Source organism: Dermacentor variabilis, chromosome 1 (assembly GCF_050947875.1).
Source record: "Dermacentor variabilis isolate Ectoservices chromosome 1, ASM5094787v1, whole genome shotgun sequence".
NCBI lineage: Eukaryota > Metazoa > Arthropoda > Arachnida > Ixodida > Ixodidae > Dermacentor > Dermacentor variabilis.
This window is the reverse complement of record NC_134568.1, coordinates 157,880,435-158,024,613: the sequence shown is the minus strand read 5'-3', so window position 1 is coordinate 158,024,613 and position 144,179 is coordinate 157,880,435.

Below are 144,179 nucleotides of genomic sequence, written 5' to 3'. Positions count from 1 at the left end.
CACCAACACGTTGAATATCTGTTCTCAGAGCATTGAATGCGTGCGTTGCGCATGAGGGGCGCAATGCGATGTACAAGAAAAACTTTTTTTTTCCTTTCCTCCGCGATTCCCTGCGTAGCTGCAGTGTTCTTTTTTCGTAATCATATATTCTGTCGGCGCGTGGTCCTGCTCATTTGTTATGAATGTTTGGCCCTGAATAATCCCCGAAAGCGTTTTATTTCTTTCCGTTTACTTCCAGTAGGTATAACGCACATATACCATTTTGGGTGGAACGTGCTTTCATAGTTTGAATTTTGATATTCGCTTATCTTAGCTGTCAAATGCGAAGTCGTACGTAGTGTAAAATGGGGACTATGAATGACCTATTTCGTGTGGGGCTTCAGGATGCACATTGCTAAACAATGAGAAAAACGATGGAGGTGGAAGTTTCTTCTTTCTGTTGATGAACCAGAGCTGGTGGCTGGGGAAGAATGTAACGTCTCGGCGTAATATTTAAATAATGAGCCCTTGGATCAATACAGAGGATTTCTAGTGGCTTCACAATGTGAATTATTGCATATAGAAATTTTATAGGGTGTATGCAACGGTTTTCGGGGCACTGATGTCTCCTTCACGAGGATAATGCTTCACATAAAATCGAATGCGTGAGCTAAGTGTGTGTGAAGGGGCCGGTGAACAACGGGCAGCGAGGTCTGCTAAAGCAGGGTTTTAAATCCCGTTACACCCGCTTATATATATACGGACGTATAAATTTAAAAAAAAAACGTTAAAGGACACATTAGAGTGCGCAAAAAGTAAATAGTCTCGTCTCGTCTCTCGTCTTTCCGAACATCTCGTCTTTCCGTCTGTCTTTTCACTTATATACATCACTCGCGTTGCAGCCATCGCCATCGTCTTTCCTGCGCTACCAGAGCGATAAGTTTGCTGAAGGCTCGCCGGCCTCTGAACAACCCCCTTCTCTCTCTTACAAAGCTCCGGAATCCTTGGAATAACAGCAATGATCAAAGTACAGCTTTTGTGGCCTTTAAGAGAAGCGCCGATACGAATGTTTCAAGTTGTAAAAACTCTATCACACAAGTTTTTCAAGTAAAATAAGAAAAAAGTGGTGGAGGGAGTGCACTTTGCACTTATGAACACTGGAAAATATGGGATATATAATTTGATGCTAATAATCATCCCGAAACACCAAATCTGGAGTCGTCAACATTACTGAGACGTGATGACACAGCAAACTGGTGACGTCTTGAGGTAATAAGGGCAGGTACAAGGACGTTGCTCATCAAAAATAAACGAGAGTCCTGCGCGCGTTTATTGCGGCTATGCTCGCGTGTGGCAACCGCAGAAAACGCATGGAAAGGAAAGATCCGGTGTATCGTGATGTCAATACACGCCTGCTTCCTTCTTGAGAGCCGAAAACGAAAATTATTGGTGGAAGCAAATTTTATAATGAATTATGGGGGTTCTCTAACGCTTGCCAGTATTTGTTGCCAAGGTTCAGAAGATTTGGAACTTCATTTAAAGCAAAACATTGACAAGTAGAATATGTCCCGTGTGTACTTTCTTAAAAGTTCTCTTTTCGCAACAATACATCACAGTTGCAGACGTCGTCGATTTAAAAGTAAGCCTTATGTCGGGGGCTCCTACTTAATTAAACACATGGGAACGGAGAAATCGGTTTTCTCTGCCACCACCACACAGAATTCATCGAGGTTTGGGGCATTTAAAATAAAAGAAAGCTTGAATATAGTGACTGTAGTAAGCAATTTTTTTTTAATTAGGCTGTCAATTTCTTTTTCATAAATATTGCCGAAAGTCGCAAAGTTTGAATAAACAAGACTATCAAGTTTAGAGCTCTGGAATTGAGTAACAAAATCGTATATCACGATTCTGTAACATGCACCTAACAATACATTTAAAGCAGAAAAAATTGATGCTTTATATACCCCTCTGAATTAGTAAACCACCAATTTGGAAATGAGACCTTTACAAAACCCTAGTAAACAATGTAACCAGTTCACAGAAGAGTATAGGCTCGGGCTGGTTGGTAAAACTTAGTTACACTGGAAGCATAGCGCGCAAAGGACGATCCACAGATCGCCTTGAGCTTGTCCTGTCTAGTCTTTGTGGATCGTCCTTTGCGCGCTATGCTTCCAGTGTAATTAACCAGTTCACGTAAGCTGTGAACTTAGATATCAAATTTCTCCGCTTTATATGTTCTAATATATACAATTGACAGAACTGCGATATGTGTTTTTGTGCAATGTGACAGACTTGTAAACTTCAAGCTTATATGTTTTTAAACTTAGCAATTTGCGGCAATTAAAAGAAGTTCAAGCTTCAAATCAAAATTATTGCTCTACAGTGATTGTTTTTTTTCTCCCAAGAGCAACGAATTTCATTCATATTGGTCTAACTCTTGTCTCGTAAAAGCGTGTCTGCGTTTCACGCGTTTTCTGTTACAGAAATTGGAGTTGGCCCCAAGCCAAAGTTTCCTGCTGTTAAGCACTTTCGTTTACGAACCACTTGCGAACTTGCCGTTCATTTTATGTGACGTTTGCTTCGTTAAACAATTTACATAGGAGTGAAGTTGCGATTTGGCGGCGTAGTACAAGTGCACGGTCCGTGTTAACCTGGCATTAGGCCCAATGCGCAGCATTCAGCCAGAGTTCTTGCAGGGACGTATGTCGGGATTCACGTTTCACAGTGCTGGTGATTCAAAGCTATAAAAGTTAAGAACTGGTTCTTCTAAATCACAGCTTCGCAGATCTCGAGTGCTGGGGGAGCAAAACAAACCATTAGCACACTGACTGAAGTCGGCTATCATTCCACGCGCCTGCGCAGTTTCGTCAAATGCGCTAGTAATTCCTCGTGGCGTGCACAGTACACAACGCAGAATGCAATGCGTCAGTCTGTGTTGCGTTGAGTTCTGTTTGCTCATCTGCAGTGAGACATGCCTTTAGCTACAGTCGCTTACATCGTTTTAATGGTTATAAATGCGTCCTACGCTCTGTTGGCTTCGCTGCTTCCAGCGAGCATTATAACCAGCCCCGGGGTTCTAAACTTTCATTGACATCAGTATAGTCTGGAGATCTCGAAACCCAAATTTGAGTCTGGCTTGTTGACAGTGATTAATTAGTAGTTCTTTTTTCGGTACCATGCTTGGCAATGTCGCTTTGAGCATCCCTCTGCCCATTCGGCGTTACTTGTGCGGGAACTTTGGTACCGAATGACAAAAGCAGTTCATGCTGCGAAAAAAAAGAAGGAATTCGTTAGTTTATGGATACGCTCGTCTATACTTACGTTGCTAGCAAATCGGAAGAGAGGCGATGACCACTCCGGCACGCGTTTTTTTTATAAACTTTATTGTAAATAAAGTTTATTCGTCCACCACCTCAAATTCCACAACTCCTTTTGCTTTCGTTTTTTCCCAAACGTTGCTACCAGTTTTTGGAGCACGAGGACGTATTTTTTTGACATTCCTTGCATCGCGTACAGCACGCGTCTCATGCCGACATTCGGTCGCGTTACAACAAATATTCAGAGAAACAGCTTCTTTAGACCATGCAGAGAAGCTGGCACTCCGATTGTCGCTTTTTACCTGTAATGGAGATATATGTTTTCACTTCAATACAGTGTGCATTTTGTATAAACCAAAGAACACAGACAATTAAGAACCCGTCTATGCTCATATATGCTTCCGTGTTCAGCCAGCAAGTGATGCAGTTATTGAGAAAAATTCATTGCTAGAATAATTGTTACATCAAGGAGGTATATCATTATTTTCTACTTGCGGGACAGAACGTCTCAAGGTGCCTATTTCAACTCTAGTCCTTAGAGTCCTGGAAGAGAGCGACATATATTTCTAATAAAAAAAAAATGCGGTCAGCACAAGTGACACTGGCGTATTTAAGAACAATAAAAATGAATAAAAATAAGGAAAATAACATAACACAAGGGGAAGCTCGAGAATTATAACCAATGAACGCCAACGGCACTCCCTTTCGTTCCGAATTGTATGTCACATGCCGTGAAGTTAATGAAAATGGCTTGCGCATTGCAAGATACATGTGCTGGTGTAGATTCTGTTTAAGGTAAAACTGTTAACTATGGTTATACTGGGTGTCCCACGTAACTTGAACCAAATATTAAATATATGCAAATGCCACTTAGCTGCACAAATTCAAGGTATTGTTTGCCGTCGCTTGGAGATACTCAGGTTATCTTTTTCATTCCGCCTAATTAGATAATTAGTCTTCATTATTATAACTTCTCAAATATAATTACATGAAAAGTGTGAATGAGAAAATTGCAGAGCAACATGAAAAACTATCGATACAGCTTTCTGTTGCTCAATACATGCTACATAAAAGTGTTTTTGCAGGCGTGAAAGAAGCCAGTAAATGCACGCGAAATTCCTCAAGCGGCTAGTCGTGCAGCAATTTTGCGTGTATACGTGGGCTTCTTTCAGGCTCGGAAAATCACTTTTATATAGCACGTATTAAGCAACAGAAAGCTGTATCGGGAGTTTTTCATGTTGCCCTGCAATTTTCTCATTGACACTTTTCTTCTAATTATAATGTTTGAGAAGTTCGTTGATTAATTAAGACCAATTATGTAATTAGGACTCATGCAGAAAATAATCAGAGTATCTGCAAGTGACGGCAAACAACATTACTTTGGTTCTGTACAGCTACGTGGCCTTTGCACATTTCCTATATTTGAGTCAAGTTACGTGAGACACCCTGTACACCTGTGAACTGGTGTAGCAGCATTATTAAGCACGGCCATGGACAAAGCAGAGACAAGCACAGCTTTGAAACAGTGAAAGGAAATTAGACGAGGCACCTGAACATACGCGCGCTTACAAAGAGCTCGGAGCGAAAAATAATGACAAGATGAAAGAAACGTACACTGGAGACCATATTTTGTATCGCATCAGTGACATCAAAAGCAGTGCGCTGGGCAAGGTTTTCAAAACAAGGTTTTCGAAACGTTCGCCATAGATTTCGCACTCTGAGTTGAGCATTCTCTCACCGCATTAGGACTCGCCCCTCGGTTCGCTTGGCCACCAGCGAAGCACTATCTCCGCAGGGAAGCTTGGTCCCATTTGGCGTCTTCCGCCTCGACATATCCTTCGCATTTGCAGTCACTTTTGCGACCTCTTCGGTGGAACAACGGGAAACATAAGAACGATTAGTGAAATCGCTCTGTGCTGCAGATCGACCCAGGATGTACTTCGCCAAACCCACTGGCACTTTCGAGAATCACAAATTTTCGTCATCTCACTGACTGTCAAAATAAAGCCGAGATGCAGCATGCAACACTGGTACCTTTTGCCTGAGCCTTCAGAGTACCTCGAAATCTTTTTTTCTCTCTATATCGAATTCTAATAAACGAGCCAACGCAACTCCTACGCGTTGCGGCCCACACCGATGCAGAAGAAGCGAGAAAGTGTGACGTTTCGATACCTTCGTTCCACGACTTCGCCTGGTTACACATATTCTCGACCCTATCCCGTAGTCGCCTTGAGACTTGCGGGAACATGGCGTTCCGACCGCGCGCGCCGTCCCACCAGCAGCCAGCTGTAGGACATGGATTATATCATGCACGAGAATAAGCTTGGCACCACCCGTGGCCGTTCCTGGGATGCCCGCGGGAAAGCGTATCTGCGGGATGGCGCGGATGAACGGGGGCGATGATTTCGCCGTTTAGCAGTGGGGCCTCCGCGAGGCGCTTTCCTCTCGTGCGCAGCTGGCCGATTTCCCAACGACGGCTGAGGGCCACAATTGCCGGCCCCGTCGAAATGGAACCCGCTTGCAACAGCAGCATCTTGAAATTACCAATAACTCAGACGCAAGACGCTGCCCTTGCCAATACAGTAAAACATATATACCAAACATGAATGAACGAGATCCTGTTATTGAGCCCTCGCAGAGAACGGAAGAAAAAAAATGATGGACGACGAAAGAAGCGCAACAACAACAAATACGGAGGCCACGAGCGATGTTCGTGATCCCATCCAATATATAGGTGAAAATACGTGCGTCGAAATCCTGTACGCATCCACGTATAGGCCTGACCGCTTTTCGCGCTCATCTGGAAGGGACACTTTCCGGTGGGAAAATTATTTTTATCCCAGCCACGTAATGTCCTAGGCAACGCACTTGCGTTAGCCATGGGCATTAAAATTGTCATGCAATATAAATGCGCGAAAGTCGTCGAAAGTCTCCCGAAGAGTCTGAAAGCTTCCGAAAGCGAGTCGCAGAAAACTTTCACAACCTATCGAAAGGGCGAAGCAATTTCGGCAAGGACACGACGAAGTTGTGCATCACGCTTTACGACTGCAGTAAACATACTCTATGAAGAGAGTGAATAAAAAGAACAGTAAAGGAAGGTGCGGTTAATTTGTTTTCTTGCTTCTTGATTCGTTTGACACTTCTCTTGGTTGGTTGATATCTTTCGTGACCTGCACGCGAACGCATTTAAAAGAAATTCCCGGTTCCAAAACAATATCGCAACACTACGCAGACCGCTGTAAGCCTTTCATAATGCACTCCTTTGAGCGATGAAATTGGTATATTTGGCGGCGTACCACAGATGAGTGTTTTATATCACTCCTTATTCGGCATCGCCATGATAAGTCTCCCAAGATTACTGTACTATCGAACGCCAGTGAAAATGCATATATATGCTGATGATATCTGCATATATAGGCTACTGGCCACCAGCATCATCGCCTCACACGAATACCTCAGGGAGCAGTAAATGGCATTCAGGGCCATTTGGCAACACTTCGTTTACTGCTATCTGAAGAAAACTCGTCATTCATACCATTTCCTGGAATTAAAAGAAAATCCACATGCTTGAAGCTAAATGCGAAATAGCACAAAACGTGTCATAATCAAAGAACAGAATGAGAGTGCGAAATGCTGGCGTAATGATTAGCGCTATGGACATGGAGAGAGAGAGAGACAACATAGATTAAAGGCAGAAAGATTAACCACAGTAAGTGTGGCGTTGGCTGCGCTGCACTATAGACAAGAGAGTAGAAAAGACAAGGAGAAATAAAAAAAAATTGAAAGTACGAAAATAATTTGTTCGTACAAAAACGTGCGTTTTTCTTACTGGAGGGACATAAACAACTTGCCTAGTCGCAATACTGGCATGATTGTGCTATTATTTAGAGAAGGGATGTAATAATTACCCTCATGTATGCACTATGCAGTTATGCAATTGGTTTCTCGCGTTAAGGATCCCACTTTGCTACAGCGTAATCCGATTGAAGATAATATTGTTTCGTAAAGCGACAACATAAATGAATGGAGAGGGTTAAGAAAATTTGGAGCGCTCGATACGATTCTTTGCTATTTAAGATCTCAGTTTGCAGAGGTTAAGTATAGCCGACATTGAACTACGTGATGACTCTATTTACTTTATTGTGGCTTTAACCAAGGGATGAAGTAGGTGGGCCACAATAAATAAACTTCTGTTTAGGACCAGAATTAGCTAACATTTAGCTGCAGTGTTTTGCGCTGCGTCGCAAGAGGCTCGGAGCTACCGAGGTTCCATGCATTGTCATCAAGATCGCTTTTATGTTTGTCTAAGGACGGCTGCTGGATAAAAAAAAAATATATTCTTTCTTATTTATCCAGCGGCAAAGAAAGATTTCCTCTTTTTTTGTCTCGCGGCAAAGAAATATATTTTTTTATGCAGTGGCAAAAAAATATTTTCTTTTTTTTTATCCAGCGGCCGTGGTCTGGGGCGAGCTCTTCGTGCCGCGCGGTCTCGAGAAGAGGAGGCACTTCGTTGCCGAAACCTAGCGTGTCGTCTGCTGCACGGTAAATTCTCAGCTGCTACCAGCTGCTATAGCTTATATACTACGAAAGCCTCGCTACCTTACAAAACCGAAGACCCGGATGGACTCCGCTAAGCATATAACTACGTGAAGAATTTTCTTACAGGTCGCACGGCCACCATTACCATCGGAGGGTTGCAGTCGCCAATTATTCACTTCGGCAGCAAAGGCACGCCGCAAGGATCGGTTCTATCCCCTTTTCTGTTCAACGTGGCCTTGCTCGGACTACCGCCTGCATTAGCTAGCATCCCCAACCTCAAGCATAGCCTCTACGCAGACGATATCACCATGTGGGTCACCGGGGGCAGCGACGGGGACATCCAAAACACGCTGCAGCAAGCCATCAACGAGGTCGTTGCATACGTAGAACCGCGCGGCCTGGCGTGCTCCCCACAGAAATCGGAGCTCCTTCTGTACAAGCCTACTTGGGGAGGTCGACGCCCAGACCCTCACCCGCCCGAGATAGAACTCCACGTGCACCAGCAACGCATACCTACTGTACCTAGCATTCGTATCCTTGGCTTACGCATCCAACATAACGGAAGAAACACGGAGATACTCAAGCAATTAGATAATCATGTACACCAAACCACTCGCCTCATTGCACGCATCGGAAATCGACATCACGGGATGAAAGAAAGCAACCTTATACGCCTGGTAACCGCCTACGCCCTGAGCAGGATCACCTATGTCGCCCCGTACCTTAGCCTCAATGCAACTGACAAGCTCAAACTCAACACCATGATCAAGAGGGCCTATAAACAAGCCCTACATCTTCCCATCACCACTTCTAACGAGAAACTGGACGCCCTCGGCATCCATAACACCATAGACGAGCTTATTGAAGCGCAGCGTATTAGCCAATACGAACGACTCGCCAATTCCACCACGGGCAGGCACATTCTAGGCACCCTAGGCATAACCTACACCACCCAATTTGGACCAAAAGTACCCATCCCTCCAAACATTCGTGCTCAACTAGTTATCCCACCCATACCTCGCAATATGCACCCTGAACACAATCCGGAGCGACTTGCAGAACGAGCTAAACGACTACAAAAGCGCTACGACCAAGCCGCTGACGTAACCTACGTCGACGCAGCAGAATACTCCAACCAAAATGCCATGGCGGTCGTCGCAGTAGCGGGTTCGCAGTACCGCCTCGCCGCGGCCGCATCAATATTCACCACGCAACCCGAAGTAGGAGAAGAAACGGCCATCGCTTTGGCTTACGCGGCTACCAATGCACACTGCATCATAAGCGATTCAAAAACGGCCATTCGTAACTACACAAGAGGACTGATAGCACCCCAAGCACAGAAGATTCTCTCTGGCACTCCTCCCTCAAGGCAACGCCGCGTGCAGATCATCTGGGCCCCTGGTCACTCGGGTCTGGCTGGAAACGAAGCCGCCCACGATGCCGCCCGAGCTCTCGCACACCGGGCGCATCATCCTTCTCCTGCGTCTTCCGATCCCGACCAGCCCTCTGTTCTGCATCGCGGTCACGCGCGGGACCGAATGGTCACGTTGAGAGAAATTCTCCTTCACTACCGCAGGGAGCGGTTACGCTACCCCCCAGCACACAAAACACTGAATAAGTCTCAATCTACCACTTGGCGACTCCTTCAGACACGAACCTTTCCGAACCCCGTGCTTTACAACCGCATGTACCCCGATGCATACTCTCCACTCTGCAAAGCGTGCGAGGCCCGCGCTGACCTCGATCATATTATCTGGCAATGCCCCAAAGCCTCACCCACCAACACCTCCCACACTAACACACGCATAACTACGGCCGAGCAGTGGGAGACATTGCTGCTCAGCTTGGACCCAGAGGAGCAGCTCTGGGCCGTCCGGATGGCCGAAGACGCCGCCAGAAAGCAAGGACTGGCCGCCGTCTGAGGAAGGGGGGATTGGGGGTTAGTCTCCCGACCCCCGCCACCCCTGAACCCCATCAAGGACATAACAAAGTTTTATCTCTCTCTCTCGCTAATGCAAAACGAAAGCGAATGGTTCTAGAGATTGAGTATTAGCATGTTAATATTTAAAGCATTTGCATTAGGACTGTGAAAGTGGGGAAATGTGTATGCGTAAGAAATGCGGGGAGCTGGACACGTGGTAGAGGTAGAGAGAGGATGGGAGAGCTTAGAAGAGCATGTGCGGGTGCGTATGTATGTATGTATGTATGTATGTATGTATGTATGTATGTATGTATGTATGTATGTATGTATGTATGTATCAGGGGTGTTGCCAGGGGGTGGAAGCTTATGGGGCTTCAACCCCACCCGAATTTTTTTTTTGTGCTGTCATGTACCGCCGACCAAAACAATCCCCGGAGCCGGAAATTCTTCTCCATTTTGTCTAGAATGTCTTTTTTACGTTCAAAAAGACATTTCAGCGCCAACATTGCAAACTCGGGCCGGATTTCACGCCCCCCCCCCCCCCGAGGAGCTACATCGGAGTACAAAGTTTCAAGGGCGTTTTGATAGCGAGCGGGCTCGTCGCGGCATCTCGCGGAGGCCGCGGAATCTACGGAGCGCATGGATTTCAATTCCGAAACTTTATGGGTATATAGTTCTCATAAAATTTTGGTGCGAAAGATGTGTTGACATTTCCAAAGTCGGGCTTTAGATCTTTAATTCCGCAAGTTTGTGTGTTTGATGTTGTTATAAACATGTGACACTAAAGGCGTATTAACTTTTCTAAAGTCGTACGTCGGACCATGCGACGAGGCAAGCCAAATCAATACACTATCAGTCAAGTTGACAACGCACGCAGCGAGGTCCGATGTGAGACGCCTTGTGGTGATGAATTTGTGCCGTCTTGTGACAGAAAAGAATATCAACATTTTTTTCACCTCTGCCAGAGCATCCATGTCAAGCAATTAAAGGCCGCAAAGGTAACTACATTCTTTATTTTTATAGTGTGACTTTTATTCGCGAGGACACTTTTGCGAGCCTCTTCAATTTTCTTGTTCTCGCTACCAGCGGTCTGCCAGAGCCAGCCAAAGCGCATGCGTTTTCCTGGTGTTGCCCCAACCATCGCGCGGCGCACTTCGGTGCGCGTTCGTTTTTGCGCATGGATTTTCGCCAGGCAGGGTGTTGGACGCTTTCTAGCTAGCATACGAGAAAAAGAAACAATGGTCGCAGCCATCACTGCGGGGACTCGACGGATTGCAACGCGTTCGCCTGTGCGGGCAACCACTCCGGAAAGCCTTGCCTCGCCGGTGTAGGATACCGAGCAGTATGCATATGGTTCTTTGTGGACCAAGCGTCTCACGTTTTCTTCGATATTCCTTCGGTAGGTGCCCAAAGTAGGCTTTCGATTGGGGTCAGCATGCTTTCTTTCGCGTTTTTTTTTTCATTTCGGTGCCCCGGCCATAGAAAAAAATAAAAGAAAATAAATGATATTTTTGCAACACAGCGAATTGTCGCATGGTGAGAGTTCGATTTTGTTACTTCTTCTTTGAATTTTGATATTCTTCTTCTTTTGCGGAAAGCAATGGGCCACGCGACGCTTCATTTGCCGAGGGCTCCAATTATATTATTGCGATAGCAATTGTATGGACACTCCAGTCGTATTCCTGCCATTGCCGTCTCCCTCCAAGTCCACGTCCAAGGGTGATAACTGTGTGACCGTACACCGCATGCTGCATGTGCGAGTGAAATCGTAGGAGGGTGATGGTGGCATGGGTGAGCCGACGACGGTGGCTCAGTGTTGTGGGCGCAAGGGAGAAAAGCGAGGAGAAAGCGCGCCTCCTTCCATCACCCGTGATACATCAGGGGGAGTGGAGGGAGAGGGGGGTTTATTTCCCTTGTTTGACGCATTATATAGAGTGACTTCTTCTTAGATATGCAGATTTATTGGAGACTTATACGTATGTTTAACTATCTTGTTGCGAGCTTTTGTGTATACGTGCAGTGAACTTTGTTACCAATGACACTTTTTTATGCCCTTTATCAAGCTATATCTTCCACTTGCATATTCCATTGTACCTTCGCATTTCTAATGTACATGGGCAAGTCAAATCAATGTGAACCAACCCATCCTGCGCAATAATGGTTTGGTACATTATCTGGGAGGCATACTCGTAGCACACAGGCATCTCTCATTTACAAAAGTGACATGTAGGTGTGAGGATAAGTGTTCTCTAATGCTCTCATACACTGGGTTTAACTAGATTGCATGACATAACGAACGCTCTAAAAGTTGGACAGCATGGTGTCGTAAGGTTTTTTTACAGCTGAAGGTATTTCCCAAAGAGAAATTAGTTGCCGTATGGCTGCCGTGTGCGTTGAACATTGCATTTCATTGGCCGCTGTGAAGCGTTGGAGGAAAGGGCTCAAAGAAGGACGTGAAAGTTGCAAAGACGATCCAAGACCATGCGAAAGCCACCGTGCAATCACCCCCAACACAATTGCAAAGGTTTATGAGCTGATTAGAGAAGAACGGAAGATAAGCATCGATGAACTGGCAGAGCGTGTGAACAACAGTCACGCTTCAGTCCACACCATAATTCATGAACATGTCGGTTATCGGCTCTTGTGTGCGCAATGGATGCCCAAGAATTTGAACCACCGCCCGAAGACGGAGAAGTTCGGCGCTGCCTTGACTCATCTGATCCGTTATCACAATGAGGGGGACGACTTCTTGTCTGGAATTGTCACCGGGGACGAATCATGACGCCCGTATGACGAACCTAAAACCGGACGGCAATGCTTAGAGTGGAAACGTTTGAATTCATCGCCCCCAAAGCAAACGAAGGCCGTCATTTCCGCCAGAAAGGCGTTGACTTCCTTTTCCCATCGTCATGGCTAATTACTGATAGAAGTTGCTAAACCTGGAGAGACAATCAATCGTTTCCAATATTGTGAAGCGCCGGATCGGCTGCGTGTCGTAATCAAGAACAAACGGCGTGGAAAATTGACGAATCGGGTCACCTTGCTCCACGACAATGCCCGTCCCCACGTTCTTGATGTGGTTAGCATAAAACTGAAAAAGTTCAAATAGGAAACGCTGCATCATCCGTCAAACAGCCCAGACCAGTCGCCTTGCCATGCACTTCCACATTTTGGTTCAAGCGAAAAAACAGCTCAAGGGAACCAGATTTGTGTAGGACGATGACGTGAAATAGTTAGTTACAGACTTTTTGAAGCAGCAACCCAACGAGTTTTATGAGACGGGAATCACGCGACTCGTTAGTCAGTGGGACATATGCCTAAGTGCTCGTGGAGAGTACTTTTAAATAAAGTACCCTATTTGTCATATATTCGCATTGGCTCACAGTCATTTGACTCACCCTCGTATATTTTGCACAACTCCTGCTTTTTATATGCGCTGTTTGTTGCGACTATAATTTCGGTGCAATGACTCACAATACACGGCCGATGACAGCTGCTCCTGCGCGATACATTGGAACAAAGGACAGCGTCATTTAGATTTTGCTCTCGCCGTTGCACACGCACAAAAATGTAAACAAAGTTCTTGAATGGCAAAGTTTCATTAAAATATTTGTCCTCAACTTGCTCACTTCACGGCCTTTAGATTTCCAGTATCAGCGGCATGCACTGCTTTGCTGGTTTGGAACTGATATAGTTTTAAAGTTCTTGTGATAGTTTCTTCACTTATTAAATAGTCAAAAACATGGACCCATTGATATCAGTTATTTCGAGCACAATTTTGGGAAATATCAGTATATTATTTTATGAAAAATACATATTTTACTTCTTTTGACAGTACATAACGTTCAAAAATTCATTTGCAGCATCTTTGGTAATGCCAATGCAGTTATTATTCATGTATTTGATCCCTCGGCAAATTCTGTAAGGAGGAGGCCGAGCTGCAACGCGAGCCGGCCCGGAACAAAATTTCTGGCTACGCCACTGGCGCTGGTGACACTCAGATGATGAATTTTTGTGTCACATGAAAGCGAGAAACTCTTTGATGTATCGTAACTGCATTCGGCCTCCTCAGCGATCATCCAGCGATCATCGGTGGCGCAAAAGGCGCCGGCCAGCATGCTGTCTCAATATCGCATTCGAATGGCTGAGCCCTGCATGTTTGAATATCTTGGATGCTCTTCTGTGTCATGTTTGAGCACACTAGCCCTCAACGCTACTTCTTTTTCAACCAGTATCATTCACTGAAAGTGTGCGAGCTGTGTGGGGCTTAGGAATATTCCATGGTACAGCTGCCCACCTCTTAGTACCAGAGCACATGCCAACTTTTTCATATTTTCTCAGTTTCCATTTTCCGAGTCTTCTTATGTGCCGGTGTCCAGCGCCCACTGGTGGCGCAAGAAAGTACCGGCCGCCATGTTGTCCGAGTATGACGTCCGAGTATTCAATCGCTGAGCACTCTGCGTTATACTACATGGCTTGAATGCCTAAATAGGAGCACGTTTTGTCGCTGAATGATTGCGGGGTAGTGACAGTCAAGGCGTAGAAACACTAACAGAAAGTCGGAATGACAGAATTAAGCTTTTATTATTCACAGAAATTGAGCCCAGAAAGCTAAGCAACGCCTAAGTGACAGTGATAGCGGCGAGCACAATCGGTGGTTGAGAAATGTGATTAGGCGAATTTGTCTCGCTGCTGAATCGGCACCCAACATTTACGAAGGTTCTGATCCAGCGCGTCTTACACGAGTGCGATAGCATGATATCAATGGTAATTGTGTCAAGTAGACACAATACAGCGGTGCACGCTTATGAAAAAAATGTGCAGAGAAAAGCAGCAGCTGCGACAGCATAACGTGCAGAATCTGAGTCGCCTCTTATTCTTGTACAGGTTAGTCCTGAAACTGCAGTACTTTTACATTGATATATTATTACTGTTCTGCTGTCGCTGCTGCTGCTGTTCTGGCCTGTCATCCTACTTTGTACTTCGTTTGTGTGCTCCGTTGCCTAATTGATTGTGTTTGGGTCCGCTTTTGCCTGATAGTGCAGAGAATGGGTGGGAAAGACGACGCCAAGGAGACAAAGAATCTGTCTAGACAGCTTGAAGCCTTCAAGCATGACATGCGAATGGAGTATAGAGAACTGAAAGACAGTGTAAAATATTGGGCCGATACATGCGATGAAGTGAGCGAATTCAAAAAGGAATTCATAGCGTTGAGGGATGACATTAAGCAGCTACCCAAAGAAAATAGCACACTAATGGATGAAAACAAAAACTGACACAAGAAATCGAAGACCTTGAACAGTATCAAAGATTGAATAATCTATAAATCAGGGGATTCCAAAAACAGATAAAGCCATTGGCGCCATGAAAATGGTTGAAATAGTAGGCGCAGCCCTTGCAGAAATCATCCAGGAAAGTGACATTGACACATGTCACTGGGTCCCGACACCGAAACAGGATGTGAACAACATTAGAGACTTTTAGCCTGTCCGCTATTCCGGTAAACGGGAGCGGCTTAGGCGGATTACCGGATTTGCGGGGGCGCAAACGTGAGCGGCCAGAGCGATGCAGCCTCCTGGTGGCGTAGAGTTCAACCAGACAAACACAGGGATAAAATTGCAGTAACTCACTATATCCTGCTTCGCTGCTAGTGCAAATTTTTGGCAGTGGCGTAATTGTGAACACGATTACGCCACTGTCGAAAATTTACACCAGCAGCTAAGCAGAATATAATAATTAGCGTTGTGTTTGTGTGGTTGAGCTTTGCGCCACCAGCTGGCGCCACAAATCTGGCCGCTCACGTTTACGCCCCCGCTAAACCGGCAAGCCGCCCGCGCTTGCCGGAATACCGGACACGCTAAAAGTCTCTATTGTTGTTCGCTTCGTCCAACGAAGGAAGCACAATGAATTGCTCGCCAAAGCCAGAAAGAAGTGGCTGACATGTAAAGAAGTCGACCTAGTTTCTAAAAACGTTGTGTATGTAAATGAACACCTGACACACAAAAAACAAGAAACTGCTCGCAGCCATGCGCAAGTAGAAATCCGAGGTAAACTGGCAGTTCGTTTGGATATCAAAAGGACGGGTGTTGGCATGGAAAACTAAGTCTCCGAGGGTCATCCACATAGCTTCCGAAAATGACCTAGAAAAAATGACGTAGAGAGCGAATAGGCTATCAGAAACGCATACACTACCTCAAAAATTCTTTTAAGATGGGATTTTCTCCCGCCGTGGGTGCTCAGTGGCTATGGTGTTGGGCTGCAGAGCACGAGATCGCGGGATCGAATCCCGCCCCCGGGGGGCTGCATTTCGATGGGGGCGAAAGGCGAAAACACCAGTGGGGGTACTTAGATTTAGGTGCACGTTAAAGAACCCCAGGTGGTCGAAGTTTCCGGAGTCCCCCACTACGGCCTGCGTCATAATCAGAAAGCGATTTTGGCACGTTAAACCCCATAATTTAATTTTAAGATGGGTTTTGAATTAGTCGATGGCACTTATTATGATATCCTTCGTCTCAACAGAGAAACCACAGGTTTAAAAAGTTTTTCAACTATGCATATTGCCGCAATATAAATGCGAGGACTATAAAGAACAAAGTAGACGAAATTCACAATATTATGTCAACGATAGAAAATAAATTTGATGTTATCTGTTTCACCGAAACATGATTGTCACAAAGCGACCACATACCTGTTTTGATGAATATCGCTCGCAGCACATAACTAGAACCAATCAAAGGGGAGGTGGTGTATCTATGTACACAAAAGAGAGATTACAGTTTACCGTAGTGGAAAAATTATCTGTAGTTACTGAACACGTAGACTGCCTTACTGTATATATAGGAAAGGCCATGGCATGCGTAATATATAGACCACCTACTGGTGAGACACACATTTTTTTAAATTTTTAGACACGTTGCTATCGCATGCCTGTTCTAGGAAAATGAACCTGTTATAATCATGGGGGATATAAAGTACATATAAAGTATATGAGCTCATATGACACATGGGCAAGGCATCTAAAATCAATTCTAACTTGCCACGCCTGCACAAACAACATTAAGTTGCCAACCAGAGTTACAGAGAATAGCGCCACATCGATTGACATCTGTGTCACAAACTTAAACTATTGTATTGCACCGCCAGGGTATAGCATGTTAAGATGGGACAGAGGTGCAAGAGGTTGGGGCGTCTCCATTATTGTTAAGTATTGTTGTCGGGCCGTAATGGTAGAAAGCAATATGTCAGAGTCATTGTGGTGTAAACTAATTTTTGGGAACATTGCATACCTGGTTGGAGTAGTTTACAGGCCACCAGCGACTCCACCTCAATTTTTAGATGGCCTCAATGAATTTCTCTGTACTCACGTAAACAGAAGCACTCGACTAATATTGGCTTGCGGCTTTAACTTAAGACACATTGGTTGCGAGGCTCTGTCAAGTAACCATACCGAGACAATGAGTGCAAATAAATTTTTAGAAATTGCCTTTTTTATGAATTAAGGCAAATTGTTAACGAATACGCAATGGTGACACCCGCATCCGGATCAATATTGGATTTGTTGTTTCTGTCCAGTAATGTCGGAGCTTATGGCTTGATCATTTCTGGATGGTATATCCTACCATAGGATGGTTTCAGTAAACATACTGCCCTCGTCGTGCAATCATTCTGCTGACTTAGGGCGTAAAGAACGAGTGTCGGTTAAAGATTACGAAGGAGCAGGTGATAATTCGGTTTTGGACTATTATTAGAATCATTTGACGAATTTGAAATTGCCTCCTAGTCAGAGTCAGTCGAGGAATTGTGGCAGCGATCGAAATGCATAATTACAACTTGCGTCGACGGATTTGTCCCAAGTGGTTACAAAACCAGGAAGCAGAAAAATCAGTGGGTAACTCGTGACGTTGCTCACATGAAACGTAAAATAATATGGCTACGCAAACAGCCAAAGAAGTTAAACGAACTGTCACCGGTGCGGAGCAGCCTAAAGCAGCATTATCAGAATCAAAAAGAACTTCAATGACACTCTCGGCAACTTCCTTAAAAGTGCGCCACAAAAATTTTGACGTTTTTTGAGAACACAGAAAGCAAAAATCCTGCAGATAACAATAGAATGCGAGCTTGTGACAGACACGCAATAAATAGCAGTTGGTTTCAATCAGTTCTTTGAGTCGGTGTTTCACAGAGATCCGGACAATCACGTCACAGATGACGTAAACTATTCCTGCGCTTTTCCTTTGGAGCTTCATTCGTTTCTCCAGGAGGGCGTGTTTCATCAACTGGTAAACTTAGATTCAAAGAAGGCCAGTGGCCTCGACGGGATACCGGCGGTATTTCTGAAGTGATATACCGAGTGGATGTCCTTTTATTCAGAAATTATTTTTGAATACTCTTTACGTATTCATTCCCTTCCACAAGATTGGCGCTGTGCTGCTGTTATTCCGGTGTTCAAAAGTGTAAATCGCCTGCTCCCAAACAACTATCTCCCTGTATCCCTGATATCTGTGTGCTGCAAACTCATGGAGCACAGAATAGCAAAACACATTATTCATTTTCTGGAAACAAATAAGTTACTTTATCCAAATCAGCATGGTTTTAGACAGGGCCTCTGAGCCGCTACCCAACTAATCGAAACGGTTCACGATTTTTCAGTGGATTTAGACGAATACCAACAGGCTGGTGTGATTTGCGTTGATTTTAGGAAGGCGTTTGATAAAGTGTCGCATAATCAACTGCTTTTGAAACTCCGCCAAGTAGGTATCAATAATGATATATTTAAATGGATTTAAATGGATATTTTTAACAGGCCGGAGGGAAGATCTACGCATTAGTAATTATGTGTCAGGTTTTTTGGAGGTATTGTCTGGGGTACCACAGGGGTCAGTGCTAGGCCCATTATTGTTTTTGCTTTATATTAATGATGTAGTTACAGTTGTTCAGCCGCCAGTGGTGTTGAAGCTTTTTGCAGGTGACTGCTTACTTTATGCACCAGTTACCTGTAAAGACGATCAGGTAAAACTTAACCAGTGTCTCGAAGGTCTTCATACTTGGTGTCAGAAATGGGACATGGAAATAAATTTTGCCAAAACCACCTTCACGCCCATTACCCGAAAGAAAAAGGTTGTTTCCTTCCAGTATCATATTGGAAATGTTATCTTGACAAATGTGTGTAGTTTCAGATATCTTGGTGTATTGATTGCTGATGACCTAAACTGGCGCAGCCAGATTGAAAATGTGTGCTCTGCATCGTACAAAAAGCTGTGTTTTCTTCAAGTAAAGCTACGAAACGCAACCAAAGACGTCAAGCTAATGGCATACAAAACTTTTATTCAACCTGATCTGGAATACGCTGCCGTAGTTCAGAATCCCCATCAAAAAGGTCTAAGAGCTAAACTAGAAAGAATTCAAAGATTTGCGGTACGATTTATATGTTCTAGGTACAAAAAAAAAAAAAACAGACTCGGTTACCGAAATGCTAAGTTCATGTAATTTGGAATTATTATGAATTAGGCGACAGAGGAACAGGGTCAAATTATTACTTCAGATTCGCCAGGGTCATGTAAAGATTGATAAAAACAGCTACATAGGTGCACGTAGTAGACTTAGCAATAGAATAAATCATGGTGCAACCATCCGTCCTTATGCTACCCGCACAAATGTCTTTCGTTATTCGTTTTTTCCTGATCTCATCGAATAATGGGATGGACTATCTGCACATATTGGTGAATGCAATTATGTAAAAGCGTTTTAAACTTTTCTTGATAGTTTTGTTCCCTGAAATTAATTCAGTGTTTTCTTGATGTTCTGCATTCCTCTGAATCATTCTATGCCACTTTTTCGATGTTGTTGATATTTTTCGATGATGTTTTGTTGAAGTTTTATGATGCGTCAAAGTTCCTTCTATATCCGTTTTGTATTTTTGATGTATTCCCTCTCTGTACTGAACCTCACATGAGGGTTAACAGTATGTTTAAATAAACAAATGAATAAACAAAGAAGATGAAGTACTTGCCGGCGTTCTTACAAGTTATGTAAGTGACCATTTACCCCTATTTTCTTTTACCAATTGCACTAACAACCGCGCTACCCGGGCACCTTCTTATCGTCGAATAATAAACGATTTTTCGTTACAACACTTTCGGGAATTAATTGTAGGTATAAACTGGCAGATGGTCTACAATGAAAGTGATGTTGAAGCAGCTTTTAACATTTTTCTTTCAGGCATACAAACCTCTTATGAATCGGCTTTCCTGCTACTATATGTACATAGCAGAAATAAGAAAGTACGAAAACCTTGCAGAAACCGTCATTTGTATAATGACATAAAACAGAAAAATGTCATGTACCACCAATTCATAAAAACACGTGATCAATAACAGTTGGCGACATTCAAAAAGTTGGGAAATCACCTACAAAGCAAACTGAAGAAAGCTCAACAAGACTACTATCTACAACTGTTTTCTCGCATACGTAACCAACCGAAACTGATATGGAACGCAGTAAATAATATAACAAGTAGAAGGTCGAGTATTGCGTCGCAAATACCATTACTGAACAACATTCAAGCCACGAGCATGAACGAACATTTTGTTCAGGCTGGTTCATGTATCTCGAGAGGAGGCGAAAGAAGTGTGGTCCATGCAATCGATATCCCACCGGTGACCAGCTTCATTTTTCTGCAACCCAGAGATAGCGTTGGGATGCAAAATCTGATAGACAAAATGAAGAGCACAGCCTCGGAAGGACCTGGCGGAATTCAACCGGAGCCGATCAAATATGTCTCAAGGGAAACAAGTGTCGTTCTAGCTTATATTGTTAATTTGTCAATTGCTTCAGGAATTTTTCCAGATGCGCTTAAAACAGCTCGCATAACACCAATCCATAAAGGTGGTGGGAAAGATCAAGTCTCAAATTATAGACCAATATCTGTCTGAAATATATTTTCAAAGCTTTTGGAAAGCGTCGTGGTCGACAGGCTGTGGTCTGTCTTGACTAAACACAATGTAATTTCGAAGTACTCCAACGGGGGTGTTCGCCTAGCAGCACTAGTTCTAGGTATGCAGCGGTAGGCTGGAACAAGTCGGTGCTGTAGCGAAACGGGCAAGCAAGCGCTTCTCGTCGTCTTCCTCTTTTCACCAGCACCATGCCCACTACCCAGTGCCTTCGGTACAATCCCTCCCCACCGAAAGAGTAGCCATCCTGGCGACTTAAGGACAGGAGGGCACAGGGGGGTCATGGCGCTGCTTTAGCTGGGAGACGTGGACAATTTCCTGTCCGTGACGACGCTGGTCGGATGACGCTTCCATTGGCTCGATGAGGTAGTGTACCGCGGATGCCTGTTTCAGTACCCGATAAAGACCGTTGTACTTGGAGAGCAGCTTGCAGTAAAGGCCGGGAGGAGTAGAGGGCACCCACAACCAGACGAGTGAGCTAGGAGCAAAGCACGTAGCCGTATTGCATGAATCGTGGTGATGCTTTTGGCGCCACGGATCTTGAGATGTGAACGAACGAGCGAGCTGGGAACATTCTTCGGCGTATGCAGCCGCTCTGGAAACAGTCGTGGACTCTGAATCATCTGGCCGGTAAGGTAGAATTGTCTCCATAGTGCATGAACGTTCGTGTCCGTAAAGGTGAAAAAAAGGGGGGAATCCAGTGGTGCTTTGCGTGGCAGTATTATGAGCGTAGGTGACGAAAGGGGGCAGAATACGATCCCAATTTGAGTGGTCAGATGAACCATACATGGCCAACATGTCGCCAAGGGTGCGATTAAAACGCTCTGTCATCCCATTACTTTGAGTATGATATACCGTGGTAGTGCGGTGAATGATGCGACACTCTCTTAGCAATGCTGAAATGACGTCGGAGAGGAAAACACGACCGCGGTCGCCCAGTAATTCTCGATGTGCTCCATGGCGTAAAATCAAGTTTTGAAGGATAAAACTGGCGACGTCTTTTACTGTGGCAGAAGCTAGGGCTGAAGTTTCAGCTGAGGTGCCCGCGTGAGGTGCCCGATAGCAACAATAACCCAGCGGTTGCCGCTTGGAGTGCTGGGCAGCGGACCGTACAGGCCAATGCCGACGCGGTCGAACGCTCGCGCGGGACATGGTAAAGATTGCAAGGGGCCGGCGGTATGTTGAGGTGGCGTTATGCGTCGTTGGCTTATGTGGAATGACCAGACATATTGGCGAACGAAACAGTACATACCGCGCCAGTAGTACCGAAACTGGAGGCGAGAGTATGTCTTTAATGCACCAGCGTGCGCCCTGTGGGTCGTCGTGGAACGTGGCGCTGATGTCGGAGCGGAGTTGTCGGGGAATATCAAGCAACCACTTGCGGCCACTGGAGTTGTCCGGCGGGACGGCCGAAGACCTCTGCCAAAGTTGTCGTGAAAGCCGACCAAGTGGTAAGATCGAATTCATGATTGCCGAACCATAAGTTTGCCACATCGGTCAGGTAAAAGATCACATTAGTGAGCTTCGCGTGGTCGCCCAGTTATTATAGGCGCTTACACGGTCATATTCGGCGAGCCAGACCTCCACGTCGTGGTCGTCTGTGCCGCTAAAATATAACAGGATCGCGCTGCCGGATGACGCCAGAGCAGACGATGGCCGGGGGCACGGGAGCAGCAGCCTGGGACAATCCTGGTCATCCATTTCAATAGCTGGAGGTAGCGTCCGACTGCGGAGATCCAGGACGTCGAAGAGAAACCCAGCGCCTCCACCAAATCTAACGGGGGTGCTCGCCTAGCAGCCCTAGTTCTAGGTTTGCATCGGTAAGCTGAAACATGTCAGTGCTATAGCGAAAAGGTTTGGTTTGGTTTGGTTTGGTGCCTGTAGATATAGCACAACCCACTACGGGGGATTGGCCATGAATCGGGCGCCAGTGGGTTGAAAAAGAATAAATACCTAAATAGGATTTTTTTATTGAAAATGAGATATTAAATGAATTCTAATCGTTAATAATAATGTTCATGCTATAGTTTCTTAAAATTAGAAGTTAATATCTTTGGTTTCTTGTTGTGGAAAATAAAACAGTAAAATTGGCATGGAAGTCTCCTTGTTTTTATTACAAAATTATATATGGTATCATATACGTTCCTCTTACAGTGTCCTAGTGCCGACGCCCCCAGAGACAGAATGATAGGTAGCGTAATGGCTAATCCAAGTCGGTGGAAGGGACCTTCTAGAAGTCGCTTTATATGCACGTTGAACCTACGACACTCTATAAAGAAATGATCCATAGTTTCGGGTTCACTGCAGTAAGAACATTTAGGAAAAGGTGCCAAACCAGACCTATAGGAATAGAAATTAAAGCCCGGACTCTGAAACACTCCTTTCTTTACTAAGGATGTCTCACACGCTGTAAGGCGACCTGGCGTAAATTCTGGAACGTACCTTACTAAGGGGCACTAAGTTAGGGCCTCATTAGTGCTTCCCCGCGCTTAGGGAGCCGGAATGCTACCTTTATGCTTCCTAACCGTGCTCCTCTAACTGAACGCATGCTTCTCCACACGACTTTGTACGCGGTATGCTCGGATAGAATAGGTGCCGTGTGCAGCCAAGGGCGCGGTAGCCAGCCGCCGTGTATTGACGTCCAATTTGGTTCCGCGGATCGCGTTTTGTGCCGTATCTTTTTACTTTGGTTTTGTGAAAAGCGAGCGGCGAGAATGACGGCCTCGCAATATTTATCCGATGACGATAGCTTCGAAAGCTATGCGCGGTTTCTTCGACAAGCCAATGAACTTCTTTACGGGACTGTGTACAAGCCTCCGCCTTTGACTACAGCCCGGCGTCTGATTGATAGGCAGAATCCACTGGAATAATACGACGAAGTGGACTTTCTAGCCCGGTAACGTTTTTTCCAAGCGAGCTGTTACAGCCATACTGGCAGAGCTGCAACTGCATTGTAACACTGACAACAGAGGAATGTCGCTTCCTGCTCTGTTGAAGGTCCTCATCACACTGCGTTTTTACGGAATGGGTGCTGTGCACACTGTTGTAGGCGACCTTGTGTGTGTATCCGAACCCTTTGTGTGCCGATGTATTTGGGAGGTGACACAGCTGATATGCCTACGTCTGTATCCCAAGTACGTTCGGCTGTCAAACGCCAGTGAAGCGAGGCTAAGAACGACAGAAAGCTGAGCTAGTTGGTAAGGATTTATTATGCAAATAAAAGTGAGGCGTGCAGGCAGGACACAAGAGTAGAGAAGTGGACAATACGAACGCCGACTATCAACTGAAGGGAGCACTGAGGCGAAAAAAAGAAGACACAAAACTAATCTGCGCATGCTCAGGAATGGTAACACCACGTGTCAATTGGGTACACGTGCCCGTCTACGTGAGAGATAACTGTTAAGGCACTTAATCTCTTCCTTATGTAAAGTAATCGAAGGCTGACTCACGCACGCACTTCCACCATTATAGATATGCCATGCCTCTACCATAAGACGCGTATCTTCATTCTTATGCCTGTACAATATCGAGCATTCATCTAACTTTGGCGTGCAGTTACAATCTATGCGCTGCCGTGCAGAATAAAGAGGAGCGGGTAAAAGGCAAAAAACGAACAGATATTTGTCCAGTAAAGCACAATAAGAACAACAGTTTTACTGACTGTCGTATGGGTGTGGTTTATAAAATTCCCCTTAGGTGTGGCCAGTTCTACGTAGGGCAAACGGGACGGTGTATTAATCAAAGGCTAATGGAACATAAAAGGTCGTTAACCGGTGGATCGCCTTCAAATCTTTCGCTACATTGCCGAGATTGTAACTGCACGCCAGAGTTAGATGAATGCGCGATATTGTACAGGCATAAGAATGAAGATACGCGTCTTATGGTAGAGGCATGGCATATCTATAATGGTGGAAGTGCGTGCGTGAGTCAGCCTTCGATTACTTTACATAAGGAAGAGATTAAGTGCCTTAACAGTTATCTCTCACGTAGACCGGCACATGTACCCGATTGACACGTGGTGTTACCATTCCTGAGCATGCGCAGATTAGTTTTGTGTCTTCTTTCTTTTTTTCGCCTCAGTGCTCCCTTCAGTTGATAGTCGGCGTTCGTGTTGTCCACTTCTCTACTCTTGCGTCCTGTCTGCACCCCTCACTTTTATTTGCATAATGAAGCGAGGCTAGTCATGACCAGGTTCTATTCAATCGGAGGATTCCTTGGGGTTACTGGGTGCATCGAATATACTCATATACCCATTAAAAGTCCCGGTGGAGACGACGCAGAAGTCTTCCGAAACAGGAAAGGGGTATTATCGGCAAATACACACACACGATACAAAACGTACGCAAAAAAAAAAGAAAGCGACGCCTGACAAACCGAACTCAGATGCTGCCATATCTGCTAGACTGAGTTTTCTTTCCTGCCATATGCATCATTTTTGAACTATTTTTACATTATTAACCAAAGAAATCGAATTTATGCCCCGGTATAGAATAGAAATGCAATTTTAACAGTCCCGGCACTTTACCTTGGCAATTCATTACAAAAATTTTACAATTTTTTGTAAGTAATCTCGAAACCAGAAGCCTCTAACATTACGCTTCCTTTGGTGAGGCGCTCCTTCCGCAGGGAAGGCGAAAGGGAGCTTATAAAATTCGCGCTGGCCTTCCGAGGGCGCCTAACGTTTAGGTAGCATGCAGGCCTCTTTGCGCAAGGTAGGGAAACGGTCTAAGGTTAGGAGCAGTTCAGAATCCGGCCCTAAGCCTTGGTGTTCGGCAACGCATACACCTAAATGAAACTTCAAATTTTCTTGTTGCGCACTATCCGCTGTGCCAAGGAAATCTAAGATGCTGAAAATCGGCGTTATCTAATACACATGATTTGGCATGTTCTTCTTGAATGAAATTTTTTTTAAATCTTGCAGAAGTGACGTATGCCGAAGGTTTTAGGATCCTCAGTACCGGGCCTTTAAGAGATGCCGCTGCTAGTGCGTTTGCTGACTCGTTTAAAGTGAGCCCCACGTGCCCTGGAATCTATAGCAGTTGGATGAGGCGTAGATGTTGGGGAATGAATGAAATTCTCGGAGCATGATACTTGAATGGCCACAGATAAAGCGGAGCAAACAAACAAGGAGTCGGTTAAGATTACGGCTGAAGAAATAGATGTGGGAAGTTTCCGTACAGCTAGGTTGATCGCCAATAACTCTGCTTGAAATATTGGCGTAAAGTCGGGTAGTCGAAGAAAGACCAATTTAATGATGTCAAAAAAATGCTCCACTCCAGCCTTCTCTTCACTGACATAAGCATCTGTGGCTATTACTGCATTTATTTGGAGGTTTTCAAGGTGGTCATCTAATAAATCTTTTAGGTATTGAATAGGTAAGAGCTTAGCGTTATTGGGAAATATATCGCCAAATTCAGCACTTACTGTCGAAGTAGGTAAATTTTGAAAAGCCACATCACGGATTGATATTTGTAATGGCTCTAATAGCTTCTGCGCAAAAACTACCTGGGGAAAATGCAGTCTGGACCAATGATTCTCAAAGAATGCAGTTGGTTCTCGAATAAAAATATAGTAGGAGCGTCTCTGGGGAGAAGCATAGATGTTTAGAAATGTTTGGACTGTCAGTGTACGAAATCGAGTTTGAAGAGAAGGCAGGTGAGTTTCATGATATAGAATATTATTGGCTATACATTTTGGAAGGCCGAGACACAGACGTAGTGATTCGCGTTCTAAAAGAACCAGGGGACGTAACTTATACGTAGGACCTCCTCAATATAACACGCATCCAAACTCTAGAATGGGGCGGACATACATACAATAAATCATCAGCAAGGTCTCCCTACGCATTCCAAGACGACTGCTGCAGACTCTTCGTAATAAACCAACAGCGCGTGCTCCTTTAGATCCGATGTATTCTATGTGTGTCTGCCAATTAAGCTTTTCGGTGAAACGGGCAAGCAGGCACTTCTCGTCGTCTTCTTTTCACCAGCACCGTGCCCGCTACCCAGTACCTTCAATGCAGTAGCAATAAAGTTTCCAAAAGAATAAGTCAGTCAAAATAATAAGAATAAAACAGAAGGTTACACTTGGCCTTTCTTTAGATTTGCGGAAGGCTTTCGACTCGATTGATCATAAAATATTATTACATAAACTAGAAATCCACGGAATACGCGGCGTCGCTAATGACTTAATAAGTTATTTAACGAATCGAAATCAATTTGTTCAGATAAATTCTATTACCTCTAACATTTTTCCTACAAAACAGGGTGTACCTCAGGGCTCAAAACGGGGCCCACTATTGTTCTTAATTTATGTAAATGATATTGTACGAATACCTGAATCACCTGACTTAGTAATGCAGCCGGTGATACCAATGTGTTTTTTACTTCCGATGACACTTCTGAACTTTCTGTCAGCGTTAATGCGTATCTAAATCGCTTATCAGTTTGGTTGAGTGAAAATAGTCTCGAACTAAATACCGCAAAAACAACATACATTTTATTCAGGGCTCTTAGGAAGAACATACCCAATGACATTAGTTACAATGGTACGCCAATTAACCATGTCCCAGAACAAATATTCTTATGTGTCGTTGGTTTCGTGAATATTTGGTCTTATGGTTTGATGAATATTTATATTGAAGTTCGCATATAGGATGCTATGCAATGACCTTTCCAAATCTGTCGGTATCATTAACAGGATCCAGCTGATTCCGCTTTGGCTCAAACAACAGTTATAGGATGCTCACCTTTACTCTAAACTCTGCTACGGGGTCCTCGTTTGGGGAACAATTTCAAAACAAACTACAACAAGTTAATTCTTTTACAGAAACAAATTCTTCGTATATACTGCAATTACCATGGCTGTTTTGTAAACCTTGAAACAGCTCCATTATTTCAACACTACACCCTTCTTCGAGCAGACAGAATATATTATAAGAAACTTCTGATCACCATACATAAACGAAAATTATTCCCGAAAATAGACAACGATGAAAGATCTCCTTATTCACTACGCCGGAATACTGGACACTTACCGAAAACAAGAACAAATTATGGTAAACAAACATTCATATATCAGTTGATACAAATATTAAACAAGGTAGGAGAACTGTTAAATTTTAGCGCTTCAGAGAGCTCCTATAAAGAGAGCTTAGTGTATTATTACTTGCCGATGACATTTGTTTTTACTAATTATTGATATTTTCATTTTATTGCATCTGTATGTACGCTTGTATGACCTAACAAAGAGTGCGTACAGATAGCATTTGTGCTAATGTTTATGCAGCTTCCTCATTCCAATGAACAAATATTGTAATAATTTTTCTTACTGAAATTCTGCTCTCTTGTGCGAAATGTATGTACGTTTTATATGTACTGATTTGTACTGATTATAACCGCTGTTGTAACTGTGGCGTCGGGAACCTCCGTCACGCCTTCTAGCCTTTAGTCCCAGTCTCCTCTCGCTTGGACGAGAAATAAAGTCCATATTATATGATATGTAAAAAAAATAGTAACGGGTGTGAAAATCACTGTGTAATGCGTGTATTATTTTGCCAGCGCGAAAAGTTTCCCGAAGGGGAAATCAGCCGTGTGGCATCTGCAATTCGAGTTGCTCAAGCGTTTGACCTCAAACGTTCGCGTGAAAACGCGCATGAATATGTGCGCCGAGACGGGTATGCTTCACGTCACAATCTTCAATGCCGGAGCATGAAAAGATGCCCAAGGACATTGCAGGAAACGAGAATGGATGCAGGAATGCGAGTAAAACGAAACGCGCTCTCACATAAAAAGAGAGCCCAAGAGAAAGCGTGCTAACAGGGCTTGCTGCTGGGCCAATTGTTTCATGGTATTAGCTGGAAGCCCTGAAAAAACGTGAGTGGAGATAAGGAAGCAGGCAGGACACGTGCTATTATCCATGTTCTTTCGCACTTGCCATTTTCCGAAGCGAACAGGCATCAACTCACTCACCAGTTACACTGAAGTGTTCATGGATATCAACTTCGAACTCGAGGTTGAGCCCACCGGCAAGGTTGCTCGTTGACTGAGGATGGTATGCTTTAGCACGTCATTGGAAAATTTGCAGGGTGGTGCATTGTACTGCGTGGCGTGGCTTTCTGTCCAGGCTGCGCGAAAACCCAGTCGCAAGTAACAGTGCTAAACAGACAAGGACATAGGAAAGAAGAGCACGACCCTGGCGGTCCTTGTCTGTTTAGCGCTGTTACATTTCGAAGCATGAATTACCACCAACTCGGCGACGTTTCCCTTCTAGTCCAATCGTAAGCGGTGCTCCTTTCGGTTCGTGTCTGAGATCAGCGCAGGCAGGAGCGTACTGTACTAGATTTTCTGAACAAGTATACATGAATAGGACAAGCATCTTCAAGTCCACGAAGCTCCGTGTGTGGTGGACTGCTACTTTAGGCCTACAACGTTCCTCTAGTTTCAAGCGAGGAGAGGCTAGGGCATTACTTCACGGCTGCCTGACCCACTGCTCGCCGCTCTCAATGTCAGTGTGCCTCATAACAGAGGTCTAAGGAAGTACCATGTGCGCGCTCCTGCCATCTATCGTTCGCAAGCCGCTTTTTCTTCAGCGTCTGCCCAGCACAGCAGAAAAGAGCGGCACAGCCCAGAGGACCAGGTGGAGCTCAGGCTCCGCCCCCCCCCCCGCTTCAGTCTTTGTAAATAGACTCTTCCCCTCTCTCCTCCTTCCCGTATAACCATCTAGAAAATATGGCATAGGTAGAGTTAATTATTTGGTCTAAACACCGCAATAAATCTACCTTCAAGAATGCACCAAAGTCGAAAAAGCGTGAAAAATTCCTGAAAGGTTGCAAGCAGAGAGAAATGATGATGCTGCAACAGAAAAGTAATCGTTGAAGAAAATACTCGGAAGTTGCACATAGAGGCACATGACAATCGGGCTGTTTGTGCCCTGTTTTACGCATAAATATCCGACTTGTCCTCATCCTTAGCCATACATCTCGGAGTTTCGAGATGTTTTGACACGTTGACGTCTCTAGTTCGGGTGTCACGGCGTCCTCAGTGAATCCCACCGGTAGCTTTTTCACACGAAGGTAACTTATTCATAATGGTCTAAAAATTTTATGGCGCACATAAAGTTTAAGCACGCAAGAGCCTGTACAAAAGTAAGTTCACCTCCGCACTGCGATGTCGTTTCTCACAGTTGGAATCACGTTCAAGGCTACATTATCAAACAAGAAAAGCTGAAGATACACATATACAGTAATTAACAAAAAGATGTGATATTTTGTATTTGAGTCCTGTGAGGTAAACTGCTCAGAATGCTCATGCTGTGCTATGCCAGACCACTAGCGTAGGACAACAGTATCTAGAGAACCCACTGCCAGCGTACTTTCTTCACCCGCCTATAGCCCACCCACCGTGTAAATAGTTTGCGTATACGAAAAAGGTATCGCAAAGAAACGGTGATATCAACCAGGAGGGGACATACTGTGCGCTGGTGTGAAAAATTTTAATGATACGTGAGGAGCTTAGCCGAGCAAAAGTATTGGGATGCAGGCTATATGTTAAACATTTAACAAGGGTTCAAATCGCGAGAAAAGGAAACAGAAAATCGCACACGCGCTTACTAGCACAAAAAGTTTGAAAGGCGCTGCAATGAGCGCCATGAAACGAACAAGGTGGAAAGTGGAGCTTTATGGTGCCGTCAATAACCAAAATGTTATCCTTTGCTGTGGTGCAGCAAAAAGGATAGAGATGGACAATAATTTGTTTATTCACGGCGCCATACAGATCCCCTTTCAACCTTGCTCGTTTCATGGCGCTCACTGCTGCGCCTTTCAAAGTTTTTGTGAGGGTAGGCGCGGGTGCGTTTCATTTTTTTTTGTTCTCTCGTCCTTCGATCTGCTGTTATATAGCGTTTTCCTTTCAGAATTTTATAGATGCCTATTAGAGCAGTGAGCTGGGCGTTCTAAGAGAGGAGTTGCTAGGCGATGTGTACTTACCTTGCCGCTAATACCGCGAGCTTCAGAAGATTAATTAATGAATATTATTAATGAAATTTTCTATGGTGCCTTGGGAGCAGATGTTGAATTTAGGAAAATTTGGAAATTTGGGACACTTGCAAATTTGATGGCAGTAACATTGTAATCACTCTTAAAAATAGGTTGAATATTGCCCCTAATTCACGATATTCGTCATTGGATTCCAGAGACCAATCGAGGCAATATAGAAACTGGGCCGCTATTTTGTAGCGATGCCTTATGCCATAGAGTTTCATATTGGTATATCTAGAGGCAAATCTGGCGCTGCAATCGTTCAACAATCATGGGAATGATGGGAAGTACAGGCATCGGATTGACATTCTATTGACTGGCGAACTAGTCTACAAGTATTTTTTTGGCAGTTTTGATTTCGCTCCAAGCGCAATTGCTATAACCTGCAGTGGGACAGTGCAACGCAATGCTCTCTGCCTTTGTTATGTTGCTCGGAGTGGCGATAGCGCGCTGGGCCAGCGACTAGGACGATGCTTGTGTCGCGGTGTGGCGTCGAAGCCCTGACGAGAAAGCAACGGCATCGTAAACGTTGAAAGAACATGTTTTGAGCGCTTGGACCTTGGTTTGTTAAGTGTGTTAGGTTGGCACTGTAGCGTTATGTGCTTTATGAAACTTCAGAATAGGACAAAGAAGGCACTACTGATATAAGACATATACAGTTGCACTTCTAGTGTCTTGACAATCAAATTTTATTGATAGCTTCATTATGCATTGCTCATGAAAATGCGTATTTTAGGAATTTGAGAACACAAACTTACTTGTGGTAGGAAAGGTTGCTGTTTCCTGGCTGTAGTCTAGTGTCGCAAAATGGGTAAGTGCAAAGCCACGATATAACGCTTCGGAAGCGGTACGTCAATATAAAATATGATGACGAAATACTCGTAGGAGGTCACTAGCGTCCTAGCTAGCACTGCATCAGATGTGCTTAAAAGTACTTGAAGACGTTCAGCAATCGTGACAGTCGACGCAGCCTTTCGAAAGAGTAAGAGAGTTCGCAAGTGCCTGTCGTCTGCGAGAAAAGTATCGCGTTTGCAGCGAGCAGGCGTCGTAGCAGACGACACTTGTAGCATTCCGCTCATGGGTGCAACGCTTTGTCACACTACAACATTTTTATTTCCAAAAACACTTGATGAATATTTTTATATAAGTACATGCATGGTTGTTTTGCAGTTGCAAAAACGAATAAATAATTATTCTTTGGCGTTAAATCGGGAACAGAATTGCACAAGTATGCATACCCTGGTGTGTCCTGGTGACAAACCATAGTAAAACATGCTTCCATCTCAAAGTCATACAAAGTTTATGTAGCGTGTTGTACATTATGTAACATACTGCAGAAATAAAATTAGATTTTGCGCGATAATATTTGAGTATAGCTTTGTTTACTGTGCCACAAGCAAACGCCACTAGCCTAAAGACCGAAGTCAATCCGAAGCCTGTACTTCCCATCATTCCCATGTAGGTTGAGGCAACGCTCATGAGAACCCCCGTAGACACTAGCGCCACATTTCCCTCTAGGGTATTTATTTAGAAACTCTATGCCTGATGCCTTATTCTATGCTATTCTTATCATCCACCACACACGGCCGCCTGATTGCGTTGATAATGTGGGCAGACCGTCGCTCTGACCAGTGGTCAAGCGCGAAAAGCGTGAAAAAGCATAGAATCGCAAAAGGCATCGCTAGAAAATACCGGCTTGAGCGCTTCCCGCGGCACGTCGGATGGCACCGCGCCCCGTAAAGAAGTGTGGGGGTAAGTTTGAATGATAGCATGCCGCTGCCTATCCCGACTCGACGCGCAGCCGCATATACTTGCTAGGCAACGCGTGCCGCCCCAGTAGCTACCGCGACTGGAAACTCGGTTTCCAGCTTCCTCGCGCTCGTCGTCACGGGACGTTTCAACATGATAGGATGACGGCGCCGCCTTTTTTGAGCTCCCAGCACACTGGGTTCCGATTGTGCCAGGATTGACCGTTTAAATTTGATGATGAATATTTCAATTTTGATGAAACTTTCAATGTTTAAAAAAATTGGGTGCACTAAAATGAGGCTTTCCAAATTGGCCATTTAGACGAAACTGCTTTTAAGACCCTAATAAAAAGTTATTGAATTTTTTAAATTCGTGTTCTTAAGCTTACGTATGTCCTCGCGCCTAGGCATGGCTTTGCAAGAACGCCATATCCCAGGTAGCACACAAAGTCTTGAAAACGTGAAAATTCAACGTCTGAAACGGATTTTTGACCAAAACCGACGCATCAAAGACGTTCCAAACAAGATAGCTTAAAAACGAGGGGTGAATACGTTTTGATAACGTTGGAAGCCAGACAGCTTAAAAACGAGGGGTGAATACGTTTTGCAAACGACTCAAAACGCCACCGCCACGCCACGGCGCGTCAGCCTCTTTAGCGGCTTCTACAATATTCAACAACCCATCAACGCGATCCAACCTTGCGCAAGGTGGCGATACCGTCGTCAAATCATGTGACCAAGGTGGCCACGTGATTCGTGATGCCGGGCAGCCGGGCGAGCCGGGGCATAGTCGCGTCGTCATGGCGTCGTCACGTCACCGCACTCGCATTGCGCTGTGGTGTGTTTGCGGCTGTTCTGAACGTGCTGCCGCTGCCCTTTGCTATGTAAGTGTTGCAGTGTTTTGCTGTCAAGAAAACGATATTCTGTGATCACTTTGGGTTGTGCGATATGTCTGTGTGGTTTTAATTTGGAAATCAGTAGTGTTTTCAATTGTTATGTGATCAAGGCGGCCACGTTATTCGTGAAGCCGGGCATAGTTACGTTATCGCACTCGCATGGCACTATGGTCTGTTTGCGACTGTTCTGAATGTGCTGCCGCTGCCCTTTGTCATGTAAGTGTTGCAGTGCTTTGCTGTCAAGAAAACGACATTCTGTGATTAGTTTGGGTTGTGCGATCTGTTTGAGCCGGGCATAATAACGTTATCGCACTCGCATTGCGCTGTGGTATGATAGCGGCTGTTCTGAATGTGCTGCCGCTGCCCTTTGTCATGTAAGTGTTGCAGGGTTCTGCCGTCAAGAAAACGACGTTCTGTGATTAGTTTGGGTTGTGCGATCTGTTTGTGTAGTTTAATTTGGAAATCAGTAGTGTTTTCAATTGGAGGGCGCGGAGTGGAGGGCACTAATCAGCTCTTCAAGTTCATTGTCATGTTATGTGAGGCGCCTTTTCACTGACGCTGTAATTAAGGCGTTAAGGGCAGTATAAGGACGAAAGTTAGAGGGACGAAATCGTGCCTGTGTGTCCCTAGCGTCGGGGTCGGCCGCTATGCGTGATCCTAACAAGAAAGCATTTTGCAGAATGCGAAGAAAGGCGGCAAAATTTCTGTCTGTGCGCACCTTGCCGATCTCCGCAATAGAGCCATCATCGTGGTATTTTAGTCTCCCGTTTAGCAAGAGTGTTGCAGACAAGGGAACTGGTTCAAACAGGCTTTTTTTTAATGATTCACTACTAGTGCGGTATCCCAAAAGGTGAGGTCAAGTGCTCACCCTATTTTCTTCCCTCGCGCTACAGCGCACTGACAGAATTTTGCGTGCACCATACCGTGCTTTTATCATTTGCGCTTCAGGTTCTCGATTGTGTTTTCGCCCCCTTTACCCACGTGATGGGTATTTCATGGTATTACCGTGTACCACATGTGTCCATATATTGTGTCCAATATATGAAACGGCCAAATTCGATTTTATTTGACGCCTCAAATGGTAGTAATGTATTGAGTCCCTTGTAGCTTTGTGCTTGTTATCAATTTTACTATTTGGCGAATGGATACAGCATGTACAGTCGCCAAAATCTTAAACTGGTGTGCGGGAGCGGCGACTTTTCCGGGCGTTTTCCGGGCGTCAGCGCCGTATGACGCGGCGAGGCTGGAAACAGCCTAGTAGACGATGGGCCCAGCTGAGCGCGCTTTGTCCGCATGCGCTTAGCCTGAGACTGTTTCCAGCCTCGCCCCGTCAAACGGCGCTGACGCACGGAAAAGTCGCCGCTCCCGCACACCAGTTAAAGATTTGGGCGACTGTACGCTGCATAACTCGCTTGTGCATACTGCATACGTGAGTCGAGTATGCCCTTGGTATAAAATAACTTGTATGCTTTAGGTAGTACGATTGTTTGCAGTTTGGGACATGTGTCGGAATGTACGCTGTGCGCCCTTCGCGCTTTACGGCGGCCTGCCGAGTTCGTGCGGGTGCCATGTGTGCGCATGTAGTTCGCGAAGCGCTCTCGCAGTTTTTTTTAATATATATATACATGTGTTCTTTTCGCGCGCTTCGTACAACAGGGCATGTCGCAGTTCTTTGTCCTTGTGCAACACATTTTCCTAGCGTACGTCTGTGCATTATTTGGTACCGGTTTCACACGGGGCTCTTTTAGCCGCTATCCAGTCCGTTACAAATCGAATTTCTCGGTCGTGATGGCTCCTCTGCGCAAGCTACGAGAGTGAGCCAGTCGCATCGATAATTTCGATCCGGATCGGGCTTGATCGCGATCGAGAGTGGTCGTGTGACACCGGTTTTACACATGGCTCCCACATAGGGAACACTTTAAGTTCAATGCTACTGAGTGAAGAGCAAGTGCATATATATGCCAGTGGTGGTATGTGGGCAAGTCTTTCTGGTGAAGCCAATACTTGTGCATTCAAAACATTTCACTTACCAGCGTAGTGCATCAATGTGTCTACTTCGACAAAATAGAGCACCAGTGCAGATATCTGAACATACCTGTCCAGGGCAGCAAGTGTGTCTAGATTGAAACCACTACCAGCATGTGCGGCAGTTCTATTTCCAGCAGCGGGACTGCACAATAATCAGTAGGGTGCTCTCAAGCTGTTTATCTATGAAGCTCTGCCTGGACTGTGTGCCAAATATTTTTGGACGTGAAAGTTGGGGTGAATTGGTAAACATCAGTGGAACTGTGCCTGGACTTTGTGGCAAATGTTTTTGGATGTGAAAGTGTGAGTGAACTGGCAAAGAATTTGCTCTGGGCTACATGTGTTAAACGTTTTTCTCATTCAGAGTGCTTTTTTTTACTTTAGGAGACTGGAGATGTGCGCAAAGTGTGACATGTCAGTGTGCTAATTAATGTATTTGCTGGTTTGCAAATTATTCGTTGCAACTTTATTTTTGCCAGAGAGGTACAACTTTGCCTCTTGTAAAGGGCTTTTTAGATAAAACACTTACTATTTATTATGACGATTGCTTCCTTTGTTACACAAATGCAGCTTCCAGTGCATTCCAGTTTATTTCCATGTTTATGTAAGTTTCTAATATGAGGCTTGCATATTCATTTCTCACGTTCTGGAGTGGCAAGATGCAGCATTACTGTCTGATCGTTCGCTGTACTACAGTAGTGTTCACTTGTTACACTGAATCCCCCGTTTAAGTATTCTGTACTAATTTCACTTTATTGCTTTTTTGTTGTATGGTTATTTTTTCTCGCCATTACCTTCTTTGATATATCCTAAAGGCAATATTTCCAATTTTGCATTGTTCCCATTTTTTTTATTTCTGTCACAGGATTGTTTTATGATGGTATGCGGTGGTATTTCTTTTTGTGCAGTTTTCAAGCTTCTAGATGATTGGGAACATTGCTTGGAGGCAGTTACCATCCAATTCATTCTCTTGCATTTTTCAGTCTACTTCTTCCATTCGCTCCGATGTCACTTCTGCATAACTCTAGTCCATCTAATAGCACGCGCACTTTACTATGATAAATTAGACACTTTAGTACACTCCAGGTTTTTCTGTTCATTTTTGTATGTGTACTTGGAATTTTGTTTATGTGCTAGTGAATGTTCACTTTCGAGTTCATTACGAATCCTTTCTGCGACTTTTGTCATTGTTGATGTACTTTTATTTCTATTTGCATTTCTCACACAGTATGTTCGAACCTTGCATAAGCATTACATTTTAATAAAGTGTTCTTGCTTTGTCACAATGTTCTCATTTCATGCACTCTTGGCATGAAGGGCTTGGTCTGGCCACCTGCCAAGACGTGGTCATTTGTTCTTTGCAGGATGTCATTCCCATTGTGGTTGTAAGCATCGTAGCTTACTAAAGGCGGTATTAAGGATTTATTATTCCTAACAGGCTCATTTTCGTGCGACTTGGTAGACGATGCGCCGGCCATGCGGGGAACAGTGCTTGGCACTGCGCCATGGCTCTTACAGTCAACACCGACGCTTCTACTCATCTGGGGCGCGATTGGAGATCATTGTTCGAAACGCCCGATCAGTTTCACCTCACGCGATTGGCCTAGGCCGTGCCAGCGGGTGCGGCTGACGACGTCTGCGCGGCATAGGCCAGTCGCGTGAGGCGAAACTAAACGCGTGTTTTGAACAACGATGTCTCATCGCGCCCCTCACCCGCGAAAATTAGCTTCAGATGATCGTAAACCTTTCAAGACCGCTTCTAGACCAGCTTTTTGATAACGTCCTAAAAACGTTTAGAAATTGGTTACGAATAGTTTTCGCAAAGGGATTACTTGTGTCTTTCCCAATCCTATTTCTAGACCAGGTTTTCGAATACGTCTTGCAGACCTGTTCTAGATCGTCTCAAGAAAGTAATTAAGCCGGACATTAGCAGAGATATCCGACGTTTTCCCGCCGAAGTTCTCTCATTCGTGTCTTCTTTAACCCGTTTTTATCGTCTTGGATAAACGCTACGAAAACGTTACGTATCTCTTTTGTGCTACCTGGGATTAGCTGCGTTTATAGCTCTTTGATAAAAGATATTTGGGGTCTAAAAAAACGACACCGTGTATATTAAACCTGTAGTAGCATGCCAAACATTTTGTTCGGCTAACCTTCTCACCTATCATTACAATTACTCTCACTAGCGCGCACGTATTGTCACTGCTGGTTGATATTACGGTTTTCTTGCGAAACATTCTTGGAATATGCAAATTATGTACACGGTGGATGGGCTATGCGGGGGGAATAAAGTACGATGGCAGTGCCTGCTCAAGCTACTGTTGCTTTACGCTAGCGGTCTGGCATAACGCAGCATCGACATTTTGAGCAGTTTACTTCACAGGACTCAAATGCAAAATATGATACATTTTTGTTCGCTACTACATGATTGGTGATATTGGTATTGCAGAATGAGCGTGCGTACAGCGCTGTTCTGGGGTGCTATGCAGGCTGCGCTGAGTTTGGCGAAACTCTGGAGCTCTGGCGACGCCTCAAGGTGAAAGAACTAGCGGTAGCAAGACAGAGTTTGTCGCTCAGGACGCTTCCAGTTTCATTCGTTTATCTAATTCACTCTGGGTGGCTATCATCCCTTGGTCGTTGCCTTAAGGGTGGCCGATAAACTGTGGCTCACGTGATCATACCGTCGTACATCGTCGGTGCCTTCTTTCACTTGTTTGACGTTCCACTGAGTGCATTACATGCACAAGCAAGCTACAAAATAAATGCATTGAGTAGAATATTATTAATCACTTTAATGTGGTTGGTAAGCTTTTCGCAGTTTAGACGATGTACACTTAATGTGTGGTAGACTAATTTGTACTTTATTACGTTTCGCGTTATACTACTATGACAAGCTGCCCTCCTCTTTCCTCTGGATTGGATTGGCGCGGCTCGCGACGTGCTTGCGCTCGCATTCCCGCGCACAGATAGGTGTGGGCCTGGTTTCGCACTGGGCTTTCAACAGATCGATCGTTTCTCGAGCTATATAGAAGCTGCGAGACGAAGCGAGCGTCGGCTAGCGCAGAAGTGGTTTGCCGCGCGCTTACCGTGTAAGCACGCAGGAGTGCTCGAAAACACTCATACAAGGAAAGGGTAAGAAAACTACGCTTTATTTTTTTTTGCTTTGTGATGCACCTTCATACTGTATAGCGCCGAGCGATGACTTCTAACAATTATAGGAAAGTCTTCATACTGGGTAGCCGCGAGCGATCCATGGCTTCTAGCAAACGCATGGGTTTTGCAGCGTATGTGGTCGTTGACTTTCACCACATCCACGCCAGGTGGGACACCCGCAGCGATGCAGTTACTCTGTACCCGCCACTGACAAAGTGGTGCTTCACTTTTTGACAATAGCTTTCTATTTTTTTTGCGTGTGAGCGCCTGTGATTGGGTCCACAGAGTTCACGCTGTGGTTGACTGTCTCCCAATGCAGGATGAGGCTCATCCCGTTATCATCCACTAAATTTGGGATACAGTTGTATGCGGCCCATTCGTCACTGTGAGTAATGGTCCCCGTTTGAACGCTGGCTGCAGTAATGTGGCCTAGTGTCGCCGTGCCTTGTTGGTCGACACTGAAAAGTCGCAGCTCCCCTGTGGTCGCGCAGACCATGCTGAAGACCCATGGTCCACGGTCTGCCACACTGCCCTAATTTTAGCGGCTCGGCGGAATGTTGTCGCCCGTCATCAGACGGCCTCGATTGTACTTTCGCTTGCCGCGAAGAAGGCACTCGTCAATTTGCACTATCTTCCCGGGGCCACCGAGTGGAAGTCGCGCCAGCAGCTCGTCCCGCACGACCTCACGGGCGTAGTTCCTCCAGTCGGCGATGGCGTGCTCCGACAAAGAAAACAAGTCGCCAGTCATCCCCTTCAACAGCCACAGGTCTACGCTTTTGATCACGCAGTACGTGAGCCAAATCACTTGCCGCCTGGAGAGGTGGACGTTCGGACAGCCGAGGCGGCCCCATTTTGGCGAAGTAACTTCCTTCGCCTCTCTGGCCGTGCAGTGCAGCGGTACCGTGTAACTGCGGCAACTGCTTTCGGCACCTACTGCACCGGAAGGCCGTCCGACGTCCATTCTGAGTCTTCCTATGTAATGTGATCACTTCGCCTTCGCAGGTTGGTTGGTTCGGGTTGAACTCCAGGCCCTTGCAGGTGCCCCAGTACTCTGATGACGCCGCCGGACCTGGCTTGGCGCTGGGGCGCGGTAGACCCACAGCGTTGGAAGCCGGAGCGAGCCGAAGCGATCGCACAAACTGGTAAGACTGGCACGAGTTCACCTGTCAATCAAATCCATAGCTCAGGCCCGGCGCGAGACATGTAACTTCAGTGCACGCACCCAGCACGGTTGGGCTACGCCCAACTTATTGTTCGGCAACAGCGGCGCGGTGCTGAGAGGCATATTTTGACCGCTGAAATAAAACACGTACAAAGCACTGTCATCGGTGATGTACTGAGCAGCACTACATCAAAAAACAAAACGTCGACTGTCACTGGCTTATGCATATATCTTCTCGGGCTGTGATGGCCCCACAACACGGTTTCACCGCCTGCATTGTGGCGACGTAGCGCACAGCAAATAATTATCGACACCTCACTGTAGCTGCTTGCAAGGGGTCGATGTGCGTGGTGGACGACGGTGCTGAGGAGTGCGTAGTGTTATCTAACGACAACGTGTCGCGCAGCTGTCGATTGAGATAGCTGCTCTGTCATCGGTGATGTATCGGAGCCGCAGTGTCGCAAATACGGTTGGCGTCGAGAATCGCTCGCTTTTCTAAACCCAGTGCGACGTCATTCCTTCATCGCAAGCACTGCGCACTAAACAGTTACAACATCTTCCTGCGTTCGAAGTGTCACTTCATAACTGCGCACAAGAGGGTTTGTACCTTCCAAAATGCGATTGCTGTGGTGTCGTTACGATAGCCATCTGCGATCGCTGTTAGCTCCGGCAAAGGCAATTGGCAAGGACCTTGAACTGCACAACACACTAAAATACTGCGTACATGCGCACAGAGGCACCTTCACTGGGCAAGCAATGACAAACGATGAAATGTTTGAAGCACCCTCTTCTTCGCAATGCATCGCGGAGGCTTTCCGCACACAGATAAACTTGTACATTTTCACTGTGCTTCGTCACTACGGACCACAGAATATCGTACCACCATTTGCATGGAACAGCCGTTGCGCCCGTCTCTGCAGTGTGGCTAGAGTTCGTTTTTAGTAGGTATTATGGCGGCCTTAATACCCTCAGTGGAGCATCTGCGGTGAACAGCCATGCCGCGGTGCTGCGTGGTCATTCCCCTAATCAACAGGAAATTGTCAGGTTATTGTGATCACTGACGTTATTGAGGATAGCACTGCAGGGCCTCTGGCGACGGCTCACCGTATGAACTCCCTTGTGCGTGCGATCCCCTAGAATGCGATCCCCGCTTGTAAACTTTCGCCTCACTGTCGTCACTCGCGGCAAAAAGTACAAAATTTAACATTTCTCTCGATATCCGTTTGTCATCAGAAATTTATAGCGGTCAAAACGAAAAACAGACACATTAAGAAAGAAAATGTTTTGAAAGCATTTGTTGTATTTTAACGTATTTGATTGAGGGCAAGTGTAGGTAAGAGAATGCACCGCATGGTGTCCTGTTCACATTCGTCGGAGGATAGGACGATAATGCCCGAAAGAGAAGACACCGCCTTGACGCGCCCTAGCAAAGCGCGGCAAGCAGCTCACGGCAACTGGGCAGGTGGACAGCGTGACAGTCAGGGTATTGATAAATTGCGACAATACGTTGATAACAATACGCGCCGCTCGCACGTTTCGTTGCGCAGCATTTTGTGCTTGAAACGCGGAAGCAGTCTGTCGCGCAGGGTGCCCGCAGGGTGCGCGCATGTTATCATACACAGCTTTTTGTCTTGCATTTTTTTTTACTGCTGTTTTTGCGCGTCGCATGCTATCTCTGTTCGCTGACTGCCTTCGAGCAAACTTGGGTAAAACTCGTGCGAACGTGAAAGTCGCTGCATCTTGCATAGCACCTCTGGTCACTTGCTTCTGCTTCTGCTGCTTGTCTATTACAAAGCGACTTCTTCTAGCGAATAAGAGTAAAAGAAATAATTCTGCTACTCCAGAATAATATGTAATGCGAAAATGAAAAGGCAATGTTCTGTAAGTTTCACGCCAAAGTGTTTGACAGACAACAACAGCATCGCGAGGCTTACAGAAATCTTCATCGCCAACAACTTTATACGTTTTTAAACAGATAAACAGCGCCGCATAATGCAATTCTTCATGCAAGAGGTCAGAACACTGACCTCGCCCTTCGAGTACCTACCCATTTCGCCTTTTATTTTCTATATATTAATAGGTATATTACGATTAGGAAAATGTTCTGAGTATATCTCAACCAGGGAACTCCAGATCGGTTTGCTGAGCCCATTTATTTTCAGTTGCGTCATGGCGGGACTACCACGGAGGCTAACACAGGGGCAACAGTACTCTTAGTCTGGTGATATCTGTACAAGTTAGCAGAAACATTCGTTTTATCTTCCACCAAAAACCTGTCGCGAGACTCTCATGCTGAACATATCTGCAGTAACCTACCGCGGGACATTGGATTACTGTGCAAAGATTGTTCTGTAATGCCAAAAGGTCTTAAGCTTAGAATTTACGATGGTCTGTTCTTTTTAGTAATCAGCTATCATTACTTAGATTGTGGAACCATCACTTTCTACAATAATAAAGAAAATCAATCTGTTACTGAAGAAAGCGATTCCACTATCGCCAGCGTTGAGTATGTTGTGCATACTAAACCTATTATTTAACGACGGAAGCTCCTGCCCATATTAGACTTGCACTGGCTCTTTCTGATAAAGGGCTATGAGGTTAGCGTGAAAAGCAATGACATGTAGAGCATTCAGCGATTGATACGCGATACTCGGGCTGGATTTTGAGGCTCCGGAAAGCGCTGCAGGATGGCTGGAGGACCAATGGAGTCACAATGTGTTGCAAAGGCTGTTGCCTTCATCGTATAGCGAAATTAATCAGCTTGGTTTCCCCAGAGCTCAGCTGTGGGGGAAAAAGAGCCGGACCCTATAAATCAGAAAATAACAATGTAAACAATGTAACAATAAAATGTAAAACAGCCCGTCCTAGTTTCGTCATTTAATTTCCGTGTTTTAAAGAAATTTTCTGTATTTATTATACTAATATTTGTGTACCTGTGTGTCGCTACGTTTCTTTCTTACGGCTTTGGGCTGCCCTTGCCATGTGTGTGCTGGTTCGTTGCTGCTTTGTCACAAAAGCTGTCAAGGCTCTTCGCGGCCTTTTCATCCATGACCTCACCATCACTGTACGTTTTTTCTAAAAAGTGATGCTGGAAATAAATTTGTGTTGTAGTGTGCTTGGGTCTTTCGACTATGTGTTGTTGTACTTTAGCCCGTATGCAGGAAAGCCTGAACATTGCAGGCGGCTTCAGATAGGTCTATCTGATACTAAAATACATAGCTCTGTACTACCTCCACCCCACGACATTTGCATGTCTTTCCGCTGCGCTTTGAGGGATCAACCAGAGCATTTTAAAAAGCCTTGTAGCGTCCCCTTGTTGGGCTTACTAGGTGGCTACCATCGCCGCCGAATTTTCCAACGCTATATGCCAAGCGACTTTTCCCCATTACCTGATCGCTCCCTGAAGAGGGGCCGCACCTATGAAAGATTCACATTTTTCACGCAACCAAAACAGTCTTTTCCCAAGTACCACGTTGTACACAGTCAGCACAATACAAAAGAGTCAGAATGGTATCACCATTTGTTGTAACGAAATGTCCTGCGGAAGCAATTGGCCAGGCTATACAGTAACGTAGATGGGAAGTGGCGATCTTCATCTCGAACTTCACGACAAAGTACAATGTGACAAACTCTCGAAACTTGTAGCATTTGGGGAAATTCCCGTCTCAGTGGGCCACACAGGTCCATGAACGCAGTGCGCGGGGTCGTCTCGGAAGATGACCTTTTCGAACTGAGTGAAAGCGAACTACTAGAAGGACGGCAAGACCAGAACGTAGTGAAAATGCAAAGGATAACATTAAGGCGAGACGACAGGCAAATACCTACCAAACGCATAATCATTACTTCCGGAACCAGCAACCAACCTGAAACAATAGAAACCGGCTACTGCAAGCTTCGTGTCACACCATACATCCCAAATCCGCGTCGATGCTTCAAGTGTCAGCGTTTTGGGCATGGGTCGCAAACCGGTAGAGGTCGTGATACTTGTGGTAAGTGTAGTTGAACAGAACACGCTTCAAGCATCTGTGCTTCAACAAACCACAGTGCCAACGGTGAACGGGATTACCCCGCCTACTCGCGATCCTGCCCCTCGTGGAAAAAGTAGAAACAGATCATAGAACTGAAAGTAAAACTCAACCTATCTTTTCCAGAGGCACGGAAGCGTTTCTCACTCCACAATCAGCCAAGTCCTTCCTACACCGATGTGGCGCGCTGGGAGGTAGCGCCACATTTTTCGGCGGCCGCCGAAGTCACACGGAGTGTGATGGCGGCTACGCCACCAGTCCCCATGGTAGGAGCAGCCAGTGCTGTTCCGTGCCCAGTCAAGAAGGACCAGCAGACCTCCGGGCCTGCCGGTCCCAGTGCCACTTCCAGTGCAGATAGGCCCGACAAACCCCAGAGTGTGCTCGCGGAGCGGGCATCATCCACCACCTCTGAAGAGGCGATGGATGCAACCAACACTCCTCCGATGTCCCAGACGCCGAAGGAATGGCGTAGCTCAGTCCCGTATCCCGTACCACGGGGCCTGGAAAGGCCTCGTGAGCTAACTCGAATTACCTTTCTCGACACACAGTACAAAACACTTCCAATATGGCTACACAAATTATACATTGGAATGCCAGAGGTCTACTCCACAATCTGGATGACCATAAATGAACTCCTACACAAATTTAATCCAAGAGTGTTGTGTGTGCAAGAGACACACTTCAATTCTACACACGCAAACTTTCTGCGACAATACGCCATCTACTGCAAAGAGCGCAACGACGCTCTCACCTCATCGGGCGGGGTCGCCATAATAGTTGATAAGGGTATCGCCTGCCAGCATTTAGAGCTGCAAACGCCCCTTGGGCCAGTTGCAGGGAAAGCAGTGCTTTGTAGTAAGCTGCTGACAATTACTTTATACATCCCACCCAACTGTCAACTCTCCAAAACTGAATTTGAAAAGTTTATTTCAGAACTTCTAGAGCCCTAAATTGCCTTTGGAGACCTAAATGCTCATCATACCTTGTGGGGCGAATCTAGATGTGATGCGAGATGGCGTCTGATTGAAAATTTACTCTTAAGTACAGGCACGTGTTTGCTAAATAAGAAAGAACCTACTTTTTACAGTGTCGCGAACAAAACATTTTCATCTATTCATTTAACCATTGCATTAAGTACAGTCTTGCCGTACTTGGAGTGGAAAGTGCACAAAAATCCATACGGGAGTGACCATTTTCCGATTGTTTTAAAAGTAAGAAAAGGGGACGAATGCTCACTACACGTGCCCCATTGACAAGTTCACTCGGCAAACTGGCAGCGATACCGAGAGCTGACATATTTGACCTGGGATGTCATTTGTACGCTTAATATTGACGATGCAGTGTCATATTTAACGGCATTAATTGTCGACGTAGCGTCATTATGTATCCCGCAAACAAATGCATCGCCTATTAAACGACGTGTTCTCTGGTGGAACGGTGAATGTAAGGAAGCGCGAAAAAAAAATAAGGCTTGGAATCACCTCCGCGACTCTCCGACTATAGAAAACCTTATCAGCCTTAAGAAAATAAAATCAGAAGGAAAGAACGCGCCGCCGTGCCAAAAGGAACAGCTGGCAAAAATACATCTCCGGCATTAATTCTTACACAGACGAAAGAAAAGCCTGGAACAGGGTAAACAAAATAAAAGGCCCTGAAACTCATCCTCTACCATTAGGAAATGCGTCATCAGATACTCTTGAGGACCAGGCTGATTGTCTAGGAGCACATTTCGAGCACGTTTCTAGTACATGCCATTACGCAGATACATTCCTAAATTACCAGCGACAAGCAGAGCAGCTGACTGTGGGTCGTAAAGGCACATCCAATGAAGTATACATGGTGGTGGTGGTGGTGAATTGTAGCAACAGGAGGGTTTAGCCTGGCGAACAAGGCCGGCAATTGCTCCGCCCGAGCGTCTCGCACAATACCGCTGAAGGGTTTCACCATATGTCCATCAAACCAGTCTCTCTTAAGAATTCGATGAGGATACGTGAAGTTTCTTTGCGGGCTATAACTGATCCCTCGGGAAACATAATGTGTTGCAGGCGCGCATGCGGAAGGTCCTTGTTTTGCAGATTTTTCGGGAGAGTGTCTCTTTCATCTTGGAATTGCTGGCAGGACCACAAAAAGTGCTCAATGTCTCCTGTCTCGTTGCATGCCGTACAGTTCGGAGAATTGATTCGCCCCGTTTTAAATAACCAGGCCGGTGTATTAGCAGATCCTGTCCTTATTCGATATAGAAGTGTGGCTTCCTCTCGGTGCAATCTCTTGGTTACGCAGGGCATATGCGGTGGAACCCAAAGCGACGCAAAGTGATTTCGAATGTCAGATTTTTGCACTTGATTACTCTTTGGAGCCTTGATTTTGGGAGGATGATAGAGCGCTGCGTATGCAAGCGCATCAGCTTTTTCGTTTCCTGAGATACCAATGTTTGAAGGAATCCATTGAAACTTTACTGTGAAGCCTTTGTTGTTGAGTTCTTTTACGATGGCTAGTGATTTGCTTGGGAACTTGAGGGATGGCAAACCACGGTATATTTGTTGTAATGCGACCTTTGAGTCCGTAAGGACAACCACATTCTGCGGAGGCAAAGTCTTTCATTTCCGCAGAGCAGAAGCTATTGCTACGCCTTCCACAACTGTAGACGAGGCTATACAGTCCAGACGGCCAGACCACGTATATCTTAGAGAGGGAATATAGAATTCAGCTGCGCAGCGGTCTTCGTCTGCCTTGACAGAGCCATCTGTGTATACTTGTAGGTGATTCGGGTAAATCGTGTTCAGGTGTTCCAGGACTAATGACTTGGCTTCTGCAGATGGAATGCAGCTCTTTGATTGCAATCGTGGTACACTTAAGTTGCATGTGATGTCCTCGAATGTCCAGGGTGGTTCTATCTCTTCCCTCTGTCTCGAGCAGCGCAATCGTAATACGCGAAGCGTGTTCAATGCTGCATAAAAATGTGAGCGCGGCCTGTTACCTATACGTCGTAAGAGGGCTCTACCGGGCGTAGACTCACTCAATCGTAGGAGCTGGATCATCAGAGCCTGGGAAGCCTGAAGTCGTAGAGGGCGTGACTCAGCTTCGTAGAGCACTTTCTTGTTTGACGCTGTCTGAGGGACTCCAAGGCAAAGTCGGATACCTTTTCTGTAGATGGCTTCTAAGCGCTCGTATTGGCTGTCTGAGGGTGACATCAGAGGTAGCTGATACAGGATTCGACTGGTAACCAACGCTGTATGTAGCCGTAGCATCGACGTCGGGTGGTTGCCCTAGCGTATGCCAGCGACTCGCTTGAGCACATGTAGTCTGGGGGACGATGACGCCACAACGTGGTCAACACCGCGGCGCCAGAGTAGCCTGTGGTCTAAGGTAACGCCCAGAAATCGGACGTTGGAGACTTGTCGAGTCTGGTATTCGTCCAAATTCAGCGTCAAGCGTGTAGATTTTCTTTTCACTCCAGGAAATAGTACGAATGACGATTTCTCTGCTGATAGTGATAATCCAATCGTTGCCGAGTGGCCCTGAATGGCTTTTACTGCTCCCTGGGCTATTCGTGCGAGGCGGCGATGCTGGTAGCCGGAGACCCATATGCAGATATCATCGGCATATATAGATATCTTCACTGGTGTTCGATGGTTTAGTACTCTTGGGAGGCTACTCATGGCAATGTTAAATAGTAAGGGAGATAAAACACTCCCCTGTGGCACACCACGAAATATACGTATTTCATCACTCAAAGTGTCGCCAAGACGAACTCTGATGCGACGCTCATTGAGGAACGTATGTATGAAGTGCAAGAGATGACCCGTGAGGCCTATAACTTGCAACTGGCTGATGATGGCTCTTTGAGACACGTAGTTGTAAGCCTTAGAAACATCCATGAAAACAGCAAGTGTCGACAGGCCATCCGCACTGTAGTGTTCTATGTGGCTTAGCAGGTCCAGCACATTGTCTTGAGCGCTTAGACGCGGCCGAAACCCAGTCATGCACGATGGTAGTTTTCGACCCTGCTCGAGATACCAAGTGAGTCTTGTACACGCCATCTTCTCCATTAGCTTCGCTGCACACGAGGTCAGTGATACCGGTCTGTATGAGTCCAGAGCTGCAGGATTCTTTCCAGGCTTCAGAACCGGTACCACCCATGCTACCTTCGATAAATGTGGGATAGCCCCACTGGCCCAGACTTGGTTAAAAAATGCCAGCAAATCACGCCGTCTCTCAACAGGTAGGTTAGTCAGCATCTGATTACTGATAAGGTCAGGTCCCACCGCACAGCGACGTCGGAGGCTGCTCATAGCTAGTTCCAGCTCTCTGAGTGTGAAAGGAGCATCCATTAGAGACGACGATAGCGGCGGGGGCGGGTTGGTTTTGCCGGCTGACCTTCCGGAAGAGTATATTTCAGCGAAGGCATTCGCAAGAAAAGCGAGTGTCTTGCCTAACTTCAATGCTAGGGCTTCAAATGGCTTGTTTGGTCGAAAGTTTCCAGCAAGGTTATTAACGACCCACCATATCCGTGGAACTGGCGTGAAGACCGATAGGCTTGCACAAAATGATGCCCATTGATCTCTTCTTAGTTTCCTTGTATAACGTCGAATTACTGCGTTAATCCTGTTATATATAGTCTTCATTGGTGGGTCGCCCTTCGTCCTCATAAGCCTCCGTTCCGCTCTTCTACGGGCAGCGCATAGATTTTTGAGTTTTAGATCCGGAGCGGGGAAGTGGTCGGGTAGCTTCACCTCAGCGGTAGCCAATCTCTTGCTAGGTAGCATGTCCGCGAACAGGTCTCCAGATGATTCGCCTAGGCCGTCCCTGTACGTATCCCAATGCGTCACAGGACAGGATCTTCGGCCGTTGGTTCTATATCCAGCAATGTTAACGAAGACAGGAAAATGATCACTACCCATTCTATCTTTACTAGTCGTTGACGATGCGAGGATGTCCGTTGAATGTAACGTCAAGTCAATGACACTGTAAGAGGCCGGTGGTCTAAAAAACGTTGGCTGTTTGTCATTTGCCACGCAGAGTCCCTCGTTGTTTAAAGCACTAACAATTTGCTTTCCACGTGCATCAGTCGCCTTGTCGCCCCAGAGAGTATGGTGCGCGTTGAAGTCGCCACATATAATCCTAGGAGCTGGGCAGCGGCTGCAGAGGTCTCTTATAATTTCTCCCATCGAGACCTTCAGGCGAGAGCTCACACGGAGGCCACGCTGAGGCTTCGGTTTCCCAGCCGCACTCGTACAGCTGTGACTTCCAAAGCACTGCGGCAAAGGTCTTGAACTGGTAGAACGTAATGTGGTATTTCACGTCTCACATATAGCATGGCGCTTCCGTTCGGAAATGTCGGAATACTTTGGTTTCCATGTGCGACATAACCAGCAATTGATCTGTAACTTGGAAGACCAGCCTCTGACAGGGCCAATATTGGCACAGGCATGCTGCGTAAGAAAAGCGACAGTTCAGGTAAATGGCACGCAAGACCCGCACAGTTCCATTGCATAATAAGTGGCACCTGTGGACGAGATGGTGAACATTGTGTCCTGACCGCATCCATATTGCTAGGTGCTTTAAAAAGAGGCAGAGCTGAGAATCACTGACTCGAGAGCCCGGACTACTTCGAGCATTTCCTTCATCGAGCTCGCCGGCATCTTCTCTATGTGTGATCGCAAGGCCTTGAAGAGAGCATGTAGCACCTGCTTACAGTCCTCCTGTGGTGTGTTTTCATCGCAACGTGATTGGGGTCGCTGCAGTACAGACGCATAACTTCGCTGTTCCGGTTGTTCAGCAGTCTTCTCGTCTACGGGGCCTCTGTTCATTGATTTGACTGTTTTAGCCGGTCCGCTGCGGGATGGCACCACTGTGTCCTGGATTCCTGGAGAAGGCTTCAGGCTTGGAAAATCAGTTTCACTCTTTGAGCTCCATTCCATTTCGTCTGACTCTCTGTGATTTTCTGTCTTTTTCTTCGTCGTATTTTTCTCATCGTTTCATGTTGGCCCCAAGATAAACGTTTTCTTACGCTTTATTGCCGCTGCCCGCGTAGGACACTTGCTATAACTAGCTGGATGACCACCACTACAGTTTGCACATAGAAAGTTCCCTCTGCACGCGCATGTTTTGAAATCGTGCGGTCCTCCACATCTCTTACACCGCTGCTCACCACGGCAGTATTTGGCCACATGTCCATAGCGCACTTGAAGCACCGAGGTGGTGTCTCAACGTAGTCAACAGTCTCGTGTCTTGTGAATCACAAGTTGATCTTCTCTGGACGGTCTGTATTTGGAGCGAACGTAAGAACCACGGAGCTGGTTCGCCTGGACTCCCAATCGGCTTCGGAAATTTGGACGCGTCGCGTGACTCTCCTTGCATGGTAAACTCCTTGTGGCTTTAGGTATAGCAACAGTTCCTCGTCAGTGTACCACTTCGGTACTCCTCTAATAATGCACGTGTTTTGCAGGTACGAATTGGGCACTCGTGCTGAGATTGCAGTCCCTGAGATTGACTTGCAGCTGAGAAGGGAATTCACATGCTCTTCTGTTTGTACATCTAGAAGCAGGGCTCCTTGAGCAGTAAATCGGCTCCTAACTGGCGATGCGCCAAGAATTTTTTAAATTTCCGTAGACAGAACAATGGGATTTACTTTCGTCAGGTCGGCTCCTTCTGTGGCAGGCGTAACAATCACTGGGATTCCGACGGTCCTCTTCTTGCGGTGACGCACAAGCCTGAAGCCTTCATCGTCCAGATCTGTGATGTCAGCTATGTCACAATCGTCAATAAGCGTAGACTCGTCGTCTGTTTCTGTAGCCTTGTATCGCTTACAGTCACGGTTGCTCTCAGTCAGTCGGTGGCCTCTGGCCCGGTGTCAGGTCAGGCGTAGTCATGACGGAGCTCTCGCCGCTACCAGATCGGGCTCTTCTGCAGGCTCCTATCGAAGCGACGGGAGGCGAAGGCCCCCCCCGCCCTCCGGTAGGGAAGGTACCTTGGCGAGTCGTCCGACGTCTTCGACAAATCTATCTGACAAAACGTCGAAAAATTTCAAAAACACTAGGGAGCGAGACAGCAGTGCGACTGTGTCGAACCAAACTTCTTCTTCTTCCTCCCCAATGAAGTATACAATCGTCCATTTCGAAGGGCTGAGTTCCAGGCCTCGCTGAACTGTTGCAACAACTCCGCTCCAGGCAGTGACAGAATAATGTATGAGATGATCAGACACCTACATCACGAAACCCCCCAAAACACTACTGTCACTGTTCAACTCCATGTTCTCTGCCGGATAAATTCCGTTTGCCTGGAAAGAAGCGATCGTAATCCCTATTATCAAAGAGGGCAAGGACCCTTCCTCACCCAACAAGTATCCCGAGTACATGTCCATTCTTATAAAAGAAGTATGTCACTGCAATGAAAGCTGTCCTTTTAAGGCCACTAATTGGTCATGTTCCGAATATCGCCGCAAGTGACAATGGATGATCGCCACGAGCCCTAATTGCGAAGCGTAGCTGCACTACTTTTCAATGACTAAGTTAGGGCGATGTTAGAGTTGCGGGTTTGAAGGCTACCATACTTCAAGGCCATGCGATTTTTTTATATTGATCTCTCGAGCAAGATCGTGCCCTAAGGTCGTCGCCGCCAGTCTTACGGTCCTTAAACGTTACTTCAGAAGAAAAAAAAGGAAAAATAGAAGGCAACATATCGTGCACCTTGCTGGAGGCATGCCGTGGCGAGTAAATGTGGTAATGCCGGTGTGCTGTGCCACTGGCAGAGGGCTTGATACCAGGGCTGACACTAGGTTATAAACGTCGTAAGACCAAGCGTCAAGCAAACTGAGAATGGGGCAAGCGTCGCTCTCCTTCAGAGCATGTCACTAAACGTCTTTAATGGTAATATTGACGTGTCAGGCGCGTTTTAGCTGGACGCTGAAGCTTGTTAGAAAAGGCAGTGGCTTATATCGAGGAGTGACCGTATAGGCCATATTATAGTATAAGACAGGTGTGCCCAGGTTAAAATGTGTGGTCACATAATTAGACAAAGGGTATGCCTGAGTCGGTAAAATAAAATGACATATAGCTTAGGTAATTATGTACCATAGATAGGCTTTACGAAGCAAAATAGAGGAGACACAATGGCACCGACGAACCCTTTAGATTCTTTCTTTCTGCACCCATTCACCCTTCCACCAATGCCGAGTAGCAGGTCAGAACATTGATTCAGGCCGACCTTCCAGCTTTTCTCTCATAATAACTGCCCCCCTCTCTCTCTTTTCGAAGGAGAATGAAATGATGTTTACAAGCCGGATGTTGACTAAAAAGAAAGAACGAAAGGTAATATAACAAGGACAAAGAAAACGCGTCTGCCGGTTTCTGCATAGGTATTAGCCGTCAGTTCTTCCATTGCAATAAAACCTGAAAGTCTAAAGAACTCTTTAAATAAACTCACTTTTAATAACAGCCCATACCTCATGAATTCGTTTTTGTACCCGTATACTGTGCATCTGCTGGACTGAGAGTTGTAGGCTGCATCCAGGATCTGCAAATGAACGGTTAATTAATGTTCAATGCGTGCCCATGTGCTATGATTATACGGAGGGGTTATTGCGGCACCGCATATCAACACCCGCCGACAATATGAAGTGGAACACCGTAAAACTCTCGGAGCAATAATTATTCGTGCCGTGTAGATTTGAACCTGAAAATTTTGCTTTGTGGAATAAGTTCTTTTTTTCGGCATAGACCGGTCAGCCACAATTACTCCTTATATGCAATCAGGATGCTATGTTTAATAGCGATCACAGGGGTACACACGCTTGAGAAGTTATGACATGATTTAACTAGACACATAAGAAATCAAAACTTGTTGAACACCTTATACAACGTACACACTTAACCGACCAGCTCCTTGGTTGCTCTTCTTTCATAGTCTCCATCAGAGTCTTCAAGAAGATTATTTTACCGAAATATTTGTAATAAAGCATGGAGAATTAAAAATTATTTTAGGTTGGTTTATCATGGATTAGCTCATACGTTGATATCGATTAGCATGACGATGATATCTATTGGCATACCCTTCAAAAAGGGGCGGCTCCAAATAGTAACCTAGCCTGCTTGAGCTAATCAGGTATTATATACATGCATAGCCATCTAGCATGTACCCTATATGTCCTGGACCTTTGTTCTCTTCAAGAAATCCTACATCTCTTTATTGCACAGGCAGCTTTGCTGGATCTATCAATCTTTTCTTTGTATTTTTCCCCCTACCAATACTCCAAACGCGTTTTGCTTATCTCGGCTACTGACCAGTTAAGAGGAAGCTTTAGCTCGGGCCCAACTCCGACGCGGCCTATTCAAATGCATGTAAGACGCAAAAGCGTTTTTATGAGAAAACCCCTGGACCGATTTTACTGAAATTTATTGCATTTGAAAGAGAAATTTAAATTCAAGTAACTGTTGTAAGCGTAATTTCGATTTAGGGCTTGAATATTCTTTAAAATTTTTTTCAAATATTTGACCGTTTGGAAAAAATAGAAGTATACAAATTCATAGCTCTGCATCAAGAACAGATATCGCGGTTCTGTAAACGGCATCCGTTATATCATTCAAAGCGGACAAATTCTATGTGTCATGTGTCATCTTTCGTGAATTTGTTACGTTGGTTACAGGGGTTCTGCAATAGTTGTATTTCCCTATTAGTAAATTTTTTCATATTCAAGTGTACCATATCCATTTTGTCCGCTTTAAATGTACTATTACATACAATTCACAGAATTGTATTATCATTTTTCGTTGTTGAGTTACAGAGTTGTAAACTTCATAGTATCGCTTTTTGAAAATTTTCGATTTTTGCCAATTTTTAGTAAAAAATTGACGACCTAACTCGTATATTCGAGACCAACAGTCACTAGATTTTAAGTTTTTCTTTTAAATGCAACAAACCTCGTCAAATTTGGTTGCTGAGAAAAACGAATTCTCCTTTTACATGTATTTAGATAGGAACACCCGAGCCAAAGCTTCCTCTTAACGCTTCCGTCTTCTGATCCTCAGCGATTCTGAAAGGTCCACGTTTCCTGCGGGTGTTCTTATGGAACGTCTTGGAATTCTATTACGATATGCTCAGTAATCTTCGTATTTTTGCTGCAGCAGTCAGGGGCCGGGTATCAGGGCGATGGGCCGAGCAGATGGTGTGAAGACCCATGTTTGCGAATTCCTGGCGGACAACTGCCTGGATCAGGGAAACCGTGACTGCAGGTGCGTTGGAGGAGCTGGAGAAGAAGGCAGCCGGATAGGCGGCCTCGATCTCACGCCGGACGATCCTGGTAACATCGCCAGTGTTGTTGGGACGAGGAGCGTCGGCACAGGAAGATGTCGCTGGGGTGTTGGGCAGACGGCCAAACTTCATGTCGATACGTCGGCTTTTAGCGAGTTCCAGGCGGCGGCACTATCTTATAACGGCATCCACCGTCGCCACGTTGTTGAAAACGAGCAAGTTGAAGGCGTCATCGGCAATGCCTTTGAGGATGTCGGAAACCTTATCGGACTCAGTCATATGTGCATCAACTTTGCGGCACAGAGCCAAGACGTCCTGAGTGAACGTGACGTAGGGCTCCGTTGACGTCTGCACACGGCTGGATAACGCCTTCTGCGCGGCAAGTTGGTGACCGTATGGGTTGCCGAACAAATCTCGGAGCTTTTGCTTTTTGATTTGTTCGGAGCATTTGCTCCGAACAAATCTCGGAGCTGTTTCCGAAGAAGATAAAACTAGTTATGATACAGCTTGGAACCCAATCACTTTCTGGTGATTGCTCTAAAGGTCTACCACTTCTAAGATCACAAAGCTAGTTGTATAGGCAAGACAAAAACGATGTGACAGTCGTGGCAGACATCCTTTTTTCTTGTCTGTGCTTTCATTTTCATCGGAACTCAAAATACTCCAGTGCGAACCACAGCGTGTTTGCTTCTCACAAGGATGAAGTGAACTTCACTATAAGATACTTATGCTATTTTGTGCAGCAAGTTTTCTAGAATGTACTAGCATTCCATTATAATCTAACCACAACGTGCCTAAGGTGCGAATAACCTTAGTTGAGAATATTCCAAAGAACGGCCCTGTTCTGTTTATTCCACACAGCATGTCAGGTATGGCCAGGAGAATTAACTATAAATTCCTAAACTACCATAAAGACTTCTGGCTTCGTAAAGAAGTTTGAATGCAAAATCTTGTTGGTTTTATTTATTTATAGTGTACCCAGCGGGGAGGGGAGGAGGCGGGAAGTAATACTAGCGACTGTGTCGTTCTGCTGGTGAGCACGAGGTCGCGACTTCGACACTCGCCTGCGGCAGCCTCGCCTACTTGGGTATATGTGCACATCAATCAAATCCAGGTGGTTGAAATCAATCTGGCGTCTCCCACTATTACGTCCTGTTGCGTTTCGCCTGCGACACGTGGTTTTGCCGGCGCGACTGCGGCGGGGCGGCAGACATTTTGGCCCGATCGTCGTCGCCGCAACACTCATCGCCAGGTGTTTCCAGGCGCGACTGCGGCGATGCGACCGCCTAGGGATCATCCTCGCATTCCAGTCATTGTGCCCGAAACAGGCGATGCCAAAGCAGGGATCTCATTCCAGTCATTGTGCCCGAAACAGGCGATGCCAAAGCAGGGATCTCATTCCAGTCATTGTGCCCGAAACAGGCGATGCCAAAGCAGGGACCATCCTCTCATTACAGTCATTGTGCCCGACCGGCAGCGCTACAACAGGGTGCTACGAGATCGTGCTCGACAGGGTGCTACGAGATCGTGCTCGTCATGGTGCTACGGCATCGCTACGACAGTGTGCGTCACCATTAGCCCATTGTACATTCACGTGCTCGTCTTTTGAGGGGTTCCTTCTTGCCCTCAACTGCGAGAGTATAAAAACAGCTGCCCCCGGACGCAAAAGGGAGGGCTCCGATTTCTTCTGTTGAGTGAAGTGCTCTCCCGTCTCTCTACTTCGGTCAAACCTGACCGCCAACTCTTTGCGATGTTAAAATAAACAAGTTGTTTCGTTGTTACCAGTCGACTCATGCTTTGCCGGGACCTTCGGATGCTTCCAGTTGTACCCCAGGCCGCCAGGCCAACGCTACCCTTGGGGCTTGCGACCCAGGTACAACCACGGGCGTCAGCGCCGAGTTCCCAACAGATCGTACCAGCAGTCGGATCCAACCATCTGGTTGGCAGCGGTGAGATCGCCTCCGACTTCAAACAACTGTCTGCCAGCGGTGAGATCGCGACAACGGAGGCCAGCAGCGAAGAGATGCAGTTGACGGTATGCTGAGCAGCTCAACGACGATCCGGGAGCAGTGCAACGAGCCCTGTGTGACGACTGGTTGCCTGCAGCGGAACGACTGCGCGGAATTCCTGCCTGCGAGGTTTGGTGAGTGCGGGACTTTCTTCTTCTGAGCTTTGCCAGGCTTTTGTTAGTGTCAGAAACAGAGCTGGTAATTGTGGTTGTCGTTGCTGCCGGGTTAGTTTGCGGCAAGACAATAGTAAGCAGTAGAGAAAGCAGCATTCAGAGCAGCCATGGATTTGAAGTCGTTGCGCAAACCGAAATTGTTGGAGCTTGCAAGAGAGTTGGGTCTGGATGTCTCAGACAAACTAAGAAAACCTGAACTGCTAAAGGCTATTCTTGAGTTAGAGGCTGAGGATGACGAGCTGTCGGAATGCCTTGAGACTATTGAGGAGAGGTCAAAAAGACAGGAGCGCGAACTTAAAGAACAGAAAGAAAAAGAAGAGCGTGAACTTAAAGAACAGAAAGAAAAAGAAGAGCGCGAACACGCTTTGGAAATGAAGCGTCTCGAGGTAGAGATGGAACGCGCTCGTAATGGAAGTCAGGCACACGGTGCAGGAGAACGAGTATTGTTCAAAATGACTGACCTGATGCGGCCGTTTAAGCTTGGAGAGGACATTGGTTTGTTCCTGGTTAACTTTGAGCGAACGTGCGAGAAGCAGGGGTTCTCTCGGGAAACGTGGCCACAGCGCTTGCTCACTTTGTTACCCGGCGAGGCGGCCGACGTAGTCGCTCGCTTGGATAGAGAGGAGGCAGAGGATTTCGACACAGTGAAATCGAGTCTGCTAAAAAAGTACCGGCTGTCTGCGGAGGCGTTCCGTCGGAAGTTTCGGGAAAATGAGAAAGGCAAAAGTGAGTCATATACAGAGTTTGCGTATAGGCTTATGTCGAACATGCAGGAGTGGCTCAAAGAAGAGAAAGCGTTTGGTGACCACGATAAAGTTCTGCAGTGTTTCGGGCTAGAACAGTTTTATAGTCGGTTACCGGAGAACGTGCGATACTGGGTCTTGGATAGGCCAGACGTTTGTACGGTGGCTAAAGCCGCTGAGCTAGCCGAGGAGTTTGTGACGCGTCGGGCTCGCGGAGCTAAGGACGGTCAAAAGGGTGAATTTGGCTCGAAGTTTGAGAGGCCGAAGTTCACACCCATGAGATTAAAGGGGGACACGCGTAGTGCGGATGCGAGTGAAAGCAGTCCGACCAAACGTAAAGAGACGGCGGCAGCCAAACGCAGAAAGCGGTTCGAGATGAGGCGAGCGGGCGTTTGTTATACGTGCCAGAAGCCGGGTCACTTTTCGGCGCAGTGTCCGGAAACAACACCAAAAGTTGTGTTTTTTTCAATAGGCAGCACTGACGAGAACATGAAGCTTCTCGAGCCTTACATGCGAGACCTCCTCGTGAACGGGAAAGAGTGCCGAGTGCTTCGCGATTCCGCAGCTACGATGGATGTAGTTCACCCGTCTTATGTAGAACCCCATATGTTCACGGGCGAGTGCGCATGGATCAAGCAAGCCGTGGAAGCTCATAGCGTGTGTCTGCCAGTAGCAAAGGTGCTTATTGAAGGACCTTTCGGAGCGCTTGAGACAGAGGCGGCAGTGTCATCTATGCTGCCACCCCAGTACCCGTACCTATTTTCAAACAGGTCCGATCACCTCCTGCGCGAGAAGGGGCTTTTGTTTGGTGAAGCTAGTGTTCAGGCCTTAACCAGATCGAAGGTTCGGGAGCTCGCTGCAAAGGCGGTAGTTGCGGGGCCGACGTTATCAAACAACGAAAAAGGGTCAGAGGCGCAGCAAGCTGATATTCAGAGCACGCCCGAACTGAATAAAATTGAGTCTGTAGCGTTGAAGGCGCCAGATACTGGAGAGGAAAATCCCGATTCGGGAAAGTTAGAAGAGCTATCTACTGATTTGCTCATCGCGCCTACGTCAGACGGACTTGATAGGTTGCTAAAAGTCAGCCGGTCGGCTTTGATAGCCGAGCAAAAAAAGGATGGCAGCCTGGAAAACGTGCGCTGCAATGTCAAAGAAGGTATCGCCAGGAAAACTGCGCGTTTTGTGGAAAGAGGTGGAGTCCTGTACCGGAAGTATCTAGACCGAAGAGGAGTGGAGTTCGATCAGCTGATCGTGCCTCAATGCTATCGTCAGGATCTGTTGCGCTTGTCGCATGGGGGTTCGTGGTCCGGACACCTAGGAGTTAAGAAAACTAAGGACCGTCTCTTGCAAGAGTACTATTGGCCAGGGTGTTTTCGGGACGCAGACCATTTCGTGAGGACATGTGACACTTGTCAGCGGGTGGGCAAACCAGGGGACAAATCGAGGGCGCCGTTGAAATTGGTACCTATCATTACGGAGCCTTTTAGACGGCTCGTTATTGATACTGTGGGACCTCTGCCGGTAACAGCCACGGGGTACAGACACATTTTGACTGTGATCTGCCCAGCGACAAAGTTCCCTGAAGCAGTGCCGCTTAAAGAACTCAGCTCAGTTGAGATAGTTAATGCACTACTGTCCATATTTGCGCGAGTTGGTTTTCCTGCGGAAATCCAATCAGATCAGGGCACAGTGTTTACTAGCGCTTTGACGACAACTTTTCTCGAAAGGTGTGGGGTAAAGCTGTTACACAGCCCAGTGTACCACCCACAGTCGAATTCCGTTGAGAAGCTCCACTCCGTCATGAAGCGCGTGTTGAGAGCGTTGTGTTTTGAACATCGAACTGACTGGGAGCTGTGTCTGCCTGGGGTGATGTTTGCTTTAAGGACCGCGCCGCATGCGGCTACGGGGTTTTCGCCAGCTGAACTGGTGTACGGTCGCTCGCTTCGATCTCCGCTTCGCATGCTTCGAGAATCGTGGGAAGGTAGGGGCGACGACCCAGTCGTGGTGGAGTACGTGCTTAAGCTCCTCGAACGCTTAAGAAGGGCACAGGAGTTGTCAGGTGAAGCAATGACAAAGGCCCAGCAGAGGGCCAAGGTTTATTATGATCGGACAGCCAGGGCCCGTCGTTTTGAGGTTGGCGATGAGGTCATGATATTGCGCACATCGCTAAACAACAAACTAGACGTGCAGTGGGAGGGCCCAGCACGAATTGTTCAGAAACTGTCGGACGTTAACTACGTGGTAAGTCTGCCAGGAAAGCGGAAAGCACAGCAAGTTTACCACTGTAATCTGCTCAAACCTTATAGACAAAGGGAAGCAGTGGTGTGCATGATGATAAACGTTCCTGAAGAGCTTCCGGTCGAGCTTCCAGGACTAGGCTCAGTGACGAACAGGGAAGACACCGGTCAAGTCATTAGTGACCTTATCAGTAAAGCACCGCTGTCGCCCGAGCAGAAAACCGAACTACACCAGCTATTACAAGAGTTTCAAGGTCTGTTCTCTGAGAGGCCTGGTAGGACTTCTGTACTTACTCATGATATAGAACTTACCTCCCCAGAGCCAGTACGATCCAAGGCGTATCGGGTGTCACCCCGCCAGAGCGATATTATGGAGGCTGAGGTAAAGAAAATGCTACAGCTCGGTGTTATTGAGGCAGGTGAGAGTGATTATACCTCCCCTTTGATTTTAGTTGAGGTACCGGGCAAGGAACCTCGTCCTTGCGTCGACTACCGCAGGCTTAATTCCATCACTAAGGATCAAATTTATCCGATCCCTAACATCGAGGAGCGCCTTGAGAAAGTTAGTAGCGCTCAGTTTATTTCCACCCTAGATCTTGTCAGGGGTTATTGGCAGGTTCCACTTACAGAAGAGGCTAGTAGGTATGCGGCGTTCATTTCACCAATGGGAACATTCCGTCCTAAAGTGTTGAGTTTTGGTTTGAAGAACGCGCCATACTGTTTTTCAAGTCTCATGGATAAAGTGTTGCGGGGACAGCAAGAATTCGCTTTACCGTATCTAGACGACGTAGCGATATTCTCCGCATCCTGGTCTGAGCATATGGCACACTTGCGGGCAGTGCTAACCCGCCTGCGCGAAGCGGGCTTGACAGTCAAGGCTCCTAAGTGCCAGTTAGCACAGGCCGAGGTTGTCTACCTCGGTCACGTGATTGGTCAGGGTCGTCGCCGCCCCTCTGAAATAAAAGTGGCCGCTGTGCGAGACTTTCCGCAACCGCGCACAAAGACCGATATTCGGTCGTTCTTAGGTGTCGCCGGCTACTATCAGAGGTACATCCCTAGGTACTCTGATATCGCGGCTCCCCTGACGGATGCTCTAAGAAAGACAGAGCCTCAAACAGTCGTCTGGGACGAGACAAAGGAAAGAGCTTTTAGCGCCCTAAAGAGTGCCCTAACAAGCCAGCCTGTGCTACGATCGCCAGACTATACAAAAGGGTTCATTGTTCAGTGCGATGCTAGTGAGCGAGGCATGGGCGTTGTACTGTGCCAACGGGAAAATGGAGAAGTAGAACACCCCGTCCTGTATGCTAGTCGTAAGCTGTCCAGTCGTGAGCAGGCGTATAGCGCCACCGAGAAAGAGTGTGCGTGTCTCGTGTGGGCCGTTCAGAAATTGTCATGCTATCTAGCCGGCTCGAGGTTTATCATTGAGACGGATCACTGCCCTCTCCAATGGCTGCAGACCATCTCTCCCAAAAATGGCCGCCTCCTGCGCTGGAGCCTCGCTTTACAACAATATTCCTTTGAGGTGCGTTACAAAAAGGGGAGTCTCAACGGTAACGCCGATGGCTTAAGTCGAAGCCCCTAACGTAGGAATCAGCCTCAAAATTGTTTGTTACTGATGTTTTTCTTCCTGAGGCAGGATTTTTTTTAACATATTGCTTTTGTTTAGTGTTTCAAAGTGATGATATGCTTTCTAGTGCAATTTTTCAATTTGTGGACGCGTTCTGAGTGATGCTAGACTACTGTAAGGAACTAGGCAGTGGTATAAAAAGGGGAAAGAGCCTGGCAGGGCTTAGTGAGGGTTGTGCCGTGCTTGCTGACTGAGCGGTTGAGTTTCAGCGTAGTTCTAACGCTTGCCGGGAACGAGAACAAAAATGTGAACTCTCCCGAAGTCACTTTGCAGTGTCCCGTGCGAACCTGAACAAGAGAACGAGGCCTTCTCTGTGCGCTGCGCTCAAGGAACGTCGAGGGACGCCCGACTTCGGTTATGAGCATCATCGAGCGACATCCCTCCGGACAGCGGATGCAGTCCCCTGTCCATCGGGATCTCCTTCCCCCGGCGGGGCGGTCTGTTGCGTTTCGCCTGCGACACGTGGTTTTGCCGGCGCGACTGCGGCGGGGCGGCAGACATTTTGGCCCGATCGTCGTCGCCGCAACACTCATCGCCAGGTGTTTCCAGGCGCGACTGCGGCGATGCGACCGCCTAGGGATCATCCTCGCATTCCAGTCATTGTGCCCGAAACAGGCGATGCCAAAGCAGGGATCTCATTCCAGTCATTGTGCCCGAAACAGGCGATGCCAAAGCAGGGATCTCATTCCAGTCATTGTGCCCGAAACAGGCGATGCCAAAGCAGGGACCATCCTCTCATTACAGTCATTGTGCCCGACCGGCAGCGCTACAACAGGGTGCTACGAGATCGTGCTCGACAGGGTGCTACGAGATCGTGCTCGTCATGGTGCTACGGCATCGCTACGACAGTGTGCGTCACCATTAGCCCATTGTACATTCACGTGCTCGTCTTTTGAGGGGTTCCTTCTTGCCCTCAACTGCGAGAGTATAAAAACAGCTGCCCCCGGACGCAAAAGGGAGGGCTCCGATTTCTTCTGTTGAGTGAAGTGCTCTCCCGTCTCTCTACTTCGGTCAAACCTGACCGCCAACTCTTTGCGATGTTAAAATAAACAAGTTGTTTCGTTGTTACCAGTCGACTCATGCTTTGCCGGGACCTTCGGATGCTTCCAGTTGTACCCCAGGCCGCCAGGCCAACGCTACCCTTGGGGCTTGCGACCCAGGTACAACCACGGGCGTCAGCGCCGAGTTCCCAACAGATCGTACCAGCAGTCGGATCCAAACAGTCCGTTGTAGCCCGTGTGTCGCTTTGGGACGTCAAACCCCATAATTTAATTTTGAGTTGATCCTTGTAATGCGCTATGCGTAGTTTATGAAAAATTCAGAAGGGACTTACGTGGAAAACGCGTCTGCGTTAATGTAAGAGCAAGTGGTAGTGGTTTCCTACTCTTCAGGGTAAGTCTGCTGCTCTTTGTGTATGTAAAAAAATGTAATGCACAACGCGAGTCATTCTCGAAGCCCATCTACGGCAGAAGTTGAATAGTATAGCACTCCAAGCACAGAAAATAAACCAAAGGAAAACATACTTCATTTTTTTTTCGTTTTAGACTTACATTACTTTTTCATATTAGTTCCTGTGATTATAACACTACGCTTTCATTTTTTTAATCTGCAGTGTTTTTCCTGCCAAGCGGACTTCCGTCAAACCTCAGACTACGTCAGACAACGCCAGGCTACGTCAGATTGCGTCCCGATAGGAATGGATGCTAAACAGGGCTTGTGGCCAATCGGCCGTACGTGGCACGTTCGCCGGCAAATAATGGACTTCACTGTGATGTTCGCATTCCTGTTACGGATACTGAAAGTATACCAGTGGGTTTCAGCTTTTATCACTGGTGAATAAAGCAGCTAAGATCGCCGTGAGTACCTTAAGTTGCAATATCCGCCAGATGCACACGGAAATAATTCTGCTAACATGCCTGCACTATAAAACTACGTATATTTAGCTCCACGTGGTGGGCTCGTTCGTATTTACGGCATTATACGCACCGCATAACCACCAAGCATGCTGCTGAACTCGAACGACCGAACTACGATTTCTTAGGTCGCAGTTCGTTCATGTTTGTGGTGTGAGCTTCATTCCAGGTGACGTACGTGTCGTATAACTGGCCCCTGACTGCTGCAGCAAAAATACGGAGACTACTGAGCATATCCTAATAGAATTCCAAGACGTTCCATAAGAACACCCGCAGGAAACGTGGACCTTTCAGAAGCGCTGAGGATCAGAAGACGGAAGCGTTAAGAGGAAGCTTTGGCTCGGCTGCTCCTATCTAAATACATGTAAAAGGAGAATTCGTTTTTCTCAGCAACCAAATTTGACGAGGTTTGTTGCATTTAAAAGAAAACTTAAAATCTAGTGACTGTTGGTCTCGACTATTCGAGTTAGGTCGTCAATTTTTTATTAAAAATTGGCAAAAATCGAAAATTTTCAAAAAACAACAATGTAGTAGGCTTTATGAGCAGTTTGCTGTACTTTAAATCCACGATGTGAGTGTTCAGCTCTCTGGCACGTAAAAACATGGGTAGTAATTAAACCTTTTTTTGAAGAAGATTCAGATGTTTGGATGCTTGGAGACAATGTAAATAAATAAATAAATAAATGAAATATTTATTAATAAGTAAATAAATAAACGATGGGCTCGCTGGCAAGCGCTAATAGTCCTGTTTTAGGAGGTCAAATCCGATTCGCTGTGCATCAGCCTGTTTGATGCGCATATTTAATTATCATTACCATTAAGAAAGTTCGCGTTTTCTTTTCTTTCTTTGCCTTGCTCAACTCTGAAACCAGCGTCGCGCTAGTGGCGGCACAAGTCTGTTACCTCTCTGCATGCTGCAAACGTCAGCCTGCAGTTTCGGGAAGCACTGGTTAAAGTGCGGCAAAAGCAAAACCCGACGTAACTGAAACGAGCGTTGACTGCGGGAGTGAACAATGTAAAACCAGTGTGTCGGAAATAGCATGCCAGGGATGGCAGTGCGAACTATGCGAATCTTCTATGTGCAAAAATATACGCATAAAATTAGGCGACATTAAAGCCGCGCCACTTGTAACAGCTTCGGGCTTTCTGCTCTTAAAGACAGGACTGCGTTTCTTCGTTGCTATGGTTGCGCATGGCTGTTAGCCTTTAAATGGTTCAATAATAAATACTCGTGCTGCCGTTTACTTCTCTGTTGAAACAGCTGCGTGTCGGCCCGGTGTGCGAAATTGAAGGCCCGCGCCCTGAAGACTTGACAGCTGACGTACACCTCGAAGCCTTCGGCGTATTTCCTCTGCGCAGTATGCAGAGGAGAAGAAGCAAAGAAGCAGGGTGTTCTCAGCATTTCAGCGATTACACATGGTTTCCATCACGACGAAAACAATCGAAGAAAACAAGTTGCAAGTGAACTAGAAATAAAAACAGCCGAAATTTCATGGATGCAATCGAAGCACTTATAGGTTCTATGATTAGTTTAGCGTTCTCCCTCGCCACACAGAAATCAGTGCGGATGTTTTAAAAGTTCCATAGTGACTACGATAATGAATTATTCGCTATGTGAGCGCTTTATGATGTCAGAATTATGATAGCAAAAGAGGTTCCCTTCCCGTAATTTGTCCCCCGATTTCAGATGCGCGTGCGGTATTGGATATCGGAACGTGTACTGAGTGCAGTCGCTTGCCCACCGCAGTCGCCAGCGCTAAGCACTCTCAGGCGGACGTGAGTCTGGTTCGCGCACGATCGCGGGTTTCGTTTTACCTTTGGGACTGATGCATTGAGCTCTCGCGAGAAGCGCTCCCTCCTGTTTTCTGCGTGCGCCATAGGCAGCATGGCTCGCCACCATTTCTCGGTGGGACGGAGGTTCATCAGTAATTCGCCACGTGGGCGCAAATGCCGGTCAATCAGTGTGTGCTTCGTCTAGCGAGGATTCCTCTCTCTCTCTCTTTGTTGAATTAGTTCTTCAAACCACTCACGCACTCTCGCTAGACCATGTGCGCGCTGACCTCATTCGGGCAACGTTGCATAGGATGTGTTTTTTTTTTCTGCATGTGTGGTATATATCACCAGTATTTGATTGCGTTATACTTGATCCGTCACCCGACTTGTTCGGAAAAGCCGCGTTATTAGGGCCATTTCCATATAAGGCTTACGTCGTGTGTGGTGGATTGCTTTTGCGGAACTTTTCTACCTCTAGTCGTTGCTACAGAAAGCATGAATACGACACTATGACACAAACATCAGGGTCATGCTCGTACTTGGGACATTTTTACATCCCATCAACCCAGTGACAGGTTTTTTCATGCTTTCTCGTCACCTCACTAGCAGACGAAATCGCGTGTACCTGGTCATGAATATTCAAAATCACTCCTTTTGGTCATTAAGAAATACGCTTGGCTTCTAAAATGGGGAAGCGCCTTCGCGGAGGCCTCGGCCCACGATGACGCCCCATGTGTATTTGAATTCCGCTTTCAAGAGAGAGAGAGAGAGAGAGAGACGAAATAGAAGGAAAGACAGGGAGGCTGACCAAGACCGTGCACATTAGGCTACCCTACATTTGGGAAGAGGAAAAAATATATCTTACAAAAGGAAGCTACGCAAAAAAAAAAGCCCATTCCGCCCTGCGAAGGTGAGTGTCCAGCGGAGCTGTAAACATTGTGGTAAGAAAACTTATGGTAAAGGCTTTATTGCGAAACTCATTGTCACTTAGTAAGGACGGTCTTAATGTAGTTGTGGTCGCCTTGATATGCACTGATCGGTGTACTCGCAACTGCAGGCACATTCTCTGATAATGTCGAATCGATGCACGTACGCCGCTGGGTGGACAGTTGGGCCGGATAGGTGTGGCATCGCAAGCGAAATGTCTCCAACATTAAACGCGTGAACTAATCCCTTTTCTGTCCCGGCACATTCACGTTGTCATCATACAACCATATAAATTTGTTGATGTTAATATGCACAAAAATAGTAGTATAATTTTTTTGCTCCCAGAACTCGCACTAATTATGGTCATCTGACTTCAGCATACAGATAAATTAAAGAATGGAATGATTTACCCAGCTCTTTAAAATCATCGCCATTCCCATCTTCTATATCGTCCCTTAGAAAATTTTTTACAATAAATACAACCGTATTTATTTACTTACTTTAGTTCGCATAATGTAGTATGCGCAGTAATTTTACGGCTATATGTGAACTTTTGTTTATGTGTTTAACTTCAAGATTAATATGGTATGCTTTTGAATACTTATTACTATCTGGATGGATTTTGTTGCCCAGTTGTTCACTTATCTTCATTATTACCTGTTATGCTGCTTTTAATGTGTGAATTCTTTGTACCTCTTGTAGAGGGTCCCGGTGCAATTTTTTTTATTTTGGAATCCTGTCCTGTATAATATACTACGTGTATTTTCCATTCCTGCCACAAATAAACAATTCTTGAAAAGAAACTAGGAAAGTTCTAAAAAGAAAAAGGAAATTTGGTCGCATTGTTCGCACGTCTCATGGATAGTCTTCAGCAACCTTACGCCAACCCGTGAGAACCGGTAATCATATTGATCTATAAAAGTGCTTCGTTGTGGGTGTCTGCTTAAAACTACACGAATACGTTTCTTTCTGTTCACTGTAGCAACTACAGCGCAGGTGAGATGCCAGCTATGGCTCATGCAGCACACATTTGGCCCGTCGAACACCTGCTCTCGTGAGCGTTCATCGAAAGGACTCGAAAGCGTCAATCGGAAATTTTCCTGCCATGTCCGGCGTGTCACTCAGCCAGTAGCTCACGTGTTGTATGCGCCTTACTCGCAGCACCTACAGCATCGTTTTCGAACTGTTTACGCTCGGTAGTCACCGGTTGACGGGAACAGCGTTGCGACAGATCGATTGCCCTCGTCGAGCACCTGTGTCACTTTGGCAAGAACGCGGGCCTTTCTCTGTATAGTATGCCCTGGGCCGCTTTAGCAACGAATGCTATTTTTCGATTCCCGTCGGTTTGTTGACTCTTTCTCGAAATCGCATCAACTGAAATCGAACAAAAATATTGAAGCGAGAAACTACAGCTCTATTGGACGCCAGCAACCCGCTGAGCGAAGATCGCGCCGCTCTGCGAAAAAAAAAGAAAGAAGAAAAAAAATGCAGCAGAATAATACAGACTTTAATGGACCCCTGACCCATGTTCTTTTCCTTTATTTCATTTCTTTTTTGTACTGCGTTGGCGCGAGAGACTCGGCTGTTCCTCTGGCGCCGTGCAGTTTATGTTACTCTGAACCACTCAGCGCCATGCAGACAGGGTCAGAGCACGCCAGTGAAGCGGTTTTCATTTCATCTTAGCTTGCTGGCGCTGCTTGCGTTTTGGTCCTGATCTCTACGACCTGGTCGTGGTTGCGTCACGCTTGGAAAGAAAAATTGCAAAATCTGCGCCTGCACGTAATAATAAACAGGTAGCCTTTGCAGCGGCGCGAAGTGATTTCTTGCTTCCTTCCTTGTTTTTTTTTTAATAGAAAAATTACGACCACGTTCTATCTTATAAGACTGCGTGGCAATGGCACAGGAATGAAATAGTAATGCAGTTGTGCACTGCACTTAACACAACTTTCTTCTCGGCCGCGATTGTAGCTTTTCATGGTAGCTTCAGCTGAGCCACCCTAGCACCATGGCAGGGCAGCGGAAATTGCGTCAAACACCGCGAGAGTTTCACGTTACGCTACGTGCCAGACGAACGTGTGAGCCACCAAACGCAAGTTCGCGTCTATTTCTTTCGAGAGAAGTACTGAATTCGAAGTTCAGCAGACAACATTTCATTTCAGAGACTAGTTGTCACTCGCATTCGCTGTGCCAACGGTTGAGCTTTTGATTGATGACAAATGTTTGGAATCTGAAGTGACGAATAATTCCTGCCAGTGAACAATAATTTTAATAATTCTTGGGGTACTAGGATGAGGCTAGGAACTGCGCTGTCAGCATCTTGCATGTACTCCGATAAGACTGAAGTGCTTTCGAAACAGAAAATAAACGACGGAAATGGTTTACAGTATCCAAAGCAGAACCTGATGATGTATCTTCATGCATCATCATCATCGTAGAACGCCACTACATCGGGGATCAAAATGTCCACATTCGACAGCTGCTTTTTTTTTGGTGCTACTGGATAGCGGCTATCGTCCAATGCCTTGTCTTCACTGACCGATGAGCTGGATTCTAGCAGCAAAAGCAGTTATGTGTGAGGCACCCAAGGACACGGCTTCCATCGTACACAATATGGCGCCTGAACTGAACGGCCGGCTATCTCGTCATCTGCTAGCGCGCGCTGGGGGGGGGGGGGAGTATTCTGTAAGAGTCCATCGAGTGGACTGTCTATTTCGGCCGCTGCTGATTGCCCAGAGACGCTTGTTTCCTCCTCGTTCGTCGTACAGCTGCATCCAATCAGCAGCGGCCGAAATAGACTGTCCACTAGGTGGACTTTCTGTCCACTAGGTGGTCCACCAGTGGACACTAGGTGGACCGCCCCCCCCCCTCCCCGCACGACGGGAGTGCACCGCGCTCCAGCGTCGATCTCCGCGGTGGCACGGTGGGGCGCACTCGTGTCGTGCTCACCTCAGCCGAACGTGCGCTTCCAATCGAGTGCGCTGAAAACGCCACTAGTGCCGTCAGCGAAAGCATCGGTCACACGTAGTAAGCGTAGTAAGGTCACACGTAGTAAGTTTCCCTTCTCTACTTACCCTAAACTGATTTCTCTAGATTTCCGACAGTATGCACGGAAACTAGGCTTTTGTTAAACGTTCTGGTGGCTAACAAAGCTATCAAAATACTTATTCATTGCCGAAATTATCTCGTTAACAAAATGACAGCGGGATTCCCCCTTAGCGAGAACTGATCATACTTTTACGTTGCACACGTGTAGCGCCACTGAATGCATGTTTTCAGGCTTCTCGTAGCAGGTGTCTACAGAAGCGGAAACGGCAATGCAAATGATGACGTAAACCGTGCTCGAATTTTTCGTATTATATTTTATCTCGTAGTGAAATAGGGACGGTTAATTACTCATAAATCACAATGCGCGTACAAGCTATAGTAATTGTGAGAGGGGTGGTGTTGAAACGACCCACGCTTCCCTCTTGCCCTATGATGCCCCCATAGGTTGCAATGGGTATATCTTGCAACCACATGGCACCGAATTCTCTCAAGGCGGTAAAGGACGTCCGGCTGGCGCTGAGGCTGGTTGGTGGCGGCTCCCACCGCTGCTGCTGCTGGTTTATTGCCCCGAGAAACGGCCCGCAGGTGATAAACGTCTGTCGTTACTACCTTTCGAGCACTTTTCCTTGCTGCAAACCATTGGTCCACGCCTTGCAGACACTCGTGTTCTAGATTCGCACGGCACTGTTTAAGCTAGCGATTGGCGACACCTCAATAAAACGCTATCCTCATTCGTTTGCAGCGACGATTAGCTTAAGCCGCATTCTGCGGGAGTAATTGGAAGATATTACCTAATAGCATGAGTTAGCAGGCCTGCCATCATTACGGGCAAGTGCTTATTTGTGAGGATTAGCTCAGACCTGGCGTGCTATTGACCTGGGCTAGCGCAACGCAAATTCACGGTCTCATTAGGAACTAGCAGGCAGGCAGACGGTGCCTGCAGTGCGCCGAGTTAGTGGAGAAGGCATCGACAGAGATTACAGGCTTTGGAGCTGCGTCTCGTGCTGATCGTGAAAACTTCTTTTGAAGATCGCGGGCACTGGCGCATTTTCTGACCACAGATTGCTTAAGATAATTGTGTCTTTTGTCGAGTTATTTCATTTGTAGACTGAGTTTCCTTCAAAACAGGAAAGGCCTTGGGCATTGCAAGATTCCAAATAGAGAACTGAGCAGATTTATGCAAAATAGACAACGTTTAAAAGTTTGGATGTAGGATTTTTAACTTAAAGAAGAACACCTTAAAGTTGAATTCACACGATGGAAGGAATCGCTGAATCAGCCCGCGGATGAGCGTAACGTGGCTGAGCTCCAACGAATCGCACCACCCGCAACTTGTCTGCGGCGTCCTTGTGTGCGGCGTCCTTGTGTGCGGCGTCCTTGTGTGTGTGTCCTTGTGTGAGATTCAGCGTTCTTGATCAAGTCATGCTCGTCCTCGGATCGAGCTAAAGATCCGGCCCATCGTGTGAATCCACCTTAAAACGCTCCCACATGGGGTGTATGTCCCACTTCATTGATTTGTAGTGAACTAAGCTTTTTATTATTAACATGTAATTAAAAAAAGGCTGGCATTATTATTGGGGCCGGCTACTTATTTTCGCCGGACAAGCATTTACAAGCACACGAACACGCACACAAAAAGACGTGCACTAGTGACAGTCAAATAGCACGAACATTGGCAAAGTTCTTTAGACAAAAGAAAGTAAAAAGTAACTGGGAGGCACACACAGTTCCATGAACAAGTGCAAATGTACAAAAGAGTCTGAAAACGCGCACATAAGCTCAGTTTATGTCTATGCGATAAGGCACACAACAACATATAACGCCAGACATGATCTACAGAAAGGGACGGAGTAGAGGCATGGAGGTTAATTATAGGGCCCCATAACGTAAAACTATTCCAATATGATTTCATTCCAATCTCCTGACGTCAAATTTGCGTAACTGCCGACACAAGCATCGGGCGGTCACCCGCACGGCTGTTCAACAGACCAATCAAACGTTCTCCTCGTTCATAGGAGGTCACTTTCGTTTGCTTGAAAAACGAATAAGATTACCTGCACTGAGCGGCTTGTCTTGTCTGATTGGCTGACAAGAGGCGAGGGGCACGCTCAAATTGAGAGGGATTCGATATGGCCGAGCCACTGCCCTGAAATCGATAACCGGATCTGTGATTGGTCTGCTTTCCCTTACTTAGCTTGCAGTGGTTGGTCGAAAATCGCGGAGGCATGCAACAGAAGCTTAAGAATGACGCTAAAAGGGATCCTCAGCAAAGAAGAGTTGGCAGAACGAGGTCGTAAACGTGCTGAAAGTACTCGAAAACGTTACACAGCCACGCAAAAAGTATTATTATACGTAAATAAACCCATGCTCTCGGGCAGGTGCGAGTAGCCAGTGCCTGAGCGATCGGCGGTTGAGGTGTCCTCAACTGAGAGACAGTTACTGCGCTGCACTTTACCCCAATTTTTTCCTTCCGCAACCAAGAATCTCTATCTCTCCATCTTTTATTCCTTTCAGAACAGGGCAGCCTGTGGCTATTCAGAAGGAAATTCAGTTTTGTTCGGCATATTAATGCATCTTTAACGCGCACACGTCACTTTCACGCGGTGAGATTTTGCGGTTTTGTGAAGTCGCGAGACAGGAACGTGTAGTGGATGCAGCCCAAAAACTTTTGACCAATAGCCGAGGGCTAATGGCGAAAAAGAGTTGAATCAGAAATAACTATTGTTCTTTTGTTCGGTCACATCATGCATAATGAGTGTGTCCACATCATATCAGATGGAAAAATACCGCGGTTTTCGTGACGTCACGTGACAGACCGGTGAAGTGGGAGTAGTCCAAAAAAGTTTTTGACCAATCGCAGAGGGCTGAATGCAGAATTGGAATAGAAAAGTTTGGAATAGTTTTACGTTATAGCGCCCATAGACTGAGTCCAGTTTGCTACCTACACGACGGGAGGGGGATGGTGAAGTGAAATGATCTATATAGATACATCTCACTGTACTACTTCCGCTGTTAGCCGAAAATGTAATAGTGTGGTCAACCATAATACGTTTAGTAATAACGTAGTATATATATATAGACAAAGATTTTAAAAGTCACAGGCACTCTTCACTCTCTATCGGCATTGTTGTTGGCCATGGAACAAGTATTTCTTTTTTTCTTTTTTTCAGGCTGAAAGGTCTAGATATAAGAACGTTAAATCGACCTTTAGCCTTCACCAAGCGGCATCGTGCCGCAGACAGTCGAGGAGTTGTTGTACACGTATTTGTCAGCGCGGCCTCAGTGACACTGCGGACTATAGGAACGCGTTGAATCCTGTGTAAAAAAGTGACGCGTGATAGCTGTGCCAAGCCGCAGATGGTGTACTAAAGTTTATGGCTTCTATTGTCGTTAAATTTCATTGGAATGGACAATTTAATGTTAGGGTCTGTAGAGCATAACTCTGAGCACTTTGATTTCTGTTCAAACCAGGAGTTTATGCTTAGTGGACCGTGTATCTGTTTCAGCAAAAGGCGGATTTCGCTTTGGGTGATTGGAAAATTTATTGTATTTTTATTTTTGCGCGCCTGTTTTGCCACAGCGTCCACTGCAGTGTTTCCAGGAATATTGCAGTGTCTTGGAATCCACTGATACGCAGTTATGTGATTTCTTGCAATGTCTTTAGTGTGTTCCTCGATGCTATTTTATTCCAAATGCGTATTCAACGGATTTCGGAGTGTGCTCTTTATTGACGTGAGGACGGCTTGCAAAACACTAAAAATAACCCATGTGCCCTATGACGTAAAACTATTCCAATATGTTTCTATTACAATCTCCTGACGTCAAATTTGCGTAACCGCCAACGCAAGCACCGGGCGGTCACCCGCAGGGTTGTCGAACAGACCTATCGAACGCTCTCCTCGTTCATAGGAGGTCACTTTTGTTTGCTTGAAGAACGAATAACATTGCCTACACTGAGCGGCTTGTCGTATCTAATTGCCTGACAAGAGGCGAGGAGAACGCTCAAGTGGAGAGGGATTCGATGGGGACGAGCCACTGCACTGAAAGTCAATAATCGGATGAAGAGGGTGGTGCCGGCGTCTACGATTGGTCGGCTTTCCCGTACTTAGCTTCCGGTGGCTAGTCGAAAATCGCCGCGGCATGCAACGGAACCTCAAGAATGACGCTAAAACGGACCCTCAGCAAAGAAGAGTTGGCAGAATGAAGGGGTAAACGTGCCGAAAGTGCTCGAAAACGTTACACGGCCACGCAAGAAGTTTTATTATTCGCAAATACATCCATGCTCTCCGGCAGGTGCGAGTAGCCAGGGTCTGAGCGATCGGCGGTAGCCATCTTCTATTCCTTTCGGAACGGGGCATCCTGCGGCTGTTCCGAAGAAAATTCAGTTTTGTTCGGCATATTAATGCATCTTTATCGCGGACACGTCACTTTGACGCGGTGAGTTCTTGCGGTTTTGTGACGTCGCGTGACAGGCAGGTGAAGTGGGTGCAGCCCGAAAACTCTTTACCAATAGCCGAGGGCTAATTGCGAAAAGGGGTCGAATCAGAAATAACTGTTTTTCTTTTTTTCTGTCAAATCATGCATAATCAGTGTGTACACATCATATCAGACGGGGAGGTATCGCGGTTTTCGTGACGTCGCGTGACAGACAGGTGAAGTGCTGGTGGTCCAAAAAACTTTTTTACCAATCGCGGAGGGCTGATAGCAGAATTGGAATAGAAAAGTTTGGAATAGTTTTATGTTATAGCGCCCCATTTCTGTGCTGTATCACCTCATGATATGAAGCGCAAGGCATACAAAATTGCAAATAGTTTGCTGATTCTAGATGGTCTCGCGTGGAGTAATCTAAGCATTTGTTCTATTTTCAGGCTCGGCATAATTAATGCAGATGCATACGAATTATCTTGACACGATCCGTGCCTATACACATGAATATACTGTGGATATAAGGAGTAAATTTGGTAGCTTTTTTATCCTTGACGTTCTTGCCCTCTTAAACATCAACATCAACCCCAATTTGCACTTGCGCTTAATCTACAAAGGATATGAGGGCGCCACATAGTGCTGGCCTCGTTAGATATTTAGACTTATAGAAGTCTTCATCTCGTCGTCTTTCCATAGCGATGGCTCTTTTTCTGGCTTCAGTAGTCGCGTAGCAGTATACATGGGGTCCCAGCTAACTTTGACCAAGATTTTGAAAAAAACCTGTGCGTTCTTCAGAACAGAAATCGCGTGGACTTACAGTACTTACAGTACCATTTTTTGCTCGTCTTTGAGTAATTAGCCCAGATATATTAATTAACTTTTTAAATATAGCTTCAAACGTTCCGGCTTCAATAAGATAGTTGTGGAGCTTCACAAATATTGCCCAACCCAGGTACTTTCAAAGAGATAGACTTAACGTGGCTGTTTTTATTCGGAAGAAACGAAAGCCCGCGGAGTTTAAAAAATAGACCGTGACAGCGCGTTCTGTGCGCCCGAATGCGCCGCGATTACAGCGCTCTCATGAGTGATTTGTAAAAACATCGCCAGCGCTCGCCTTCCCTTAACTTACGACAAAAGGCTTTGCTCGGCTACCTTTGCTCGGCTCTGACATTACTGGCAACGACTGGCGACGGCGCTCAGAAAAATCGCGCTTCGTCAGCAGCCGCTCACGCCTGTCGCCGAAGAACGCGCCGTCATCAGCCGGTTATTCCGATATGTCGAGAAGACAAATTTTTTTTCCAGTTTTCAAGTCGATGCGGAATAGAAAAAATACACACTAAACATGCGTCACACAATTGGAACCTGCGCAAGAGAGAGCATCATTTGTTACAAGGCCGCTTTTCTTCCAAGCTGTGCCAGCGGCTAGAGCATGTGAGCTTGGGCGCTATAACCTAAAACTATTCCAAACTTTCCTGTTAAAATTCTGGAATCAGTCCACCGCGATTGGCCAAAAACTTTTTTGGACCACCCCCACTTCACCTGTCTGTCACGCGACGTCATGAAAACCGCGATAGCTCCCCATCTGATATGACGTGTACACAGTGATTATGCATAATTTGACCGAACAAAACAAAAATAGTTATTTCTGATTCGACGCCTTTTCGCCATTAGCCCTCGGCTATTGGTCAAAAGCTTTCGGGCTGCACCCACTTCCCCAGCCTCTCACGCGACGTCTCAAAACCGCAAAAACTCACCGCGTCAAAGTGACGCGTACGCGATAAAGATGCATTAATATGCCGAACAAAACTGAATTTTCTTCTGAATAGCCGCAGGCTACCCTGTTCCGAAAGGAATAAAAGATGGCTGCCGCAGATCGCTGCGGCACTGGCTACTCCCTCCTGCCGGAGAGCATGGGTTTATTTGCGTGTAATAAAACATTTTGCGTGGCCGTGTAACATTTTCGAGAACTTTCGGCACGTTTACCACCTAGTTCTGCCAACTCTTTTTTGCTGAGGATCCGTTTTAGCGTCATTCTTAAGCTTCCCTTGCATGCCGCCGCGATTGTCGACGAGCCACCGCAAGCTAAATAAAAGAAAACGGACCAATTGCAGACGCCGCACCACCCTCTCCATCCGGTTATCAATATTCAGTGCAGTTGCTCGGCCCCATCGAATCCCTCTCCCCTTGAGCATGCTCCTCGCCTCTTGTGAGTCAATTAGACAAGACAAGCAGCTCAGTGCAGGCAATGTTATTCGTTTTTCAAGCAAATAAAAGTTACCTCCTATGAACGAGGCGAGCATTGGATTGGTTTGTTCAGACAACCCTGCAAGTGACCGCCCGATGCCTGCTTCGGCGGTTAGGCAAATTTGACGTCAGGTGATTGGAATAAAAACATATTGGAATAGTTTTATGTTATACTGCCCCTTGACTGTCTACTACTATCGTGCAGCGTTTTGAAGAATTTGCAGTGCCTAAAGCATGCCGTACTCAAGTGAGCAGAAGGCGAACACGGTCTGTCTTAGGCCCGTATTCAGAAACAGAACTTAAGTAGGGCGTCAATAAGTGCGGGAAATGTAGAAGTGTTCGGAAAGTATTAGGCGAGTACTTGAAAAACAACACTTAAGTATCACTTTCGAAAGTAAAACTTTTCGAGTCAAGTGTGTGTTCTGGTGTCGAGGATACGTAAATATTTTACGTGTACGATAGGTTCAATGGCAAAAAAATTTTTTTTTTGCAGTAGAGTAATGAGGATATAACTGTTGCAGTGCTTGCTCGCGCATTCTTATGAGTAAAATACAAAGAACCGTTTGGTTTTAGCGCTTTACTCAAACTCGTCTGGCCACAAGTTCACGTTGGCTCTCGCAGCCACTGCGGTTCTGTGTGTCACCGTCCCGACTTTTTTTGGTCTTGCTGCTGAAAACTTGCAGTGTTCCTGCGCAGAGAGTGTGTTTGCGTTGCGTGTTTTCAACCCGCGCGGACGATGGAAAAGAGGACAACAAACTTTTCCGAAGAAGAACGTGCCAGGCTCCTTGATTTCATTTCGCGCCATCGCAGCCTTTCGACAGCGAAAAACCTCCGCGTCATCTTCTCCGGGACTTCTGCTGGGTACATGAGTGCAGTCAATGCACTCGCTCACACCAGGAAACCGTGCGATGGCGTAGAACTCGTCCATTACGGATGCCAAATCATTAGCATTTGGCAACTTCACGAGCTGCGGGAACAAAGTCTCGGCAATAATTCTTGACATTCGTGAAATGATTCGAGACACAGTTGCTTGCGAGACATTAACGAGGTTCGCGGTGACAACCTGAAATGTTCCGGCGCCGTAGAACCGCAGCGCGATTAGAAGCTGGAGCAGCGGCGGCACGGGGTGACCGCGTTTGTTGTCTTTGGGGACCAGTGGCAGCATTTCCAACAGCCGTAGCACCGCTTGCTTGGAAAAGTGGTACCGCCAAGAGAATTCCGGGTCGTTGTATACCTCCATGGGATTCTGTCGATCCTTAAGCTGTGGCCGTAATGGCGACACGTATCGGTATGCCTCATTCTCCGTAATATTGCGCACACGTCCGGCGAAATCGGCAAAGTCGTCGAGGCTGCCGTAGCAGGCGGCCATCTTGCTTGCTTGGCCAGAGAAGCGAAAGTCGCACTTAAGGTTGCCAATGACAGTACTTTACTTTCCGGCACGCAAGTGTAGATTAAAGTTTACTTTAAGTACAAGATTTGTCTATGAAACGCGTTAAGCATCGACCGGCTGCTTAAGTCATAAGTTAAGGGTAAGTTCCGTTTGTGAATACGGGCCTTAGCCTTGGGAGCGGCATGGGGCGACAAGAGCAAAGCTGCCAAGGTATACAAAAGTTGGCAATGTGGGGGAAGACCTAGCCCGAACACAATTATGAGGAGTTACTTGACGATGAAAGAAACAGGTAGCTTTAACAAGACGCGGCACAGAAAGGGGACCATCAGTGAAGCGGCTGAAGGAGACATTTTGGCTTTCATGACAGCAAACCCTCATTACAGCATGCCTGATGTGAGTGGTGAGCTCGGCATTTCAATGTCTTCAGTGTCAAGAGTTATTAGGAAGGCCGAAGTGCATCCGTATCACCTCAAAACGCGTCAAAAGCTTCAAGAAAGAGACTTTCAATGACGGCTTGATTTCTCAAATTGGACCTTTGTGAACAGTGATGAAATACCAGATTTTGTTGACCAAGTACTCTGTACAGATGAAGCAACCTTCTCCCGAAATTCTGAAGTCAACATCCATAATGCGCATTACTGGAGCGATACGAACCCGCATTGGATGGCGCCGACCAGACACCAGTATCAATGGTCATTCAGTGTATGTGTGGAAGAATAATTGGCCCCATATTTTTTTGCCACATGCTCACTGCTCAGCGGTACGTGAACGACATCTTGGAAAGCCCAGTCGAAGATTTTTGCTGTGATCTCCCTCTTGCGTTTTTAAAGCGAAGTTGGTATCAGCACGATGGTGCACCAGCTCACAGCAGCAGCCTTGCCCGAGCATGGCTTGACGAAGCCTTCAAACGCCAGTGGGTCGGGTGGCATGCACCAGTGGCATGGTCTACAAGGTCACCGGACTTCACACCTCTTGACTTCTTGTGGGGACATGTGAAAGAACGAGTGTACCAGTAAACCTACAACTACACCAGAAGCGCTAAAGGCAGAGATTGGTGGCAGAGATGACGCAAGACGGTATCCTGCAGCGAGATACCGTCTTGCGTCATCAAAAAAGCTACATCGCACGTGGTGAAAAGGTGCCATTACTGCATTATGGCAGAGGGCGACTTGTTTGAACACATTCTGTTGACAGAGATCGCAGCGAATAAATCTCTACAACCTTTATCGATGAAAAGAGACATCTGTGTGAAACTTTTGTACCACGTTGAAAAGGCACGTAAGTAATATGAAATTACAAATTCTCTGCCGACAAGAAACGGACAGGAAGCTAAAATGTAGCCTTCCGTGTCAGTTTACAATTGTTCCTTTTGTGACAACCAGCGTAATTCACACGACGTTGTCAAGCTTGTTATAATGCGTGTTTGCTTGTTGGGGTCTAGCTCCCAAATTCGAACTCATGAGCTTGTCGTTTTTCCTCCGCATGCATTCTGTTAGCATGAGAGTGCAATTATCGCCGCAGAAACGGGAGCTGCGCTGTATTTCAACTGCCCCTCGTACCCACTGGCGTTTATCTCGGAACCAAGCACAACGCGAAGCTCTGTCGTGAGCAGCATGAAAGGCGTGAAGCGAGCGATGTTTTTTACAAAGCGCGGTTGAGGGGAGGGAGGGGGGGAGCGGGGAGCTCTGTAATTGTGGCGTATTCGGGCGCACAGAGCGCGCTGTCACGTGCTATTTTTTAAACTCCGCGGGCTTTCGTTTTTCCCGAATAAAAACAGCCACGCTAAGTCTATCTCGTTGGAAGTGCCTGGGTTGGGCAACATTTGTGGAGCTCCACAACTTTCCTATTCACGCCTGAACGTTTCAAGCTATATTAAAAAAAGTTAATTAATTTATCAAGGCCAATTACTCAAACAAAGACAAGAAAGAAAATGGTACTGTAAGTTTAGATAAACGCTAACAACATACACGCGATTTCCGTTCTGAAGAACGCATAGTCTCTTTCAATATCTTCGTCCAAGTTAGCAGGGACACCCAGTAAACTCAGATGAAGTACGGCGTGACAAATTGATTACAATATGGCCGAGGTCACGTGAAAGATGGTTGTTAGGTCAAATCCCCTAGAATTACATTCAAGCCCCGAATAGTTTGTTGTGAGGTAAAAAAAGCTGCGTTTTCACTGGTCTACGCCAGGCCTGGCTCATCAGCCTGGCTACGCCTACTGCAGGGCAAAGGCCTCTCCAATACTTCTCCAACAACCCCGGTCATGTACTAATTGTGGCCATGTTGTCCCTGCAAACCTCTTAAGGTCATCCGCCCACCTAACTTTCTTCCGCCCCTTGCTACGCTTCCGTTCTCTTGGAATCCAGTCCGCAACCCTTAATAACCATCGGTTATCTTCCTTTCTCATTCCATATCCTGCCCATGCCCCCCATTTGTATTTCTTGATTTCAACTAAGATGTCATTAACTCGCATTAGTTTCCTCACCCCAATCTGCTCTTTTCCTAAACATTAACGTTACACCCATCATTCTTCTTTCCATAGCTCATGGCGTCGTCCTCAATTTAAGTAGAACACTTTTCGTAAGCCTCCAGGTTTCAGTCCTGTATGTGAGTACTGGTAAGACACAGCTGTTATACACTTTTCTCTTGAGGGATAATGGAAATTTGCTGTTCAGGATCTGAGAATGCCTGCTAAACACACCCCAGCCCATTCTTATTCTTCTGATTATTTCCGTCTCATGATCCGGATCCGCCGTCACTACCTGCCCTAAGTAGATGTATTCCCTTACCACTTCCAGTGCCTCGCTACCTATCGTAAACTGTTGTTCTCTTCCGAGTCTGTTAAACATTACTTTAGTTTTCTGCAGATTATTTTTTAGACCCACTCTTCTGCTTTGCCTCTCCAGGTCAGTGAGCATGCATTGGAATTGGTCCCCTGAGTTACTAAGCAAGGCAATATCATCAGCGAATCGCAAGTTACTAAGGTATTCTCCATTAACTCTTATCCCCTGTTCTTCCCAATCCAGGTCTCTGAATACCTCTTGTAAAGACGTTGTGAATAGGATTGGAGAGATCGTATCTCCCTGCCTGACGCCCTTGTTTATTGGCATTTTGTTGCTTTCTAGGCTGTGGATGCGCTCTAGATATCTTTCAGCATTTTTACATACGGCTCGTCGACACCACGATTCCGTAATGCCTCCATGACTGCTGAGGTCTCGACTGAATTAAACGCTTTCTCGTAATCTCGTAATCTATGAAAGCTATATATAAGGTTTGGTTATATTCGGCACATTTTTCTATCACCTCATTGATAGTGTGAATATGGTCTATTGTTGAGTAACCTTTACGGAATCCTGCCTGGTGCTTTGCTTGGCAGAAGTCTAAGGTGCTCCTGATTCTATTTGCGATTACCTTAGTAAATATTTTGTAGGCAACGGACAGTAAGCTGATCGGTCTATAATTTTTCAAGTCCGTGGCCTCCCCTTTCTTATGGATTAGGATTATGTTAGCGTTCTTCCAAGATTCCGGTACGCTCGAGGTCAAGAGGCATTGCGTGTACAGGGTGGCCAGTTTTTCTAGAACAATCTGCCCACCATCCTTCAGCAAATCTTCTGTTACCTGATCCTCCCCAGCTGTCCATTGCATAGGTCTCAAGGTTTTCTTTACTTCTTCCGGCGTTACTTGTGGGATGTCAAATTCCTCTAGATTATTCTCTCTTCCATTAGCGTCGTGGGTGCCACTGGTACTGTATAAATCTCTATAGAACTCCTCAGCCACTTGAACTCCGTATCCAAATCCATATTAGTAATCGATGTCCATATTAATAATGGTATTGCCGGCTTTGTCTCTTAACGCATGCAATTGATTCTTGCCTATTCCTAGTTTCTTCTTCACTGCTTTTAGGCCCCCTCCGTTCCTGAGAGCATGTTCAATTCTATCCATATTATACTTCCTTATGTCAGCTGTCTTACGCTTGTTGATTAACTTGGAATGTTCTGCCAGTTCTATTCTAGCTGTAGGGTTAGAGGCTTTCATGCATTGGCGTTTCTTAATCAGATCTTTCGTCTCCTGCGATAGAATACTGGTATCCTGTCTAACGGAGTTACCACCGACTTCTATTGCACACTCCTTAATGATGCCCACAAGATTGTCGTTCATTGCTTCAACATTGAGGTCCTCTTCCTGAGTTAAAGCCGAATACCTGTTCTGTAGCTTGATCTGGAATTCGTCTATTTTTCCTGTTACCGCTAACTCATTGATCGGCTTCTTATGTACCAGCTTCTTCCGTTCCCTCCTCAGGTCTAGGCTAATTCGAGTTCTTACCATTCTATGGTCACTGCAGCGCACCTTGCTGAGCACGTCCACATCTTGTATGATGCCAGGGTTAGCGCAGAGTATGAGGTCTATTTCATTTCTAGTCTCGCCGTTCGGGCTCCTCCACGTCCACTTTCGGCTGTCCCGCTTGCGAAAGAAGGTATTCATTATCCGCATATTATTCCGTTCTGCAAACTCTGCTAATAGCTATCTCCTGCTATTCCTTGAACCTATGCCATATTCCCCCACTGACTTGTCTCCAGCCTGCTTCTTGCCTACCCTGGCGGTGAAGTCGCCCATCAGTATAGTGTATTTTGTTTTGACCCATTTCTGATTCCATGTCTTCATAGTTGCATTCGACATCCTGGTCATCATGACTGGATGTAGGGGCGTATACCTGTACGACCTTCAATTTGTACCTCTTATTAAGTTTCCCAACAAGACCTGCCACCCTCTCGTTAATGCTATAGAATTCCTGTATGTTACCAGCTATATCCTTATTAATCAGGTATCCGACTGCGAGTTCTCTTCTCTCCGCTAAGCCCCGGTAGCACAGGACGTGCCCGCTTTTTAGTGCTGTATATACTTCTTTTGTCCTAACCTCACTGAGCCCTATTATATCCCATTAACTGCCCCCTGTTGCGTACTCCAGGGTAGCGTACCGTACTGCTGCCGAGAAGTAGCGGCGCCTGCCTATCGAAGCTCGACCGACATTACTTATTGGGTAGCGTGGCGTTGTCGGCGGGCTGCAGGCATCCGGTAGACCATGGCGACCAAGCAAGGACGAGACGATTTGCTACTGCAAAACTTGCACGGTTTATTCAAAGGTAGTTGAAAGAAAATAAGAAAAGCATGAAGTATACAAAAGTACATTTCGGAGCCCCTTAAGTAGGCTCCCTACAAGTGTGGGCGGGATCTTGCTTCCGTCGATGTCACGTGACAGGCACAGAGAGAGGGCCCCTCCTCCTCTGGCATTACCGAGCAAGGAAAGGAAAAGTCACGCCTCATTTTGACGAAGCCTGGTAGAAGGCCGGGTGATAGAAGGCCGGGTGGTAGAAGGCCCTTAGCGCGCAAGGTGCGTGACGTTAACCATCGCAGGAGAAGTCAAGCCTCATTTCGACGTATCCTGGTAGAAGGTCGGGTGAAATTCCTGTCGCCACGTGGTGTCAGACGCCAACCCTAACACCCCTAATTCCTCCAATAGTATTGCTAGACTCGCCTCACTAGATAACGTTCTTGCGTTAAACGTTGCCAAGTTCAGATTCCAATGGCGGCCTGTCCGGACCCAGAGATTCTTAGCACCCTCTGCTGCGTCACAGGTCTGACCACTGCCGTGGTCAGTTGCTTCGCAGCTGCTGGGGACCGAGGGCCGGGGTTTGAGTGTTGTATTCCTATAGGAGGTTGTGGCCAAGTACTGCACCAGGGTGACCAATCCTGCTCTGGTGAGGAGTTCGTTACCGGTTCTGATCACCGGGATCAGGCCGCACTCCAGGCCAGTTCATGCAATTTTTTCAACACGCCGATTTTCTTTTGCTGTTTAATACGGTGGAATATTGCGCGGCACCGGGATTCGTACCACCGTCCTCTTGCACGCGAGGCGGATGCTATACCTCCACGCCACCACTGCGTCAGGCACGTAGTCGGGTATTAAAAAGAAAAAAAAACGGAGAGAGACAAACGCTGGAACTTTTGAAGAAACTTTCTTTCGTGGCTTCTTGCTGACGCGGACCATTGTGACGGATGTCGTGGTCCTGAAGAAGCTGGCGATTTTTGTCCTGCGTTCCTTTATCTGCGCATACCTCTCTGCTCCTGCGCAGTGAGAATCCGACGATAGCGCAACAAATTCCGAATCGGAATAAAGTGGCGAGCAAAGCGCCTCGAAGCTCAGTGATTGCCTCGGTTCACTATCGTATTCATGAAACAATGACGTCACATGCTAGCGCTAGCTAGTGGTGAGTGCGATGCGGGACAGACCTCAGAAATTATTTGCCATATTCTTATAGCTATACATAAATAAAGCTCGCTAAAACTGATGCTGTTTACCTGGCTTTACCGCCTAACGCGCTCACTTCACTGCAGCAGGCGAGAAAATCCAAAATGCAAAACTTGTCTTGTGGCATCGCATTTTTCAGCACGCAAGGTCGCGCAAGTGAATTCCGCCAGATATTTTTTCCAAGCTGATAACATTTCAGATACATGCCGTGTGTGGCGCGTAGCTATAGCGCCGCATGCACCCATGCTGCGTCCCCGGCACAGCTCTCATTTCTACACCTCGCCGCCTTTCCTTTGCTTCTCTCTCTGTATATCCAGGCTGTTTCAACGAACACTTTCAAAAATCTTTAAAATTTGCCTGTGGCAGATATCACCATTCTAGTTCATGAGCTGGTCTACTCGAAGCGGCGGACAATACTTGCAAAAAAAAAATTGAGATGCAAAATCGACTAATCAATATAAATTCACTAATTAAATTTTTAACTAATTACATTACGGCCCATATTGCAATTTACAAATTCTAGCCGTGGAGTCCGCAAGGCTAGAATGCATTTGCGTTCCAGTTAATTTGTTAACAAAACGTCGTTTCGTGCACTGCAGTACGTAGGTAACTGAAACGCCAATGCATTTCTCCGCAAAGTCCGGGAATTTGCGTCTCGAAACTAATGTCGTCCTGAGAATTCGTCCCAAGTGGGACGGTCCGCCTTGCGAAGTCTACTGCTAGAATTTGTAAATTGCAATATGGGTCGTAAGATAATTAGCTAAGAAGTTGATTAGTCAATTCTTGTTAATTAGTCAATTTTGCATTTCAATTTTTTGCGCAAGTACTGTCCGCCGCTTCGAGTAGACTGGCTCATCAACTAGAATTGAGCTATGTGCCACAGGCAACCTGTTAAAAATTTTGAAAGTGTTCGCTGAAACACCTTGTATTTATTTGCGCAATTTCTCATTCATTTCATCGTTCACCTCAGTTTGTGTTCCCTTGAAACAATCGTCATTTCATGAAAGCACTGACCGGCCAGCCAATTCACGCGGGCTTTGCAGCACCTGTAGATGTTCCAAGAAAGGCCTGTGCATAGATTGAACTGTAACAGCACTAAAAAAGAAAAGAAAAAGAAAGACACATCGGGAGGAGAATGGAGGTCAGGGGGCAAATGGAAACTCATCGCAAGGCCGAGAACCCGAAGGCCTTGTATATACAGGGTGATCATTTTTAAGTAATAAGGAATTTTAAAAATCGCCTGTTGCATATAACATAATTGTAGTCCTTAAGTTGGATCATTCAGTGAGGCGGGCATTACTTGCACGAGAAACCGAGACGCATGTTCAACTGATTGAAAAGAAATCGCTAATTAACTTCCTAGTTAATTACTTTACGGCGCCTACTGCCATTTACGAATTGTAGCCGGTGAGTTTGAAATGATTTTGAAATGAATTACCGGAATGACACTAGTTGTGAAATATGTGCCATAATACTCACCTTAAAGATGCACTGTTGTGCCACTTACGTTGCAACCAAAATGCTCTTCTATGTATTAAAGCACAAAAGTAAATGGAACGCTCATGTATTTCGTCCTACACTTTGAAAAGTAATATCCTTAAACCGGTGTCATCCTGGAAATTCATTTAGAGCTGATACGTCTTGCAAAATCACCGGCTACAATTCGGAAAATGCGTTATGTTCCGTAATGTAAATTATTAGGAAGGTAATTATTGAATTTTTGTTAATTGTTTAAATATGTGTTTTGATTTTTCGTGCCAGTAATGTCCGCCTCTTCGAATAATCTATCTCAAGAACAAGAATTGTGCTATTTGCCCGAGGCGATTTTTTAATATTCCGTAACATTTACAAATGATCCCCCCGTATTACAAGGCTTGCTTCAGAAGACCTTGTATTTTACGTTATCACCCAGAGAGGCAGTTGCACGACGAAGCTTTGTGTCGACTCTTAAATGCGCCATCCTAGGGAACATTGACATTATGCGAATCTACGGCGCCGTCATTAACTTCCTGTCGCGATGTAGTGTCCACGTTCAAGAGCCCTTGCAAGGTTGTGGTGTATTTCAATAGCCGGTCGGTCATTGAACTAGTTTCCTCAGAATACAGTTCTCTTTTTTTTCCCTAGTGCCTTTAAAGTCGCAAGGATAGGCTCCTTTAGCCAATGTTTTCTTCCCCTCTTGGCTGAGCCAGACCGCGCAACCGGTCCTCTGCAAAGCAGGCACGCAGCTGCATCATCAATCAACTTGTGGCCCGGTGGATGATTGAGAGCCAGCCTACTGCCTGAATTTCGCGTCGTTAGGCCATTCTTGCAACGAAAGCAGACTACAACTCCCGAGTCTGCTCAGAATGCGACACATTGACTCCATATTGCCAAATTCTGACCCGCGTGGTCGAAGCCACCGGACTGTGTGGCTGCGAAAGTAAAAACGACTGTGTCTTGATGTGCTCGTCGCCCGCCGCTCCGTACAGGGTGGCGACAACCACGTCGTCTGCTACGGCGGGCGCCATGTTCAATCTCGCTGCGCAGTACAGTGTTCCTAGCGCGGTGACGCGAGACGGTCTTTCTGCATATATAGAAGTTCGTGCAAGGAATAATTACGCTGAAGCGTTCTCGAAATGTATATTGCGCGTCCTACTGAAATTCAAGTTATTTGCTTACGTGGCCAATTGGGCATGTTGCTACATATTTGAAAAGGCGGCAGCGCAAGGAAACCCGGACGAAGACAAGGTAACAAGGACCAGCGCTGATTACCTATTTGCGTATCCTCTTATTGTCACTTTTTATGCTCCGACGCAGCTCAAACAACGTTGTATCTGCAGTTGGTGCATCAAGGAGGACTTTTCACATTACAGTTGTAAACTACAGACCACATCTGCCTTTTATCTCTGCACGTAATATTTTGAATAATAAATACTCCATCGTTAAAAATGTTTGCAGGGTATATTTAAATCACTTCACGCATTTAGAAAGTTAGACCTGATACGCACTGCATGACGCAGCGGAAAGAGTAGACGCCACACCTACTCATTTATTGTACGTGGAAGTAATACGTTAAACAAATAGCAAACGTAGACTATAGTTGCACTGAATGAGACAAAATTTATTGGAAGGTCACTCCCGTGCATGTTTTGCTCTCGTGCTCCTCAATCCTCAATCAGTTGAGCATAGCTGGATATCAGAAGGTTCTCAACAATCTCCTTGTGCTGGCGGCATGCCTCGACACATGTGGCTTGAGAGTCCTACGGATATAACTAGTCACAGTCTGCACCAGCAACCTTGTTCTGAAGATCCTTTGAGTGCAAGCAACAGTGTCATTGATATTTTCTTCAAATGACTTGAGCGCTTTAATTACTTCTTTGCACGAGTAATGAAGGTTGTTGCCTTCACGAAAATGTTTTCCAGGGTGGACAGGTAGGCTTGCTCGCTGGTACTTGCCCCCAAAAGTTCAGCTCTGAATGGCACATACTCATTTATCCTCTGCAGGATACCTTTCAGAAGGAAGCCTGAAGGAGAAGAAGGAAGCCTTTCAATGAAAACACTGTTGGCACAGCATTTGGCGTCAGCTTCTTTCAGCCATCCGACTGGTTTGCTCGAAGCTAGATCCTTCAGAGTGAGCATGCAGGTTTACAAGATAAGCGCAGCACGTTAATTGGCGACGAATACAAAGGCCACAAGCTCGCTGTGGTTCATTGTGGTGTGTGGCATATAATTAACATCCGTACGTGCTTTTGAGGGCAAAGTAATTATCGTACATTATTGCTAAGCGAGAAAGCTGCAGTACAGCATTTGTAGTGATAAGCACTCATGCGTGGAAACCCACGAGCTCTACAGTGTAAGACTAGTTGTGACTGCAGCGCAGTTTGCCAATTATTTATTACCTTAGTTTTCTGCGGTAACTCATGACCCTGACCAGCAAGCTCTTTCCTCTAGTGCGCATGTGCGCAGTCTTTCTATCACACCTTTCCTCTCCCCTTGCCTTTCCTTTATATTCCCGAGCGTGAATAAACCCGGCGTTCTTCGGCTGGTACGACTGTTTCGTTCACTGCGGAAGGGGCGTTGCCTCCGCCCGCCAACCATCGCAACAGTGACGACGAGAACTCCCACGGACACGCAACAGCGGCCGGGCACCAGCCACGACACGAAGACACCCATCGGCCCAGCCGCGGCAATGACCCTCAAGCTTCCGGATTTTATAGAGGACACAAATAAGTGACAATCTCGTAAAAGTCGACGCTTACGTTGAATCAAATGAGGTTACAGAAGATACCAAGAAGAGGGCCTTGTTGGTTGCGGCGTTAGGATCTAGGACCCTGAAGATTCTTTGCGGTAGAGTAGCACCTAGAAAACCGAGCTCGCAAAGCTACGAAGAAGTCGTTTCAACCTTGAATAAGTACTATGATCCGTCGCCCAACGAGATATCGGAAAGTTTCATGTTCTTTCCTCGAAGCCAACTAGAAGGAGAGTTTATGCAGGGGTTTATCGTCTAGATTCGTAGGATAGCCCAAAACTACAACTTCTCTTCGATGTTGCAGCGAATGCTGAGGGATCGCATCGTTTGCGGAGTGCGGTCAAAAAACTTGCAGAAAGAGCTACTAGCGAAGATGGACTTGACTCTATCGGAAGCCGAAGCACTTGCTCTAGCAGCAGAAAGCGCAGAGCTGGGTTCACAACAGATAAACAGGCAAGGTGACGCCGTCGGTGGGCTCAACTTTCAGCGGAAAGGGATACCCGCAATATTAAAGAATGAGCCGTGCATGTTATTGCAACAATGTAGCTGCTGTGGAAGACAGGGGCATTCACGCCATTGCGCGCTCGCTGCGAAGGCGCCGGTGTTACAAATGCGGGTGACAAGGTCACTCGGCGCAAGTGTGTTCACGAACAATTCCCGCCCATCGAACCTTGGCGATAACCGAATGTTCAGCGGGAATTCAAGACAACAGCAGCAATGCATTGCAAATATGGTCAGTAAAAAGGAATGGATGTCTGGTTCTGCCTTTACGGAAACTTGTCACGTGGAATGGAATTCCGCTGAAAGTGATAATCGACACCAGTTCGCCTGTCTGCATGCTGCCCAAAGCAATATACAAAGCCAATCGTCATAAGTGGTCACCGTGTTGTGAGGCAGCGTTAACCCTTTCATGTTACCTTGGAAGGCTACCAATGCTTGGCGTACTGCAAATGCAAGCTTCCTATTAGTCTGCGACAGTTGACTGCAATCTCGTAGTGTTGAACTGCAAAGGCCTGGCCTTTGCGGCCGTGACTTATTGCATAAACTTGAGATAGAAGGGGCGCCGCTTCTTCACATCACGTCGCAGTCAGCTGAATTAAGCTGGACAGCCAAGGAGCTGCGCCCGTGATAGACCAGTACGCTGACTCTTCACGGAGGGCGTGGGGCTCATCAAGGGGCCAACCGCACAGCTGCATATAAAGGACGGAGCAACACCAAAGTTCTGCAAGGCAACAAACGTTCCATTCACTCTGTTAGACAAGGTCTTTGCCGAGTTAGACCGACTCGTGGCCATGGGCATTATTTAGCCTGTTTCCTATGCAGAACGGGCCCCCACGATGGTTCCCGTATTTAAAAGCGATAGGACAATTCCCATCTGCGCAGATGTTAAAGTAACACTGAACCCAGTCTGTGAAATGGAAAGGTATCCCCTACCCGCAGTAGACGACATTTTCGCTAAGCTTCGCGGTGGACAGCAGTTCAACATCTTGGATTTACGCGATGCCTACAACCTAATTCTTCTAGACGAAGGTTCTCGTAAATTAGCTGTTATAAACACTCGCAAGGGCCTCTTCTGTTATAATCGGCTACCACTTGGAATTGCCTCCGCACCTGCGATTTTTCAAAGACCGGTTGAGTATGTCCTGCAAGGTCTTCCAGGGGTTCAAGCGTACTTAGATGATATCCTAATAGCAGATGCGAAAGATAAGCCGAATATGAACCTGCAAGCAGTTCTGCAGCATTTCAGGGAATACGACATCAAGCTCCGGGTGGACAAGTGCCGACTCGGCGAGGCGTCCGTTACGTATACTTAGGACATAAAATTGACGTGGCAGGCTTGCACCAGGCAGAGAAGAACATCGAGGTGATTCAGTTGGCTCCGACTCCTCAAAACGTTACGTAGCTGCGGCCCTTTTTGGGCATGCTTACTTTTTATAGCAAATTCTTGCCTAATCTGTCAGTCTTACCTATCTGTCAGTCGCTTGATCCTCGAAAATCGCTCTCGCACATATGGAGAATGGTTAGGGGTCTTCGCTCATCTCCGCATCAAAGGGAGCCCTTTGCTGTTCTGGCCCTCTACCAACTCCGCTCGGAACTTCAAGTGGCTGAACAGTTCTGTGCACGGGTTGCTGGGTCAGTGGCCATCATTACTGACGCAGCACTGAATGACATCCCTGAGGCGCGTGTACCAGAAATTAACGTGCTATTTTCCCTGGAAGAGCTCGATGCTGCTTTGGCAACCTGCAGGCGTTCTTCGTCTCCAGGACCTGATGGTATCACGTATGCTGTCCTATGCCACCTTGGACATGGCATGCGTGAAGAGCTGCTCAACTACTACAATGAGTTTTGCCAGAACGGTGCCGTTCCTAAACAAAGGAAATCGAGCCGCTTGATCCCCATTCTGAAACCTGGATAGTCGCCGCTTAAAGGGAAGCCGAAACACTTTTTGAAAAAAATGAATTCCCTGCGGCATTCTACAGTTTTTAGTCCATTGAACATGAATATCTAGTTTTAAAAGAACGGAAAAAAACGCAAGTGGCTGTTTTTTGCAAGAAAGCGCGCACCAGTGCCTAAGGGCACCGCGCGAACGCCGCTGTTGCCCGTGATTGGTCGGGACCGCTGTGACGTCCTTCACGGGGATCACCGGTCGGCGCCGCCGTTTCAAAGCGTAGCACGCTGTTCTGGTCTGGCTTCACAGATGAGTTATAAGCATTATGGAACGTTCTCGCTGTCTCGGACAGCTTGTATTTTCGCCTTACATGTTCGAACCGACAGCCGATACAGAAAACGGTAGCGGCAACGACGATGTTGAGTGTACCAACAGCGAGAGCGATGTGTGCAGCTTCTCGCGCATTGGAAATATTAGCTGGTACGTATGTTTTTCATGTAGCTGCACGTTTCAATGAAATGAGAAAAAACGCGCTAAAGTGTCACTGGGAACTTGCTGCTGGAAGAATCTCGAAGCACTAACTTCTCATTAGATTGTAAACAAGGGGGCAATTCCGCGATGTCAAGCACTTTGCCGCTGCTTGTCTCAAGTTCAGTGGTTTTTTGCGTGTTGATACACGATCGCGAACATAAGTACCGTGTTTCAAAGCGCGCACATACCGTGCTGCGAGGTACAGTCATAGAAGTTGCTTATCACACACATGCAGATCGAGATGGCCAGGGGGATTATATGTGCAATATTCAGACTATGGTTCGACGAGTTTGCGATTGTGGCTCGATAAAGAATCGGTATGCGTGCTGCATGCTAGTGTTTAGGGCTGCCTCGGGGCACTTTTAGGCAGCCCTAAACACGCACGTGTTTAGGGCTGCCTCGGGGCACTTAAACAGCAGCAACAATTGTTATCGCGGGAAACCATATGATCCAGACACATGTAGCTGCCGACTCTCTCAGAGCGCACATTCGCCATCTGTCAAGCATCCCCGACCATTACTTAGCCTCCCTGCCAGCCGAGAGACCTCAAGCCGCCTTTTCAAAAGTGATTAGCGCTCATCAAGAATGCATACTGTCATTTTATACACCGGCTGCGAAGCCTTCATCTCCCCTGTGGGGCCTGCGACAGCCTCAAATGAATTTTGCTATTCCTGGAATTACAAAAAAGGCCAATCATCCATCGCCGGCTCTGAAGCAACTTACGCTCCTGTTACTGTACCAAACGTATCATGACCATATATATATATATATATATATATATATATATATATATATATATATATATATATATATATATATATATATATATATATATATATATATATACCGATGGTTTGACCTCAGCTACCAGCGCAAATGCCGCATTCGTCGTTCGAGCTAAGCAGGTTACAGTTAGATTCAAATTGTCACACATGATTACATCTAAGTCGGCAGAACTTGCAGCTCCCCATGCCGCTATGGCGTACGTCACCGCGGAGCCAACATAGAAATGAGTCGTATTTTGTTATTCTAAGGCAGCTCTTCACAGTATCAAGTCTGCATTCCACCACAGAACTTACGAGCAGATGATATCTGACATCAGGGAAGTGCACCACAATGCTCTGGAAAGTGGGCACAACATTATATTTCAACGGATTCCTACTCACTGTGGCATCGTCGGCAACAACCTAGCTGGTAATCTGCCCGGTCTGCCCACGAAGATACCCCAGACGCGTCCAACACCTTTGTCGAGATCGGACGGTGCCAGGGAAGTTCGCCTACTTGCACGCAAAAAGTCACAAGATCTCTGGAGTTCAAGTGCCTTCTATTGCCGATTACATAAACTGGACCTCACGGTACGGCTACAACTGCCATCTAGCCTTTCCCGTGGCGAGGCAGCCTTGCTGTGCCGCTTGTGGCTGGGAGTGGCGTTCACGTACGCATACTCCTATCGTTTGGGAATGGCCGAGAGCCCAATGTGCGACTCCTGTGGGTGCGAGGAAACCATCGAGCACCTATTGTGTACCTGCCCTCGCTACGATGTACAACGCCTCTCTCTGCGGGCAACTTTACACCGACTGGACTGAAGACCGTTCACCGAGTCAAAAATACTCGGACCGTGACCACACCCGTCACTGGCACGAAAAGCGATTCATGCACTAGTACAATACTTGAAGTGCACCGGCTTAAGAGACCGTTTATAGTGTCCCTGTGTACAATGTCCCTTCCATGCGCACTTAGTGCTTGCTCTCTCCCTTTTTTCCTCTTTCTATTCCCCTTTCCCGCACCTCCAATGTAGGGTAGCAAACCGGGTGCTCTTCTGGTTGACCTCCCTGCCTTTCCTGTCCTTGCTTTCTCTCTCTCTCTTGCCTAATCTCTCCACGCTCCTCAGCTCCTTATACCGACTTCTGGAAAAGAAATCGAAATGGTCTTGGGAAGGGCCTGAGGATGACTCATTCCGAAAGGCTAAAGCCTTTCTGTGTTCAGCTCCGGTGCTGACTCACTTCGACTCTGCAATAGCTATCTCTGGAGGCTGATGCGTCACCCTACGGCGTGGGAGCAGCTCCATTCCATCGAATTTCAGGACAGCACGTATCAGCCCCCAGGATTCTGATCTCGGACGCTCACTGCCGCAGAAAACAATTATTCGCAGATCGAACGTGAGGCATTAGCTCTTGTCTACGATGTCACGAGATTCCGAGATTATCTGCTGGGCAGGCTAGTCAAACTAATAACTGACCACCAGCCTTTGTTGGGTCTCCTAAGAGCAGGCAGGCAAACGCCGGTTATGGCTGCTGCCCGAATTCAGCGATTGGCTATCATACTCGGGGCCTACCAATATCGATTGCAACATAAGCCTGGGAAATTCATGTACAATGCCGATGCTCTGAGCCGCCTACCTCAGCCGTTACAAGACGAAGCGGATCAGGAGGATAAAGCCCACATCGTACTGAGCCTGGACCAGTGGGATCAGCCTGCCGTGCCGTTAAAGGAACTGAAAGCGCTCGCCGTCGCTGATGAGGTACTCTCACAGGTACGCAAGTACACACGGGAAGGTTGGCCGCGCAGTTTTTACATGGAAACGAAAGAAATGACAGACTTCTACAAAAAGCGGCATAAGCTGTTTGTTACTGAAGAAGTGCTCTACTGCGGTCGCCGCCTTGTAGTGCCGACAGATGCGCGAGGGAAGCTGCTAAAGCTACTACATGCAGCCCACCAAGGCGTGTCCGCTATGAAGGCAAAAGCCAGGTCTTTATTTTGGTGACCCGGCTTAGAGCACGACATGGAGCGCCTTGCCGCGATATGCCACAACTTCGTGCAAAGGTTACCAATGCCTCAGGCGAAAGTACCAGTAAATTGGCCCGATACGCGCGAAAGGTGGTCGGGCTTGCATATCGACTATGCGGGACCAATAAAAGGGAAAATTATACTAGTAGTCGTCGATTCAGAGACAAAGTGGATTGAAGCGGTTCTCCTGTCGCAGGCGAACTCTCACAGCATCATTAATGTCCTCTCGACAATATTTAGCCGTTTTGGCATACCGCGCACGGTCGTGTCAGACAATGGGACGCCATTCACAGCATGGGAGTTCGAGCAGTTTATGCATCGAAATGCAATTGCGCATGTTCAGAAACCTCCCTATCACTCCCAGAGTAATGGCCTAGCTGAGCGAGCCGTGGGCACCGTCAAAGAAGGCTTGAAGAAGATAGGAGGCGGTTGCCTCACAACGTCGTTATGACATCGAACTTGTTATTTAGACTATAAGTAAGCGCCAGAAAAAGTAAGCTAATACGCGCAAGACTAAACAAACGACGTTTAAAAACGAACGCGTCTACAGCGACGCATAAACACAAGCCAAATCCTATATGTAGAACCACACTTCGCAGCGAGCTGAAAATTGTAGGCACTCTGTGGGCGATAAAGCCAATAATATGGAGGCAAAGTTACGAGTGTGGGGTGAATTACCCGCGTTTTGAGAAATTGCGTCACTTTCGGTATTTTTTCAAACTTTCTTTGACCAGTTTCGGGGCAGAACAAGTAGGTTTGTAAGACAGAAAGCTACTAGAAACAGAGCGCATACCTTCGATAACGTGCTGACGGAATTACAATTCTGTAGGGCAAGTTAGCAAGCCACAAGATATCAATATCTTATTCCAACACTTCACGCGTAAAGGAACTAAAAGGGGTATTGGTTCGACAATTTTCGAATAAGTCCGACGATTTTTTGCAATGTCGCACTGTCAACACGCGCGCTAACAAAATGGCAGCTTTACTGTACATACACTGTTTTCCTGAATTTTAGTTCGTAATTACAAACCAGTTAAAAAATCAGAATACGCGGTGCTATCAATCAGACTTACTAGGCGCTCGTAAGTTGTCACTTCTCCCCTTTAATCTTCGCAGTCCATGGAAGCATTCTTTTCCGATCTCTCAGAAATTTAATCTCATTCCATTTCAACCGGTTCAGTTCGTTTCCAAGTAGTTACGCTAATACAAGTGATTTTGCTCAAAATGAAACCCCCCATAAATTTAGGAAACCTGTTCCGAGAAACGCAACTTGGTCCTATGGGTTGCTATTCCTTTGTCACGTTTCACCAGCGTTTGAGAATTCCTATACGTGGCGGGTGCCTGCTGCATTCCCAAGCCTGGGCCCTTCCTCGAACACTGCGTACTGCGAGCATCAGACTACCTTATCGCACGTAGGAGTGCGATAATTACGATCACTGTTAGCTAATTATAAAGAGAAAGGTGCACCCTGACTCACAAACGGAGCTCTCTTTTATTTTTATCCTAAGACACATTGAAGAGGTAACTTTACAGTTTTTAGCATCGTTCTATCAGTACACAATAACCGTATTGAGCTCCTGAAAGCACGACAAACGTTACAGCCTATCTCACACACCATTGTGGGATGGTGTGTGATACACTGTAACACGAGTCGCCGTGCGAGATTGCTCATATTGTCACGATTGACAAGCAGCAGGAACTGATAAAACAGGGCAGGACACTTTAATTGCCGGCAAACTGAAAAACGATCGCGCAGGGAGCTCGTCTTCTGTTTCGCAATGCGCGAGTTCTTCGTCTTTCTCTACGTGCCGCGTATTGGATGTGGCAATGCGAAGGTCGAAAACAGGCAAGTATCGCATCTATAGCAGTAGCAACGCCACGAACAATTGCTTGCGCCTTTCGGAGTGGCCCGCTACGCGCAAACACTTCCCTTTTTCTAACCTCCGCCTCGCTTGAAATATTCTTTGTCCTTAAAAAAGACTGATGCGGCCTGCTAGAGGTAGGTCGGATGTTTGCACGCACAGCGCAACTACTTCCACGGTTTCGTCGCTGAAATACTTCAGACCGATCCAAAATAATGTGATCAGCAGCAAGGACCATTTCGGATTCAGCGAAACACCTCGAGTCGACGCCACAAAGGACGAACTTGAGCACACCACCAAATGAAAGAGCCACCACGACCTTGGATGTCCTAGCCATTTTATTTATTTGGGGAGTGTTCGCAGCACAAATAACGGAATATGGAGTTGCCAATAGATACAGTGTCGCGGCTTGTCACTCGGACGCCGTCGGCTCGAAGTCGTCGACGGGGTATAGAAGCCGGTTGGTCGTTCTGTACTCAAGCGAACACAGTGAAGGAGTCAGAATGGGGAGAAAGACAAAAAAGAAATATTTATAGACTGACAACGACAGACAATTTATACGAAACACAAAAAACACAAGAACACCAACACACATACACTTAATGTGCATCAATGATGAAGACAAAAGAAATACAACGAACAGTTAACAGTAAATATAGAAATTAACACTACACAAAACACACTTAATGGGGGTCAAATCAACAGAGTTCAAAAGAAAACAAATGATGACATACGCATGGCCGGGCAGCAGCAGCAAGTCCATTAAGCGTGGAGTCGACGGCAGAGCTTTCCCGAAGAACGCTGGCAAGCCGATCTCGTTGTAATGGATGCGATTGCTCGGCTGGGTTTCCCGAGAGTCTAGGTTTGACGTCTTCCCTCTAGCAGGCTGAGCTAACTTGAAGGGAGCTACCGTGAGCTTCGTTGCAGACGTTGGTTTGTCGTCTCTTACGTCAACTAGTAACTAGCAGTTCAGGCGCGGCTATAGGCGGCTCAGGCCATACTGAACGGCACTAGCTCCTTGATGCTTCTCAGCAGACTGTAGGCTCAGCTTCCAGACTGCCTAGCTCGGTCTAAAACTTGCATTGTAATAACTTCTCCTTTCCCTAGTTCCCTGTGTTGGGGAACGGCACATATTGGTGACGACCCAATGAAGTTCGCCCAATTGTATCCTAGCTCCTGCCAATGTCTTGGCCATGCCCCTTTTAATTAGGGACGAGGTAACGGTAACGGTAAACCCCTGCTGTTAGAGGTCGCGCACTTGTATAGCACCACACACGCTCACCCTTGAATCCGTGGCGGGCTTCTATTATTCGTTCACAAACACAGGAGAAACGACGGCAGCCGGTCACACGGCGCTGTCGGCACACATACACTGTCAGCACTTCATGAACACAGGATTGCACAGGGACACCACATATTTCGGAGTATTCGCATTCCTGCTTTCTTAGCAAGCTTTTCAATGCACGCGCGGGGCAGATATTTCACAGGGATTCCTACAAAAACCGCCGGGGCGTCACGGTCGCGCCGACGAAAAAAAGATAATAATCTCTAAACCTGCCTTCGACATTCTTTCGGCCACTTGCCCGACTGGCCGGCAATAACCGTCTTGCTCGCCGGTTCCTATTCCTACGATTTTTTGGCGCCCGTTGATCGGTGCTTCGCTGAATCGAATAATACCGCACCGTGACATACAGCTAATGCTATAAAACACGCAACTCCAATAATGATTCGCCATGTGATAGTTAATACTGGAAGCAACTTGCAGATTATGTATGCCATCTCTTTCAAGCGTTAATGTTGGTCAGAAGCGATGCAGGCTCAGAAAAGGAAAAGAAAGAAAGAAAGCAAAAAAAAGAAAAGAATTCAAAAAAAGAGTTAAGTGCAAAGGGACAAGAGCGTCTCGCTAGTCTCGTTGTTCTTATTTATGCCATCCACATTCAAGACGACGACGATGACGACAACAGCCACTACAAAAGCAAGGTGAGCGCGTGTCTTATTTATTTTGTCCGCTCCTTTTTCTTCTACGTCTATTTGGTTAGGCAAGTCTTTTCAACAATTTCACACCCTGCAAGAAGTTTCAGTTGGGATTATTTCCACAATACTTTGCAACGCAATGTCTCGGTGGAGAACAGTCCGTAAAAAAAGAAATGCTCAATTCGCCGCACCTCCGGGGCCATTTTCGCAAGTATATTAGATGTGACTTTTTTCTTGCCACATTTTCATGCCGATACCTCTGTCAAATTGCAGCTTCTGGAGCATCCGCACTTCTCCGTGGTTATCTCCCGGTATTGCGCCATGGCTCAGATTAGACCTTCACAAACAAATTATTCGACAACACGAGTTCAACTTTGCATACACGTGCCCTGTGGAGACTTGTCCGGCGGCAAAGCCTGCATACCGCGAAATTAAAGAAAAAGTAAAAAACAAAAAGAAAATCGCAAGTACACATTACCTTGAAGATATCAAACCCGCCTTCATGAGATCAGGTGAAATATTGTTTGGGTTTGTGGTGTAATTTGCTTTCTTTGAATAGAAGACTTTAGTTCTCGTACAAAGTGCCACGGCTACCAGCCATCGACTATCTCGCTTCAAACAGCCCCCCTCCCCCCTTCCTTTTCCGTTCCCCGCATATCCCAACTGCCGCTTCCTCACAATCCATCACTCCATTGTCTTGACAACGCCGAAAGAGGTTACTCGCCGGACCCTATAGTTTCAGTGATCCATTATGTAAAATGCGCTCCTTTTTCTTTCCGTCCCTATGACTTCCACGAAAAGCTTACCGCGTGCAGGAGTTCATGGCGCATATGCAATAGGACCTTGCAGATCCCTACAATACATAATGGGATATACGGCTCGAAGAAAGCTTCAAGCAAGGGCAGCAAAGCTGCCGCTATTCGTGAGATTTCCAACGTATGGATCGCGTTGGTGGTAGCGGCTATTTATCAAGACTGTGCACTTTTATCGCCGTGAAAGGTGGCATTTGGTGCGATTGAACGGACACCTATACAGCAAGAAAAACAGGGCTCCTGAATTTGCAATGACAAGATAGTGCCTTGAACAAATGAGTCGTACACACATCAACTCAGGTGCGAATAGTGCAATAAGAGGATCAAGACCGGTCAAAATAATAGCACAATTTATATAAGTCCCGTCAGGTTATAGAGGTACTTTTTTGGACGTTAAGACCAACAGTGCCCTTATTTTGCACGATGTCATCTAATACCTTCTAATATGCCTTTAACTTTCTTTTTCTTATATATATATATATATATATATATATATATTGTGTGTGTGTGTGTGTGTGTGTGTGTGTGTGTGTGTGTGTGTGTGTGTGTGTGTGTGTGTGTGTGTGTGTGTGTGTGTGTGTGCGTGTGTGTGTGTGAATTTCACGATAAGGGTGTACCTTGAGGTATCACCGGATGCACTTATTACATAGCGTAGCAAAAAAGGTGCAGGCTACAACAGTTAAAGGTGAACGGCGCGCTCACAAGAGTAGCATTCCCCGCTCAAGCAGAGCAAAACAGAAGCCCCGTGAAGTTCACAAACTTGCAGCTTCGTTTTTGTGCCAAGTGTTGTTTAGACATTATGTCAACGACTTCATTGAGACGCCGAGGAACTGGCTGAAATGTTTGCCTGTCCAAAATGTAATGGCACAGAAGGACCTGTGGACGCAGCGCACCTGCTTTATAAGGGCCCTGGAACATAATACACCAGAAGATGACACCTTTTTTCGATCGCACATCTCGTTATAGTGATCCCGGTGCTCTCCGAGCATGAGTGTATATACGATCCTCACCACAACTCGCTCCTCCCTTACATCATGGTGTCTGGCCTGTATTTTAAGATGTAGGATATGGTGTCGAAAGCAGGCTGTGAGGCTAATACTTGAATAAAGACCTCTGCACCACCAGCACCCGCATTTGCATTGTCCTGATCTCATGTCAGGTATTCCAGATCCCGACTCCAATCCCTTATCGTGATAGTAACTTCATTATATTACATTCGTGTCCGCAGCTAATAGTGTAGATAATGATAAGCTTGACGCAACGAGATCCTCAAAAGGGATAAATACATGTTACCTCGGTACATCTTCTCTATTCCTGCTCCCTTCCTTTGCTTTGAAACCAAAGGTGTTGGCAATAGCCCAAGTTATCTCAAAAGTCGCAGTTTCGCCTAAAAGGCAGAGCATCGATTACGATAGCAAATTAGTAGACAGCTATACGCAGTAAGGATAGTACTTTTATTGGCCGTATAAACTTGGAAACATGCCCTTGCTAACTGAATTAACAAGCATGGTGTCAGAGCGCACAAGAAACTATGAATACATCGCACTCGCTGAGCGCGGACACTCGCTGTCAAAATGCTGGTGTGAGCAAGCGCAACAGCAACAGCCAGCGAACCCGCCGTGGTTGCTCAGTGGCTATGGTGTTGGGCTGCTGAGCACGAGGTCGCGGGATCGAATCCCGGCCGCGGCGGCCGCATTTCGATGGGGGCGAAATGCGAAAACACCCGTGTGCTTAGATTTAAGTGCACGTTAAAGAACCCCAGGTGGTCGAAATTTCCGGAGTCCTCCACTACGGCGTGCCTCATAATCAGAAGGTGGTTTTGGCACGTAAAACCCCATAATTTTTAACAGCGAGCAAAGTGACCTTCATGGGGTCGATCGCTTCAACGTAAGAGCGGCGAGAAGACGGCGCGCACAAAGGTATGAGCCTCCTGCAGATCCCTTTCAAGATACGGCGCGCGCGGCCATTTAAAGTACGCACTTTTTGGCGGAGTCGACGCCGCCTCCCCCCTCACTGCGGCGCTGCATCCCGGCTTTCCTCCATATAAGGCGCACGAGATTGAGCAGCGATCGTCAGTACCCCTTGCGTCCGGTAGCGAAATGCAAAGTTGCGGCCGGAACACGACACCGCCCCCCTCCCTCCCTCCTATCTCCCCACGGCCTTTCGCGCGACGGAAAACTGTGCGTTTGTTTTCCGCTTTCTTCCTTCGCGCCCGCCAGATTAAGCCGAGATCGCCGGCTTTCTTCGTGTGCTTCCGCTCGCACATACAGCATACGCCGCACGGCGACGGTGTTATCGCCCTTGGACTTTATATGGAACATCACGGCGACGACAAAAATGAGGCTGGAGTGTCCATATAATTGCTATCGCAATAAAAACGGTTCATGATGGGAACCGAATAGTGTAAGCAGCGTAGACAAGAACAGGGCGATTTTTTTTCCTTAGAGTTTATGTTAAAGCGGGAGGGGGGTTTGGTGAGGCGTATTTTCGCTCTTTATCGTCATAGCCTTCCACCGAGCACTGAAAGACGCTTTGAAGTGCAGAAATGAAGTATTACGACGTAGCCGCATGGGAGTTGCGCACTGCTTGCATAAAAATTCTTCTAGATCTCAGAATGTGGCTCAGCGATTACTTAGTTGCTCTGTGCCTGTAAAAACTAAGCAAAAAACGTAGCTTATGCCTCAGGCGCTCCAGGTCGTTTCTCTTCTATGTACAGGTTCAAAACTTGAGCTTGATGCCAAGAAAGAAAGAGAGATAAAAGTAAATGAAACACAGGAGGCTAACCAAAGGATATCTTCGGTTCGCTTCCCTCTACTGGGGAAGCTAAATAGGTGTATGAAGCAGGAAACAGACGGTGAAGAATGAGCAATATAAGAATATCTGTGGGCGCGCTGTCACACAGTCTGGGAAGGCACCACATAGTCACACACAGTGTCAGCGTTACAGCGACATACATCACGCAACACAGTACACAGAGCCCCGTGTAGTGACACCCACTCTCAACTTGTGACTAGGTGTCGCAACTTGTGACACCCAGTGTAGCCCTGTGGCTATGGCGCTGCGCTACTGAGGTTCAGGTCGTGGGCTCGATCCTTACCATGGCGGCCTTATTCGATGGGGCAGGAATGCAAAAAAAAAGTCACAGGCCTGCGCGGCACACGTAGCAAAGCCAGCATAAGCTGGAGGAGTGGCTGCATGGGGGCTCCATTTTCGGCACCGCGCAATACAGGGTCTTCGCAGCGAAGTCTCTTCGCTTCGTCTTCACGAGAACGATCTGAGCTGCCCGCCCGGAGTCGACGACGACCTGCGGCCTGTGCTGGTGCTTGTCTTGCTCTCTGAACATGGGTCTGCTGGGCCCCATGTTGCCTGATTGCAGCCGCGTGCGTACGATTCGTATCTTCAGCAGCGGTTGGTACCTACGTGGTACCCGGCTACGTGGCTCACGTGTCATATCCCTTGATCCGTGGCACGGTACGCTGCTGTTATGATGACGATAATGGTGGTTTATTGGCATCACCTACGAAACGGGATGGTGACAATTAGTCATATAGCCTGTTTGAGTTAACCAGGCCCTGCTACATGCAGCATGCCACTGCTGTATGCAACTGCTACATGTCGGGACACCTGGTGGAATATAGCGAAGCCGAAATGCATAGTTTGTACACACCGACGCTACGCGGTGTGCATGTCACTTGACACGACGCGGTGGTAACGATGATGATGATGATTTAATGGCGTTCCCTTTCAAACGGCACGGTGAAAAGCAGACACCTAGCCTGCTTCAATTAATCAGGTATGCCATACGTGTTTTTCATTAAAACAATATTGACAGATCTCCATAATCTTCTTTTTCGTCCTCAAGACTTCTCTATCTACCTTGTACCGCTACCTACAAGGTACCGGTACAAGGCGTGCCACCTGATGCAATGCAAAGGGCGCACGATAGACGCTACGTGGCGCGCATCTCACATCGCAAGCCAAGGGGCACGATACGATGCTAATGATGATGATTTATTGGCATCCCCTTTGAAACCCGGCGGTGGCACAGTCACCTAGCCAGCTTAATTTAATCAGGTACACAATCTATATTTTTTTCTAGAATTCTTGTATACATCTCGTGAAGCTTCTTTTTATTCCGCAAACGCTATTTAACTGCCCTGTACCTGTGCATCTGCTACATGGCGTTCTACCTGGTGTAATAATATGCAACTGCAATGCAAAATGTGCACGTATCGAGGCTACGCGTCGCGCATGTCACATCGCATGTCTCCTCGCGCGCTAGGACGCACTTATAGGCCATTTTTCCACTGCATGCTATCAAGCGATGGTGTGGCACAATAGTAGCTGACTCCCGGCCGGAACTGAACATTTATTTTTCCTCATTCCCGGCCATAGCTGTTACGGACACCGGCCACCGGCGGCGGTGGCGGACACCATTACTACCAGAAACGGCTGTTGGAATGAGACCATCACAGCTAACGCTGTAAAACGCTAATACACCGTGCATCGGGTGCACGTTATTGATCCCTAGATGGCCAAAATTAAACCGGCGTCCACCTCTATGGCATTCCTCATAATGAGATCGTGGTACTTGCACGTAAAACCCCATACTGTAATTTAATACGGTCTCTTTTAGGTAGCGCAGGGCTGTCAAACAAGAATCACTAATGTATTCACCCCGCCGTTACGGCGTAGTAGCTTTGGTGCGCACCTAAGCCCAACAGAGGAGGATGAAATCCGAGCCGCGGCGGCAGCATTTCGATAGGGTGAAATGCAAAAACACATGTGGGAAATGTGCATTAGGTGCACATTAAAGAACCCCAGCTGGTCAAAATTAATCCTGAGTTCCTCACTACGGCGTGCCTTATAATCATATCGGGGTTTTGACACGTAAAACACGAGAATTTAATTTTATTTACAAATTTTTCGCGCATCACCTACGATATATACAGTCGTACCTGGTTAGAGTTAGTATTGCCGACCTATATATCTGGTTCCCGATCAAACAGCGAGTCTTTCATAAAAATGAATGTTGATGAAAAAACATGCAACATTTATTGTGAGAAAAAAGTTGTAATTAAAATTCATTTTGCGCATTGCTCGGCGCACTGGACTTATTTTGTTTAAAAGAACAAACTCTGCAAGTTGATGGGTGTTATCCCAGACGCCGATATCTTCAAAAAGTTTCAGTGCATTTTGAAATCCCAGCCCAGCCCTCGCGGGCCATGAGGGCTGGGATGGCACGCTTTGCGTTGATCGAATTTGAAACAACTGGGTGTTCCCTCATAGACAGTGAATCTAGCAGAATATGAGTGCGATAGGGAGGGCTAACTACCGCGTATTGGCGAATCTGGCACGTAACAAGAAAAGCTGTTCTGTCTGAACCGACTTGTGCGTAATAAATGCCGGTGAAATAGCTGAAAGATGTACAAGGTGCTGACTTCGTCTCAGAAATCGCGTACGCTTGACAGAGTACGTGGATGCCATAGCTATCGTATGTGAGGGATGTGGAGGAATAGACATTGGCCAGTGCTATCGTGCCATCTTGTCGCGTCTTGGCCCCGGCGGCACACCGCACGCGTTTCACCGTCAGTGTGCGCGGCGATTACGGCTCATTTCACTTAGACGAGGCTATGGCTGTATACCAACAGTGTCCATATTAATGAGACAAAAATACGTGGGCTACTACAGTCTTTGTGCGATTCTGCCCTGTCCATTGTTTGGACAACAAGTTTCCATATTAATGTAGCACAAGCACATTAGGAAAATTTGCCGCCCGCACAAATTCACCATGATTCGAGCCGTCCGTGTTGACCAGGGTCATGATAAGAAGGCACGACTGCATTTGCACAGAGTGAGATATCACTAGTCTTTCAAGATATAGCGTCTCACTTATGGAAAGTATAACTTGGTTTTGAGCTTGTTGGTTAGTTAAATAAGTCACGCACGAGCGATGAATTGCGCCATATGCCATGACTGAATAGTAATGGCATCAAAAATTCGCTTGAGTATCAAACGCTGAAGGAAGTTTCGGCAAAATAAGTAGCAGCGTAGTGGAATTTGCGCGTTTTGTGTCCCACGGCGGCCGCACTTCGATTATTGCGAAATGCGGAAACGCCCACGCACCGTGCATTGGGGGCGCCTTAATGAAGCCCAGGTAGTCAAAATCAATGCGGAGGCCCCAAAAAGGGCGTGCCTTATAATCGTGTCATGATTTTGGCACGTGAAAGCCCAGAATTTAGTTAATATTCGTGTTGCATAACTTGCGCCCCCACACGGTTGCTGATGGAAACGCGAGACGAGACAGCGGGAAAGGAAAATGACAGAGAGCATACGCCGACGCACCGAAGAAATCTGACTGGATATCGAAGGCAATTCTCACAGACAGTGAAGAGGTCCAAAAGGCAAGATGCATTCCGCTCCTGGCCGTCATGGGAAGCTGTAACATCTTTATATTCTCTCCGTTATATTAGTTGCTTGGTGGACGCCTTGAGGACATCTTGGATGCGTTGGCCCATTGATCGAGCCAAAACGATCAAGACCTCCACTCTTGTGGGTCGTTTGAACTCTCCCGCTTCGTCTGGAGCGACATGACAGGCCTTGTAGCTATATGTAAATCCCTCAATTTCTACTAAGGAAAGCGCAGAAACGTGTCTCGCTGTCAGTCACACGTTGCGGAGTTTACGTTAGTCACCCCCGTTTTCGTGGAGCAAGTCCTACTTGATGGCTTGTCCCGACCACCGAAGCTCTACGTTGTGCTGTACTATTCAGATGGTGCCCACTGGGAAAAGTAAATGAACTTATTAAGTGCAGTAAACGACAAGAAAATATGAAGCAGCTGCAGATTTTCATTCTTATTCTTCCATCAATAGCTAATTGCACATCGTTTCGTCCTCGCGCTGATTAACCAACGCTCATTTGCCCCCTCCCCACACACGCGCACACACGTGTCTTAAGATTTCGTACAAGGCAAGGCATGTCTCTAAAGAGAAGGCAGAACCAAAAAGCCCACACATCGAATAAAAAAGAAATTGAAAATCACTATCTAGGTCTTAAGGTATTACGTTGGTAGGATGAGGTCAAATATTTTTTTTATTGCTCGGAGAGTTGCGTTGTCTCCAATTACTAAAAAAAAGAAGGTTTAGAGAAACCTTGGCAAAATGCGAGAAAAAAATTTGTGGACCCCACGCACTGTGGTAATCGATGCAATCGAAGCTTTCTCTGTTGTTTGCTTTGACTGACGATAATTAGCGGTGATGTTGACGGCGACTGTTCAATTTCTTGAACGTTTAGTCTAACACGAGAGTGGTCAGTTCCTGTCAAATGTTATCTTGCCTGCGCCACTGCTGGTTGTCTGCGTAATACACAGAACAGAGGGAGCTGTTTGTTTGAGGCGTTGTTGTGCGCCATACTTCATAAGCTCTCAGACTGTTGAGCACATTCCTTGCCTCACCTGGCACATCGCATCGTGACAGCAATGTTAAACTTTATTTGAGCTATTGAATGTGTGTGCCAAAACCACAATCGGATTCAGGGGCAAGCCATAGTGCAGTGGCGGAATGCGGATTAGTGTTGACCCCCTGGGGTTCTATAACGAGGACCTAAATCTAAGTATACACGAGCGTCTTTGTAAATTTCGCTCGCATCGAAATGGGGCTGCCATGGTCGGCGTCGAACACGCGATCTCGCAAAGCTACAGCAGCGGGCACAGAAGTGTTAATTTGGCGTGCATCCGCTTCCGCAGTGTTGCCTAGATTTTCATGCTGTCACGTGACTGCCGCAGCGGCTCGCCGCCAGTTGTAGCCGCCCTGCCACAGCTGCGTTTTAACACCGGCGAAGCGCCGCACGCGTTATTCCGCTATAGTGTTGCTGGGGCTTTATAAAATAGACTGTTTTAGAATGGCGTTTGCAACCAAACGTAAACGCATTACGTACGTAAAGAAATAGCATCGTCCTCACTGCGCATGCTCCGAACATTATTAGACTATTTTCGAATAGCGTTTGTCGCCTTACGGACGTTAAACGTAAGCACCTTTGCCGGGTTAGGCGTGCCCTTTCAAGACTTTTAGTTTGCCGCGCGTGTACGTAAACGCAAGGAAGACGTTATAAAAGTAGATGCCGTCTGGTGCCTCGTGCTAAACGTATTTAAGTCAAGACAATCCATTAGAAAAGATTTTGTTGTTGCTATGCGGAGGCGTCTCGTTAGGCCTATACGGGCGCCGGAACCGCCGTACGAACTCAGAAATCGGACGCGCTATGTGCTCATAACTAACGTTTCGAGTGAGTTTAGAGAAAGCGAAATCTCATTTCAATAGTTACCGGCAATCAACGCGAGTGAAAGCATAGCTATCACGATAATTCACGCTGAAGCGGGCACCATGGGTGCCGCCATGTTCGACAACGCTATTTCTTAGCGCCCGTAAGCATCACGAACCGTAAACTCGCCAAATAACTTAGGTTATCATAGCGCACATAAACCACAGAAACCCACGAGACTGTTTATCGTTTGTAACGAAACGTAAACGTATGTACCTAAAGAAATAGCGCCGTCCTCACTGCACATGCTCCGAACGTTATCGGTTTCTGTGGTTTACGTGCGCTATGATAATGTTATTTGGCGAGTTTAACGTTCGTAATATAAGAAATAGCGTTGTCGAACATGGCGGCACCCATGGCTCCCGCTTCAGCTTGAATTTGCATGATGGCTAAGCTCTCACTCGCGTTTGTCGCCAGCAACTACTGAAATGAGATTTCGCTTTCTCTAAACTCACTTGAAACGTTAGTCATGAGCGCATGGCGCGCCTAATTTCTGAGATCGTTCAGTGGTTCCGGCGCCCAGGCCTAACGAGACGCGTCCGCATGAGAACAGGGTGGTTACTAATGGATTGTCTTCGCTAAGATGCGTTTGGCACGTGGCCCCAGACTACAGTGTACTAGAAGGCTTTGTAGTGGGCTCACTGGCCTATCCTTCCCATGTTCTCCACTGACGCGGCCGCTGTCGCCTGCCAGTGCGCCCGCTAGAGGCGCTGCAGCAGCTTCCACTCGCCAGTGCGCCCGCCAGTTTCCGTCTCGCGTGCGTGGGATTCTTTGTGCTGTGCTGCAGTGGCGGTCAGATGTCTGTGACTTCGTTGCTTGCTGCCGGCTTCTTTTCCGTGTAGTGCCTTTCTCTGCGTGTCGCCCACGTTACAGACGTGTGTCCCATGTAGGCGAATATGCCTAACCGTCGCCGCAACTATTGTTTCGCACCCAGTTACCGCACGGGGTACAGCCGCGTGAAAGCCGCAGCGAAGCCGTCCTTGTTCAATGTTCCGCGAGACGAATAACGAAGAAAGTAGTGGGAACGGAATTTGCACCATGCAGATAAAGTATTGGATGAGACATGTGGCGGTCTGCGAGCTACATTTCGAGCCGCGATACATAATCAGAGAACGTGTACGTAATCAGATACTATGTGCATGTAATTGATTGCAAGGAAACACGTATTCCTCGCGGAAGGCGCCTGCTATCGGAAGACGCCATCCCCACGATTCTCTCGAGCCTGCCTGACGTCTTCCCATGACCACAACCAGCACATAGAGAAGAGAGACTCGCGGTTAACATATGCCGCTGGTTATCTCGCACGAAAATGTGTGTTAAAGGCTAAGTGTGAAGTCTGCAAACAAACTTTGACAATGCCAGCCAGTGAGGAGTGCTCAGAAGTCGCAGACTTCACGCGGCTCAGGGATAAGGGAGGGCTACTGTATCCACGTGGGGCACTGTTCTGCTTTGTTGAAATACTTGAGAACTTGTTCACGGAATGCTTTAGCAAAAGCAAGCTGCACTCTGAAATCATCCTGGATGTTCTGAGCTTGGCAAAGGCCTAGTGCACGAACACGATTGGTTGCAGCGAACACGCGGCTGAACTAACCTCAACGAAGGTGGTCAGTTTCTACCTGACTACTCGGCTGCACTTCTTCGTGAAAGGAGAATGCAGAGAAGTGAGTCAACAAGGAGACAATGAAACTCCGAAAGATGAGTAGGTGTGCCTAAGCTAAATATGCAACATTGGAGGCGGGGGGGGGGGGGGGGGGGGGGGACGGTGGTTAGAGATGTTGCTTGGCTTCTGCAAGCTGTTCTGCTATGTTTTTGCAAGATGCGCCTGACCAATGTGTTGTATTTATTACTGTAAATAAAGTGTTTATACATGCTCTGAAAAATAATTTGTTTCGTCGAATTTACTCATGCTTTGTATTGTAAGGAAATTGTCTTGTAAAGGGGGGCATGCACGAATGCTCTAGACAAACCATTTGAGATTGCTTATCCATAATTACTGAATAAATTGGTCTCTGAGCCTATGTGAGCGCATGGCAAGCTTACTTTCCTGCAGCCATGTACCACGGCAATTTAACAATCAAACTTGATGCGGTTAGAGCATGACGAAAGTAACGGGTCAACCCTTTGCGTATGATTACGTTGTGGAAGTGACATAGGCAAATTAATCTTCCCACGGAAGCGTAATGATTGTGAGAACAAACTGGGCAGACATTCAACATCATCACGGGAATGACGTGCGATCTTCCCCGAGTCGTCTGCAGTGGTCCGGAGAATCACATTTTTTATTACTGCCAAAATGTCGGGGTGCCCTACAACTAATTGCCCGGTCGGCAGCGCAGAAACCGGCAGTCTACTTCGAAGTGAAATAACGCCGCCCGCTAGGCAGCCGCCGCGTCCCGGGGCTACCGGAGCGAAGCTTCAGCGGAAACTTCTGCCGCCCCCCCCCCCCCAAAGCAGCAACATGCAACACATCAGGCCACACTCTCCTCTGAGTCCACTACAAAGCCTTCTAGTACACTGTAACCAGACGGAGCCCTGTCATAAAGCCTTCCTTGCGCTTGCGTTCCGGTACGGTAAACTGAAGGCTTTGAAAGGACGCGCACCGTATCATTCCGAAAAGCTGCGCAAGCTTAATGTACTTAAGGCGACAAAGACTATACTTAAACTGTCTAATGGATCGACCTTGCTTTATACTCGCCGTCAAAAGAACGCCACGTGACAGAATCGCCGCTTGTCTGCATCCGCCAGGATTACTTCTTGATTCGGACCAGCTTTCGCTGCTAAGCACTAGGTAATGGGTTCGATTCCATGCCGCGGCGGCCGTATTCCGATTGGGACGCGAAGTAAGAACGCTCATGCACCATGGTTTGCAAATTGGGACGCACGTTAAAGAACCCCAGATGGTCAAAACTGCTCCGTACGCCTGTTACGCCATCCTTCATAGCTCAGTGCGCATCTTCGGGATGTTTAACATCAGTTTCCTTTCGCCTTAGCCTCTACTTGATCTCGTTCGCAGCTTCCTCGCTGCGTTCCTTTTACAGAGGGTGGTATCCCACACAACTGCAGTCAGACGCGGCACGCACACCTCCGTGTTCTCGAGCGATAGATCAAAATGCTGCTGCATTTCTTATGAAACCAAGAAGGCAAATAACCTTGCCTCAATATGTCTCAAAGAAGTTCCAGGCCACTTATATTCCACATTGAAAGAAAGTGGCATATTTCCCTTTGTACATAGACATATCTATAAAGAAAACATATACTTTGTCACGTGGAGAAGACACATTTTTCTTGGCTTAAACAGGAGCAGGTCATCCACGGCGCCGATGACATGCCAGGCACGTTCTAGCAGGCACGCTCTGCGAGGCACGGCACGCTCTACCACACATACCAGGCGCGGGTGCAGTGAACGCCGCGAGAAGTAACTTCATGTTCAGAGAAAGCTTGAGGAAAGCGGCCTACCGTATACAGACTGGAAAGCATTCGCACTTAATGAAATCCGGCGACAAGCATAGAGCACTCCAGACTTGCCTCTCTATTGTGCCCTTGATTGTTTTATTCAACTGAGAAGCTTAATAACTCTTACGGGTTTCCTTTGCAGCCTTCTGCTACCGACGGGGCGGATGACAGATTTTCTCTTTCATGAAAGTCCCTTCACTTTGCGGATTTCCGCCCAGATTATTTACTTATTGTTATGGAGAATATTGTTTTTATTGTCTTTTATTTATTGTCTATAATTACCCCCAATCTTGCAAGAATAACATTATTTTTTTCGATGTTCACAATGACAGCACTAACAAAGCAGCAAATCAGTGAAATGCAAAAACACTCGCGCACCAAACGGTGAGCGGTAAGGAACTCAACGTTGTCAGGAAATAATCCGCCACCTTTCACTACAGCGTGTCTCATAATCCCTGTGCTGCTTCAGGACGTCAAATCCGACCGGTCCAGCCTCAATAATTAAGACAACGAATAAGCTTAAGGCTGCACTTGATGAGGGTAAATGCTGTTCTTGTTGCATGTGTGTGTGTGTGTGTGTGTGTGTGTGTGTGTGTGTGTGTGTGTGTGTGTCTGTGTGTGTGTGTGTGTGTGTGTGTGATAAGAAAAAATTTACTCGCCACCCCGGCCCTGAGAAAGTGGACCTCCAGCGATACGCAATACTTTATTGCTTTAGAGTAATGCTAGTAATGGTAATTTAGAGCATTGATAGTCATCGGAGTAATGGTCCCGTTGTCAACATGCCGTTCCTGGTCGTATTGCCCTTTCTTTTCCCTTTGCCGCTCCTCGTATTTACGCTGCTCCTCGGGAGTACTAACTATGCATTACGTGGTGCTGCAACAAAAATGAAATCAGTTGCTAGGCTGGTTCTTTTATATGTGAAATGCTAGTGATGTCACTCCCCATGTCGCAAGCTGCCGTCACCGTGGCCACTTGCGCAACAGTAATTTTCACCATGAAACGTATGCGGGAAGAGCATACGTACTGCGCAATGTTATCAGGGATGCCTTATCATCAATTATGTGGTTCGGATTCTTGTTTTGTGCTTGTTCATTATTGACATGAATGCTCTTATGTATGTTGTATGCGTGATACCAGAGAACGTATAGACTTTTCACTTCAATCGCTGAAGGTTTTTTTTTTAATCCCTGAAAGTATTTTAACAGCGAGGCTGAATATGGCTAGTTTCCAGTCGATCGACATCCGTAGACAAAAACCGTGCCCGATCTGATTTCTGAACCCCATATATATATATATATATATATATATATATATATATATATATATATATATATATATATGAATATGAATCGGGCAACGTCTAACGCTAGAACCTTATCTAGTGAGGCGTGTCTAGCGGTGCTGTTGCAGCAATTAGCGGGTTTAGCGGGCAGTAAATGGGATATACTAGAGCTCAGTGAGGTTAGGAGGACACAAGCAGCATATACAGTGCTAAAAAGCGGGCACGTCCTGTGCTGTCGGGGCTTAGCGGAGAGACGAGAACTAGCAGTCGGATTCCTGATTAATGAGGATATTGCTGGTAACATACAGGAATTCTATAGCCTTCACAAGAAGGTGGCAGGCCTTGATGTGAAACTTAATAAGAGGTACAAATTGAAGGTCGCACAGGCCTATGCTCCATTAACCAGTCATGATGACCAGGAAGTCGAAAGCTTCTGTGAAGACGTGGAATCGGCAATGGGTAAAGTCAAAACAAAATGCTACACTGATGGGCGACTTCAATGCCAGGGAAGGCAAGAAGCAGGCTGGAGGCAAATCAGTAGGGGAATATGGCATAGGTTCTAGGAATAGCAGGGGAGAGATGTTAGTAGAGTTTGCAGAACGGAATAATATGCGGATAATGAATACCTTCTTCCGCAAGCGGGTTAGCCGAAAGTGGACGTGGAGGAGCCCGAATGGCGAGACTAGAAATGAAATAGACTCCATACTCTAAGCTAACCCTGGCATCATACAAGATGTGTACGTGCTCGGCAAGGTGCGCTGCAGTGACCATAGGATGGTAAGAACTCGAATTAGCCTAGACTTGAGGAGGGAACGGAGGAAATTGGTACATAAGAAGCCGATCAATGAGTTAGCAGTAAGAGGGAAAATAGAGGAATTCCGGATCAAGCTACAGAACAGGTATTCGGCTTTACCTAAGGAAGAGTACCTTAGTGTTGAAACAATGAACGACAATCTTATGGGCATCATTAAGGAGTGTGCAATAGAAGCCGGTGGTTAGACAGGATACCAGTAAGCTATCGTAGGAGACGAAAGATCTGATTAAGAAACGCCAATGTATGAAAGCCTCTAACCCTACAGCTAGAATAGAACTGGCAGAACTTTCCAAGTAAATCAACAAGTTTAAGACAGCTGACGTAAGGAAGTATAATATGGATAGAATTGAACGTGCTCGCAGGAACGGAGGAAGCCTAAAAGCAGTGAAGAAGAAACTAGGAATAGGCAAGCGTCAGATGTATGCGTTAAAACACAAAGCCGGCAATATCATTACTAATATGGATGAGATAGTTCAAGTGGCTGTGGAGTTCTATAGATATTTGTACAGTACCAGTGGCACCCACGACGATAATGGAAGAGAGAATAGTCTAGAGGAATTTGACACCCCGCAAGTAACGCCGGAAGAAGTAAAGAAAGCCTTGGGAGCTATGCAAGGGGGAATGCAACTGGGGAGGATCAGGTAACATCAAATTTGTTAGAGGATGGTGGGCAGATTGTTCTAGAAAAACTGGCCACCCTGTATACGCAATGCCTCATGACCTCGAGCCTACCAGAATCTTGGAAGAACGCCAACATAATCTTAATCCATAAGAAAGGGGACGCCAAAGACTTGAAAAATTATAGACTCATCAGTTTACTGTACGTTGCCTACAAATTATTTCCTAAGGTAATCGCAAATAGAATCAGGAACACATTAGACTTCTGTCAACCAAAGGACCAGGCAGGCATTCGTAAAGGCTACTCAACAATAGACCATATTCACACTATCAATCAGGTGATAGAGAAATGGGCGGAATATAACCAACCCTTATATATAGCTTTCATTGATTACGAGAAAGCGTTCGATTCAGTTCAAACCTCAACAGTCATGGAGGCATTACGGAATGAGGGTGTAAACCAGCCATATATAAAAATACTGAAAGATATCTATAGCGGCTCCACAGCCACCGTAGTCCTCCATAATGGAAGTAACAAAATCCCAATAAATAAAGGCGTCATGCAGGGAGATACGATCTCTCCAATGCTATTCACAGCGTGTTTACAGGAGGTATTCAGAGACCTGGAGGGGGAAGAATTGGGGATAAGAATTAATGGAGAATACCTTAGTAACTTGCAATTCGCTGATGATGTTGCCTTGCTCAGTAACTCAGGGGCCCAATTGCAATACATGCTCACTGATCTGGAGAGGCAAAGCAGAAGGGTGGGTCTAAAAATTAATCTGCAGAAAACTAATGTTTAACAGTCTCGGAAGAGAACAGCAGTTTACGATAGGTAGCGAGGCACTGGAAGTGGTAAGGGAATACATATACTTAGGGCAGGTAGTGACCCGGATCCGGATCATGAGACTGAAATAAATAATCAGAAGAATAAGAATGGGCTGGGGTGCGTTTGGCAGACATTCTCAGAAAATGAACAGCAGGTTGCCATTATTCATCAAGAGGAAAGTATATAAGGGCTGTGTCTTACCAGTACTCACCTACGGGACAGAAACTTGGAGGCTTTATCAAAAGGGTTCTACTTAAATTGAGAACGACTCAACGAGCTATGGAAAGAAGAATTATGGGTGTAACGTTAATGGATAAGAAGAGAGCAGATTGGGTGAGGGAACAAACGCCTGTTAAGGACATCTTAGTTGAAATCAAGAAAAACAAATGGGGCATGGGCAGGACCTGTAATGAGGAGGGAAGATAACCGATGGTCATTAAGGGTTACGGACTGGATTCCAAGGGAAGGGAAGCGTAGCAGGGGGCAGCAGAAAGTTAGGTGGGCGGATGAGATTAAGAAGTTTGCAGGGACGGCATGGCCACAATTAGTACATGACCGGGGCTGTTGGAGAAATATGGGAGAGGCCTTTGCCCTGCAGTGGGCGTAACCAGGCTGCTGCTGCTGCTGATGATGATGATATATAGGGGGTGTTTCAGCTAACTTTAACCAGATTTTAAAGATGTGCCTATGCACTCTAATAGGACGCGACCTAATGCATGTTGCTCACTTGTGTATGTAGTGTGCCACACAATTTTTGTATTTTGTGTAATTAGATAATTAGACAAGATTAATTAACGAACTTCTGAAGCAACGAAGTTTGGCAAAAAATACCAATTAGGAAGTTGTAGAGTGGTTTGCAAAACGTCTGATTGGATCGTTTCTAATTTTCTATCCATTAAGTATTAGTGTGTTTCAGCTTAGTGCCGATTCCCGCGAAATAAAAAAAAAATACCACGTGACACCCGCTTCCGCGCCGAGATTGCACGGCTCCCAAACTGTCCGCGTACAAACGAACGTAGCATCTAGCAGGGCGTGCTGCCGCTTAAAAGACGACATGGCAGTGACGAAGGCGTTGGCTGTGCAATTTACGCCAGCGAAGTGCTTCCCTCTCGGCGGTTCATGATAGCGATAAGCAGACGCAGAGGCAGCACACCCGGCTAAATGTTATGTTCGTTTGTGCGCGGAACGCTTGGGAGCAGTGCAATCATGTGAGTACTCATGGAATACTAACGTTATTCAACCAAAATCAAGCCGGTCTCGTACCATTGGGTGCATTTACAAAGTACAACACCTAATACCCAAACGTTTAAAGCAGGCACTATACTATTCACTCATTTACTCTAGAATGAGCTATGGAATCTTGACTTGGGCAACAACAACAGCTATTAACTATTACAAATTTAATGTATTACAAAAGCAAATATTACGCATACTGGAAGATTTTAAAGGCATCAAGCAGTCATTGAGAACACAGCCGTTATTTACCATATATCACATGCTGACGGCTGAACAGGTGTACTACCTTAAGCTATTTGCAATGGATCCATAAATACGAGTTACATATTTCCACAATGCCCAGCTCAAGTTCATACAGTACCGGAAACCCAAAACGAATAATGCCTCAAGTTAACACCAACTAATGAAGGCGAGCATCTTTTCAAATAACCAATGTTCTAAACTGAAAAGATAAGAAGATAGATTTTAATAAAGGTGTACATACATTTCAGAAATACTATGGGAAGTTTCTTGTGAACAGCGACATTATGTTTTCATTGCGGTAGAGTAACTAAAAAAGTGCGCTTTGTTCTGCCTTGCCGTGCCCTTCTCAGCTACTGCAATTCTGATACACGGCTGTGAAATTATGCTTGGTTTTTGTGTCTTGGTTTTTGTGATGAGTGCCATGGCTATGAATGATGGTGTTGAACATGCTGACTGGTAACTGAATTGTTGTGCTCTGTATTTATGTTGCAGGCATTATGTTGCGTATGTAAATATTTTATACCAATTATTTGCTGCGATGACTTCATACTCCAGCAGTGACTAGTCCCCTTTTAATATTGCTCACTGTCTGAACCTATGACCTCTGTCTGACTGAACTTTGTTCTTGTATTTTATCTGTGCACATCGTGCAAGGGAGCCGGGGCCCTTGTCAGGTGCTATCTCGCCTTTATCCTCGGACCCCTCTTAGACTGTTGTCTGAGGAAACAACAAAGCAAGCAAGAAAGAATATATATATGTATATATATATATACATATATATACTCAGTTCCTGTATAAGGTGGTCCATGGCATTATACATTCCCCACAGCTTTTTGATCATCTGCAATAGTGTGTGTGTGTGTATGTGTATATATATATATATATATATATATATATATATATATATATATATATATATATATATATATATATATATATATGTGTGTGTGTGTGTGTGTGTGTGTGTGTGTGTGTGTGTGTGTGTGTGTGTGTGTGTGTGTGTGTGTGCGTGCGTGCGTGCCGTCGATGCGGGTCCAGCGACCACTACCGTGCACAGTGCACCGCAGCGTTCTGTGCCAGTTGTGGTATCCGTGGCCACGAAAGCGACGGACGCGACTGTCCTTGTCTTGCGGGGATGGTCACTCTACGGTCGTGTGCCCTGTGGGGCATTGATACTAAGATGCTATTGCTGGAGCCTTTCCTCCCTTACCGCCGGCGTCAGCAGCGGTCGCGACTGCGCGTGACGCCGTAACCAAAGAGAGCCTTGACACCACATCAACCAACGTCGGCAAATGAAAAAGAAGCATGCAGCTTGAGCAATCAAAACACGCCATCCTTAACACATATGTAAAATCTGCCCCACTCTTGGCCAATGCCCGTGAGTGAGTCCAAATTCCCAACACATCAAGGTCATCATCATCATCATCATTATCATCATCATCATCATGTTCGCCGGCCTCCTCGACCGAAAAAGAAGACGGTGCTATTGATGACGTGGCCGATCGCAACACGCCATGGTCGCTGACCTCCAAGCAACAAAGGACACGCATGCTGTAGGCGATGGCGCCTCCACTTCGGGTGCTACCATCAGTCCTGATCGCACTGAGGTTTTAATCACGGCTAAAACCCCTGGTTCTGTGATTTCTACGCTCGATACACCTACGAAATGTGCGGTGGCTTCATCCGCCTCATTTTCGTCGCTTATAACGCCAGATCCGATTTGTCGCTTTTCTGCAAAAGCAACTGCGCCGTTGCATCGGAATGAGCCCCCGGCTGCCGAAGTTATCGGCGAAGATGATATCGATCCCGCAGCCCAACAGCTACCTACATCATCATCATCATCTGAAAATAGCTTCAGCCTCAGAGTTTATAGCAGCAGCGTTGGACTCTCGCCAAGCCTGGATGGATTCGACGTAGCAATGGCGGCCTCACGAGACGTAAATCGTGCCCACGCGTCAGCCTCTGGCTCGGATGGCGCCCCGGATCGCCACGCCGAGTTACAGCGGCCAAAGAAACCTCGGCCGTCTTCGAGAGAGTCGAAGAAGTGACGTCTGTACTACATGTCCTCTGGACTTGTTCCCGGGCCGCCGACTTGAACAAGACGACCAGGTCAGTTCGGTGACACTTCTAATCAAATATGGCTGACACCCTGAATATTACTTCATTAAGCGCACAGGTGTTCCGAAGTCCTGTAAAAGAAGCCGAAATTATCAGCGTGGCCCGCACTGAAAATTGGGACATTCTGTGTTTGCAAGAAACAAACTTTTTCACCATGTTCTTGCTTTCAAACGCGCTTTCAACCTAGAGTGTTTTTTCTCTTTCGCGACATCATGCTGTAGTGGAGTCGGTATTATTATATTCAATAGAGTTTTACTGCGAGATCATCGTGTTTTTGATGATGGGACAGGACGGATATTGGCACTTGATTGTGTGCTATCTTCATTTAGGTTACGTATGTTGTGCATTATGGACCCGCGCAGGCCACTAAGCCCAGTGATTTTTTTTCGTGACCTGGACGTGTATTTCCTGTATGGTCGTCATGTGGTGCTTGTTGGGGATTTTAATAGCATTTTATACACGCGAGCAGATGTGCAAGGCCCGGGCTGGGATCGCCCTGATTGGAACGCACGGGAGTTACGTCGCCTCGTCCAGCACTTTTCGTGGCGGGATACATATAGAATTTTTGATGGTTCTTCATTTGTCTGGACGTGGCGACGCGTCGCGTCGTGAAGCAGGTTAGACCATGCCCATGTGCTAAGCAGTTTAGCTCAGTATGTCTCCCAACCTGATGGGATAACTTTACTTTTATCTCCTGTTTATACTTCTGATCCCAGAACAGTTATGCTTGAAGCTTGCTTCCCTGCTTCTTCATCAGAAAAGCCTTGGCGCCTCGACATTCGCACTCTACATGACGCGCACTCGCCCTCTTGTTTGTCATGTGTCTTGCGCGCCTTTCTTTCTAGATCTGACCCAGAGTCATGGGACGCGCTCAATGTGCAGTGGTGTCTGCATTGTTGAGTTGAAGGACGTGTACTCAGACGACCTATGCCAGAATAACTGGCGGATACTACCACGATACTCCGTATTGCCATTCAGGTCAATCGACTGACTCTGCTGATGCGGTCATCGCAGCGTGAGCTACGGAGGCGTTTCCAACGCCTCATCGCAGCGTCCTCTTTGTCAGCTGCTGCTTGGCGATGCAGACGCAATCCGTGTACACAACCTGAAGTTCTGCGCTATGTAAGAAACTCGCGTTTGGGACAGCTAAATGCATTTGGTTCTGCTGCCCCAAGAGCACTTCCTGTTATGTCTCCTCCCGCGCGTGATTATTCGCTCTTTGTAACGCATGTTGAAAACATGGCGCGTACAACTATGCAAATCGATCCTGGTACTCGAGAATCTCGTACAATGCTTAGTGGGCTGCCTCAGGTTCAGCCTGAGGTAGATGACCGTCTTTGCGCACGACCATCAGCTTATGAGTTGAAGGCAGCATTACCTTCCATGTAACGTGGCTCGGCCCCAGGGCCGGATGGGGTACCCGTTGAGTTTTATCTAACCTTCTGGGAAGATATTGGGGCCACTTTCGTATCTGTTATGAGCCGCTGCTTTGAGAACTTTTAATTCCCGGCTAGTTTTCGCGACTGTCGTATTGTGCTGATGCTTAAGCAGGATCCATCACCAGTTCGTCAGGAGAAATGGAGGCCAATCACGCTTGTCAAAGTTGACAACAAAATCTCCACAGTTGTTGTCACTCGACGCTTGGGAAGCCTGAAGCCTTCATTAACAGGACACCATCAGGCATGTTTGGTCCCTGGCAGATAGATACACAGTCTCTCGTTCCTTACGCCTGACAGAATGACGTACACGCTGACCACGTCAGCACGAGGTCTCTTGGTTTCACTAGATCAAGAAAAGGCATTCGATAGCGTTGAACATAGCTACATATTTAATGTACTGACCTCGTTTGGCTTTTCGTCAAATTTTGTTGAACTTATTAGGTTAGCCTATTCAAATATCCGAAGTACATTGTTTCTTGGGGGTCGTGAAAGTTCACCATTTCCCGTCACTCGTGGTGTTCGTCAAGGGTGCCCTCTATCCCCAGTACTCTTTGTGCTGAGCCTGGAGCTATTTCTGCGCTCGGTACTGAGAGACCATTACGTGCGCGGTCTCCCACTGCCTGGTAGCGGTGTTGTGAAGGTGATAGCCTTCCCCAATGACATCACAATGTATATGAGGAATGAAGACAGCTTATCCCGTAGCTTTCGAATTTTTTTGAGTACGGAAATAGTTCAGGTGCTGAGCTATATTTTTAAAAATGTCGCTATTCCTTCATTGGTTCCCCACAAACACGCCTAAGTCCCCTTTTCCGTCTTCAAAAGAGCGATTATATTGGTACTTTAGGCCTTGATTACACCCATGATGGCATGTAAGACTCTGTGGGGCTCTGAATTCTTGAAGATGCAAGGCGAAATGTTCAGGATTTTCAAGGGTATGATTTACCCCTATAAGAAAGATGGTATTTAGCACAGTCTGTATTTTGCAGCCGTGTGTGGTACGTTTGTCACGCTGTAAAGCCACTATTACGGGCTACTAGGTGATTGCAGTCGCTTCTTGGTTTCTTCTTCTGGTTGGGCAGTACAGAACTGGTCTGTCGCGCGGCGCTTGGGCAACCACGCTTTCGCGGTGTGTTCGCGTTCCCATCCGTGCCTGTTCGCTGCCGGCTGCTTGCGCTGCAATTTCAGCTCCACCTATTACAGCGTGATCAGTGTCCCACTCGTGAACTTGCCTGCTATTTCATTGGCACAAAAATTCGTTGCGTGCTACCAGGCATACACTTAAATCGCGGACCACAGCTGTTAAGCGCACTTGCATTTTACTCTACAGCCGTGGCATTTTATCGCCACGTACAACAGGTATGTCCTGATGAAGACGTTCTCGAAAACCATGTTGTGGATACAATGTCAGCCTTACTCCTTCCTCTAGTTCCGCTACCGCGCCGCACACGCTCCAATAATGTGCAGTGGGGTGCGATAGCGGCGTCATTTCTGCCGGGCCACCTACGTGACTTCATTTAGCATCTAGGGTGGCAAATGCTCCCAACGCGTGACACACTAGAGTGGTGCGGCATAGACCCATCTTCGCTGTGTCCCAATTGCCCCCTTCAAGAACCCAACAAGCATGTGCTGCTACAATGCGTCGTTGCTAGGGTATTTTGGAGGGACGTGCATGCTGGTTTCCGCGGTATTGGAGTTAACCGCTTTGTCAATTCTGGTCGCTGCTCCCGTGGCCGTTTCGCGCGACTTTTAATTGCTGCGGGGTCATATTGTGTGTTGCGTAACCGGTGCGAGGCAGTTGCCGTAGGAAATCGTCGCCACACTCTGTTTCCACTTCTGGAGAGGCTCTACTCTAAGCTACTCTCGTTTCTGTCAGAGGAGTTGTTCTTCCTTGGGGAAGAGGAGTTCCCTCGACAGTAGTGATGCCGTCTCCTGTCGGTGGCTGATGGACGCATATGGCTTAATTTTCGACAAGCCTGGTTCTTCTAGCCAGCCCATCAAAAGTATTTACTGAGTATACATAATACGTAGGTGCTCGTCATTTCTGTGTGCTCTCGTATTCATGATCATCTTTGATATACACATTTCATACCATCACTAAAAGATTATGTAAAGTCACATCATCATTGTACATAACCATTGTGTGCACTGTATATATTGAACACTATTTTGTATAACGTGGCAGTTAGTGTATGTGTAAATGTGCGTTTTCGTGGGCCTATGTGGTTAAACGTTAGTGAGTGTGGACTCGGACACTTCTTTCATAACGTGCCATGCATACAATGCTTCGTACTTAGTATATATTATCGTCGTGGTGGAATTGTTCCGTCATTGTGACTTGGTGTTCATATCGTCTTTTGTTAAAATAAACTTTTTCTAAAACGACAAATGGCCACAGAGGGCAAAAAAATTGACCACTCGGCGCTGCTTATGAAACAAACATAGTGCATCAATTTATAGGTTGGCCCCATGCGCGCAATATCTTCTGCTATAGGCGCCGCAGTAAGCGCAATTTCAACCTACAAACCTTCTCCCACACTTCTCTAAGCGTGTTATTACATGACAGAGTACAAGATTATTATTCCTATTTGTACTCCGTTCCCATTGTACTCTTGAGTACTTACTATTCCTTTTTTGTTGTCATTATAAGCGCGAGATAACCTTCACCATCATTATAGCATCATCGACCACCTGCGTGACCTCTGGCCTGGATTCAATTTTTATCGGTATTTTCGCGTGCGTGGCAGGCACGGATTCATTGCTTCGGGCTTATTTTGTGCTAAAACGAGTTTACTGCGCTTCGTTATCTCGCGTTGTTTAACTTAGGGTAAAGTGACATGTTTTTGAGCAGAGATGCAAGCCCGAAAGCTAGGTTTCAGTCGTGAACCATGCGGAACAAGTCTGCATTGAAACGGGAGCCGGGATCTGCTCCGACTGAGGACGGCAATACCGGTGAGTCGTTTAACGTTGCTGCTTGAATCGTTACGTAATATTTGTTTCGTTAACTTACAGGCGGAGACTAGTTAACGAACTAGATCCTGCATTACATATGTGCAGTCAGGACCCTCCGTTGCTGTTTCCGAAGTGAACCTTTCGTAGTGAGGCCATCGTTATACACAGTCACGAAAGGGAGCTATATCGGAACGCGCGCCACATTTTTCATCTCGTAGCCGTCGCCATGGACGACTAAGTAGCTTTGTCAATATTTTCTTTTTTGATTGCACCGGCAACTTTCATCCACAAAACCAAATAACCCTTTGGTAAATTGAAGAAGGTATTGAATCTAATTTATTAAACAGTGGAACGTACGGTAATTCACCCATATTGAATATGTACTTGTCGGTTACAAATGTTCTTGCTGTTCAGTTTGGCTTACCTTAAGGCATTTCTTCCCGCAATAGTGAAGCGGTGCATCACGTTCGTGCAGAAAAAGAATGTATCAGTTCTAATAGCTTCATGACTTTCATGCATTGGCTCGTGGGACCAACAGTTTGATCTCCTCTAGTGCATAAATGAGCACAAGAATGTTCTCATTTGTGATCCTAATAATACTTAAGCGGTGGACACGCATTGTAGTTAGGCAGGCATCAATTTTATGGACACTATAAATATTTATTTAATTAACATGCTGCTTAAGCTCCCTAGAACGAACACTGTACATCTGCATGTGTTCTGCTGTCAGAAACCATTACATATATATGTCACAGCTTTTTGCATTTCATATTGCAAGGTTGCGCTTTTTTCAATTTCTGATGCAGTCGAAATTTTTGTTCGAGACATGCAGTAAAGAGAACGGCGCCAGGGTAGAACAACGAACTCCACACACGAAACAGAAGCTACTTCCAGCTACAACATGGCCATTGTGTGGACTTTTGCTGTTACTACAACGTAAACAGCACCGGGTTCATAAATAAATGTGCTTCATATATGCTGTATTCGTTTGCTAGTCTTGACATACATGTCATTTGTGTGTAGCAAATGATATGAATGTTTGTTCATATTTACGGTTCAACATAATTGGTTCAAACATAACAGAAAACACTACATGAGTTTCGCTAATATGTGCTGTATCTCATGTGTCACTGTTGTGCTCCAACAGGGTCTGCACCAAGCGCATGTTGGTCCTCGTCACAGGAGCCCTCCGCCTACACCAACAGGAAGGGTTTGGAGCCGAATTCGCAAGGCTTTTACACCACGGACAAAGAAGAATATCCAGAAATGTTTGAGTGAGACATCCAGTCTACGCAAGACTGTGTGAAGACTGAAAAGTACCTCATACATCATTCCACCAGCACGAATATTGGCGAGTCATCGAAGTACCCCAACAAAAGAAATTCTTCGTGTTCAGATGCACTTGCAACCTCCGAATAAGTGCGGAAGACGCTGGCCAAAAGAGTTCCGTCAGTTTGCTCTACCTTAATCAGTTTCCTGGGGTGCTATGCAGGATGCGCCGAGTTTGGCGAAACTCGGGATCTTCACGAGCTCTGGCGACACCCCAAGATGAAAGCACGAATGGTACCGAGACACAGTTTATCTTTCGACAAGCCTCCACTTTCATTGGTTTATCTAGATTCACTCTGGCTGGCTATCATTCCTTGGGCGTTGCCTTCTGGGCGGTCAACAAACTGGGGCTCACGTGATCATACCGTCGGTGCATGGTCGTGCCTTCTTTCACTTGTTTGTCGTTCCACCGAGTGCATTACATGCACAAGCGAGTTATAAAACAAACGCATTTAGTACAATATTATTAGTTAGTTTAACGTGTTTTAGAAGCATTTTAAAGCTTACAACATGTACAATGAATGTGCATTAGACTAATTTGTAATTTAGTACGCTTCGCATTATACCACGAGGGAACGCTGTGGTGGCGCCATCACATCCATTCACCGGGCGAGCATGGCGGCTAAGCATCGGAGGCGCCCAGTGTAAACAAACTCGTACAACGAGCTTGCAGTGCGCGACGTAGTGATCAGGCTCGACGATGACCACTATTTCTTGGATAGTTCTGTTCCTCCGTGAGCATTCTTTCCGTGCACCCCGAAAGACTGCCAATAGCTTCGGCGATTTTACAGATCGCAACGCGCACCTACTGTTCACGGCGCAGTGCTGAAGAAACAACTTGTCCGGTGCTGCTTCTGCGAGTGCGCTGAGTTTCTCCACTCTGCGTGACTGCGAGCGTCACGAACATTACATAGTGTGGGCAAAAGGGAGACATCCTATATAGCTACGATGCGACAAGGAGGTGGTACCAACGATGGATCTCGCTACCAACACAGTGAAGGAGACATCGACAGACTGCAGATAAGTATATTTCTACTGTTTCGTATTTAGCATAATAAGAGTGCACGGATTAAGTCGCTTTCGTAGTAACGAACTGAATGTCCAGCAGTTTAAAGAAGGCAGTGAGAACCAATGAGTGTTCGTGCTTCTACATGCAAGTGGGCCCGCGAAAATATGGAAAAGATGAAGGTAACCTTCACTAACTTGGTGAGATAACAGAAATTCATGAGTGACATTAAGCCCGCAAAATTTATGGAAGAGTATCTTCATCCAGGTGAAATATCAATAGCAGTTACTAATATAAAGCAGGAAAGTTATACAAAAATTTCATGGGTTGAACAGCACATGGAAGGCATTACCGAATCGTGATCGCCACGTTACCGATATCCTTGAAAAAAGTTTAGAATCATTGCATTCTACCGGTTATGCAACATGGGACATAAACCTGGAGGCCAACAAAGAAACTTGAGATGTCAATGACTGTGCAGAAAGCGAAGTAACAAAAATTGTTGGAGATAGCATTAAGGCAGGAAGACAGTGGCGTAGAAAACCGTGGCAACTGATATGCTAGTTGACATTAAGAACAAAAAAGGAATCGGCAGGTAGGCCATGCACGTAATCGATCACTTGTTGCCAATTCATAACAGGTGATTACATAAGCGCGACAGAATGGATGTCAAGGAGAGAGAACTACAGCCGAGGATGGTAGAAAATTGCGTAATGGGACTAAAATGTGATGTTTGTAGGCATAGGATGCAATCAGCTCGTATAAGACGGGATTGTAGGGTGAGGCATTTGTTTTGCAGCAAACAAAAATAGGTTTGTGGTGCTGACAGTAGACTCGTGAAGGTGCGGGGCCACCTTAGCTGCTGGCACATTAATCAACATGACAATTGGCTCTGAAAAAGAAAACCCCAGTTATGAAAAATAAAGCAACGTTGTCCCAACGCACTGTTTAATTATGCATACTACACTAAAGGTTTCCACCGTTAAGGGCACTTAGTACTAATAGTGCAACGAGCATTTTTCTTTGTAAATAATGATTTGTATGCAGCTGATTCGTTCCAATACACTTTTTTACAGCAAAACATTCTGCTGCTGGAGGCACTCAACTGCCTGGTGGCAGTAGGCGAGCGCCAGGCACGTGCTCTTGAGAGTGTGGCAGAGGTCCAGAGGGCTGCTCTGCAACAGTAGTATCAGTGCCCTCACTGCTCTCCTGTCGAGCCCACAGAAGGCACCTTATAAAGGAGCTTTCAGTTTAATATTTTATTATTCAAGAACATGGAATAAAATTATTGCAGTAAACATTGTGCTGTGCATATTAGGAGACTTGTAACATGCTTTGGTGTCCCTTCAAAATAGGCAAAAACGTAAGACAACCTGTGCCACTCTTGGACCATGTAAATAAAAATACACTAATGCAGCATACACATCATTGTGCTGTTTGTTCTTTCTATGTGCAAGAATACAGTGCGTGTTGATTAGCCACAAGATGAACGGTTTGTGTAATTCACTATGAAGACAGGAAACAGCAGGAGCTTAATAATGCTATCACCTATAGACTGTGCATATGACTGCAACACACTCCAACTCAAATGTGCCATTACATGCATGTTCGATACCACATATTTTTAACATTGTCTTATAATTGCATGTACTATATTTCACACATCTTAAGCCCTTGCATAGCACACTTCTGATGTATCCATTTCATAGGCCATATAATTGTACACGTTGTCCTTTTGTGTTGTATGAAAAGCAGCATCCTTTACAGTCGGAAAAAACTTCAGAAGACAGGAGAGGCCCCACCCAGATGACCAAAGCGCAGCAGCCGATTGCCTCCACGTCTAAAGAAATAGTCCCTCTCCAACGAGCAGGTATTAGTCTGTCCGGCGGCACAATGTCAGTCTAGAGTGCGTGCCCATTTGTGCAGGCTTGTGTTCACCTGCCTTAATGTGCAGATTCCGCAGCTTCCTAAAGTTGTATCCGACTATAGAAACACGTAATGCCTTGCACCAGTTGCATAGACTTCTGCAACTTGATAGCACACAATGATCAGGAGCAGAAATCTATAAAGGCATCCAAGCAAAGCTGGCTGGCCACACTTCCATTATGAGGGGCAGCAAAAGGTCTCACCAAATATTCCCATGACGTCCTTGAAAAAGAGGTGGTGTTTGGCACTTCTTCAGAATCAAAAACAGATTGCAGTGAATGTTGTGTAGCACATCAAAACAAACCGAGCTTGGTTGTCTGCACAGCATGTAATCGGAGGTTGTGCTTCACATAGGAAACAAACTGCTCTGTCCAGTACAATTTTGAGGCCGGTATGGCACCTATTATGTCAACAGTGTCAATATACAAATTACACTTTTCACAGGCCATTGATTTCACCATTATTTTTGTATGATGGTTCTTTCAATCAGTGCTTGTATAACATGAGCAGGTGGATTTGAAAGCAAAGCTTTGTTTGCAAACCTTCCGACTTCCATAATTGTGTGGCAACGCACTGGCATGTTGTCGAATAGCTCACACTTCCTCGGTCCTGCACCAAGGAAGCCCAATGCTCTATTTGAAGTTGGATCGCACGATTCAATGGCAAAAAAAATAAATTAACACACACAGCAAAGCATTCTGCTGTGTGTATTTCTCTTCTTTGTGTCCCATCAAATTGTTGTGCAATTAAACTTCAAGCTACTATACCAATACACCCTGTCTTCAACATCACCAATGCTCTAGTTATTAGGCCACAATGGTGCACATCTTTGAAATTTCCCAACACAAATTAGCTCTCCAAAAAATCACAAATGTTAAATTTTGCAGCACAGGTGTATGTATGCACGTGCCATATTCTTTACCACTAAACTCACAGGAATCAAAGGGGCAAGCATTAACCAGCCTTGCTGCTGCCGTTACCATTATCATCATGACACCAATGGAAAGACAGTGCCACGTTTCAGTAAAGGGAGTGTCGGAGGGAAAGGTGTGACAGCGAGGGCTTACAATAAACATAACGGTTACGAGATATGTTCAATGCCAATATACGCTGCATGTTGCTCAGCCTACTTTGGCATTGCGGCAAGCGTTTACTCGTTTGAGCATATCATGTTTTGTGTAATCATTGCTCTAAAGCTGTACAAATTGTCTATTTGCTCTGCAATTTTTATTTTTATCATGGTGGGTTGAAGACCCACTTTTCATTGGCATCTGCACCCCATTTCTCCCGATATGTAATTTTGCCTTGGTGGTTCATGACATCTTCGCGTACAGAGAGTTCTGCAGAGCATTGGATGTGCATTATTCTACTGCTTAAGAATTAGAGCCCCATTATGAGACGAAAATATACAATTTATCCATCCAGAATAACGCCGCCCCCCCAAAAAAAGAAGATACACTGAACCTCTGGCACATGCATCGACGGTGAACAGAGCAAACAATCTGAAGTATTTTCTTCATGCAAGCCAACACACTAAGATTCTCAATGCATTTTCATTTCGCCACATATGCACAGGTACAACCGGCTTGGCGCAACATCCACATCTCGCGCTGCAACAAATTGTGCAATGCCTCGCTGTTTCATAGTGCGGCCGATAGATCACGCATGACCAAAATTCAGCATTGTGCATACTATGTAACTTCACCAATGAAGAACCCCAAGTTCTTTGAGATTAGGATTCATAGGTTACTTCACACAATTTGTGATATCCATTTATCTATTTATACTTAATTAATCTCTTTCCCAAGAAAGTGAGCCATTTGGAAGTCACCCTGACAGACAAGTAGAACAATCGGCAAAAAGTCATCAACCAGCGAAAAAATCAGTATCATAAGCAGCCGCATGTGAGATGTCGCTAACACAAAATTTAAATCGGCTACACAGAAGTGACAAATTTGGCAATATGGCGTGTCTAAACATTGCTTCAATGTTAATCACAGTAACGCTGACATTGAAGGCGCCTTAATTCCTACGTACGTTCCGTCGACACACCCGACTACGTTCGTAATGTTCCCACGAAGTAGGAAGCATTCTTTTATATATGCCCGCTTAGCCGCAGTATTCTGGAAAGCTAGCCACCGCTTACGCACTGCCGCATCGATAAGCGCGTCAGACACATCTCTGACACAGTGGCTAACAGTAGTTTGATGGCGTCCAATGTAACGCTCGGCGCCGACACTTCTCTGAAAACACCCAGTCTCGTAGAGACGGAGCGCACAGATAACTTGCTCTACGACGGTGAGCGAATGAAGCCCGCCACGCTGTCTCCGCAGACGAGAGTCTTCGCCTAGCTCGTCACACAGCCAGCGCACTGATGTCTTCGACAGGTGAAAATGACGCTGAAACTCCCCGTCGGTCATGTAGGTGAACGGGTCCGGACGGTCATACTGACGCTTGCTGCCGCTGGATGCAATGAAACAGGCTGCTGCTGCCGCCGCCATGTTTCCGAGTTGAACTCGGAGGGGGTTTCGCGATGTACGAGTTTAGCATGAGTTCGCCTGTCAATCAAAACCAGAGGTCACGCCCCGCGCGAGGCATGTAACTCTTGTGCGCGCACCCACTACAGTTGGGCCACGCCCAACTTATCTTCCGGCAAGAGCGACGCGGTGTCGAGCTGAGAGGCATCAACAATCTTGACCGCCGACATAAAACGCGCACAACGCACTGTCATCGGTGATTTACTGAGCACCACTATGAAAAACAAAGCGTTGACTGTCGCTGGCTTATGCGTACATCTTCTCGGGCTGAGATGGCCGCACAACACGGTTTCATTGCCTGCATTGTGGCGCGTAGCGCACAGTAAATAATTATCGGCACGTCACTGTAGCTGCTCACAAGGCGTCGATGCGGCGAGGGGGACGACGATGCTTTGGAGTGCGTATTGCAGCAGTCGTTTGAGATGGCTGCTCTGTCATCGGTGATGAAACGGAGCCACAGCGCCGTAAACACGATCAGCGTCCGAGAATCGCTCGCTCTTCTAGACCCAGTGCAATGGCATTTCATCACAAGCACTGCGCACTCAACAGTTCCAACACCTCTCACCGTGCGAAATCTGATTTCATAACTGCACACAAGAGCCCTCACTTGCCAAATGCGAGTGCTGCGGTGTCGTTACGATATCCATCTGCGATCGCTGCTGGCTCCAGCAGAGGTAATCCGCAAGCACCTTCGACTGCACAACACACTCATATACTGCGTACATGCGCTCAGAGGCACCTTCACTGGGCAAGCGATGACAAGCGATGAATTGTGTCGCTGGGGAAGCACGCACTTTTCGCAATGTATCGCAGAGGCTTCGCGCATAACGATAAACAGGTACATTTTCACTGAACTGCGTCACTACGCACTCTAAAATAACATACCGCCATTTCCCAGCGACAGCCGTTGTGTGGTCTCTAGTTGATAAAGCGGGGTGCCTTAATGGCCTAGTGAAGCGCCTGCGATGAATAGCCGTACCGCGGCGCTGCGTTTCTATTCCCCTAATAGAGAAACAGTGACCATGACCCTCCATGGATCATGACCGACATTATTGAGAATAGCTCTGCAACGCCCCTACGCGACTTATCACCGTATGAACGCCCTCGTGCGTGCGACACTCTTCAATGTACCGCTTCTAAGCTTTCGCCTCACTGTCGCCACTCGCGGCAAGAAGTCCAAAATTTAATAATTTGCTCGATCTCCGTTTGTCATCACAAATTTCTAGCGTTGAAAACGAAAAACAGATAATTAGAGAAATAAAAATTTTGGTTATTTTATTTGTTGTATTTTAACGTATTCGTTTGAGTGAAAGTGTAGGTGCAAGAATGCGCCGCATGTACCCTGTTCGCATTCGATGAAGGAAAGAAAGATAGCGCCGAAAGAGGAGGCACGCCCTTGACGCGCCCGGGAAAGGCGTGGCAAGCGGCTCACGGCAAGTGTGCAGACAGACAGCGCGACAGTCACAGTATCGCTAAGTTGCGATAATCCGTTGATAACAATACGCGGCGCTGACGCGTTTCGTTGTGCAGCCTTCTGCGCTTGAAACGTGGAAGCAGCGTGCCGCGCAGGGTGCGCTCATGTTGTCATAACGCGTCTTTTTTTCTACATGTTTTTTGCCTGCACCTTCGGCGCGTTTCGCGCTATCTCCGTTCACTGACTGCCGTCGAGCAAACTCGGGTAAAACTCGGGTGAACGAGAAACTCGGCGCATCCTGCATAGCACCCCTGGCCTTGTGAAATTCGATTTGTGCCAAGTATAAATCTTTTTCTATGAATACAAGCTCTTCCATCACCATTCTTGTTGGAGATCATTATTCTTCCTCATTAAAGCATAAAGGTCAGCCGATTTTTTGCTCATACTTAATACCAGTCACTGTCTAGTAGCATAATATATGCAACAGTATTTTCTAGTTCACGTCGCCATGTGAACCTCCAGAAATAGTTGATGCGGCATCGCCACGTGTTTTGCACTAACCTCTGCACCGTGTGCTATCTAGCGTTTGACTTTTCTTAATGTATTTGGCATTCAGTGCTTGCAGAGCGGAGTGGTTTCTATCTTGAATGCAAGCCTCCTCATTCTCATATTTAATTCCTAGTCTTGTTCAGGATTGCTCTTATTGCTCGATAGCCTGGGTTTTTGTGCAAGCTATACTGAAGTGATTCATTGCAGAATCTTGTTTCGCTGCTGTCCCACTTGGCCATGGTCGACATGTTACGTTTCTCGGATGCGGAAGCCTAGTCAGTTGCATTGGGAAACAGTCTCTCGAGGCAAGCAGCTGCTCCTGCATTCCGCACAGTGACATAGAGTCCCTGTTTACACGCACCCTGATTCGTGTTCCCTGTTCGTCCTTTCCTGCTGCAGCCGTGGCCAAAGGATGCTTATGGCCTTCCTCGGTCGTGATTTGGCATGAACGGAGATTAGCATACGTGCTTACATGGTCCAAAATGTATGAAGTTGATAGCCACGTCAGTGAAAGGCCTGCAAAAGTTGCTTCAAAATAGTGATTCCCACAACACCGACCAAGTTCATATTGAGAGAAAGTGCGACACCTAATGTGTCCGACACATTAGTGGCCCCGAGAGAACAAAAAGAAACCTGCAGGTTGGAAAAACGCTAAAATTCCGGGTAGTTCATGCTTCTGTGCTTGGTGCAGCAGCAGATGCCGGCGCCACACGATTGCTTCGGAATGCAAGTTGCTAATCTTCAACGGCGATTGTCGGTGCAAGCAGGTGGGACACTGTCCAATGTGCTTGTGCTGCTGGTTATCGCTCGTTACCAGACCGCCATGCGCAATGACGAAAGTGAGCAGTTTACGAGCTCACGTTAAAGGTTTCAGCTTATCTCGACATGGAAATTTTATATGTGATCTTGTACGAGAAGGTGCACTGCTTTTCTTCTGCCAAAAAAGTCGCACGACCTGTTCACTCACTTGTGGCTTGTTTATATGGGCATCAGTAAAGGCTTTTTACCTGGCATTTAGAACGCACCATGCAGCTGTTCGGCAGCCAAGGCATGCTGTAAAGCCAGCAGGGCGAGCACGGCACGTACCAGCGTACACTACACGTAAAACGCAGCCATATTGAATACTGCACAAAAAAAATTTGCATTTACGCTGGATTGGATGAATGGATGCTATCAGCGCCCCTTTGGAACGCGGCGGTGGGATGCGCCCCCAAGCTCTTGTTACTATATTTCCTAATGTCCTGCCCATGTTATAAAAGAAAAAGAAGAAAAGGAAAATAAAACCAACGATGAATTCCCATAACATAATTTTCTGAACCCCTATTGTGAATCTTGTTTTTGTACACTTCCGTTGTTGGTCGTTTCCCTACATTTCTTCCATCAATCTTCCAATTGCCTCTTACTAATCTCTACTGAGGATATGTTCACTTTCCCTATGCTCTCACTGAACCCAAGGGCTTCAACGAGGCTAGTGATGCCTAAACCGGCCGCTGGGCAGATATCTTCACATTGTAATAAAACATGCTCCATCGTTTCCCTAGCTTTACCGCAGCAAGTACATGCTTCGTCTTCGTTCTTATATCTCGCTTTAAAAGTGTGCGTTCTAAGGCTACCTGATCCCTCTTGGAAAAGTAATGAGCTTTCCTTTGAGTTATCATAAACTGTTCCTTTCCTGATTTCGTGTTTTGCTCGTCTTAAATAGTTGCTCGTGGCAAGTGTTTTTGCCATTGCCACCACCCATGAGATTACCTCAGCCTTTCTGACTTTCTGCTTGACATTCTTTGTTGCTGTGTTGCTCACCATACAGCCCGCATACTTTCTGGTAACCTTTCTAGTTCTTTTCCTCCACTTTGAATCAATGTTTTCCCTGTACAAATAGCTGAACACTCTCCCAGCCCATTTACTTTCTTCCATATTCCTCAGCCGTTCTTCAGACTTAATTTTACTGCGAGCTTCCCTCACTTCAAAACTAGTCCAGCTCATATCACCCTGCACAGCTTAATTCATTTGTAGTCTTCCCGTGAGCGCCCAATGCGAGGCGACCCACTGACCTTTGGTTCCCGTCGAGTCCTGATTGTACCCCTGATTTAAAGCAAACAACCACATTTCCAAAAGTAAACCCTGGAACCATTACACCTTTCCACATACCTCGGAGGAGCTCGTACCTATTGTATCCCCATAGCGCTCTGTGCTTCATTATGGCTGAATTTCTGTTCCCCTTTATTTTTGTTTTTTACTGTTTTCCTATATGTCTATTGCCTTCGTTAATCCATATACCAAGATATTTATATTCTTTTACCCGAAGCATTTCCTGTGCCTGCATTGCCACTGTCTGTTCACTGTTTTCATTGAATGCCATAACACCTGATCTCTAACGCAAAATTTCAAACCTAAATTCTCGCCTTCCTGTCCACTGATATTAGCCAGACTTTACAAATTACTTTGCTTAGCTAGCAACACAATGTCCTTCGCATAAAATAAACCTGGAAGCTTCTGCTCTACTACTGTGCCAGCCTGTTTGTATGAGAGATTAAACCCGATATTACTTCCTTCTAGCGCTCTCTCCATCCTCACCATGTACATCATAAACAGCAATGGGGATAAAGGGCACTCCTGCCTCAGTCCCTTGTTGATATCAACTTTCTCCTCGCTCCTCATCCCTTTCCATTCAACGAAAACGGTAATTTCTAGGTGTATGTCTCTCAAAAGCTGTAGACAATTGTCGCCTAAGCCTTATGCTTCCAAAATATCCCACAAAATGTCGTGGTCTACGTTGTCATACGCCCCTGTAATGTCTACAAAGGCCACATATACTGGTCTGCTTTCTACTCTTGATATCTCAATACACTGAGTAAAAACAAAGAAGTTATCAGCCAAGCGCCTACTTATTCTGAAGCCATTCTGAAGTTCTCTCAAAATGCTATGATTCTCTGCCCATGCTTGCAGCTTTAATTTGATTGCCTGCATTGCTAACCTGTATATTACCGATGTAATGGTCAATGGTCTATACGAGTGAATTCTATCGGTCTCCCCCTTACCTTTATAAACTAAAGTCATTCTACTTTGTCGCCAACTGTACAGTATTCTTCTACCTTTTAAAGTATTTTCTACTGCTTTCAACAGAGCTTCCTTATTTTTGGTCCTAGTTCATTAATCAGCCTAATGGGAATCTCATCTAGCCCTGTGACCGTGCGCTTAGGAATTTTCTCTTCAGCTTTCTTCAGTTCAAATTTCCCAGCACCAGCTCCTTTTCCATCTGGTTCTCTATCATGCTCTTTTATCTTGAAATACAACCTCGTCATTGCCTTGCAAAGATTCGGCTGTGATTTTTCGCATGTAATTTAATGCTGCTTCCCCTTCCAGTTTGTTTCCATGTTCCTCTAGGATGGGTCGTTGTATTGTTGTTGACTTCCTGCCTACCAATATTATGTGGTTCCAAAATATTCTAGATGCGGCCTTCTTTTTCTCACGTATTTCTGACAGCCAAGGTTCATTTTCACCTTTTATCTTTGCTTGCACTAGTATTCGAACAATAGACTTTTTCTACCGGTATATTTCCCATTTACTGGCCACTTGATCCTGCTGCGACTGCGCCTTCTTTGCCGGCCTGTGCTCTCGGGATGCTTTCTATCGTTCGGCGATCACTTCTCGTATCTCCCTGTTCCACAAGCTTTCCGGTTTCTTTTTTTTTTCCTTTCCAACGAACATGTTGTTTCTCTTTCGGTATTTCTGTCATTATTACACTTAGAAGCTCACTATATTCCCGCTGTTTACTTGGCTATTTTAGAACTTCTTCCTCGACTATTATGACTATATTTATTTGTTCATCGTTCAAATTTGGACTGGCCATTTAGCACTCCTTGCTTTCTTTCCCAACTACATATTCCGTTTTCAAAATGATGCGTTTGTGGTCACTCGTTATGTTGCTATATCCTTCCTCTTCAATGACCGTTTTTCTCAACTTATCGTAAATTCCTTCTGTCATCAGCCAGCAACCAATTGTCGATTGCCCGTTTCCCACTTTCCACGGGATCTGCCCTTCACTTAGGCCCTGTATTCACGATAACGAGGTTATGTTGCGCACAAAGATCTAGCATTGGCTTCCCTTTGTTGTCGGTATAGCCATCTGGATCCTGTATGTGGGCATTCATGTCATCTGATAGGATAATTTCGGCATCATTCCCGAAACCCTTATTATCAGCACTTATGTATTCCACTAACTCTTGATTCTTCTCTGTGCAATTATTTGCGGTCCACAAATACGTTACGCCCAGCCAAGTTTATTTTCCACTAATTGTACCTGATAACCAAAGATGCTCTTGACATTTTGAATTTAATCTTTTCCATTTTGTCCCTTATGGATGAGCCTTCCCACTCCCCCTCCCTTTATTTCCGACTTAGTTCTGTTGCACCCTTCCCGAACATAATTCCGAATCACTGGCAGCTCTAAGGTGCGTTTCCGTAACCGCATATACCCATATTTGTTCCCTATTTAACTGCTGCTCAATCTCTGCCAACATTTCCTGTCTTCAGACGCCGTGCATGTTATGTAGCCTATTGCATGGCGAGCTCTCTTTCTTGTTTTCCTCCTTTTTCTTTTAATGACGGCGATGCTATTCTGAGGTTTTTCTAGGGTGCCTTCATTACTACCTACTCGGGCCCCCTGAGTGCCCGTGGGCCCTGAAAAAAGCAACAGCGCGACCAGCAAGTCTCCAGCGCACTTCTCGTCCAAGCCTACAATTAAAGTGGATCCCGTCTCGTTCCAAACCACCACACCTTCGGACTTCCCTGTTTACTTCGACAACCTCAAAACCTTTCTGTCGGCTCATTTTCCATATCGCCTCATTTGCAGCCACTACGGCTGTTTGTACGCGACTGTCACGTACAGGCACCTCCGGCACTGTGCACACCACTATCTGCACCTGAGGTGACAGCTCGTGCAAGTCCCCCCCCCCCTTTCGCCAAGCGCTGTCCTAGTGCTGTCCCTTTCCTGTTTAGGACGTTATTTAGCCTACCTGCTAGTATGACAACGTTGCGCACGTGGGCATTTTCTGCGAGCTTTGCTTTTGCTCGCTCCATGACAAAACCCAGTGTCCACCCTGGAAATGTCCCTATCGCCACTTCTTTATCCCCTTTCACCCTCTCCAGAATTGCTTCTGAGCACTTACCCAGGTTTGAATCGCCGGCGATAATCACAATTTCACTCTCTCCTTCTCTTCCTGCTTCCCTTTGTCCTTTTCTGCGTGATTCGGACTTGACAATGGGCATTGCGCTCCTGCTTTTTTGTGTGGTGGCCCCAAGGTCGGTGCCGCTCTAGCCAGCTACCCCTTCCCCATGTTGCACGCATTCCACGTGCTTTGCTGATACTTCCTCTCTTGTCACGTTGGGAGACTGCGTTCTATTGTCACGACCATTATCGTTCACAATGGAGGCCCTGTTCATCTTTTCCTCAGCTGCTTGAAGTCTTTCATTCCACTGCCTTCCGTGCATCACGCTCCATGTTTAGATCATTTTTGAGCTCTTCGACCTCTTTGACAAGCTAATCCTGGAAAGCCTTTATTTTCTTCTGCCTAGCATCGGAATCAAGTGTGTGCCGATTGACTCAATTCCCTCTCCATTCTCATCCATCCCCTCATCTGCCTTGAGTGACCCCCCGCGCACTGCCTGCTTTCCAGGCTTTCTTGCCATATATTGCACGACTTTTTCTAATGAAAATACTTAAATACTTTAATAATACAGAGAACGTGCCTTCTAGCAAGAACTGATACGCACAGTATATAAATCCTTAAAATGCTACAGATTAATTCTCACGAATGTTTTAAAAGCAGTCAATGCCGCACAGACTTAAGGTATGCCACATTATCGCACGTGTTCAACCACGCGGCCACGCCCTCACTGTCCTACCAATGCAATTTTCCGGATACCATTGCAGACACACTACAAGCACCAATAGGTAAAGGTCTTGCGATTTCTAAACTACTATTTAAAGGCTATAAAGACTTAACGTCCAACCCGGTTGCACGTGTTGAATGATGTGGCGCGACAAGATGCTCTGACTATCCTGTAAAACCAAATATACACGAAACACACCCGCGGACACGAAAAAAAAGAGAGGAACAGAAAACTACGCAATTATGAGTTAAAGGGTAAAAAAATCAGCCAATCAAAAGCAGAAGCAAGCTCAAAGCATACACAAAAGAAACACATGATTTCGTCACCGCCAGGGATCTCTCGAAAAGCACGTCCATCCACCACAAAAGCTCACGCTACGTTGCTTGATGTTTGAGCAGCGCCAGCTGTCGGGTCCCCCAGTAAGTTCCATGCGCTGCCACTTCCTATTTTCGTACCACTGTGGAAGGTACAGTTCCCCTCTCTAAAGTTGGTTCTTTATTTTATGCCGGCGAATGTGGATGCCGACGCCTAGACAGGGTATTCTGCGACACGTTGACCTTAACGCTATCATGTTAAAATGCCACACCAATCGTTCGCTGACATCCGCACTAGGTGTTTGTGCTCTCGTAGCGAGTGGGAATAGCTATCACACGAATAGTGATCACTACGGAAGGTAATGTTCCCATTCCGGCAGAACTTCGCTTCTTCTTTCCAGAGAACATTGCTCAGGATTTCAAGAGTTCTGTCAAACTGAATGAGGCACCAACTTCAAATGCGCAGGCACCGCCCATGACCATCTTTGGACAGTTCTTGGTTCAACGAAATATGTTACGGGTGATAGTTGTACCTTAGAAGTGCCCTCTAAACTTTCGATGAGGTCGCTCCAGTTTATTGTGCCATTTCCCCGACGCTGCCTTAAAGGTTTAGTGAAACGAAGGCGAGGAGATCAAGGTCAAGTTCTTCATTAGCTGCATTGTCATCTCTCTTGCATCTTCGATTCACTATGACAGATTCAATTGAATGGAAACGCTTCAATATTCTGGTGATGTTATTATGATATGTCATGGGGGATTGTCTGGACGTCGAACAGCGTAGAAGCGAAATGCATCTTGCCCTGGGCTAACACATAAACTATGATCCTGTCGAGGTATTCAGCTGTGGAATACGCCCCATGCACGGCCGACGCCATCCTCGAAATGAAGCAGAAATGTATCGACAGCGATTGGAGTGGTTTTATTCTGCATTCGTTAACCCACGTGCACCAAGCGTGTTATCACGGCCAGCGCAGCCCGCACAGCCACGAAGCGAAGTTGATCAATTGCTTATAACGACACTGACTCATCCTCATCCAGCAGCGACATTACAGTTGCTAGTAAGTACAGCGGAGCGTGGCATTTCCGGAGGCGCCGCACGTTTCTGCGCATGCGCGAGTAAGAGCGGGTGCGAGAGAGAAAATGTGGAGGGCTTTTGCTCCTTGAATATGCGACTATGCCTAGACACTACAGAGGAGTTTTTTTTTTCTGCTCATGTCGTATGCATTTGTCCCTAGACGTGGCGGCATTGCGGAATGGGGTTAAAGTTTGTTTACGCTCGGACGCTGGCCGCCGGCACGGTGAAACAGGGGAAGCAGCGGATACTGACGCCACATTTGGTGATCGCTGTGTCGGAGAGACTATCTCGCACCTGCAGCGCTCGTGCTAGTCAGTCGTGACGGATTATACTTTTGTCGTGCCTTACGGAGCTCTACCTTCAAAATGGCATTACTGATTTTTCTGGGGCAGCACTAGAGATCGTAGTAGAGGCCGGGCCGCATATATTGAAAATATAGAAAGCAGAGTGCCCTAGCAGTCATGGTTGAACGCGACTGGCTGAAAGGCTGCCGGTGGCGCTCGGCGCCTGTTGCGGCTCCAGGTGGCGTTAGGGCAAGGAATCCAACAAGCCCATCGACGAGTACGTGCAATAGTGGGAATGAAGGAAGAAGGGTTTATTCGAGTTTAGTTACACGGCTCCGTTTACGGAATCCCGCTCCATGAAGGAGCAAGTTAAATGTCCGAGTTCACATCAGGACACCTCGGCCTCAGTCCACGCTCTTAAAACAGCTGCATCCTTATGGGTGTATATTTGTGCCACAACAATAATTGCCATTGCCCTGCTTGCGTTTCCTTTCTTGAAAATGCTGCGCTCGCTACTTTCTTGTCGAGAATGCTACGTCACGCTGATAACGCGCGTGCCGTTCATGATTGGGAAGTACCAGGCTCGCAGCGTTAAAGAAAGGAAACGCGGGGAAAACAGTTGGTGATTATTGTTGTGGGAAAAGATACGCCCCAAAGGGTGTTAACTTCTTTAAGAATGCATGAAAAGTCTCCACTTTTAATAACCTCCTCTTCCCTAGGCGACTCAAATGGGCAATCTGATGACTGTATCGCAGCCAATCACAATCGTCGAATTGGTTGCAATACCACGTCCATACTATTGCAACGATCCACAGCATGTCCCTCTCCGAAGCCTCCGCACACCGGAAGCATGGAATCGAGGACAGGATAGCAACCTGGGAATCCACATTCGAAGCTGTTCTTCGGTAGCACCTGCCGTTGATCCTTTTCATGATTAGTTCAGGCTGTCAGTTAGTGGAGGGGGTGGGTGCCTTTTGTGGACCCATCAGCAGTCGGTGTCAACGCTGCGTTGGTTTCTTGGTAGACGCTGATGGGTGGGTGGGGGCTGCCTCGTGGCAAAGCTCTAATTAACGCCTCTAGCCGTGTTGAGACGTAACACGCCCCTGCAGCCGCTATAAGAATACGCCGCGCCACCCTAACGCCTTTCACGCGAAACTAACCTAACTTAACGCAACGTAACCTAACCTAAACCTAACGTAAACCTAAGCTAAGCTGACCTAACGTGGGCGAGACGCAACGCCAATAATCCTAACGGCGTGACATCAAGGCGTCGCCTGCGGCGTTTCAGGCAATCGCGTTCAACTGCGTTGCTAAGGCGCTGTGTATTTATTTCGCTCAAAGAGGACCACCCAAAAATTCTGCTGAAAAGACTTGGACAGCAGTATATGAAAAGCCTGCCAAGAGCGAAGATACTGCTTCAGGAGAGCAGGCACTTCTCCGTAGTGCCCAGGCAAAATCAGATAGTCAAGGAGCAAAAACCTCCAGATTTTCTCTCGCACACGGTCTTACTTGCACCTGCGCAGAAACGTCAGGCGTCTGGAAATGTGACGCCCCGTTGTACTTACTAACAATGGTATAAACGCCACCGCGGCGATGCGAGGGAGCAATCTCTGAGGGGTGTGACAGTCGCGCTCTTCGACGCCTCGCTTTTGGTTTCGCAGCCGAAATTGGTCGGATTTCATCACTCTGCAAAAATTACCAGTGGCCACTTTTTGGAAGGAAGGAAAAAGTGGCAGGGAGGTTAACCAGTTTAGCCTAACCGGTTTGCTACCCTACACATGGGAGCGGGATGGGGATGAAAGGTGGGAGGAGAGAGAGAGAGATCACATAACACAGCAAACACATCGTCAGTTACAGTCCGTCACTCTTGCGCGGTACGCGACATCACTGTCACAGCCGCTTGTCCAAGCCCGTATCCTTCATAAACCGAAGTAATCCCTTCGTTGCCTTCAGCTGCGATGACTTCTGTCGGCGATATGTGAAAATGGTTGCAACTGACAATGGTCTATTGTCCAGGTGCGCTAGAACGGACGCCATGGACTGTCTCTGAACATTATATTCAGGACAGTCGCACAGAATGTGTTCCAGCGTCTCCTCGCAAAGACAGGCATTGCAGAGAGCGTTGTCGGCCATTCCAATGTGAAACGAGGAGGATTTCGTGAAGAACACCCCTAGCCATAAGCGATAAAGCAGGGTGGCCTCACTTCGGCGGAGTCCAGTTGGCATACAGAGATGTATCAATGAGGGCAGGTCGTGTTGATTGCTGCAGTTGGTCTGGCTGCTTGGTGTGCACCATAGAGAGAGCGTGATCTCCCGTGCAAGCACTTGAAGTCTGCTGGCTGCGTCGGAGCGTGAAAGTGGTGTGGCCTCTTCCTGTGTGTCTTCAAGAGCTGTCCGAGTGGCTTTATCGGCGTCTTCATTTCCTATGACGCCGCAGTGACTTGGCAGCCACTGAAACGTCACGTGATGTCCTTTCTCATATGATGTATGGAGTAGGCATCTAATATCGAGCACGAGCTGTTCGAATGGCCCGCGACGCAGAGCTGATAGCACAGATTGTAGGGCTGCCTTTGAGTCACTGAAAATTAACCATTTTCGAGGTGGTTCCCGATTGACGAAACAAAGTGCAGCGCGAAGAGCAGCTAGTTCCCCAGATGTAGATGTCGTTGGGTGGTGAGTCCTAAAGCTGGTGGTAATACCTCTTGCTGGGACGACCACCGCACCGGACGAACACTGGATGTTTGTGGAACCATCAGTATAAATATGTGCACTGTCCGCGTACCTCTCGTGCAGAAGCAGAGACAGTTGTTTCAGCACAGGCCACGACAGCTCAGACGTTTTCCCGATTCCTGGTACGCTGAGATGGACTGTGGGGCTGACAAGGCACCAAGGGGGTATCGATGGTTTAGATGCAGCGGTGAAGCCCGAGGGAAGTTTGTCGTTGTACTTGACGATAGTTTTAGAGAATGATGCTTGGTACCTGTCTGAAGGTAGTGTTGCAAGGTGGTGATAGGGGGCACGTGCAAAATGTCTGATATGCGTTCTCAGGGCTTCCACCGTGATGTGAGTTTGCATTGGATGGTCCCGAGCAATCGCAATAGTTGCCTCAGTTGTCGTGCATCTTGGCAAGCCAAGACAAACTCTGAGTGCTTGAGCTTGTGCTGCCTGCAGTAGACGAATATTTGTCTTGCAGGTGTTGTTCAGTACAGGTAGACTGTATCTTAAAAAACCGAGATAGAGAGCTCTGTAGAGTCTCAGCATTGCGTCTACTGACATCCCCCACGTCTTTCCTGTCAAGTATTTAAACAACTGGGAGGTTGCTGTCAGGCGCCGTTTCATGTAGGCCACGTGCGGGCTCCAACTGAGGTCTCTGTCGATAATTACGCCAAGAAATCTCTGGGTTCTGACATAGGAAATAGTCCGCCCATTGATTGAGATGACATAAGGCGTCATTGGTTTGCGAGTAAATGCCACTAGGGCGCATTTTTCGGGCGATATGCTCAGCGGCTATGGGCTCTTCGCAGGAAGGACGAGTTCTCCAATTTGACACGACCGTCTGCCTCCTTCGGTTAAAAAGTTAATTATTTTAATTTCTACAGTTACTGCTGTAATAAATGTCCCTAATCATCTTCAGATGTCTGCCACAACAAAAAAAGTAATGCCGCAAGTAGTGAACCAATATCATATTTCCCTTACTTTTGAGGATTTTCGGGGGCCTTTCTTGAAGCACCCTCTAAAGGTTGGCGCATCTAAAGAAAGGCAGCAGCACTTTTCTGGCTTTGCACATAGCACACGCCGAAGGCCACTGTGCCAGGATCTTACCTTCTGTAGAAGGCCTGTCATCTGCTTGCCCTAAAGTGGCCTGAAGGGCAAGGCTCTGATGTTTGTATGTTGGGCGGTCACACAATAGAGTCTCTAATGTTTCTTCTGTGTCACATGTGTTGCAACCGGCTCTGACTTTCATTACAACTAGGAATGAAAAGGCATTCATAAATGAAACACCTATTTGCATGCAACACTCACTGCAAGGTTTCCTCACGTCGAGTAAGACGAGGTAAACGTTGTAATTTTATACATGGGTCCGTGGCGTATAGGCGCCGGTTAGTGAACTCCAGTTGCAATATTCCTTAATGTGATGACAAGGGCAAGAACACTACGGTGCTGCGCTGCCTCCCTTCTCGACAACGGAATCCAAGCGCTTTGCGTTTTTCCATGTGTCGCACGAGCAGCTTTGTCGGTACTTTCAGTGCCCGTGCAATGGTCGGGCAATAGCCCGATAGCAATTGAAATATTACGTAGGGGCCTTTGTCATCTACTTGATAGTAACGCATTCTAATCTTCGACACCAGTTGTTTATGTGGGCCGCTGTGCGTAGCTGACAGGGGAGATAGTAGAACTGCTTTTGCATTGTAGAATATAATCTCATTAACATAAGAGACTGCGCTATAAATGGCGATAAGTTCTGACCCTGTCGGTCTTTTGATGTGAGGGACTTTGAACTTCTTGCAGGTGGATGTCAACGATAACCATCACGCACACGTGGAGTTTGTCAGAGTGGAAGAGCTATCACTACGAATGTGAATTCTGTCGTAGTACGCACCATGTAATAGATATAAAGTGGCTTGCTTCAGGTCCAAGTCGGACTTTCTTTCCAACTCGTGGATTGGAGAGGCGCACTTGAGGTTGCCGGAGACACCATACAGCGGGAGGTGGTCTTACTGCAGATGTGAAATCAGGTAAAAGAGATGAGCGATAGAACGCTGTGCTCAAAAATGTTGCCTCTGGTTGAATTTGTGAAAGAGAATAATGGTAGTAGTAGCAGAAAACTTCATTTGGTTGTCTTGTAATAAGTCTCAGAGGGTGGAGCCCTCAGTCCAGGGCCCCATTTGTTGCTGCTATCCGGCTAGTCTGTTCAATCAGGTATCGCAAGAAGGCAAGAAGAAGAAGGCAAGAAGGAGAAGCACGGTGTTGATACTGGGGGCGGGAAAGATGCCGAGAATGTGCTGTAAGCGTATCAGTGGCAAAATACGTACTGATTAGATGATGTCTAGCGATTGTAAGTGTGGTAGCTGTTGAGGCTATTCGAAGCTCAGCGCGTGGGATTGCATGCTCTCGGGCACTCAGAGATTTGACTTCCAGATGTTTGACAATACCGGAGGATTATAACGCAATATACCCATGAAGAGCACTCTAGAGATGGAGCATAGAAAACACTGACGGTCCCACGAATGTCGACAAAAAATCCTTATGTAATTGCATTCCGCGATTACCCATCTGTGAGGGCGATCATATCATTTTGTGCCGATCACTAACATAGGTGGAAGCTAGAGTTAGTGACGAAACACTTTCACGGAGTTTTGTAAAGACTGACCGAGAGACAGACACCATCAAAATCGGCAGATATTCGCGTAGGGACACACCTGCAACGTGCAGGGCAGGTTCTAATCTGCTAGCAACCTTAGCGAAAGGCTTGGCTTCTCCATACTTGAATTATAAAAGAAACATATATATTTCTTCATGGTGGTATCAATTAGTTGACGACAGTACAAACGGAACTTGAAACTTCTCTGTATCTTCAGAGAACAAAATTATAGTAGCTGGAAATATGGTATGGACATATGCGAGCCTTCAGATGACAAGGAGTGTATATAAATGTGAGAAAACGAATGAAATTACTGTACGGCTTCGGCTGTGTTCTAGTAGTCGCCATAGACGTCTAAATACACAGCTAAGCCCGGACAACGGTGACTTAAAGTCTAGTTCCAATTCAGACGAAGCCGGCCAAAGACACAGCTTCGCGGAGGCACCAACGTAGTCAAAAGCGATGCAAGTTACTTAGCTTTTCAAACAAGATGGCGGCTGACAGTAAAGCTTGGAAACAAGGAGAGAATGTTGTCTGCTCACAGAAAAACGTAGTCGTGCCTTTTTACGCACCTAATGTAAGCTAGATCTGCAGTGAAGGCGCTAAAACGACGGTGGACAAAGAAGAAGCGCACACACACACACACCCAGGGCGCCACTTCCAACAATGTTTTAATCAGGAAAAAAATGCCACTGATTCATACTAGGAGCGCCATCACAGTTTCTCAGGGCGCATTCGCGTTCAGGAAAAGCAGTTCTTTGCGTGATAGTGATATGGATGCAACCCTTACGCAGTTATCACCTGCTTCAATGATCCTTTTGGCCTCAATTATTAATGTAACCCATTTGTCATGGCTTCTGGCAACCACCGCGCAGGCGTGGAGGTCTGGCTTACATTTGCAATTTCTACAATGAATTGCCAGGTGGCCCTCCCTCCCATTGTTCACTTTGTTATTGTGTTGCCTCAGTCTGTCATTCAGGCACTGCTCTGTTTGGCCCACGTACTTTCTACCACAATCTAAAGGAATCTCATAAACAACTCCTGCCTGACAATCTACGTGTTTGTTATCGTGTTTAGTGACACAGGCCGGTGCCTTGCGGGAAAAGGGTTGGTCATTCTACGGAGCTTAGCGAGCTTGCACGGGGCAGAAAACACGACATTTACGTTAGCTCGCTTTGCAATCTTTTTCAAATTATGCGACATGTGGTGTATGTAGGGTATGACAGCAACTTTTTTTCTTTTTCGCGGGGTGACTCCTGGTCCGGTTGGCGGATTCGCGACTTCTTCAGGATTGTTTCCGCTACGGACACTAAAACAGGTTGCGGGTAGCCTGCCTCTTCCAGGCGGTCAATCTGCTTAAGGAAACTCGCCGCAGCTCGATGTGGACAGGACTTCTTAAAAACATTTAGCAGGCACATGTTAGCAATGCTGCGTTTAACTAGCTTAGAGTGAGAGGAACTAAAGGGTCAGAAATGTCAGAAATATTTCGCAGACGATAAACTCCATGAGTTTAAATGCGTAATGTGCCGCAGACTAAAATTGAATACACCATGCGAATTGTTCGTGGACTGCTTATTCGAGATTTGGGAAACTGGGGAGAATTATGTCGCTTTTACTTGCATTTGAATACCTAGATCGATCGAAATGAGAAGCAATCAAAAAATAAGAACTCAACAAAAGACCGAAACGACTATGTGATTGCCTTATATTGAAAAGGGAGAAGTTGCTATTGTAGACAATGAACTATTGATTGCCATATTTTCTGCCACCTGAAGGGACCCAGTACAGGGGACAATGT